The sequence below is a fragment of the Mauremys reevesii genome, linkage group 1, assembly GCF_016161935.1.
Source record: "Mauremys reevesii isolate NIE-2019 linkage group 1, ASM1616193v1, whole genome shotgun sequence".
NCBI lineage: Eukaryota > Metazoa > Chordata > Testudines > Geoemydidae > Mauremys > Mauremys reevesii.
In genome coordinates, this window is record NC_052623.1 from 127,977,810 (window position 1) to 128,121,988 (window position 144,179).

Consider the following 144,179-nt stretch of genomic DNA (forward strand, 5'->3'; position numbering starts at 1 on the left):
CACTGCTCAGACCTGGGAGGGGGGTGGGAGCTTAGGGATTGAATGGTTTCACTCACAAAGTTGGTATTGGTAGAGAATGGAACTAGATCAGGTTGTAACAGTGACATCTATAAAGCCTTTTTGCATTTGATACATTGAACAATGTATACAATATAAATTAACACATATAGCTGAATGTATTTTTGATGACTCTTTACCACTAAGGAACACCAAAAACTCACAGATACTGAGCATTAATATTTATTTGCAAACTGCAGTGAAATGAAGCAAAAATGTACCAGAGTGTCACTTCCATGCAAATGAGGAAAATCTGAATGTAGGTTTGTGAAAGAGAATACTGCCCCTTTAAGGAACAGACAGGAGCCTATAGCTGGGGCAGCCTGGGGTATAATCAAGAAGGCCTGGGCTATATAAATAGACAGAGGAAGCCAAGTTAGGGAGATGAGAGTAGAAGTTATACAGACTGCAGTGGGGAGGTGGCTTCTCTCATGCTCTAGCAGAGCAGGTTCAGAGACTTTGTTTTGTGGATGTACCTTATGAATTGTTTTAATAGCTCTTGTTCTGAAGCCTTATTAAAAAGGGGACATGCTATTTGTTCAGGTGCATTGGCTCTTCTTTGCCCCAGTGTGTTATAGTGAATGCAGTGTTGCCAGTTAGGGGGAATTAAGGTAGGGCACACACCTGTAGTGCCACACTGAGGGTGTGCAGGGACTGGCCAGGCCTTTGCAAGGCTCAAGTTTTGTTTTGTGGTATTTTTAAAATCTGCTTTACAAGTTTGATTGAGGAAAGTGTGAATGTTAATGCTGACCCTGGTTTCTATAAGGAAAAAAGAAGTGAACAGAAATGCAAAATATTCAGCCTTCAAGATGCTTGGGAAAACTGAGGAAGCTTTAAAGGAAAAAATAATTTAAAGACATAATAGAAATGGAAAACAAACTCCTGTTACTTCATATTTAGCTGCCCTGCCCTGTTACAAGTTTGGGAGCAACTCATACATTGTAAACACACACAGAGGAATCATCCTTAAAATGGGCCTTTATATTTATTTTATTAACTACAGTAGGCATTTTCACAGCAATATCATACAGCAAATACAAAAAAATCAGAAGCCTATACAATCATCCCAAAATGTAATCAACTATCCAAACAATTAATAAACAAAAGGTCCAACTTCCTTAGCAGTCTACATTTCCCCAGAGTGAAAGCACTGTATCCACATTTCAAGCTACGTGTGTCATGTTGAGCTTGTGTGGATGTATGCACACTAGCTGTGATGGAGCTAGCAAGCTGAAAATATCCGTGTAGCTAAGGTGGGAAGGGCTAGTCACCCCAAGCACATATCTAGGGTCTCAGGTGGTATAGTAGCTAGCATGTGTATGTTTACCTGAGCTGGAAGTTACACTTCTAGCTCAAAATGTAGATGTATCCCATGGCTCCTCACAAACCTTCTAAATGGCCCTGTATGCATGTTGAACATGAAGGGTAACAAGGTGGCAAGAGAATATTTTCAATGGTTCAAAGAACATCTCCCCAGACTGCTCCTCATGAAAAAAGAAATACATTTTATAGCAAATTACCTTCACAACATGCACTAGCAAGTCCTAAAGACTATGTACATAGAGCCAGATGCTATGTTCTTCAGTCAGGCAACAGCCCTACTGACTTTGATAGGAGTTTCGCCTGAGTAGGCCAGGGCCACCCAGAGGATTCAGGGGGCCCTGGGGCAAAGCAATTTTGGGGGGGCTCTTCCATAAAAAAAGTTGCAATACTATAGAATACTATATTCTCGTGGGGGGCCCTGCAGGGCCCGGGGCCTGGGGCTAATTGCCCCACTTGCCCCCCCTCCCCGGGCAGCCCTGGAGTAGGCACTCCGAGATCTAGCCCATAGTGGTAATTTAATAGATAATGTGGTGAACAATCAACAGTCCTGGCACCTGACTGAGACATTATTGTCAGGTAGCACCAGAAGAAAGATGCAGTGGTCTGAAGGGCTGTGTGGGGATGAGGGACAGCGCATTTTCAGCCACTTGGGGCTGACCTTTTTTATTGCAGAAAGACCATTTCAGCATATCTGAAACCATAAATCTGTGAGGGTCTGATCCTGCAAAGTTTCTGCACTGTCAAACTCCTTTTGAAGTGAGTGACAGTTAAGAGCATTCAGTCCCTGACAGGATTGGGCCCTAACTAAAGCACATCAAAAAATCTACTCTAGAGCTGGGGGAAATTACCAATTTTTAATTGGACAATATTTGCATTTAAACCCCCCTGGATATTTAAATATATAATCCAGAGCAAAATTGCTGCCATCATAAGTGTAGAACACCAATTTGATAGCAAGAATGCTGGAATTCTTGAAAGCTGATGGCTGAATAGCTCAAATAGCAAAGTGAAACCATGTGCTACTAAACCTATAAGCACATTTGCAAGACATAAATAAACTCACTGAATTTCTAGACGATGAATGTGGGATGGGTTAAAGAGAATCTGTTCTCAGAATCTTCTCAGACATAGTAAGTAAATAGAGTACATATCCAAATGCCTCAAATTCACATAATGTGCATCCCCCCTTTTTTGAGTATTAATTTTAAAAAAATATTATGCTTTCATTGTGTACTTATTATTATAAATTAATACTTTATCTGCTTCTTTCTTTCTTTCTTTCTTTCTTTCTTTCTTTTTGTAGGTGCCATAACAGATAACTTCCCATGTGCTTAAAGAAAGTTAATGTGCAGTGTATTTTTTAAAGATAAGCAGAATTTTCATGGAATGCTTAAAAATATTACTGAGAAGTGACATAAAACACTTCAGGTAACTTTAGAACTATAGTAGAATCTCAGAGTTACAAACACCGGAGTTACGAACTGATCGGTCAACCACACACCTCCTTTGGAACCGGAAGTATGCAATCAGGCACCAGCAAAGACACACACAAAAAATAACAAACAAACAAACAAAAAACAAAAAAACAAACAGAGTACAGTACTGTGTTAAACATAAACTACTAAAAAATAAAGGGAAAGTTTAAAAAAAAAGATTTGACAAGGTAAGGAAACTGTTTCTGTGCTTGTTTCATTTAAATTAAGATGATTAAAAGCAGCATATTTCTTCTGCATAGTAAAGTTTCAAGGCTGTATTAAGCCAATGTTCAGTTGTAAACTTTTGAAAGAACTACCATAATGTTTTGTTTACAGTTACAAACATTTCAGAGTTACAAACAACTTCAATTCCCAAGGTTTTCCTAACTCTGAGGTTATACTGTAAAGCACTAATATGTGTTGCTTTTCATCTTGGTTGTAATCTCCATCAGTCCTTGACTCTTTGACAGGGAGGATAATAGGTAGGAAAAATCCTTATAAATTCTAAAACAAGTTTTTTGGTTATCCAGTGACTATAACAAAGCATGGGTTAGAAAGTAGATGGTGCACAAGACTAATGTATGGAACTATTAAGATTTGGATTGCTGAGTTTGAATCATACTTTAGATGAAAAGGCAGATACATTTTTAGTGGTCTAGCACCTTTTAAATATTTTTGTCCACGTTACGGAACTACCACACAGTTCACATAGCGGGTGGTCACTGCTCCAGGCTGGCCAATTACTTGAGGCCTGATCTGATGCTCATATCAGTGTCAATGGTGAGTTTCCTGCTGAGCTCACTGAGAGTTAGATCAAGCACCAGGATATTAGAAGTATTGTTGAGTTGTTTTGGCCCAGTGGTGAAGGGAAGCTTGCTTGGCTCTAACAAGTGTCATTAGCTCCTCATTTTAATGAGTGTTGAAATTATGCACAATTTCAAATAAAAAAATAGAAAAAAAGTCATTTGAGATTAAAAAGAAAAACATAGATGCTGTTTTATTGTATTTCTAAGCAACCATTCAATTTCTGAGATATGAGGAGTAGCACAGTATGATGCAATATGTTGGGACAGGATACGGAGGGTCTGAACGTACCACTGCACTAATGATACATGAGCTAGCTGCAGGAAAGTTGGTAAATTTCAACTACCCAGTGCCCTTCTTTCTGTCTGTAAAACCTGTAGTCAAAACATGTAAAGTATCAAAAGCAAATGAGGTAATGCCAAGATTCAGGAGACAAATCTTCAGCTTGTTTATATTGGCGTAATGCAATTGAGATAAATGAGATTACTCCCCTTTACACCAGATGAGAATCTGGACCATTATCTGAACTAGCTCCTAGAGGAAAGCAAAATAAACTACATAAAGCAATACTCGAACTGACTGCAATGGGAACTGTATTCGGTACAGGACCATAGAGTTTGGCCCATTGTAAAACAAACAAATAAACTATGTTAAGTGAATGCCAGCTCTGCAATCTTAGTGTAGTGGGTCTTTGTGAGAAAATTGCCATGTAAGCCATCTGCACTTCACCCCCCTCCTTAGAAGTGTCTAGCTCTAACAGTGATGTAACCCACTCAGCAGCTGGGGCATTGATGTGGTTTAGGGTACTGACATTGGTCTTTCTTTTTTACTTCATTTTACGAGATATTTCTATAGATGAAATTGAAATAAATAGCTATTAACCAAGCTAACCTCTTTGAAGGTTAATGTGGTTAGGGTAGGCTGTGTATAAATCAAGCGAGTGATACATAAGTGTTGTGATGAGTTCATAGTGGCTACACATAATATATTCATGATAAAATGGCAAGATATATTCATTCTTTTTCTGCAACAACACAAAAGAGAAATTCATACCTCTATAAGCAATTAACATATTATTTACAAAGGCAACTCCCTGCCCCCACACCCACTTTAACATTATTTTCCTTTAGTATGATAAGCGAGATCCGTAAGTATTTGGTTAAGCACTGAGATCTCAGATTCTGAAAGTACTTTTGGTTTCTCCTTACTTTCCGATCATATTCAGAAGTGTTCAGTAGAATTAATTCTGTCTGCATCCTTGTTTGTCAGTTTTGTCTTGGATCACTGGACTTGGACTGGATCACTTTCTTCCTTTGATAATTTTGGTTAATCTTACTCCTTCTCTATTCTTTCCCAGCAAGTGGTTATAGATTTTTGACATGTGTGAGATACTTGCTGTTCAGTGTGGTTGGACTATTGTTGCTATGGGCACTGATGTTTATCAGAATATCATTTACGAAAAATCCCCTTCTTTCTCCACTGAGAACTTACTACTGCCTTCCCATATCTGATTTGAAGTCTGTAGTTAAAAAACACTTTCTTGCCTTTGCAAACATACCTTAACTCCATCTAACCCTTCCATAGGTCCACTTGACATTGACCTGGCCGACATTGTCCTGCCAGAGAATAAGCTTTCCCTTCTGGTCTCCAGACTGTCAGTGAGCAGTCCCTTATGACCCATTACCTGCATGAATTTCTGATAAAATTCTTTGGATGCAAAATAGTAAATGAATGGATCTATACAGATGTTCAGGCAGCTGAGGCATAGGGTGAGCTTGTAAGCAGGGTAGAAACTCTTGTTGAAAAAGAGACGGCTGATCATGTGCACAAGTAGAATAAAGTTATTAGGGGCGAAGCAAGTGACGAATACCAAGAGGACAATTCCAGCCAGGTAAATAGACCTAGTCTTCTGCCTGCTGCCATGTCTGCTAGAGGTCTGAATGAGCTTCCGAATAGTGCCAATGTAGCAGGCTACTGTCACTATGAATGGGATCAGGAAGAGAAGAACAAACAGCGTCAGAAGAAAGGTTGCCCATGCCACAAAATTAGGCAGCATGTCCCATTTGAGCACATCAAAACAGGTTATGATCCCTAGTGCTTTTACTTCATAGGTCAGATCTGTGCTTGCCAGTGGGTATAGGGCCAATAGCAAAACAGCCCACGAGCCCAGGCAGGTAGCAAGTGCATATCTCTTTCTTCTCCACTTGACTAACTTCATGGGATACACCACTCCCAAGAACCGCTCTATGCTGATGCAGGTCATGGTGAGTATGGAAGAATACATGTTTGAGTAGAACATAACTGTGACTAAGCTGCAAAGACTCTTACCAAAGATCCAGTTGTTGTTTTTGATGTGATAGATAATCTGGAAGGGAAAGCAGCAAGCCAGTGTGAGGTCTGTGATGCTAAGGTTAATCATGAAGATAACTGAGGGTGTCTTGGGTTTGATGTGGCAGCAGAGCACCCAAAGGGAGAACACATTCCCAGGGATGCTGATGAGGGCCACCAAGGAGTACACAACTGGGAGGGTGATTGCAATAGCTCTGTTCTGAAGCATGGCCATTGTTTCATCATCCAGTGTGGATTTATTTGTATGCATTATGGAAAAGAAAATTGTTGATTCTTAAAAGTCTTCTGGATCGTATCATGAGAGTTCAGTTAAAATCTAAAAGGCAAATATAAAGAGAAGAGATATGTCAAAACAATAGTTAAAATACATTTTCCCTGTTAATTAAATGTAAAACAATAGCATTATTTACGTTCACATTTCAAGTTAGTTTTGAATTGAACTGTCATTACATCGCTCTGGAAAATATTAAGTGTGAAATCCTAGCCCTATTGAAGTCATGGCAAAACTGCCATTAACTTCAGTGGGGCCAGGATTTCACTCCCAAATTCTGGCTGCCCTTTACCATTCCCACTTTACATTCCTGTGTTTGTCCAACAACAGTGTGGGGTCAAAGGTGTGAATGCATTGCAGCCAAAAAAGAGAAAGGGAAATGACAGATCAAAAGTTAGCTCTGTGATGAGACAAGGTGGGTGAGGTAATATCTTTTATTGGACCAACTTCTGTTGGTGAGCGAGACACATTTTTGAGCCACCCAGAGCTCTTCTTCAGGTCTGGAAAACACTCAGTTTATTTCCCAGACCTGAAGAAGAGCTCTGTGTAAGCTTGAAAGCTTGCCTCTTTCACCAACAGAAGTTGATCTAATAAAAGATATTACCTCACTCACCTTGTCTCTCTAATATCCTGGGACACACATGGCTACAACAACACTGCACGTAACAGTAGAAGAACTCTATGGTGGACATAACAGGGGCCCAGAATGAGGCCAAGGCTAATCCAACTGGCAGCGGTGGGGACTGATAGTAGTGTAGAAAGGCCTATAGGACCCACTATATCCAGCTGGTGGCAACTATTGATGAATGTTTTAATTATTAGTTATTTCTCATAGTGCCCCAAAACTTTCTAGACTTCTGCCAAAATAGATTAAAATATATGACTGTTGCCCCAGAGACTTTATAAGCTAAAATCAGACAAGGAGTTATGAGGGGCTACAAAGACAGGAGGGAGGGGGCTGAGAGTATGAGCCCTGTATAGCCTTAAATTCCCCAATTTTTTTTTTTTTAGAGTTAGCAGCCTTGGCATACTTTTAACATACGATAATTCAAATGTACTAAAAAAGATTTGATACTAATAAGGGTCTGTATCAAACAGATAACATCAGTTATTGTTGTTTGTCCTCTCAGGGTTTCTAGCCACAGTGTGTTTGGGTCTTGCTAAGCAATCTGAGACACAGAACAAGGCAGATAAGAGGCAGAATCTATAAGAACCCAGAGATAAGTTCTAATATGCAATTCACATGAAAAGAAATTAACACATGCCAAGAAATAACTGAATCCCATGATCACAATTGCACAAAACCCTTAGGAGCAAATTCATCACAGCTGAATTTCATTCGTGTTAGTGGAGTTACACCAGAAGAGAAACTGGCCCTTTGTTTTTAAGAGGGAATTGCAAAGTCACTTCCTGACACAAAACTGTTGAAGAAGTGCAGCACGTGCAGAAGTCTCTCTCCCCCCTCAGTCTGTCCATGGCTTTTACAGAAAAACATTTATTGTAGGCTCTGATCCAGCAAATCTTTATATTGATGTGTAACTTAAAGCATGTGAGTATAAGCTAATGGCACTGTGCTTAAGTGTCTTACTGGATCAGGGCCACGATGGCATATGACATAAGTAGACACTGGAAGAACAGATGACAAGAATGACTGAAATCAGAAAAAAATTGCAGAAGTATGATCAGCTTTCTCATAGACTTTAAATCTAGAAGGTGGCATTATGATCATCTACTCTGACCTCCGCATAACACATGCAGCATTACTATCCCCGTCTTTCAGCAAGGGAATTGAGGCACAGAGAAACTAAATGACTTGCGCAAGGCTACACCAGAAATCTTTGATAAATCTGGGAACTAAACCCAGGTCCCTCGAGTCTTTGACAGTTACCCTAACCAGCAGACTATCCTTCCTCTTTGATTACTTTTCTTAAAATAGATAAATTTAAATGGTCTAACTACCAAAAAAGGCAGTTGCCTGAAGTGGGTTGATCTAGTTTAATTGTCCCTATATTGTGTCTGTTTTTGTTTAGTGTGTATATTTTGTATATGTATATTTTGTATATTTTGTATATGTCCTCCTACCAACCACAGTCTTTTCTGTCACCTGTTGTCTAACTTGAAAATTCAATTCGTGACGTTAAAAAATAATTGTAGTAATTGTTGTGTTTAAAACCATATTTGGGTTAGAGTTGGGTTTATTCATGACATATTTTTCTTACTGCTGAAGACTTTTCCTTCATTTATATACTTCCAACACAATTGAAATTAGTGGAATTTCATGGGTTGAATGGGGAGAATTTGTCCCAGAACTATTTGAAATTTTAAACTTTACACATAGTTTAGTCACAAAAATATTCATGTTAAAATGTCATGGTTATGCTTGTACCTTGCTGACAGGTGCATTAGAAGGATTACTAATTAGACAGATCATCTGACTAAGGGGTTTTCAAATGTGAAAGAGAAAAGGGAGCAAAAATCTCATTGCCACTCCTCTCAATTTCTGGGTTCTCAGTTATCAAAAGACAGGGGTTTTAAGCAGTTAAGCTTCCTCTTGTCTTAATATGGACTTTTATGGAGGGTTATATGGGTTCATTTATTTCATTTAACTTGTGATGGTAAGATGACCTGAGTCCTCATAAGCACCCTGAAGTTGTAGCATAGAAGGGATTTCTTCTGATCATACTCGTCTCTGGTCAGCCACATCCCAATACCACAGCTCTTTGTATCTTAAGTAAAATCAGATTTTTCTTCTGGTGTGCAAGTAAAGACGACCATCTGCATGTTAGCGCTGGTGACAGGAGCTGTAATTTCCACCCCGCCCCTCCAACTGGCAGCCAAATGTAAATCACACAATAACAGCAATACCCTTATCCAAATGGGAAAAAAAGAAAGGAGATGGGACTGTGGGCTTTTTGTCACAGTAGGGTAACACCAAAAGAAATGTCTACTTTCCTTATATGAAAGTGCTAAATAAAACAGATGGTTTTCCTCTCACACATTTGTTCTCTTTTAGTTAATACATCACCAAGTGCATGTGTGAAACTTATGACTGGCACAACAAATACTCAGTCTTGGGTGAATCTACAAAGTTTTTGAGTTCAGGTTTGGACTGGATGCCTTAGTCTAAGCCTGTCTAAAACTAATAAGATTTCACACTGACAAGTTCTGGCACGATCTCTCCCTCACTCCCAAGGAATTCACATTTCCTCTGTAGTGAGATCAGGCAACTTGCTGCTAGGTATCCTTACAGGTCTGTCTCACCTCATATGTCTCTCGGGTGGAGATAATCTGAGAGCACTGGAGTATTAGAGAAACCCTGTTTTTCTTATAACAAGCTAGCACAAGATATTCTTTACTTTTCCTGTAATATCTCTGACTGATCATCAAAGGAAAGTGAAAGCTTGAGATCAGGTAGTAGAATGCGTTTCAATTTATTCTTATTCTATAGCACATTTATTACATCCTGATAAAATAAATACATCAAACTAAATAGAAAAGCTTAAACATTAAGCAACACAGAAGACTTTTTATTGGTTGCATATGTATTGAGGACATTGTTCCATCCCTGGAAGACAGGTTGGTTGCCTAAATATAAGCAAAGAAGGAAAAAGCATAATGAAAACCACACAGTTGGTAAATATTCAGCTGAGGATTTAATTCTATATGGAGCCTCTGGATCACTAGGTTGGTGACGGGGCATTTGCTCAATGAGGCACAGTATTCCAAGTGAATGAATTTCCTTTTCTGATTGTATGTGAGGAAGATGGAGAAGTTGCAGGGAGAGGTACCATTCTGCAAGAAGAGTTAGAAATACTCAATAGGTAGCTAGGTAAAGCAATGGGTTTTCAAAGAAAAAGAGAAGAAAAGAACCTCATTATCACATCTCAGTTTCTGTTCCTGAAATATAGTATGGTCTGCTTTTAGGTCCTGATTCAGTAAAGCACTTAAATACATGCTTACGTCCCATTGAACTAAAGAATGTGCTTATGTGCTTTGTTCAATAAGGATAGACATAATTGTATGCTTAAAATTAAGTGTGTGCTTTACTGCAACAGGGCCTAAGTTAATAACTGGCGAGTGCTCCCTGGTTGTAATAACCTCATTCTGCTAAATATAAACTTTAGGGGTGCAGACTGAGATATTCACTGCAAATAAACTCTCAGAGGCAGAGATGTTTATCGGCACAGGGTTTGGTTATTGCAAAGTTAATAAGGCTCTGTCTCCACTGAAAAAAAAAAGGTATGTTTTCACATGCAGATAGCTAGCTTGATGTAAAATCCTAGTGGAGACAAGGCACTGTATCTTTTACCTTGATTATTTTCATCACTATACAGAGCTATACCCTCTAAGTGAGAGGCCTAGCATTGCCCTAGTCTAGCTGTAGAAATAAAAATGACCTGTGCCCTTGTTTACACTAGCATTTTACATTAAGATAGCTATCTCAATATGACAACACACTATATTTGCAGCAAAGACATAGCCGGAGAAAACTACCATAGATACCTAGAATCCACAAACTGAGGTGATGGCTTTACTTTGTTGTTTTTCATTATTGCAATGTGCTTTTCTCTAAAGTCTTGTCTTCTGTTTTTGTCTGCCAGGTCTTCTGTGGCAGCTCTCAAAAGATTTGATATGGGAGAGAGGACTGAACCTACGATTATTGTTTCCTTTTCTATTGTCTCATCCTTTTAATTTGCCATTGAGTTTTTCCTGTTTAAATTTAAACATGCAAGAAGAAAACAGGATTGTAAATTGTTCCTTGTTCTACAAATTTATTATTGTTTTCATCTGTTAAAAGTTTTCATTTCCGATTTCTGTGTCCTCTGTATTTCCCCACATGTTCTGACAGTTAAGGCAGCTCTCAGAGACACGTGACGGGACTTACTTACGTTGGGGCCTAAGTGACAATGTGGCTGGACAGCTGAATCCTGAAAAGTGATTCTTTCAGAGGATTCCTCCTTTTCTAGAACCACCTTTTATTTCTTTGCCCTTCTTGATCTGTGTCTTTTCTTTCCCTCTTTGCCCCGCATGTGGCAGTGATATTTGAGGGCCCCACCTTCACAGGATAGTCACTGAGGCACCGAGCCACAAAAGTACATAGGTGTTGGGGGTAGACAGGCGTTCACCTACCTAACTTGCATGCAGGGCCTGATCCGGTAGTTGTGCTCAGAGGCCACCTACTGGATTGGGTCCCATGCAAAATCTGATCGCAGCAGAAGGTGGTGCATGGGCTGTGGGAGACTGTTCCACTGTGGAAGTGGATAAATATTTAAATAGTTATGAGGCCAGAAAGAGAGGGGAAGAGAGTGAGAATGATGCTGTAGCCTGGTGGCTCAGGCACCCACGTAGGAGACCCAGGGTCCAATGCCCCTCCTCCAATGACCCTTTCACTATTTATCCACACTGGTACAGCTTCAACATGAGGGATTGAGGGAGCCCTATATGTGACTTTCGTCTCAGTGGTTAGAGCCCTCTCCTGAGACCCTGTTCAGCTCCTTTCTTCCCAATAGCCATAAAAGTAATTGAACTTGGGTGTCCCATATCCCGGATGAGTGCTCTGACCACTGGGCTAGAAGCTATTAGGTGGGCACCACCTCCTCCTCCTCGGGTGTTTTATGTGGAGCAAGACAGGCACCTAACTCAGTTCTGCAAGAAACTACTTAGGTGCCTAAGCTACCTGACTCCAGGCAGTGGGTTCCCGTTCATAGACGCCTCTCTGGAGTTAGGCACTGATTGTGGAGAGCGCCACAGGGCTTAGTGCATACCCCTGTCATCGGCATCTCCCATTGGCTAGCTTAGCTGGCTCCGTGCCTAGCATGCTGGATTCTGTGGATCACATTCTAAAGCACCTATCTCTCCTCATGCAGTGTTTATAATGTGTTCCTGTGATTTTCTAGGCACCTAAAAGTTATGCACTCTTATTCTCAGCATCACAATGCCTCAGTCTGTGGATCTAGGCCCAAACCTTTTCTGAACTAATCATTCTGCTTTATACTGGGACCTCTGCTGCCATCTGCCTTACACTGTTTCCTAATGCCTGGGGTATTTTTGAAAATGTCTCTGCAAAAATCAAGGCACAATTTTTGCTCACTGAGCTTGTGGTTGTATTATCATATAGGCATAACTCTTAATTTTCACCAATTTTTAGCTCCCTTCCTTTAAACCCCCCCCCCCCAAATTATGGGCGCCTGCCAATTCTGCCTTCTGTGCACATGCCTGTGGATTCAGATTTGCCCTTCTGAAAAATTTAACACTAAATAGTCACATCATTTCTTACCTATTATGTTTTGACCTTTGAAGGATGAAAACAAAACCATAGTTCTTATTTTTCATTACAGTCTTAGTGTAAAATCCTAGTGGAGATGGATAAGGCACTTTAGTTTTTACCTCGAGGTAGCTAGTTAAGGTAAGCTAAAGGTGAGGCTATAGGGTTGACTTCAACTAGCTAAGTCAAGATAAAACTAAGTGTGCCTTGTTTCCACTAGGATTCTACATTGAGTTAGTTGTCTCAAATTATCTTTAGGTGAAAACACAACTGTTTTTTTCAGTGAAAACGTATGTATAAGCATCACCAGCTCCCTCATATTCCAGACGTCAGTGCCTGAGACCCATAAAAGATTGAGCTCAGAGAATACGCCAGTTCAAGCACAACCACCCACATTTGCAAGAGAACTTTATTTCCTTCAAATAAAGAGCATTTCAGTTATCACGGGGTGCTGGTTTATCTTATTTACTCCAATGTGAGAAACTCTAAATGACCAGATTTGCACAAGCCAACCAAAAAAGTCTGAGGTGTGAAATCTACCCATGTAGAAGGGGAAAAAAACAAGCAATGCTGTGTTAATCTGTTAGACTAGCTAAGGAGTTTTTATTAACTGTAAACAGATAGCTTTTAGTTTCCTGTCTCTTTCCTGGATTTCTTAACATGCTTCATGAATCTGTTTTCACAGAACACTATTGCACAGACTTCTTGTCAATACTAAGGGAACATTTTTTTAAAATTTCTACCTTTGCTAACATTGAATCAGCAATGCTGGTAGCTCTACTGATGTTAGCAACATTGAGAGCCCCAATCTAGAAAAGGTTCCCATGGCCACCGCCATCCTACACATCATGTCAATTAAATCTGCTCAGAACAAGTCTAATCAAGTTGGTCTTAAAAATGAGCCTTGTCCATATTAAGTCCCAGAACCTCAGCTGGTGTAATTAGGCAAAGCTCTGATTTAAATGCTGATGTCAGTGGAGTGAGGTTCTGGTTCTAGGACTCCAAATGTTGGCTGCGGGAGGGGGACATTTTTAGAAAAGGGCCTTAGACCTTGAAAGTATTTAAGAGTTCACCAGTTTGATTTTTGGTATAAACACTCAGTTAAATTAATGCAAAACTCTGTGGGCACCCTCTTAATTTGATTGCAACCTGATTCAGGTGGATTTAACTTGACCTACTGATTTGTCAAGTTAAGCTAAATTGATATTGGTTTCAGTCAAATCAAGTGTCCACATAAGATTTTGCACTGCTCCAGTGAATCAGTTTATAATTTCACTTTTTGGCCTTGTCCACATACACAGAAGCTGCACCGTTGTCACGTAAGGCTTGTCAACACACTCCAGCAATGTGCACTATGGGGGTGTGATTTCTAAAGCACACTAATGTGTTGCACACTAACTGGTCCATGTAGACCCTGCTGGTGTGCACTAAAAGTTCCCTAGTGTTTCAAACAGCACTACGTTAAGGCACACTAGGGAACTTTTAGTGCACCAGCAGAGTCTACATAGACCAGTTAGTGTGCAACACATTAGTGCACTTTAGAAATCACACACCCTGCAGTGTGCATTGCACTATATAAACAAGCCCTAAAATAGGATTTTAAATATATTTAGCTAAACCAGTGCAAGAACCACAATGCACTTACTTCAGGAGTGGCTTATTTCAATTTATCTTAGACCTACAATTTAAGCTAAACTGAAAACAGCCACCCAAGCCCAAATAAGAATGTCTTCACAGCAGTTTGCACCTGTTTAACTAAATTGATTTCAGGTCACATCTTAGGTTAAACCAGTACAACTTTTTCATGTGGACAAGTCCTGAGTTAAATTGGCTCAACTTTAAATATAGACAAGTATAGTCATTGTTGCTTTATGTCTACACTACAAAATTAGGTCAATTTTATAGAAGTCGATTTTTAGAAATTGATTTTATACAGTCGATTGTGTGTGTCCACACTAAGTGCATTAAGTCAGTGGAGTGCGTCCTCACTACCGTGGCTAGCATCGACTTATGGAGCGGTGCACTGTGGGTAGCTATCCCACAGTCCCTGCAGTCTCCGCCACCCATTGCAATTCTGGGTTAAGCTCCCAGTGCCGATGGGGCCAAAACATTGTCGCGGGTGGTTTTGGGTAAATGTCGTCAGTCGCCCCTCCCTCCGTGAAAGCAATGACAGACAATCGTTTCTCGCCTTTTTTCTTGGGTTACCTATGCAGACGCCATACCATGGCAAGCATGGAGCCCGCTCAGCTCACCGTGATCACTGCTGTTGTGGGCAAGTCTACTGTGGGGGCTGCTGTGAGCCAAGTAGCCTTTCATGACTGGCCAGGTTTCGGTGTGACAGTTGTGTGTGCTTCTCCTTGATGAAAACCCTCCCCCTTTGTTGATTTTAAATCCCTGTAAGCCAACCACCCTCCCCCCTTCGAAATAAAGTAACTATTGTTTTGAAACCATGTGTTCTTTCTTTATTAATTAAAAAAAATGAGATAACAGACAAGGTAGCCTGGGTGGGGTGGGGGAGGAGGGAAGGAGAAAGCTACATTGCTTACTGTAGCCACACTAAAATCAAACTGTTTGAATGACAGCCTTCTGTTGCTTGGGCCATCCTCTGCAGTGGAGTGGCTGGGTGCCTGGAGCCTCCCCCCACGTGTTCTTGGGCATCTGGGTGAGGAGACTATGGAACATGGGAAGGCGGGCATGTGGTTATACAGTGGATACAGCAGGGGCCTGTGCTCTTGTTGGCTTTCCTGCAGCTCCAACAGACGCTTCATCATGTCTGTTTGCTCCCCCATTAGCCTCATCATCTCATCCTGCCTCCGCTCTTTGCGCTCACTTAATTCTTTCCTGGCTTCTGCCACTGAATGCCTCCATGCATTAAGCTGTGCCCTATCAGTGCGGGAGGACTGCCTGAGCTCAGAAAACATGTCATCGTGAGTGTGTCTTTTTCGCCTTCTAATCTGCGATAACCTCAGGGATGAAGATGATAGGGGGAGCGTAGAAACATTCTACGCAGTGGGGGATTGCATGGTCACCTGTGCTGCTGAATTCGCCACGCTGACCAAACAGGAAATGAAATTCAAAAGTTCCCGGGGCTTTTCCTGTGTACCTGGCTAGTGCATCGGAGTTCAAGTGCTGTCCAGAGTGGTCCCATTGGAGCACTCTGGGATAGCTCCCGGAGGCCAATATCGTTGATTTGCATCCGCATTACCCCAAATTTGACCCAGCAAAGTTGATTTTAGCACTACCCCCCTCACTGGGGAGAAGTACAGAAGTCGATTTTAAGAGCCCTTTAGGTCGGCGGAAGGGGGTTGGTTGTGTGGACGCATTCATTTTTAAATCAACCAAACGTGGCTAAATTCGACCTAACCCCGTAGTGTACACCAGGCCTTAGTGTAGTCAAAACTTGTATAATCATTTACATCTGTGGAAAGTGGATTTAAAATACTATCAAGAAAAATGGCAGCATTTTACACCTACTTTACACTCTGGTCTAAATACTAAAATCTAACTTTTATATTGTGTTTTTCATCTCAAAACTGGTTTACAAAAGAATTGTCATTATCCCTATTTTACAGTGGAAATGAGGCACCTAGAGTGAAAATAACTTGCCCAAGGTCAGCCCACAGGCTGGCATTCCTAAGTCCCTGTCTAGTGCTCCCAAATGATCATACAGTGTGCATGTCAGTGGGGAACCAGTCCCCAGAGGCTCATTTGTGCCCTGTACAGGGGGTAGGGGAATTGCAGAACTATGCTGTTCCAGAAGGAACCCCAGTAGAGATTTAGAATGATACTGAATTAACCATCCCAAAAAGTTGTTATGAGAATTAATCTGTTAATGATTAGACAGTGCTTTGACAATGCACTGTATCAGTGCTAAGTTTAATTAATATACTAACTGATTTGCATTTGTATTAAATCTTTTGAATATTGTCTATATCAGAGATCAAGAGACTATGGCTTCCGGTCTGTGATTGTTCTCTAGCACTAGTGATTGCATCATATGTTTGTGGTGAAACTAAGCGGAAGATGTACAGTTGCTCATTTCCCTTATGGCCTGACTTGCCTCGGCCAGGAAATGAGTGACAGTTTGTACACTGAGGCTGCCTGTTGCTAATATAAGGAGATATTTTTACAAAACTCCTCAAAATTCAGGAAAAATCCTGCCCACAATTGTATATTTACTCTGTAGATTATAAGTGGTATTCTAATGTGTACTTTTCCCAGTTTAAATGCATGGCTTATTTTTTCTCTCTCACTGTTCTGTGAAACTCTGGCCAAGCATTTCCTCACCTATTCAGGCCACCGAAGAATCAAGTCAGACCTGTACATGCACTTTAAAAGTTTATCTTCACAAATAGAAAACTCACATGTAAAAGACATTTGCTTTCTTTTTCTCTTTTCTGTGCATTAAGGATATGGCAGTATGTCGTTGTTGCTGTTCAGTTTAAGACATGATGGAGTCTGTCAGTATGTTTAGCACTGAAGGCTCCGGGTTCAGTCTCCACTGATGACTTTGCTGGCTATGTATACAATGATCGTTCATTACAAAATGCCCCAATGGGTAGGACTCGAACACCTGTGAACCTTAGGAGAATATGGGAGAATAGGTAGTACAGTGACCTAGTGTGTATATAATTAGGTCTTCCCCTGAGTTGCTGGTCCCTGTGACTTTACAACTTCCTACTATCTCACCTATGAAAGAGAGGTTTCTTAGATCTAGTGGCAGAGACCTGTGAGCGGAAGGGCCTGTGTATGAGCCCATTGAATGGACACACATTGCTTTACTATTATTTTTATTACAGTGAAATCTATACATTATATTCCTCAGGGCCAGGACCATCTTTTCATTGTGTTTATACGGAGCTCAACACAGTGGGGTTGGGACCTTTAAGTGGTACAAGGATAACAATAACAAAGAGACTACCTTTATTAGGGAACACGCCATCTTAAGAGTTCTCTCCAATGTATCCACAAACACGAGTAAAATTCGACTCTGTAGTTATTAGAGGATTATTTCAGTTAAATAGCCAATTGTTTTCAGCTCCTTGAGGGAGCTTTTAAGACAGGTTTCAGTTTATTAATAATACTAAAAGCTTTAAGGCCTTGTTTCTAAGTGAAAATAAGCATCAGCAGACCTATTTCATACTTACCACCTGTATTTAACCCTGGATCCCAGTGCAGGTTTATATTTACATATTCAGTGATAGAGTTGCTATAATTGTTGGTACACTGTATCAATTTGTATAGAACTATACTTGATTTAAAGCTATGTATAAATCCTTCTTAAAGGCTGGCATGTGTCAACAAAAAACATGTTTATGTTTTGCTTTGGGTGTGTGTTTTCTGTACTACAACCACGTGGTTTAGCTCTTTGTTTTTAAAACACAGTTGTTGCAATCTGACTGAGAAACAAGGTTTTTATGTATGCAGTGTTGTTGTAGACAAGTTGGTGCCAGGATATCACAGAGACCAAGGTGGGTGAAAGACAAACTTTTGAGGTTACACAGGGAATTAGTTACACTCTGAATTAGTTTCCCACACTTGAAGAAGAGCTCTGCGTAAGCTGGAAAGCTTGTCTCTCTCACCAACAGAATTTGGTCCAGTAAAAGGTATTACCTCACCGAGCTTGTCTCCCTAAGGTTTTATGTGTCACTTTAGCAATTAGGCCCTGATCCTGCAAAGATGTTCACATGTGCTAAACTTTAAGCACGTGAGTAATCCCATTGAAGTTAATGGGGCAGATCCTCAGGTAGTGTAAATAGTGATAGCTCCATCGAAGCTATGTGTCTAGGACAGATTACACGAGCTGAAGATCTGCCCCAATGGATTACTCATGTGCAAAAGATAAGCATGCACATAACTTTTGTCAGGACTGGCCCTTCATTATGTTAGTCTGTGTTTAGATCTTTCACAGGCTTTCCCTTCTTCTGTGTATTCTCTAGAATATTTCACAGGTTGCTGCAAGAACTGTATCTGGGTCATGAGAATAGAACAGTTGCCTTTAGCCCAGAATTTATTCTGACATGAAAACAAGAGACTGTTAAGCATCAGGGAAAAATAAATAGTTTGCAGTTATATACCACAATCAGTGTATACAATCAAAGAGAAGCATCTATCTGAGTTCTGAGTATAGGCTCGATCCAGCTTTGCTCAAAGCCCATAACTGTTTTGCCACCTCCTGCAACGGGGGAAGCACTGAGCACCCTATTTGAATATAAATCAGTCAAACATGATTTGTTTCTTGCAGATCCAAGGCATAGTAGAATGATTGCATGTGAAAATCAGTAGACACAAAATTGGAGTCCCAAAAAGGGTTTATCTGCCTGACATTGATCATTCTTACTCTGTCTCCATATTTTTTAACCAGTTTTACCCATTTTTGTAAAGTACATCTCTTGGTTCTGAAATGAAAATGCCGTACATAAAACTCAAAAGAAAATGTAACAAAGCATGTAAAAGACACGCTTTTTGTCTGGCTGTTAGTAATTGTCCAGCACATCTTTCTTATCATTCACTCACAGTTTACCTGTGAGACTGACTGTTTTACATAATCCAAAAATGCATCCTCTTTATTTTCCTCAAGGCAAGCTCCTGGCATATGGGCCAAATGTGTCCAATCAATGTATGCATCTGGCTCACACATGAATTAAAAATTATTCTACTGTTTGGTCAATCATCAGGATATGCCAACCCCCCTGCCCTCGAACAGGTTACAAAGTACAATCACTACAGCTCCTGTGCAGGATCTCTTACCCAGGGAGCACTTCTGACCAAACCTGGATAAAGAGCGGGAGAGGGGAGGGAGGCACAAAAATGGAGGAGAAAGTGATGAAAAATGCAACAGCAGAAGAAAAAGAAAAAAGAGCACATAAAAAAGAGGGAAAATGGCATAATTAAGAGGACTGAAAAGAATGAGTGGATACCTAAAAAGAAAAAAAAAGAAGAAAGATAAATGTACAGAAAAGAAAGGAGCCGAGAGCTAAGCAGTAGGGACAGGTCAAGGAGAAACACAGACAGCAGAGGTAAAGAAAAACAGACCAAACAGTGTCAAGTATCAGAGGGGTAGCCGTGTTAGTCTGGATCTGTAAAAAGAAACAAAAAGTCCTGTGGCACCTTATAGACTAACAGACATATTGGAGCATAAGTTTTTGTGGGTGAATACGGCTTTTGACAGACTAAACAGTGGTCATCCTAACTCTGATGCCCATTTGTTATTTCCAAAGAATGTGTGATAATCTCTCAGTGACATGTGTACAACCCCATTGAAGTCACTGCACTATTGGGAACAGGTAAACGTGTATTTTGGAGAAGTGTTGCTGGGACAGCTAGACCCACACAGGGATTTCGAGGTGATGCCACTCCAGGCACTTGGAAGAGTGAGCGCTCTGTGATGCTAATGTCCCCAACTATCATTTTGGACAATGCTCCCGCACCTTTTTCCTACAGACCAATGTTGTGTGCTCACGCTGCTCATTTTATGTGATCCTCCCAGGCTATATAATTGCTGTTTTTCCCAAGGGATCTTTCACTGTTGTAGCCCTCATCATGCCATACTTTCTCCTTTTGTTTGTCACCCCACCCAGTGTGAAGCGAAAGTTAGGGCCATGTTCCTGGCACTGTATTTTCTTTGAATGTTGGTCAATTACATATGGTTTTTATATCTGGTAAAAGTCCTGTTCCTAGGAGAAGTTGCTATGTTGTACCATTAATGTTGCAGTTTTTTAATAGGACAGTCAACAGGATACAGATTGCGGTCATGGGACCCAATGGCTGACTGCCCTCTCGTCATGCCCCCCTTTTCCCCCGTGGTGTTTGGTACACAGATCTCCAGGACAGTCATGTGCTGCTTCCATCTTTCTACATCTGAGCAATTCAGGGCACGTGCATTGCCACTGAACACTCTAAAGTAATCATGGGGATGACCAGGGCTCAATAATCTTAGGGGCTGCAACTCTTACATTTATGTAACTCCCACTGACTCCAATGCCATTTTTGCGCACAGAACTACTCAGATATAAAGTACAAAGGTGAGAGGCACCCTAGAAACAGTTAATTGCAATAGCTAGCCGATCTACACCAACTGAGAAAATGAGTGTGTTCTTCCAGGCCCTTCATTATTTTGGTTGCTCTTCTCTGAATTCCCTCAAGTCTGTTAACGCATTACCTTCTAGGGTATGTCTACACAGCCAGCAGAATGCTCTGAGCATGCGTCCTCCTCTCCCAAGGCTTCAGAGCCCAAGCTCTAGCCCAAGGCACAACTTCAGAGTGCTGTCTGCCGAGCTATTTTTTAGAGGCTCACTTCTGCGCACTCTGTAGCCATACTCCTAGAGGTGCAAGCAATAGCACATGGGAGGCAGAGAATATGGAAAGGGAGGAGGGAGAAGGGGTTTTAACAAAAGCTTTTCTTGCTTTTTGACCTTTTATGCCTACTGGTGCTAGCCCACTAATAAGTAGACCACAAGGATTCATAAAAATAACAGTGCTAATGTGCTGAAAGCACAACAACCCACTCGGTAATAGTTGTTCCATTCCCTTGCAAATGTGTTTTAGACAGTATGCAGAGTTATACAGGCCAAAGTTCCCTTCTATTGAAAGCTAACTAAAGGACATAAAGTTTCCTAATATTAAAGTGCACACTGTTCCTCAGTATTCCACTTTATGCTCAGAGAAATTGTGCATATAAATCCCCTACAGATCAACAAGTGATTCTATCACCCTTCTAAAATGTCCCCATTTCTTCTCTTAGTGAAAAATTACATTTTTCTCTTAACTATAATATACATTTAGTAGTCATGGGCAGAGCACAAGAGTGCTTTGTGATTAGTTGAATTAATGGGGCTGATTGTGCTCTCACTGACTTCACTATTACCCCAATGTTATGTCATTAATTTTACTGGAGTTAATATTGATGTCTGTAATGTGACCTGAGTTTCTTGGATGTCAGGTGCTATATAAAGCCAGGATCCACAAAAGTAACTTAGGTGTTGTGATGAGTGTCACAGCACCTAACTTTTAGGTGCTTAGATGATCACAGGCCTTTTAGGTGCCTAGAGGAACACACTGCAATCCACAGTGCCTGAGTTAGCCACACTAGGCTCCCTAAACAATGAATGGGGAGACACTGGAACCTTACAATGGGATCTACAAAGACTGCATGCCAGGCAGGAAGCCACCTAAGCTAGCCAATGGGAGACACTGACCAGAGGGATGTGTGCAAAGCTCTGTTCCCTCTCAGAGGCAAGTTCAGGCTGCAGGGAGGCACCTGTCTCTGCTTGTGATTCACAAACTGGAGAAGGATAGGTGTCTGACCACTTAAGTCATGGTTGGGGCCTAGTTCAGTAGGTGTGCTCAGGGGCTGCCTAACTCCACACAAAACAGCTTGTGGGGGCAGAGGAGCTCCCTTATAACCTTTAGCCCAGTGGTCAGGGTAGTCCGCTCAGATATAGGAGATGAACAGTTTAACTCCCTCCCTCTGCCTGATGAACAGAAGGGATGTGAACAGGAATCTGTTCCCTCTCAGTAGGCTATAGAGTCATTCTAACTTTTTAGCTGTCCCGATTAATATTTAATTATTCAATTGTGTAATTAAGGTGGAACAACTTGAATAGGAGTGATTGAGGGACCCCCTGCATCAGAATATTCCATACCCCAGCAGTTAGGGTGCTTACCTAAGAGTTGGTAGATCACTGTTCAAATCCCTTCTCCTCATCAGGCAGAGGGGAGACTTGAACTGGGGGTGTCCCACATCCTGGGTGAGTGTCTTGGTCACTGGGCTAAAAGTTAAAATAGAGCCCCCCCTCCTCTTTCCTGGCTGTTTTGTGTGGCGTTAGGTGGCCTTTGACTATGCCTACTGGATCAGGTGCCACATGACTTAGGTGGGGGAACACCTATCTTTCCCCTGGTACATGGATTGCTCTGAGGCTGAAGCAGGAGTTAGGCACCCAGATGCCTAGAGCTAGGCAGCACTTTACATTCTCATAGGCAAAAACTTAGGTGCCAAGTGAGTTTAGGTGCCACCAGGGTTAGGCAGCAGCTGAGTGGGAGTTTTGTGGGTCACATTGTGCCTAAAAACAGCAGGGCTGCCCAGAGGATTGAGGGGGCCTGGGGCAAACCAATTTCGGGGACCCCTTCCATAAAAAAAAAGTTGCAATACTATAGAATACTATATTCTCGTGGGGGCCGTTGTGGGGCCTGGGGCAAATTGCCCTACTTGCCCCCTGGGCGGCCCTGAAAAACAGGACTTGAGCATCTAACTGATTAGTAATGCTTCTTTCTTTCTTCTTCTTTTTTGTTTGTTTGTTTGTTTGCAATCCTGGGAAAGTTAAAAAGAGGGGTTTTAAATGTTAGATGTTATGATTTGAAGAGTGTAATTAATTTATCTCTTTATTTAAAAAATAGTAGGCAGTTTATGTTTTCTGATCTTTATATTTTGCAGCTAATGGGGTATCAAACGAAAGAATTCTCATGCCTCAATCATGTCATGAAGAGCAAACCCACAGTTTTAGGTTGCTGCAGTGTTTCCAGCTGCTCACAGATACAATCTGTGGTCCTGACCCTCCTTTCTCAGGCTGAACTCTGATGTATCAGTTGGCTATTTTTATTTTAAAGTGACAATTACCTTAAAGAAACAAAATGAGTCTTAGAAAAATGTGTCCAATTTTTCAATTACAGATGCCAACACAAGGCCAGAGAAATCTCAGAATGACTTCTGTGGGGTGGAAAGTGCGTTAGATATATCTTATATTGAGTCAGGTCCTGAGAAAGTACTGCAAGGGTCATTATGATGACAGTGCAGGTTGTGATATCATTTGGAGATTTTTTTTCTTTTTAAAATGTTCTCTCCCTTGTCCTTCAAAGAGGAGTTACAATGATTGTTGTGTTCCAGGTTAAAGGGAGCCTTTAAGTAATACTCTAATAGGATGATTCACTGCTGCCCTGAAACTTGTGCAAAGTAAGTGGAAGTCAATGTAAAATGAGACACCAAAGACCTCTGAGAATATCAAAAGGTTGAATTCTAGTTATTCCTCCTCTACATAAATGGTTTGGGTTCTCCTCCCACCCCACTTTCTCCCCGCCCATTGTCCTATATAGTTACTGGATCATAGAGGAGACTTTGCTGTGGAAGTCTCTTCATTGTCAGGGGCATTGTTTCAAAGGCAATGGTTGCCCTGTAACCAGAACTCTGACGTATCCATCTAACCAGCCTCCAAAAGCCAGATTCTTTCCTTGACTTCAATGGAAACAGAGCTAGGCCAGTGCTTAGCATTTCTGAAAATCCTACTCTTGTGTCTACCTGCTGCGCATGTATTCAGAAAGATCACTACTGTTTAGTGGGTCTCTATCTTCTTTCTTTGAGGGGTTTCTCTTTTCTGATGTTTCATTCTCATTTCTGTTTTAGGGCCCACTCTTACTTCCTTAGTAGCCAATGAGAATTTTGATGGGAGCAGAGCTAGCTCATAGATTTATCATGCAGTAGGTGAAACATAAGGAAATGAGGATTCTTTCCGAAAGCATATTTTTAAACTCTTAATACTAGCCTTTTTTTAGTAAAATAACTCACTACTAGAATGAAGCATACAGTTTATCTGCTATCCAAAGTGTGTGCATGTGTGAATCATGAGAGATTGTTGTTATTTAATCTGACAACCAGGAGGAATGCTGCACTAAAGGGAGTAAGAAGATCCAAGATTTACTATCCTGTGTGGTAAAGAACTTCTTTGGTGGCAATCTACTGAAAAAGGGAATAGCTCATACCTCATAGCTCAAAGGGAATAGGGATACCAAAAGAGGTGGCGGTAGCTATGCCACCAGATACAAATAGATGTGAGAGATCACACATATATGGATTTTGCTAATGGAGAAGAAGGAATGAAGCAGCATTTGGAAATGTCCATAGCTATCCAAGTGTCATTATTTGGGACTGCTGAAATAATGAAGATATGGGCTGATGGGCTGTCCAGTGCTAGAAATTATATAGTACCTACATCCCCAAAGTAAAGAAAATAGTATTCAGATATAATGGTAAAGGGGATTATGTTTAATAGAAAATGTATGGCTAAATCCCTGTCACTGCTTTTGATAATCTCAACCAAATCTCAAAAGAAAATCAATCTCAAAGAAAATAAACAGTCAATGTGAATTTCAGGAAAGTAAATTTAGAATATTCTTCTCTCTCTCTCTCTCTCTCTCTCTCACTCCCCTACCCCAGTAGAAAAGCAGAATTTCAGGCTTAAAAAGTCTTTTTTTTTAAAGTAAGGTTATTAATTCCATTTTTATGAACAAATCTAGGAAGGGCATGTTGTTTGTTGAAATCTTTTCTAGAACTACCTTGCCAGTAGTGCAGGTGAGCAAAGACAGAACATTCAGACATCTTAGACACTAAAGATAAGGTGCAATGATAAAAAGCTGCTCCTCGCATGATAAGGGATCTTTTACGTTAGTACTTTCTGCTCAGACCAGTCCCTCTTTCTTCCTCTTTCACTTCTGTGAAACTTTTTAGAAAATATCAAAAACAAATGTGAATGTGGTTTACTCACGTCAACTCTTCCACCACTCCCATACCATCTCAACAGATGCTACACCGTAACCTATGATATGTGCATTGTTTACTTTTACACTATATAGACTATAATAGATTTTGAAGCATTCTATCATACCAATATATGGATGATGACACCACACAAAAATGTGCTTTATTTTATTTACCAGTTGCACTATATTGCAGTAGCAAATTATTCTCCTCTACCAAGGACAACCGGAAAAAGAAGACACTTAGAAAATCAACAACCAAAATGTATTTTTTAAGAAGAGTTTATACCTTCACAACAGGAAATATTTTTAAATGGCCATGTGAATCACAAGACAAACCAACCACTTTCTGAACTGTGTTCATTCTAGTCTTCTATTTTTAGGTCACATCATGCGCAAACTGGCTGCCTACACTGTTAGTATTTTATTACAAGCAAAACAATAATCTAGCACTTGCACCATTGGGAACAGGATTTTATTTCATTTCTGTATAAATCCTGATTTGCCATACTAAATTTCATCATTTGTGGGAAGCGGAGGGTAAAAACTGGTTAGTGACTTATGACCAGAGATTTCTTTGAATTGGCACCCTCAGCAATAAAATGTAATTCAGTATAGTGGTTTGGAGGAGAATCATTTAGCAGCAGAGTTCCAGCCTGGGTTCCATCCCCTGGCAAAGGCAAAACAAACAAAACCATACACAAAACCCCACACCATGTTTCCCTCCTTTTTCCATGTATATCCATGAGAGTAGCAGTGATGTTAGCAGACAACTTTGCACGAGTATGAAGTTGCTGTAGAGGCTGAATAATTCATGCATGATGACTAAGCATTAAAGCAATTAGTCATCTTGTTAAACATGCCTACAGTGCATGGGCATCTATGAAGCACTAACCAAAACTTCCCAAGTGCTATCCCAGCATGCACTGGGCCCAGCCTAAAACCTTGGATGTATCTCTTCATTATCACTTGTTCTAAAGGCATCGTTGGGAATTAGGTGAAATCATTACAGGCCTTCCCAAAGCTTTCTGTAGAAATACCTCTCACCCAAGTCAGTATCAGTCAATTGGAAGAGCCAGGAATCAGTTGAGAGCTAGTATGATGTGGATGACAAGGACACAACTGGGATGAGGGTGGTCATGCCTGAACAGGGCTGGCCTTACCATGAGGTGAACTGAGGCAGCCGCCTCAGGGTCCAGACTGTGGGGGTGCCACTAGGACCCAGAGTGTGGAAAATTGTGTCTGCTGCTTGTGTATATGTAATCTCTCTGCTCTAGATGCACAGAGATGGTGGAGTGCTGAGCTGGAGGAAGGAGGGCACAAGAGACATAGGCAGGCAGGAGAAAAGGTGAGAGGGAATAACAGAAAGCAGCGGGAGCTGCAGGGAGAGAAAGGAGGAGGAGCCTCTTATGTACCTCTCTAGCACCTCCAGGATCCTGGACTGATTAACAGCAGCTTCTCAGATGGTGTTTCCTGCTGTTTCCCTGAACCCACTCGAGGAGAACAGGCAGTCAACTGAAGTAGTAGGAGCCAGTTAGGTCCTTAAGATGCTGATATCTTCCCTCACTCAGGCCCTGCCACCAGCCTGCTTATTTGTCCCCTTCAATTGAGTGTTGAGAGCTACTATAGCTGGCACAGAACAACAGTCATGAGTGAAAGAAGAAAATGCCCCTCTGGGGCAGCATTCAGAAAAGAAGCTTTTCTATCTAAGCAAGAAGGAGCTCTCCTGAGATACATAGACACAAATGTGCACGGTGTCTGGCCCCAGCGAGCATGTGAGTGGTGAGGAAATGCCTGATCTTCCAGTTAGTCAGCATGCAGATGAGCTGGCAGCTACTACAGCATCCATATCTCCATCTCAAATGGATGTAACCATGCACATTCTTGAAGAAAAGTGTAGATCAGAGAAGAGTGTGGTGGAGGCACAAGAAACAGCTGTTGCTGCAGTTAGTTCCTTAAGTCTAGATGATCAAGGACTGTGGACCCACTTGAGCAGTAGCTTGAGGGACTTCCTTCTACTGCGTGGGCCACAGCAAGTGAAAAGCTTCATGTTCCCCAAAGACAATGAAAATAGAAGTTTCCATCCAACGCATTATTGGCATGAAATTCCCAATGGTGATAAAGTGGAGAGGCCATGGCTTATGTACTCAAAAACCCAGAATGCTGCATACTGTTTTTGCTGCAAACTCTTCCAGTCTAATGTTCCAGCCACATTGGGTTCTACAGGAACAAAGAACTGGAAAAATCTGGCTATAAATCTGGCATGCCATGAGAAGGCAGCAAATCACCAGAGAGCATTCCATATTTGGAAAGAGCTTGAGATGAGACTGAGGTTAAAGGCTACCATAGATGATCAGCATCAAGAGAAGATTGCATCAGAGTCTCTTTACTGGCAAAATGTTCTGAAAAGGCTCATTGCCTTTGTGCTTGCTACCCAAAACCTAGCACTGCATGGCACTTGAGATCAGCTGTATGTGCCAAACAATGGAAACTTCCTTAAAATTGTGGAGCAGATGGCTGAGTTTGATGCTGTACTCCAGAAGCATCTAAGAAGAGTCACCACCTAAGAAATGTACACACACCACTACCTTGGAAAAACAATTCAAAATGAGATCATACAGTTACTGGCAACAAAAGTCAAACAGACGATTGTGGCAGATCTGAAGTTCAGCAAGATATTACTCTGTTATTCTGGACTGCACACCTGACATCATCCATAAGTAACAAAAGAACCTAGTGAAAATGTCCCTGCAATGGTGATTGTCAGAGAGCATTTTCTAGAATTTATTGATATTGATGATACTACAGGAGCTGGTATGACAAATGTGCTTCTTAAAAAGCTGGAAGATACGGGAATTGCAATTATGGACATGAGAGGTCAGGGCTATGATAATGGTGCCAACAAGAGAGGAAAGAGCAGAGGAGTGCAGACACGGATCCGAGAGTTAAACCCTCAAGCTTTTTTTGTCCCAGGCAGTACTCATTCATTGAACTTGATGGTCAGTGATGCAGCATCAGCTTCTAGTGAGGCTGCTGAATTTTTTAATGTAATTCAAAGCATCTATGTATTTTTCTCTGCATCAACGCATCAATGGCAAATTTTGAAGCAACATCTGGGACCATCCTCTCTGACACTGAAACCACTGAGTGCCACATGATGGGAAAGTCGAGTGGAGGCGATAAAGCCTATCAAACACCAAATTGGAAAGATAGATGATGCCATAGTTGCCATTATGGAGGATAATGCTATGACAGGAACTGTTCGTGGGAGAACAGTGGCAGGGGGAAATGGAATCACCAGAAACATACATAACTTCAAATTTCTGTGTGGCTTAGTGTTGTGGCATGACATACTGTTTGAAATAAATGTTGTAAGCAAGAGACTCCAAGGTGTTGAGTGTATAAATAAGATATATCTGGAGTAGGGTGACCAGATAGCAAATGTGAAAAATCGGGACAGTGGGTGGGGGTAATAGGAGCCTATATAAGAAAAAGACCCAAAAATCAGGACTGTCCCTATAAAATCGGGACATCTGGTCACCCTAATCTGGAGCAATGGAACAACTGGACAAAGCAAAGTCATACCTGCAGTCTTTCAGGTCAGATGAGGGCTTTCAAAATGTTCTGAAGAGTGCACAGACATTGGCAGAGAAACTTCACACTGAAGCTATTTTCCCACCCATTCAAGAATACAAGAGTCACCGAAGAAGAAGACATTTTGATGACGAGGCACGGGATAATCCCATAAGAGATCCCAAAAAACAATTCAAAGTTCAATTCTTTAACCAGGTGCTAGATTGTACAATACAGTCAGTTGAAGAAGGTTTCATGCAGCTCAAGGAACACAGCAGTATATTTTGGATGTTGTATGATATTCCAAAATTCCTCACTATACCTGAAGAAGACCTACACCAGCAATGCAGGGCACTAGAGACAGTGTTGACACATGATGCGATATTGATGCGAGTGATTTAGGTGCTGAACTAAAAGCCCTTTCAAGATACATTTCAGCAGGATCAACTCCAAAGGCTGTTCTGGAATATATGTGCGCAAATAAGATGACCACCCTCTTTCCAAATGCTTTTGTTGCTCTGCGCATACTTCTAACACTTCCTGTAACAGTTGTCAGTGGAGAACGCAGCTTCTCCAAGCTGAAGTTAATAAAAACACATCTACACTCAACAATGACACAGGAGAGAATGGTTGGCCTTGCAACCATCTCAATAGAGCATGAACTGGCCCAGACTGTGGACCTTCAGGAAGCAGTTCAAATCTTTGCAACCAAGAAGGCACGGAAAGCACCACTTTGATTATTCAAACAGATAAAAATGCCAGTGTTTACTATGCAGACAAGAAAAGTGACTTTTGCTGTTCAGGCATTTGAAAGTTTAGTGTTACTTAAAATTTGTGAACAAGACATTTTAAGTTGTTCTCTTTTATTGGGGTAGGTAGCAGAGCAGTACCATGAGAGGAGTAGAACAGGAAGAAGGCAGAATTGAGACCTTTCAAAATTTTGGCCCAAGCGAGGGGGCATGGGTGCATCATTTTTGCTCCCCGCCTCAGGTGCCAAAATGTTGTGGGCCGGCCCTGATGCCTGAAGGTGAGAGCCACAGGAGTGGGCCATGTCTGGAGGTTAGAGCACAGCCTAGTTAGATTCAAGAGTCAGGACCATGGGACATGCAGGGGCACAGTCAAGAGAAAAGCCAAGGGTCAGAGTCAGGGATCAGAAGCCAAATGCCAGAGTCCATGGTTGAGCCAGAAATGCAGTCAGGAAGTGAGATCAGGGGAATCAAGGATGGTGAACACATTGAGTAGCCAGCAAGTTCTGGGCACTGCTGAATCTATCCCTCCATCAATCAGGAAATGCAATCAATTAGGCAGCCCCTTCCAGGATCAGCTGTGTCCAGTGTGTTGCTAGGAGACTGACCCCGCTGCAGCTGGTGCCCTGACACTGGAGGAGAGTGAATGACTTTGGCACTCAGATAATCCTGACTTTCAGTGCGGGCTCCGTCACTGTCTTACTATGTGACCTTGGGCAAGTCACTTCTCCTCTCTGATTTAGTTTCCCCATCTAAACCAGGGGGATGATCATACTTGTTTATTTACTTTTCAGGGGTATGTGAGGATTAATTAGTCCATGTTTGTCTATCGCTTTGGACATGTACATCACTGTAGAAGTGCTAAGTATTATTATTATAAAGAGAACAGTAAGCCTTTGGAAATTGCCAACACCTAGCCTATATTACTAATCTGATTTGGCCTAGGAGCACTTATTGCTTGTCATAAGATGAAGCCTTTTGCTGTAATGCATTAGCTCCTTTGCTTCAGAAGCTGCTTCTGTTCTTTTATGAGTTCTGGGCAACCCTCTAGTCATTTAATTTTTTCTCTGATAAAACTACCTCATAAAATTTGTAAATATTATTGACTGGATTCACTCTTGTTCATGCCAATTTCTGCCAGGGGTGCTAGGAACAACGCCCAAAGTAAGCAGCAGTGGGCTGGGAAAGTGTATTGGCCAATACATCAGGTGAATATGCTCCTGTGAAGCCCCTTGTAGAAACTAACCCTCATGCTTCAAATCCTAACATATATGCATAACTTTAAGCATTTGGATAGTCCTGTTGTCTTCAGTGGAACTGCTAACATTGTTAAGCTAAACATGTGTCATGGTTTTGCAGGACAGAGCCTAGGGCCGCTCCCCTGCAACATAACATTTGCAGATCCACAGAAGTATATTGAGTAACTCCATGAGGCAACCATGATGAAACAAGGCCAAGGAAATAATTCAAAAGTTAAGGCCAAGGTTTTCCAACATGACTAATGATTTTCTGGATGCCCTACTTGAGACTGTAAGGGGACTGCTTTTCAGGGGTGGGTGCTCAGTATTTTCTGAAAATTAGGCCTCTTTAAGACAGTTCAAGTTGGGCACCCAAAAACAGAGGTACCCAAAATCACTGGTCACTTTAGAAAATCACTCTCCATGTAAACATAAGAACGGCCATACTGGGTCAGACCAAAGGTCCAGCTAGCTCAGTATCCTGTCTTTGGACAGTGGGTACAGGGTACAGTGAGATTTTCTGGCTGCATTTCTGTAGGCATCAAGTGCCTACTATTACACAACGTACTGCAGCCCAGTTTCTCTTCTCGTTGTATGCTGGGTGGGGATTTTTGATTTAATAGATTATTCACAACTCTTTCAGCAATTTCAAGAACGCACGTAACCTCACACCGCACAAGTTCAACTGACAGGAGCAGGTTTTGGTTATTTGAAAAAAGGTTCTTTGGAAACTTGGGTGTATAAAGTGATTGTGGGCAGGGCCAGCTCAATCACGCCAGCAACACAGAAAGCCACCAACATTTTTAGAGACTGTTAATTTGGTTAGAATGCACCTTCCTATAGAAAGCACATGCTAAACCCATGCCTGCTATGCCACTTACAGCCAAATCTTAGCATACTTATGTAACCCACTGGTCAATATGTGTTATCTTTCTCCCCACTGTGTAAGAGTCTGTTACAGCTCCCACCTACAGTTGTTGAATCTTTAGCTCAAGCTACCAAGGCTTACACTTTTAGTTCTGGAGGTCTCCAGTTCAGTCCTTGGTGTCAGCCAAGATAGCAGCTATTACACCTACTCAAACATGCAATAATAAATAATAGTTACGGGCCTGATTACCATCTCTCAAGATTGCTGGATTTCAGTAACTCAGCCAAAGATTATGGAGTGGGTGGGTGAGGGTCTGTGGCCTGTGGTGTGCAGGAGGTCAGACTAGATGGTCATGATGGTTCCTTCTGGCCTTAAAGTCATTGAGTCATGGTAAAACCTTATGTACAGGGTTGAGGGGAGAGAAAACTCCACCAGGAGTTCATAGAGTTCCACTCCAAACATTTCTATCAGGGAACATCCAAGGAAGCAGCTGTCAGTTTTCCCTCCAAGTACTAAGGACCCTGGGGGGTCCACTAGAGGTCAAAGCCATTGGATGGAGGCCTGGTGCCTCTGCACTGGCTCTGGAGCCCAGGAATCTCCTTCTGTTTCCTGGCAGCATGGCTCCCTTGGAGCTGTGCTATCAGGGCTTTCCCAGAAGGAGATGCTACCGTATCCTCTTAAAGCAGTGGAGTTGAGAAGTGCTGTATTATCTTTCCCTAAGCAACTCTAGAGCGTGCCCTCCTCCATGGCTTGCCCCACCCACAAATCCTGTGAGAACCTCAGGGGTCCCAGGAAGGGGAGGCCAGGGCCATGAAGGCAGCTATGCCTCACCCTTCCACATATGGGAAGGCAGATCTACACATAAAGGCCCCTCTCAGCACATGGATCTTGGAGACACAACATGGGCCAAAGAGCTTGTCTTTGCAAGGGTACTGCACCTTTAAGACTCCCACCCGTTGTGCTGAAAGAACCTTTTCTACTTTCTTTGCAGCATGCGCAGTCAGAGTGCTACTTGGTGAGCTGTCTCCTGTTTCACACACTGTCCCCTTCATGTGTTGTTTATCAATAATCTGTTAAATTGACTGTTTTTTTTCCCTGCAACTGCTTTGTCTCAGTCTCTTCTCCTTTTAAGTTAAAGTTCTCTGACAGGTGAAGATCACCCCAAGCCAGCTGACCAATCCTTCCAGGCAATGGTTCCTCAAACATTTTGGCTGCATCTGCTGCCAAGCGCTCACAGGTGTATAGCCGGCCCAACAGGTACACGGAGGGGATGGATTGGGGAGGAACACTGCCTGATTCTGCTCTCTCTCTCAATTGCACTTCTGCAAGACTGGGCAGAGTTTTGCCCGTAATGGCAGGAGAAGTCACAGAACAGCTGGATGATGCTCTTTACTTACAATCAGAGGTCTCGGTTTTCCTACGTGTACGTTTTGGAAGGAGACAGGTGGAGAAGCTGATTTGCATTCATATTTTTAGGCCTGCAGGGGCTTGCTCAGCCTTCCATGTAATTTAAAGCAGCCTGATGGGGAGCAGAGAATAACTGTAGTACAATGTGTTGCAGTTATGTCCCTGCTCCATCCTTGGATTGCCCCAGTACTTAATTTGTACCAGGGCTTGTCAGGGCTGTGCCCCGGCACCTCTAGGCTTGGCAGTTCATAGCCCCAGGACCTCTGGGCTCGCCACATCAGCTATGAATATAAAAAAAATTGCTTGAGCCCCAGCACCTCTTTCTTTACAAATTAAGCACTGGTTGCCCCCTCCCTACCCTGACATACTGGGAGCAGGGCCAGTATAAAGTGCTTACACCAGCTAAGGAGATTATCTGTATAGGGAGTATTCCAGGGGGGCTATTTCCACCCCTTCAGGGCCTATTTATGCTGCCAGATGAACAAATGAAAATCAGACCCATAGAATCATACTGTAGGGTGGATCAGTGAGAAACTATGAGCCTCCAGCATCAGCCGCTAAAGAGAATTAGATGTATGGAAGGCACACAGAGCAGTAGCTCTGCGCACACACCAGCCCCAACACAAGACCTCAGCTGTCTCTGGCAACTTCCTGTCATTACCCACACTACAAATGCACAGCAGGAGCAAACACTAGTATGTGGTGACACAAGGTGTAAGGAAAGTAGTGGAGAATCAAGTCACTATTAAAGGCATTTGGTGATAGGTCTGTAATGCGTCCTATGATAGCATTAGAAAATGAACGATCAGGAAAAGATCACCTCCTGAAAGAGAATGCAAGGTGACTTCTGGATAAGAGCTAGAGAAAACCACCTTCCCCACCAAACCATTTTATTAAGTCTTCACACTCCTTCTTCCTGTCAACTATGAAACCAGCTGAAAAAAGTAGCATAGTCCCCACACACCCATTAATGGTGGAGAAATACAAATGATCTATTCATAGACCAAAGCCAGGGAAGAAAAGTGAGACTAAACGGCTTAATTATGGAGCCTGAGAAACAACAAACAGAGTTAAACAGAAGGGAGGAGAAAGCAGGAAGTAGTGGTTGAAACAATCTGTAAGGCAGAGGAGGGGGTCAGTCTCATTTAAAACAAAGTGCACAAACAACAGGGGAAAGTACACAAAAAAAGTAAGTTGATTTTGTCATATTAGTAAAAGTTGTGACGGCCACTTTGGAACCTGAAGCCCTCCTGTTTATTCAAAGAACAGGTGCCAGCTTCCCACCCATCCCTCAGCCCTTAACTAGCAGCAAACGGATGGTTCAGTTTGTATGGTCTTTCAGTACTGGTATGGAAATTATTCTTATTTGGATTTGCATTTATGCATTTTGCTATTAGATATAATAAATGAACCAGGTAGGATTGTTAAGATGCTGTATAACTGCACTAGCCATCTAAGACAGATGAGCATTGTCAAAGAGACAAAATGTGAAGCGCTTTTAAAGGTGTCTTTGCTTGTTGCTATTATGAAGAGGTCATATTTTCTCTTTAGCAAAACTATGCAATACATGGCCTTGTCTCTGCTAGAGAGATTGTCTAGTAAATGCTCACTGGTGTTGAGAGTGGCTTGGCAGCCGCAGTGTTAGTAATGTCGGGAGCCCTAATCTAGACAACCTGCTTTTAACACTATGTTAAGTGTATTAGACTTTTTCAGAGCAAATCTAATCCACACCTTGTTCATTTTTACCTTGTCTGTACACAGAGCTTCCAAAATTGCTAATTGCAATACCAGTGTTAGCAGCAATGGGAAAACTGTGGGAAATTTGCCTCGGTTAGACAAGGCTCTAAGGACAACAGAGAAAAACAGGGCTGATGAGTAACAGAAGGAAGGCCCCGATCATGCAAACACTTAGGCACCTACTTAACTTATGCACATGTTCAATCCCATTGAGTTATTTAGGTTCATAACTGTAAGCACATGCGTAAGTTTTTGCAAGATCATGGTACAAAAGGGAACAGACAGTGACTGAAGTCCATCCTCACTGTTTGTGTTTGATAGAGACAAGGTAAAAGAAAAATACGTAGAATGTAAACTCTTTGAGACAGGGACTGTCATGTATTTGTGCAGCACCTAGCACAATGGAGCCTGGACCCTGTTAAGGCCTCTGGGAGCTACTGCAATGAATATTTTTACTTGCATTATCAAGGAAACATCTCTTTTAATCAGAAGTCACTATGACTCTTGTGCTACATTCTAGCTTTGCATTCCTACCACTTCAAAAGGACAGTTAATGGTTTAGCTATAATGAGAGGAAATGCAGTCACTGAGGAGGACGTCAAACAGCAGCACAACACCAAGAGTACATTTACACTTGGCACTGAGGGGTGACTGCTGCTTGGGTAGGAATTCCCACTCTAGCTTTAATGTAGCTAGCTCACTAAAAACTGCAGTGAAGACACCGCAGGGTGGACTCCAATGCGGACTGGCAATGCATGTCCGTACTCAGTGTTCCAGGTGGGCTTCCACAGCTCGCTCTGAAGTCTGCTCTGCTGCACCTGCACTGCTATTTTTAGCCATGCTAGCAACATTAAAGCTAGCAGATATATAGCTACCCAAGCTGCAATCACATCTCTGATTGCATAGTATACAGACCCTAGGTGACATGGTGATGGTACAGAGAGAAAGAGAGAGAGATAAGGGCTGAGTTATTTTCCCAGTGGACTCAGTCAGAGCTTTGCCGCTGACTTTGATGGAAAAGGGTTGTGCCCTTAAATGCAAGATTCTAATTTCTTACCTAATATTTCTTTTCTATAATCAAGATTTCTGTTATTACACAAATAATTACCCAAGCTAGTTGGGTAGTTATATGATTTTTATTTCCCTGCAGGTTTTTCTCTATTGTATCTGAAATCAGTTGTTATATTTTATCAATCTGACGGTTATGCTTTATGATTATGATTTAACATTTATATTGCAATGGTCCTAGAGGCCAACCAGATGGGGCCTCCTTCATGCTAGGTGCATGTCTACACAGCAATGTCTAAGGATCTGTCTACACAGCAATTAGACACCCGTGGCTGGTCTGTGCCAGCTGGCTGAGGCTCATGGGGCTCAGGCTAAGGGGCTGTTTCACTGCAGTGTAGTGTTCCAGGGTCAGGCTGGAGCTGAGGCTCTAGGACCCTGTGAGGTGGAAGGGTCACAGAGCTCGGGCTGCAGCCCTACACTGCAGTGAAACAGCCCCACAGCCTGAGCCCTGGGAGCCTGAGTCAGCTGGCACAGACCAGCCACGGGTGTCTAATTGTTGTGTAGCCATACCCTAAAGGGTCCACGGGGCACCTAAAAGGCAAGGACCAGCAGTAAAGGACAGTCATAGTACACTTACCCTCACTACTAGGGCTGACACTAAAAATGCTAATTGAGATGCTAGTTTTTCTGATGCTTCACATAAGTCATCAAACACTGTCAGGTGATAACATTTGTTCTCTGACAACCTGGACTGGACTTAGAAGGGAAAGGCTCATTGCTCATTATAACAACGTTGGCCATTTAGAATTATTTTGAGGTATTATTTGGAGGTTTGGGGGTGGGCCCTATGACCTGTAGAGGAATCTCCGCAGGATAACACTTGTCCTTCCCCAGAGCTACAGGTTTGCAGTATTGGGCCCTAGCTGATGTCACAAAGAGCTAAAGTTGTCTGTTTATCACCAGGATAATTTGGATATTTTCACTGTCATTTTTTAAATAAAAATGATACCAACAAAGGGCAATTACCCAACCACCCCGCAAAGCTGCTTTTATTTTTCCTCTAGGCATTTTACTGAAAGCTAGTTTGTTGCAGGCAACAAGTTCATCAGGTCACAGAATTGTAGAAATGTGAGGCTGGACGTCTTTGCAGCCTGGGTACAAAGGGCTGTAAAATATGGTCAGAATTAATGAGAGAGTTTTAGATGCCACTATAAAATCCATCTGCAAATGAAGAGTCAAATGCAGCTTGACACACTGCATTCCTTGCACAAAGCAGCTCCATTTTGTGAATACCCACCGGTGAGCATGCCTAGCTTCCATTGAAGTTAACAGGAAGTGAGGGTGCACCACATTGTACAATGAGGCTCAGAGCTGGCTGCAAAAATACACTTTCTGTAGACCTGTGACTTCTAGTTCTATCACTCATCCAGCTTGTATGTTTCTGGTCTGTTCTACATGAGAAAATGTCACATTTATTTACGACTTCTTTCAGATTTACAAGGCAAAGTTGAAGCTGACAAAATATTGGTAGTAAACCGATTTGGCTGTAGGGGGAGGAAGGCTCTACATGGTGGCTAGCCTTGCTGATAGTCCAATCCATATATATAGTGGCTGGCAATGGCAGGCAGGTACGACATTGAGAGCACTTCTGAATGTAGACTATGGAATCTTCTGATGTGGGTCTCCCTCAGCCTTGCCTATTGAAGTTGTTCCTCTTTAATAGATAAATATTCATTGGGCCAGAGAAAGAGTTAGAACAACTCTATATCCCAGTAGTTAGGGTACCTCACTGAGAGGTAGCAGCTTCCTGTTCAAATCCTTTCTCTTCATCAGCTTCAGGGGGCACTTAACTGGGAATCTCTCAGATCGCAGTGAGCATCCTAACCACTGGGCTAAAGATTTTAAGGTGGAGTTAAGTGGCTTCTGAGCAAGCCTACAAAATCAGGCTCCACATGCATCTTAGGCAGAGGAGCACCTAACTTCCCCCAGGTTTGTAGCTTGTTCCAGGGCTTAGGTGAGAATAGATGCCTGGACACTCTGAGTGAATCAGCAGGGCACATGCCCAGAGGCAGAAACGTAGGTGCCTAGGGAACTTTTACTGCAAAAACTTAAGTGCTCAGTGGGTTTAGGCACCTATAGGGTTAGGCGGCAGCCATATGGGAGGTTATAGATCACAGTGGTGTCTAAAAACAGGACTTAGGCTCCTAACTACCTTTATGGCTCCCACCTTTACTCAAACAAGTAATCCCACTGACATCGAAAGGAATAATCATGAGAGTAGAACAAGCAGGTATTGGGCCAATACAGCATGTGAAATTGCACTGGGTACTCGTTCTCTAGAAAATAGTTTAGTTTCCACAGGATACATTTGATTTAATTTAACGAAGTGAAAATGCTTTTTAAAAAATTCACAGTTTGAGACCCCGAATCTCTCAGCGGATGCACCCTGCACCCTGAAACGTGACTCATTTCAAGTGGGAATTTGTCCGGCTTTTTTACTTGCCAAACCTGAGTTCAGGGTTCCATGCTTCTAGTGCAGAAGCTGATGAGATCACTAATGCCCACTGCGGAGCAGGTTGTTGCTAGTTTGTCCTGCTAGAGGTGTTAGGTGGTTCCATTAGCTCCTGGAGTTAAAACATATGACCCAGAAGTCAGGTCTTTACATGGAATTAAAAGAGGAACTGGCTTTCAGCTATTTTGTTTGAAAATGTATTTAGTTGTCATTGCTTAAGCCTAGACATGTATTCAATTAATGATTTTGGCTTATCAAGGGTTTTTGTCTAACGTATATATAAAGCAGTTTAGTTCACTTTATGGCCCTGATCTTACGCCCATTGAAGTCAATGGGAATTTAGCACCCATCAGCTTTTGCTCACTCAAACGGTGATTGATCTGCAAAGTGGATTTTGAGGAGCTGTGTATTTCTGTGGACTGAAAAATTGTTACCAACTACTCATTTGTGGTCATCAACATTGAAGTGACCTATAGGGAGGTTGCGTCTAAAAATGTAGATTCTTTATTTCCTTTCCTTCTGTGTTGGCAAAATGCCACACTGAGATACCTAGGGTGACAGATTTAAGTATTGTAACGTTACTGACCATGCAGACTGTCTGAAATGTTCTCAATGACTTTTGGAACCTTGCACAGTTTCATTCATCCACTACTAACCATTCCTTTACCATTTCCTGTCCATAGTATTATCTGTGTCTTGCAATGTGAGCCAGGCTACGGCTCCCTGAGTACTTTACAATCAACCTGGAAAACCGCAGTATTCTTTGCAGTTGTCTGCTGCCACGCCCCACTGTTGCCCTTGGTGCACTTTTGTAAGCAGATCCCTGTGCCTCTGTAATGTATCATTGTGGTGGGGAATTGTGGACATGGGCCAGGGCTCTTGACTTTCCACTTGGCGCCTAGATTGGCATGTGAGGGTTGGGGTCTGTGTTGCCTGTTCACTTGTCTTCTATAACTATTACATATAAAAACCTATATTTAATGAAAATTAAGTTTGCAGAGTCAAGTGCTCAGAAGTTAGGAAATGCCAGGTTTAGGGTTGCCCATGAAACCTCTAATGCACATACACAAGGGAGCCAAATTATGATCACATACTATTTTTTCCGCATGACTGCTGTCTCATTCAGTGCATGTTTCTGGATGGTGTCAGGTAATAAATTAGAGCTGTGCTGTGCTGTGCATCGGGACATTTTATGTGGGTCCCTTGAAACTTGAATTCTATCCATATTCAGTATTTCTTTTAATTAGAGCTGAGAAGGAACAAGATTTTTCCATGCCATAAAAAAAAAATCCAAGATTTGGAAAAAAAATATCATTCCATAGTGGAACAGAATAAACAAATCCTGGAATTTGTCACAGAATGGCTGCTTAGCTCCCTGGGCATGAGCCTAAATATCTACACTGCAATTTTTATAGCCCTGCAGTCTGAGCCCTGAGAACCCGAGTCAGCTGACGCAGGCCAGCTGCAGGTGTTTTATTGCAATGTAGACATACCCTGAGAGCACAGGAGAGAGAATCTTCCAGCTGTCCAGGTATGTCTACTCTGCAGTGTAAGCCCACGATTAGTGGAATTCAAGTTGGTGGACCCTGGGTTAGAGAACAGAGGGCTTGAGCATCTACACTGATTGGTTACCACAGGCTGAGAATTTTTGAAGCTGAGCCACAACCTGGGGCTTCAGCATCTACACTGCAGAGATCTGAGTCCAACTAGCCATATCTCAGATTTCCTAGTGCCCTCCCGAAATGTGTCTGTGCGTAATGCCCCTGAAACCTGGAATGGAGCGTGCTCAGTGTAGACAGACTCTGGAGAATTTAGCTGCCAAACTTCTACTAGGCTTGTGTGAAATGTGCTTTTTGGAAAAGCATAAGTTGGCCAGATTCAGGCAGATTTTCATGGGACTGGCAAAAAGGTATGCCCCTCTTGGGAAATGTCAAGCCCCTGCTCCAAAGCTTAGAGGTGCTAGAGTCTCTCAGCAAAACAACTGTAAACACTTTCTAACATGTTAAACTATGTATTTTCCCCTAACCTCATTCTGAGATATGGCTGAAACATTTCTACTGAAATTTTCTCAAATATATTCCCCAAAAGGCAGACACCTGGCACGGAAGATTTCAGCCGGAATGGTTGGCATTTGGCAAAGGTATAAGCAACTGAATACTGCATCTTATAATGGGGCGTGATAGGTAACCTTAACTATAGGTGCCACTACTATTGCAGCCTATACTTATGAGTATTGGCAGATTTTTCCACACCTCTTGGCCAGGATTGGTGCTGGTTCATTTGGGTACATTTTTCACCATTGTAGACTCAGGGACAACAGGATTGTGTCCAGCTGAGTGTTAAATGTTTACTTTCAAACAATGGCGCTTCCTCCTTTGTGCCTGGGCAATTATTCCTCAGTCTTATTGAACTAATTATTTAGAAATTATTTCTAACATTCAGCCTAAATGAGGCCTTTCTTAATTTCATCCCAATATATATCAGGTTCTCTTGAACATTCTCTCACTCCATCTGTCACTGGATCTGCCCAATCTAGGTAATAACAGACTGCTACAAAACACAACACTTTTCATCTTAAAACACAACCATATGAGTACAAAACATTGGTCAGACTTACAGGCAGTTCCCTAGGGAATTTTCATCTGATCGGTGCTGGTGCTTCCACACTGTAACAGATTTTACTTTCCGTACACGTCTGAGCTGCAAAAAAGAGCCCCAAAACAATAACTTTAAGAATATCGTATTTCAGAATGATCAAATCTCAAGATATTTCTCAGTTCACACAAGCACAGATAACACGATCAGTTTTCAAATGGGCTAGCTAGCTCAAAAGTATTTATAGGCCAGATTTCCAAAAGTGCTTATTCAGCACCCACAACTGAGCCCAATTTTTAGAAGCGCTACCCCCTCTTGTTCTTTTGCACCTACCATTTTGCCAGATTATTTCCCCTCAATGCTACTAGTTGTGGGTTTTCATTGCAGTAGTTGTTTGTGTTCAAAGTGTTTAGTCAAGGGTTGCGTGTGTGCAGGAGGGGTGATGGAAGGCTGGCATCCCAAGGTGGGCAGATGGAAGGTTGTGGTATGTGGTCTGCGGTGCACAGTACTTGTGGCAAGGGTAAAGTGTGTGTTTCTGTGTAGAGGATGTGACATTTTGGGAATCTGTCTGTACAATATATGAATTCTGTGTGAGATTATGAACTCTGTATGTATCGTTACCAAACTGCAAACTGCAACTGTTGCCTGATTTGATGGGAGATTAATAATATTGTTTAGATAATATGGGTTATAGGCTCACCAATTAATCTGATCAGAAGATAATAAGGTTCTTGTCCCAGAGTCAGGCTACACAGGGGACCATCAGGATGTCTGACTAGGAAACTCACACTGAGAACAAAAGGCACCTTTAAGCCTTTTCCTGAGATAAATGGAACAGTAATGCAATAGCAATCAAATAATCAACCAATTACAAAAGCAGTAATATTGTTCTAGCAGTACAGGTGGTATTATGTACTATAAAGATTTCTCGATTCCTATACTCACACCCTTCCTTGAAAACCTGGTGATAAGAGACAAAGGACCAGCCTTGCCCCTGGCAGGCCAAGAGAGTTCAATGGTCCAGGTTCCTCAAGTCTTGAATGAGAGGTGAAGAACTTAGAAGAAGCTGGAGCTAAAAGCTGTAGAAAGACCTCAGAAGCTAATGTAGCATTTACTTAAAACTAACATTAAGAACTAACAATGATGAACTAACAATAAACAAACTGAACTTTCCCAACATGGTGGGTTGCCCCTATTATAGGGCCTGATCCTAAGTGCCCTCCTTCCATGTCCAAACATAACTTCCTCACCCACAAAAATGTTAGGGTACATTTACTCTATGGGCTGGCATGTTCATGCGTATTAAGACATATTCGTAACTGTTAGAGCCTATTAGCTCATCCTCACCTCTGTTGTTTCTGTCCTAGCCGGTTATTTTGGTTACTTCCGTGTTCTTTGTGATGTACCTGTTAACTCTGAAAAAGTCCATGAACTTGGGTGGCCTTAACCACCAATTTGCTTTAACTTGCCCACTTATCTATGTGAAAGGTCACACACATATATACTGTATGTTTTAGCTCGTCACCACCTATCTAACATAAAGGTCTTGATCATATGTATGTTAACTTGCTTTAGATTAACATACAGGACGTTGCTTGCATTAGTTAAACTACCCTAATACAAATTGATAAACCTGTTATAAAACCAATAGCAAACCTATAATGTGACAAATGATCAACTCATAAGAAAAGATATATATGCAAGCAAGCAGGCTAGCTCTATAGGCTACAGTGCAACTTTTTGCCTTCTCTGTTGTCTCTTTGACTCCATATTGGACAGAAATTCCAAAGGCTGGTGGCAAAAGAATAACAATAGAGGTTCGTTGAATTAACTTGCTTCTCTCTGAAATGTCGTAACTCTAGAGAATAGGATAGTGCCTCCCCAGGAAAACTGTTTTTTCTAGGGAGAGGTCAGTGGATGTATTTGGGATCTTTGGCCACTTTCAGTGGCTCAAGGTGATGGGAGCTGATATAGTCTTATGAGGCAGGGAAAATGCTGGTTGCCTGACTTCCTGAGCCCAGATGGTCCCCCAAGGACTCCCAAGGAAATGGTGAACTAATGAGGGGCATTGCAGCTAGGGTGTTCGTTGTTTTTTTAAATGATCTGTACTCTCTTGTGCTTTGTTAAATAAAAAAGCAAGAACGTGTTAAATGCTGAGCAAAGTGTCTCTGTGTTATATTCCTCATAACTGCCACATGCCTCCGGAAAGAGGGAACTGTAAATGAGAAGATTCACATCTTGGAGAGGAGTTCTGGGAGAGGATATTTTTAAATAGGGGGGAGTCTGAAGGGTCAGCAATGAGTCCAGGAGCTAGTCAGCTGGACAGCAGGTTCCAGCTCTCAGAAGGGAGTGTTGGACGCTGGGTTGCACTCTGAGGGTGTGCCTAGGGACCCAAAGATTGGAGTACTGTCTGGGCTTCCTTCAGGCTCCAGAGGCTTAATACACCCTGGGGACCTAGGGGCTGAGTCTTTCACAGCAATCTGCTGGGTGGCCTGGAGGGGGTGCCATATCGGATCTGTGACAGTGGCCTACATGGTATGTACTATTAGAGGGCTTCACGTTTCACTCGCCTGCTTTTTTGCGGGTTTGTGCATGTAGCAATTCTAAATGCTTCACAGTGAATATTTTTTGTGTATTAATTTTCTAATTATTTCAGTACTTAATTGGGGGTTCTGCAAGGAGTCCTGTGGCCGTAGAAGTATCAAGAGTCCATCAACAGCTGAATATGTACCCATACCAGTTACAGGATAAAATGCGATTGAAAAATGTAGCCTTTTATGCAAAAAGGGTTTGTGTGCCTAGCCCCCATACATTAAGCTTCCAGGCACTCTATTCCCATCCATCAGCAATGTGCATAGGGCATAAACTTTCACTTATAACATAAATAATGGCTGACCCAACATTTTTTTTAAATGAGCTATTGTACCAGACCTGCTCAGGATCCACCTCATTACCAAGTTTTGTGGAAGTAGATGATGGCTTTTTTTTTAAAAGAAATATTCATCAACAATGAAAAGTAGGTTTTTCAGCCAGAGCCCTCAAAGGCTTCCCATTAAAAATGTATAAGAAACCCAACAAAAACTACACAGACAATTCAAAGGGCATCAAATCTAACCTGTGAGAAATTTCTTTTAGCAAAAAAACTGGAATGTATTGCTCATTTTATGTCCATTTTTAGAACACAGTCCTAACTATGAAGCTACTACCAGGCTTCCTTCATGTAATACACGACCGAGAAAGAAAACCAGCTTGACTTTCAGAATCCATGCAGTTTTCAGGGCTGGCGGTCAGAACAAGCAAACAAGCTTCTTTTTACTTGTAAATCCAGCATGTTTGATCTGCAGCTCGTTGCGGCACAGCAAACCTGGAACCCCATGATGCCAGTTTTACAGAGTCACTTCTCGGAGTAGAACTGCATTTTAAAACTGTACTTAAACAGAATGAAACATTTTTGGACAAAGGCAAAAGAACAGGAGACAAAAAATATGGGAACAAATCTGAAGGCTCGGAAATTGAATCAGAACTGTAGTACTGGGAAACGGAACCTGGCCTCCTCAGTTTCAGTTTAATTTTATTTGTAAGCAAAGCAAACAGTACGGAATGACTGAGAGATAATAGCCATAGAACTCCACTATGCTATTTTAACAGCCCTTCTTGCCTACCCTAGGGTGCAAATCCTCACTGAGAGGCCATAGGAGCCCTGCTCCCCATGTTCCAGTGGAAGTTCTCCAGCGAGAGACGATGGGAGGCCTGCTTCACGAGCCTAACAACAGAGCTTCTTAAAGAGATGTTGGGGCCTGGCGGCTGGGTATGTTTAGTTTGAAAAAAGAAGATCAAGGGGGAGACATGATAGCCATCTACAAATATTTGAAAGGCTGCCATAAAAAAGATGGATAAAAATTGTTCTCTCTTGCCACAGAGAGCAGGACAAGAGGCAAGGGGTTCAAACTACAGCCTAGCAGATTTAGATTAAATCTACGGAAAAACGTCCTATCTGTAAGAACAGTAGGACAATGGAAAAAACGGCCTAGAGAAGTCATGGAAGCTCCTTCACTGGAGGTTTTCAAAAGGAGGCTGGATGGCTATCTGTCTTGGATGGCTTAGACACAACAAATCCTGCATCTTGGCAGGAGGTTAGACTAGATGACCCTTGGGGTCCCTTCTAACCCTATGGCTCTATGATTCCCCACCCTCCTGCCCACACACAGTTTATTAGTGGTGACAGACCACACTGGCAGTTTCTCTTGTAAATCTTTCGATTTTTGTCACTACAGCTAACCTACCCCTTTCTCCTTTTGGTACTCATTCCAATCAGGGACGTACTCAAGGGGCGGGGGGGCGGGCAAGCAGAGGCATGCCCCCTGCCCCAATAATCGACAGCAGCCTCGTGGCCCTGGCAGGGAGAGCAAGTTCCCCTGGCCCTGAGGCCCCAGTGTTGAGAGTGAGCTCCTCCAGTCCTGGGACCGCAGCAGGGAGAATGAGCTCCTGTGGCCCAGGGCCACAGTGGGGGCACAGAACATGCCCCCCAAAGGAGTGGAATTTAAATTTTGTGTGCACACTTCTGCTTCCAACCTGGTGTTCCTGCACCAAACAAGAATACTTATTCTGACCAAGAATATACTGGGCAAAATTTTTAAAGACCTTCAACTTGGCCTCTCATTTTTGCACTTACAAGCTTTGCAGGGAGCAAAATTGCCTGCATAGTTAATTGCAAGTGTAGCTGATACCGGGTAAAAGTGTCACAAATACCTGGAAGTATCCTGAAAAAGGCTGCAGAAAGGTGCAGGGTGTTAGCTGGAGACATGGGTTCAGTTCCAGGCTCCCCACCAACTTCCTATGTGACCTTAAGCAAGTCACTCTGCCTCTCTCGGTGTGTTGACACTGCAGCTGGAAGTGAGCCTCCTAGACCAGGTAGACAGATTTGTGGTGGGCGAGGGCTCACTGTTGCATGCCAAAAACAGCAGTGTGGATGTTGCGGCAATGGCAGAGGCTTAAGCTAGCTACCTGAGCTCAGACCCAGGGGTCAGGTTGAGCTTGAGCTTGGGTGGCTAACCTGAGCCTCCGCTGGTACTGCAATGTCCACCCAGCTATTTTAGAGCACTAATGTGAGCCAGGCTAACACAAATCTGTGTACCCGGGCTGGGAGGTTTGCTCTTAGCTGTAGTGTAGACCAGAGGTCCCCAAACTGTAGGGTATGCCCCACCCCGCTAGGGATGCACAGAGAAACTTGGGGGGTGGAGGGGCTGGAGTGGTGGGGAGGAAGCATCACCCAGCTCCATTCCTGGCCCAGGCCTTAGCTGCTGGCCCTGGCTGCCGGTCCCATGCCCATGGCCGCGCTCCAGGACGCCGGCTGCCGGCCCCGTGTCTGGGCCCCACTACTAGTCCCGCGCTCAAGGCTCTGCCCCTGGCCTTGACTGCTGCCCCCATGCCTGGGGCCTGAGCTGCTGGCCTTGGCCCCCAGTTGAGGCTCCATTCCTGGTCCTGGTCCTGCCCCCAGCTGTGGCCCCAGCCTTGCCCCCCTTACTCATGTCTGCCTCCTGGACATAAGAACATAAGAACAGCCGTACTGGGTCAGACCAAAGGTCCATCTAGACCAGTATCTGTCTACCGACAGTGGCCAATGCCAGGTGCCCCAGAGGGAGTGAACCTAACAGGCAATGATCAAGTGATCTCTCTCCTGCCATCCATCTCCATCCTCTGACGAACAGAGGCTAGGGACACCATTCTTACTCATCCTGGCTAATAGCCATTTATGGACTTAGCCACCATGAATTTATCCAGTTCCCTTTTAAACATTGTTATAGTCCTAGCCTTCACAACCTCCTCAGGTAAGGAGTTCCACAAGTTGACTGTGCGCTGCGTGAAGAAGAACTTCCTTTTATTTGTTTTAAACCTGCTGCCTATTAATTTAATTTGGTGACCCCTAGTTCTTGTATTATGGGAATAAGTAAATAACTTTTCCTTATCCTCTTTCTCAATATCACTCATGATTTTATATACCTCTATCATATCCCCTCTTAGTTTCCTCTTTTCCAAGCTGAAGAGTCCTAGCCTCTTTAATCTTTCCTCGTATGGGACCCTCTCCAAACTCCTAATCATTTTAGTTGCCCTTTTCTGAACCTTTTCTAGTTCTAGAATATCTTTTTTGAGGTGAGGAGACCACATATGTACACAGTATTCGAGGTGTGGGCGTACCATGGATTTATATAAGGGCAATAATATATTCTCAGTCTTATTCTCTATCCCCTTTTTAATGATTCCTAACATCCTGTTTACTTTTTTGACTGCCTCTGCACACTGCACATCCTGCACACTGCACAGCCGCAGCCCTGTTCCCAGCCCTGGCTTCAGAGGTAAGGAGAGAGGTGAGGTAAAAAGTTTGGGGACCACTGGTGTAGACATACCCTCTGAGCTCTCTTTCCTGTCTGAATGATAGGGATAATAGCACTTCCCTTCCTCACTGGGATGCTGTGAGGTTAATACATTAAAGATTGTGAGGTGCTCAGATTCTACAATAATGGGGGTTGTATAAGTACCTAAGACAGAAGTGTCTTAGGAACCCTATTGGAAGTTGATGGGACTTATGTTCCTAATTCACATGGGGGCTTTTGAAACTCTTATCTAGAATCTATGTAGGTATTTTTTCCATTAATAAAATCCAGAAGTTGCTCATTCGAAAAGGCAGGCACAGTCAGGTAGCCAGTGTCTAATGCTACAACTGATTGTGGACAGAGAAGGTCCTTTTAAAACATTGGCCTACAATAGCTGAACATTTCCAGGGATCATTGAGTAGTGATGGGCTGGTGGCATCATGCTATTATTATAACTGCCCTACAAATGACTTTTTTGAAATATGGAAAATCTTTCATATAGAAATAGTATATTGCGAAAGACAACAAATACAACATGCAAAAGTGCACTGTGCTACAAGAAGACTTCCGTCTGGTGCGAGTCTGTAGAGTTCTGCTTTTATGCTGTGAAGCAGTAACCAAAAGACAGTGTGAAATTATATATTTTTATGGCGTGACTGCATATTTAGGATTCTGATTGTGTGCATGTGCGCATGCTGTAAACTTCACTGCACATGTTTTGCTGGCGCAATCTCAGAATGACTTTAAATCGCAACGCTGCAAAGGTTAAAGATACATATCTAGTCCAGATTTACAAAGAAATTGGGTACAAAGTTTATTCATTTGGGTTTCTATCAAAGACTAGAAGCTGATTCTCCGTTTTTATGATGTCACTTGGAGTGCATTACATCTTCTACTGTTCTTCTTACTAAAAGCAAAATTTACACCTGTTTCCCCTTTATTCTAATAGATTATTTGAACATTTTAGCTGTTTGTCCTACTACGGTACCTGCTGTAATTCTGACTGATTGCAAAGTTACCTTTTTATAATATGCAGTCACTTTAACTCATAAAATAATCATTTTATTTCTAAATTGCCCAATCATCAGTGATGCAAACATATAAAGCTCTTTGCTTTTCAGTGACCTTTTTGGGCTCTTTCTATGAGTAAAGAATATGGGGATAGGAGGGAAATGAGCCAATCTGTATTTCACCTACTGAAAAGCTACTCTAAAAAACGAGCATGAAAAAGAAGTGAAAAGTTGTCCTTACCTGCTCCAGTGTGTATGGCGTAGCATGAAAAGCCCATAAATGACTGACTGGCTGTTAGAAAAACGTCTTATGTTGGTTACTCCTCAGATCATCAGGCTCAGGAAATGACCATATATTTCTGCAACGGTTAATTTCCTCACGCTGTAAGTTAACTGTTTTGATACACCCCTCAGGTTTTTGGTTTTTTTTGTTTGTTTTTTTTTAAGTTCAGAAAAATCTTTCTTCATCTCCCAGTAAATCCGTCTGATGTCTGTGCTCTCCAGCTGACTTGTTTCACAATGAGAATGTGAAGCTTGCAAGAGAAATGGTGAGCCTGAAAATATTTCCACGTAGTAAAAGGAAATGGAGCTTCAAAGATGTTTTCTGCCCTAGAGTAGCAAGTGCACAAACCATAGAGAGAAAATAGTAGAGTAAAATTTTCAGAAGCACCTAAGGGACTTAGGCCCCTAAATCTCATTTTCAAAAGAGACTTGGGTACTTAGGAGCCATCCTAAGTGCCTAAATTCCTTTTGAAAATGAGATTTAGGCTCCTAAATCAGTTATGTTGCAATTGCTGAGCACAGGAATGCCCAATACCTTTAAAAATCTGGGCCTTGGTCTAGAAGCAAACTGCTATCATAGGGATATTTCCAGGTGGTCACTATACATTTCCAGTACTGTTTTGTTCAATTTCTAGTTAGTCCATCTCCTCTATAGAATCCATACTTGCTTGGTCCTTTGGTGCTTACTGAAGACAGATTTTATTGTTTTAAGTATTTGAAGTTGCATTAATTGTACATTTAAGGTTTTTTGCAGCAAAGGTATGTTTAGAATCCATTACATTCTTAGTTTCTTTGGAGTGAATTGCTGTTATCTGGAAGCTTCAGATGACAATTTTTAATCACCTTAGAGGTTGGCCAATGCCACTAGTTGGTGACTCAGCTAGTGCTGTGTGAATAACTGATTTTCGGTTCATAGGCAGTTCTGAAAAATAAAAAATAACATTAGTTTCAGGTCAATCCCAAACCAAATTTTTTTAGAAATTTCCAGTGAATTGAAAAATCAGAAAAAGAATAATTTTGCATCCAACAAAAGTTTTGTTTTGATTTGGGGCATTTTTAACTGTTTTTAAAAGAAAAGCAGAGAAAATTTGGAAATGAAACCTAACTTTACAAAATTGAGCAGGAGCTGCCTTTCCTTTTATGCCCAATAGCCCAGTGGTTAGCACGCTCAGCTAGGCTGTAGAAGATCCAGGTTCAAATCCTTACTCTGGAGCAACAAATTGTAGCCAGGTCTCCCAAATCCTAATCCTCCTTCCTTGCAAGCTGTTGGCTATTCGGTGGTGGTGGTGGGTCTGCTTAATCTCTCCTATTGAAGCTGCTCCACTTTGTCTGAAATCCTTCAATGTTTATTGGGCCAGAGAGAAAAAAAGTGACTCTATAGGCTATGGGGGTCAGGGCATCCTCCTGGGAGGTGGGACACCCAGATTCCAGACCCTGCTCCAATGAATATTTAGTTATTTATACCAAATAGAACCGCTTCAACAGAAAAGGTCAAGAGCTTGTCCTATGCTACAATTACCTAATAGCCTGCTAGTTAGAGCACTTATCTGGTGTATGGAAGATCTCAGTGCAAGTCCCTGCTCCAGAGATGGGGATTCAAATGTGGGTCTCCCACAGCTGAGATCAGTGTCCTCACTATCAGGTATAAGGGGACCACCTTCTTCTTGTGAACCTAACTTGGCATTTTCAAATATATATATATATATATTTACCAAAACAATTCATAAAAATCAACACAAATTTGTGAAATGTTTTGGTCGACCCAAATCTGCATTTTTAGTGAAAAAATGTTTTGGATGAAAAATTTCACCCAGCTCTAGACTCAACTCCCTCATTTGGGGCCTTCCCCAAAGAACACTGAAATCAGGAGAAAGACGCCCCTGACTTCAATGAGCTTTGGAGCAAGCCCTTGCTGTTGCAAGCTTTGGGCCTCGTCCTGGGAGAGGCCAGGTATTTCCAGCATGGTGTTAAGTTCCCTCAGTGCTCACTGTGCTGTAGGTCATTGGCATCTCCCAAGATCAGGCCCTGTGTCTTTATAAATAAGACAACAACTGTGCAGAGCAAATTTAGTTTCTAGAAGAGTTGTTAAAACTTCCGCTTGCCACTTAGTGAGCAAGTTCCCTTTCTTACATGTTTGGTTGGATTTTAATATATAGAAAAGCATAATTAAAGGCCAGCAGTAAAATCCTGACCCTACTGAAGTGAATAGGAGTTTTGCCATTGACTTCAGTGGGGCCAAGGCTTCGCCCCAGGGATACATTTCCAAGGATAAACAAACCAACAAAAAAACCAAATGCTTCTGGCTTCTATCCACAACAACGCTTAGGCATGTGCGTAACTGTAACACATTCCTAATCCTATTGTCTTCAGGGAAATCACTAGGAATACCCATACACATAAAGTTAAGCTCATGCTTAGCAAGATGGAGGTCAGCGTGCTCAGCATCTTGCAGGATCAAACCCTAAGTCAGTTATTTTTATCCTCTGCTCTTGAGGAGCAACGTGCTACATTGTTTCACATGCAGAAATCTTAAGGGAGCTTTGCATACAACAGGATGGGCTGTATATGGTCTCAAGCGTTTCTCTCTCCTTGGCTGCTCTCACTTTTGCATACAAAAACTGAATCAACTGTCAGGTGCCAGACTGGCTTTTCATGCTGAGTCTAAAAGTAAAGAGAAGTGATTGACTCAATATTGCCAGCTGCAAGCATTCAAAAATCATAAGATTGGCTTAAAAATCATGAGATTTTAATTAAAAATATACCTATCTCCTAGAATGGACCTCAAAAAGGTCATCAAGTCCAGCCCCCTGCCTTCACTAGCAGGACCAAGTACTGATTTTTGCCCCAGGTCCCTAAGTGGCCCTCTCAAGGATTGAACTTTCAACCCTGGGTTTAGCAGGCCAATGCTCAAACCGCTGAGCTATCCAACTACATGGGGGTTCTTTTTCTTTGCCATCTAGTTTCTGAGCCTTCACTGCATGTTTCAAGTTTTTTTCTGCAACCGTGAGGGCTAGATAATCATGTTTTTATCTGTCTTCTGAAGCTGGGTCTTTAAGAAAACACCAAATATTACAAGACTCATGGTGAAATTGTGGGAGTTGGGAACACTGTTAACAGCTCCAAGGGAATCAGTTGGTGGCATTCATTCTACAGAATGCAAATCCTTGGGTGAATACATCAGCGCTGCTCTTGTGAAGAAATATTATTTAGGACTGCTATTGATTTTCACGATAAAGCTTTGATTTTCTCTAAAGCCCTTCAGCATGGGTGAAATCCTGGCTCTACAGTAGTCAATAGCTAAACTCCCACTGACTCTAGTGAGTCTTGCTGTGGAGTCAGATTGAAACAAGCAGCCAGTTAGTGCTTTTTAAAAATTAATTTGCATTTAAAAATGTCACACCTTCCCAGGAAACCTGGGCCGGATAGTGTATTACACTAATGTCAAGTGTCAGGGAGTAGCTGTGTTAGTCTGTATCCGCAAAAACAACAAGGAGTCTGGTGACACCTTAAAGACTAACAGATTTATTTGGACATAAGCTTTTGTGGGTATAAACCCCAATTCTTCAGATGCACAGAGTGAAAGTTACAGATGCAGGCCTCCCTGATTCTACCCATTGTGCACAGGGCTTCCCTGGATAGCGCAGCGCTACTGCAATGGTGTCTGCACCAGCCCAGGTCCTGCTGGCTCCCTGGATAGCAGGTAGAATAGATGTGTGACCAGAGTGCACGTTATTATCACTATTCTTTTCTTCTCACTGTCCAAGGGAAACATAGTATGGAGGCTGCTCTAACTCATACTGGGACCAGCAGACCTCTGCATGGCCCCAGAAATGTAGGGACCACCTTTCCCCACCCCATTGCATTACCCAAGAATGGAGAAACTGAAAATCAGGCTTTTCCCTACTACACTAAAGATACAATGCTTGTTTAGTGATAGCCCTTGTTCTGAGGGTGACCCTGCTGGTAAGATGACCTGTCTGGAGGCTGTTCATGAGGTTATTGAATCTACATTCTTTAATTATAACTTGGACTAGGCTAATTGGTCAAATAGACACTGGTGTAGTGAGGAGAGAGAGGTCAGTTTTAAGACCTGCTTATTTATGAAGGGGCAAATCCAGCCCCCTTGTCTGCCGCTGTGGAGGACCCCCTGGCAATGAACCATTACCGTTTGACTGTGCAAGGGGAAAGCTGAGTATGTGGCCATGCAGAGGGCATGCCTTCCCTGCCCATCTTGGATCCCAGCTCAAGGATGGCTCCTGCATGGCCATGGATGTAGTCAGGACCAGGGCAGTCAAACACAGGGTGGATGTTGCTCCACAGAGCCGTCTGCTCTTCTTTCTCTCACTGTGTGTAGACTGTGAAGGGAAACCCTGAGCTACAACGATTGTGCTGAAGTATCCTCCTAGGAGCAGCTCTACAGCCACTTTGCAGGCCTGAGTGGAGAAATTTCTTCCCTTTATTTCCCCTGTGCAGCTACCCCAGCATGCATTCCAGCTAAACTGGGAGCTAGGCTAAGGAGTTGGCCCTAGATTGCTACTAATCCTCCACAGATTTTACTGTGCACATTTAAGATACGTGTATAATGTGACACTTTCCTTACTGTTACACATTTTGGTAAACTTGCAGTTCTCATTGATTTAGACTGACCAAGTCAGTTGATTAGCTCCCTTTACTTTAAATGCTGCTATACCAGAATAAGTGGGATATTCCTGAAGAACATCTGAACTCTCCCAAAAAGATTCCAGGTCTGCTAATTGTCTTGATTAATAGGTCCATAGATTCTAAGGCCAGAAGGACCATTGTGGTCATCTAGCCTGACCTCCTGTATAATACAGGCCGTAGAATTTCCTTGAAAGATCCTAGCCCAGATCTTTTACAAAAACATTCCATCTTGATTTAAAATTTTTCAGTGATGGAGATTCCACCACAACCCTGGGCAAATTGCAGGGATGCAAAAGTGGGGGAAGAGGGAGAGACAGAAGGCCAAGGTCCAGCCTCCTCTACCCCATGCCCATAGATGTCAGGGGCAGCAGCTGCAAGTGGTGACCCCTCAGCATGTCTGATCCTGGCAGCCTGCAAGGAGTGGGCCTGGCTACTAGGGTGTGGGTAGACCTCCAGGACCCCAAGTTCAACTGCAGACACTGCAGAGCCTGCCAATCTCCATCCCACTCAGAGAGCCAGAGTCTGAGTCACTCAGCTCCTGGAATCATGGCCCCAATGCTTCCTCTCCCCAGGAGCAACCTTAGCTTTGAGGGGCAAGGAGAGCTAGCCTGGTGTCTGCTCAGCCTCCCTCAGGGGAGGGGTAGCCCCAGGGCTGTCATTCCTGGAGCTGGGGACGGCTGAGTGGGGCCCAGGCCGGCTCGCCCTGCTCTGTGCTGCTCAGGAGCTCCTGGGGAGGGGAAGCCCCAGGGCCATGATTCCTTGAGCTGGCCAGCTTGGGCCCTAGTGGGGCTGGAGCTAGCAGGCCATGTAGCAGCTGCAGCTGGGCTCATGGCTTTTGGGAAGATCCGTTAGGTGCCCACTTCCTGCTCACTGCGGGGCTCAGACAAGCCAAGAGGCCACCGTTTCCAGTGGTGGCAGAACTGGGGATGGGGAGTGCTAATGGTCTGACAATGGCCATATTGTCATGTTTCCGCCACCACGGCCCTGCATGTCGTTCCCTGGAAACTGCACATGGGGAGGGGGAGAGAGGTGAAAGTGGGACCCCAAGAGACTGGAGCAGCTGCCTTGGCACCTTGGCTCTGACTGGGGAGAAGTAGGAACATTTGACCTTGGCCTCGCCCTTAGTATAATTGTGGTTGCACTGGTAAATTGGTCCAGTGGTTAATTACCCCCGCTGTTAAAAATTTCTATCTTATTCCCAGTCTGAATTTGTTTAGCTTCAACTTCCAGGCACTGGATCATGTTATATCTTTCTCCGCTAGCTTGAAGAGCCCATTATTAAATATTAGTTCCCCATATAGATACATATAGACTGTAATCAAGTCACCCCTTAACTTTCTCTTTGTTAAGATTAAGCTCCTTGAGTCTGTCACTATAAGGCATGTTTTTTTATACTTTCATCATTTTCCTGGGTCTTCTCTGAATCCTCTCCAGTTTATCAATATCCTTCTTGAATTGTGGGCACCAAAATCTGGACACAGTTTTCCATCAGTGGTCACACCAGTGCCAATACAGAGATGATATTGTATATTATAACCTCTCTACTCCAACTTGAGATTCCCCTATTTGTGCATCCAAGGATTGCATTAGCCCGTTTGGCCACAGTGTTACATTAGGAGCTTGGGTTCAGCTGATTTTTCACCACAACCTCAAAATCTTTTCAGAGTCACTGCTTCCCAGGATAGAGTTCCCCATTCTGTAAGAATGGCTTACATTCTTTGCAGATGTATACATTTACATTTAGCTGAATTAAAATGCATATTTTTGCTTGCATCCAGCTTACCACATGATCCAGATCGCTCTGTATCAGTAACTTGTCATCTTATTTATTTTCCACTCCCCCAATTTTTGTGTCATCTGTAAACTTTATCAGTGATGATTTTGTTTTCTTCCAGGTCATTGATAAAAATGTCAAACAGCATAGGGCCAGGAACCTATCCCTGCAGGACCTTACTACAAGCATACCTGTTTAATACATTTTGAGACCTATCAGTTAGCCAGCTTTTAATCTATTTAATATGTGCTATGCAAATTTTATATCATCCTAGTTTTTTAGTCAAAATGTTGTGTGATACCAAGTCAGGCACCTTACAGAAGTCTAAGTATATATTATATCAGCACTATTACCTTTGTCAGACAAACTTGTAATATCATAAAAAAAAGTATCAAATTAGTTTGACAGGATCTATTTTCCATAAACCCATGTTGATTGGCATTAATTATATTATTCTCCTTTAATTCTTTATCAATTGAGTCCCATATCAGCTGCTCCATTATTTTGCCCAGGATTTATGTCAGACTGACAGGCCTTTAATTACCATAGGCGTGCGCATGGGGTGTGCCGGGTGTGCCCAGGCACACCCTAATGCCTGCGGGATTTGCCCCCCATGGTGCCGCAGGCCCCAGGCCGCTCTCAGAAGCAGCCGGCACAGCACCACGTCCCTGGGGCCCGGCGGGGGGGGGGCAGAGGGCTCCTTGTGTTGCTCCAGGCACCGCCTCTTGCAGCTCCCATTGGCCGGGAATGGGGAACCACGGCCAATGGGATCTTCGGGGTAGGTACCTGGAGGCGTGGCAAGGGCAGCACATGGAGCCCTGTGCCGCCCTCCCCAGGGGTCGCGCAGGGACGTGATGAGTGGTGGGATGTGGTGGCCTGTACCCCTCCTACACCTCAACTCCCTGTCCTGAGCCCCCACCGCACCCCTCCTACACCCCAACTCCCTGTCCTGAGCTCCCTGCTGCACCCTGCACCGTCCTGCACCCCAACTCCCTGCCCTAAGCCCCCTGCCTGCACCTTGCACCCCAAGCCCCTGCCCTGAGCCCCTTCCTGCACTCTGCCCCCAACTCCCTGTCCTGAGCCCCCTGCCGCACCCCATGCCCCTCCTGCACCCCAACACCCTGCCCTGAGCCCTCTGCCTGCACCCCACACCCCTCCTGCACCCCAACTCCCTGCCCTGAGCCCCTGCCTGCACCTCACACCCCAACACCCTGCCCTGAGCCCCCTGCTGCACCCTGTACCCCCATTCACTCCAACTCCCTGCCCTGAGCCCCCTGCTGCACCCTGTACCCCTATGCACTCCAACTCCCTGTCCTGAGGCCCCTGTCAAACCCCGCATCCCTCCTGTATCCCAACCCCCAGCCCGAAGCCCCCTGCCTGCACCTCGCACCCCAAGCCCCTGCCGAGCCCCCTGCTGCACCCTGCACCCCAACCCACTGCCCTGATCTCCCTGCCACACCCTGCACTCCTCCTGCACCCCACTCCCCTGCCCTGAGCTCCCTGCTACACTCCACATCTCTCCTGCACCCCACCTCCCTGCCCTGAGCCCCCTCATACACCCCACAACCCTCCTCTGACCCAATCCCTTGCCCTGAGCCCCTTCCTGCACACCGCACTCCCTCCCATACCCCGCGCTCCCTCCTGCACCCCAACCTTCATGTTCGCCTTTAAAAAAAAATAATATTCCCTGGGTGCACACCCTAATGAAATGTGCTGCGCATGCCTATGTTAATTACCCAGTGTGACCAGATGTATTTGGCCTTTTGTCACGTTATTGATTTGAACTGGGACCATACAGAACATGGTTGCAACCAAAGTCCTGTAGTGGCACCAAATCTTGTATAAAGGGGGGTCAAATGAGGTGTCTAAGACAAGGTTATGGTTTGCTGGTTATAATTATGCTGTCTATATGTGTGTATCAGTTTTATAGTTGAAGTTATGAATATTGGCTCTATACTGTCTGTATTTCAAACTTATGCTGTGCTTCTGGGAAACATCCCAGACAAGTTGATGTTAGCTCTGCCTAGCCTGCTTGATGGCCCATTAAGGACCATCAGCTACACAACTGACCCATTGAGAGAGGGCAGATACACCTTGTAACTCAGCAATGTATGCAGGAACTTGCCCATGTGACTCTAGACTCCATTTTGCTGTAATTTTCCACAGTAAGGACAAAGAGGTGTTCTTACACCTGGAAAAGACTATAAAAGGCTGATGCCACATCTCCATCTTGTCTTCAATCCTGCTTCTTACCTCTGGAGGAACTTTGCTACAAACTGAAGCTCTGAACAAAGGACTGTTGACCCATCCCAGCGGGGGATGTACTCCAGAGACTTGATTTGAACCTGCAGTTTATTCTATCACTGCTACAAGCTTGAACCAAGAACTTTGCCATTACCGTATGTAATTGATTCCATTTAACCAATTCTTGCTCTCATCTATATTTTTTTCCATTTATAAATAAACCTTTAGATTTTAGATTCTAAAGTATTGGCAACAGCGTGATTTGTGGGTAAGATCTGATTTGTATATTGACCTGGGTCTGGGGCTTGGTCCTGTTTTCTTTTACTGGGATATTGGTTTTCATAATCATTTGTCCCCAGGACGAGTGGCACTGGTGGTGATACTGGAGTGTCTAAAGGGAATTGCTTGTGTGACTTGTGGTTAACCAGTGGGTGAGACCAAAGTCCTCTTTGGCTGGCTGGTTTGGTTTGCCTTGGAGGTGGAAAAAAAACAGCCTTGGGCTGTAACTGCCCTGCTTTAAGCAATTTGTCCTGAATTGGCACTCTCAGTTGGGTCCCGCCAGAACCAGCATCGTTACACCTTTGCAGCTACCTGCTAGGGGCCCCCCATCCTACTACATCTCAACCCAAGAAGCAGCGAGCTGACAGGAAAAGAACAGCAAAGGTGGGTCCTCCAAGCTTGCCTAGAGAAAACTACCAAGACCTGGTCCTCCAAGGGCTAGAGGGGCCAGCAACAGTCAATCTAGGCCTTGATGGCCATATAAAAGGAGCTGCAGGGGCCTAGCTGGGCAGTTTCTGGCTGGGACCAAAGAATGGTGTTCCTGTCTGGCCAAAGGAGCCTGACAATCAAGAGATATTATGGCTTGGTGAACTTACACAGCTGGGATAGCAGAGAGAAGAATTTGAGAATGTTGGCCCTGAGATAGGGGTGGACTTAAAAGGGCCTGGTAGGAAATAGTAATGAAGGACTGAGGTAAGCAGGGCATGGTAGTGTCCCTGGGTTGGAACCCAGAGTAGCAGGAAAACCTGGGTTCTCCCACCTCCACAGGTAAAGTGGCATAAACCCTGAGAAGGGGATAGGGCTTATTTGGGAGTAAGAAAAAAGGGCTGAATGTAAAGGGCCCAGAGCCAGGACTGAAGACCCTAGTGAGGGGAAATAGGCTGCTTATTGGTGGGACTCTTTTTAATACCCTGGAAGGGACTCATTCATTTTTTGTGAATTGGCCAGAGGGTCAAGCCACTGAAGAACTACCAACAACATGTTGACAACCTACAGGGAATGCCAGGAGCAGGAAAAGGATTGTAATGCCACACCCAGTCACAAAGAGGTGATTAAGAAGTGAGTATTTCCCTTACACTGGATCATTCTGTTTACCCTTTTAAAATATTGGCACAACATTAGCTTTCTTCTGGAACTTCACCGGTGTTCCAAGACTTATTGAAAAACAACATTAATGGTCCAGTGAGCTCCTCAGCCACCTCTTTTAAAAGTCTTGCATGCAAGTTTTCTGGACCTGCTGATTTAAAAATGTGTAACTTTAGTTGTTTCTCTTTAACATCCTCCAGAGAACTAGTGAAATGGAAAGAGTAATCATCATATGATATAACTACATCAGGTGTTTTTCCCAAATACAAAACAGAAATATTTATTGAACACTTCTGCCTTCTCTGTATTTTTATTGATAATTCTAGCATTTTCATCTAGGAATGGACAAGTACCATTGTTAGGGTTCTTTTTCTCCCTACTATACTTTAAAATTCCTTTTTATTGTCCTCAACTCTGCTGGCCATAGATTTTTTTTCTTATGTCCCTTTGCTTCCCTTATCAATTTTCTACAATTCCTAGTTTCTGATTTATATTTATTATTGTTGACTCCCCTTTTATTCCATTTATTATATTTTAATTTTTATAGCTGCTTTCCCTTCTCCTCTAAGCCAGGGTTTGTTTGGTTTTTTTTAAACCAATACACCCTTCTTTATCAATTGTGTGATTGTGACTTTTTGAGCATCTAGTGAAGTGTTCTGAAACAATTCCCAATTATCATTCACACTTTTTTGGATTAAATTCTTCTTCCCAGAAAATATGGCACATAACTATTTTCAGCTTTGTGAAATTCGCCCCTTTAAAACTCCGTGTGTGTGTGTATACCATTAATTTTTATTTCCTCTTTCTGTTAAGAGAAGGTGTAATATAGTATTGGATGCAACACTTTTTAAGTTAGGAAATTGCCATCTATAATGTTTAGAAATTCCACGGGTGTTTTAGTTCTGGCAGCATGAGACTTCCAGCATATGTCACTCAAACTGAAGTCCCTCATGATAGTATAGATTTTTCCCTACACATTACAAGTAGATGCTTAAGGAACTGGTCATCCTGTTCCCTAGTGTGATTTGGTTGTCTGTAGCAGATATCAACTAATACCCCATCTTGCCCTTTCTCTGTTAGGGCATCGATCCATAAGCATTCAAGACCATTTTCTTCCAAGTAATCAGTGACTTTGAAACAGGTAATGTCATTTTTGACATAGAGTTCCCTCCCCTCTTGCACACTTAATCCTTTCTAAATAGGTTATAACCAATGATTTTAACATTCCAATCATGTGAATAATCTCATCTGGTTTCAGTAATACCAACTAGATCAAATTTATGTTCATAAATGAACAATTCCAATTCCTCATGTTTGTTGCCCAAGCTTCTACCATTGGTGTAGAGGCAGTTAAAGAATTTCTCCTCTTCAGGTCCTTTGCTTCCTTGAATAATTTTGTTCTCAACATCTGGATTCTGTGCTAAATACGCCCTCATGTCTTCCCTCTTTTTACCCTCCCCTTTTGTTATTAGGCTGACTAGAGTAGTCAGGAGGGCATTAAACTATCTCTTAGGAGATTGGTTCCCCTTCTGCTAAGGTAGAGATCATCCAAACTATACAGCCCTCTCTCTGTAGCAGGTGGACAACTGTTCCATGAAACCGATCCCCTCCACCCTATATCACTTACCTAACCAGTGGTTCACTTCCAAAATCTTCTGCCTTCTGACCTCCTTCACTCTCATGGCAGAAAGGATCTCAGAGACGATCACTGGTATATTCTTCAGAGTGCTTCCAAGTTCCCTGAGGTAATCTATCTGTGAAATATCCTGGAACACCATGCCATTAGTGGTGATATGAACCAACACCAGTGGATCTTTGCTCGTTGAGTTCAGTAGCTATCCAATTTTAGGGTGGCCTCTTGTATCTTGCCTCTGGGAAGACAGCACACCAACCTGTTGTCCTTCTGTCCCTTGCAGCATTTTCTTTTGATGCTTCTGAGTATTCACTGCCCAGCAAGGATTCCCTGTATTCTTTGGATGTTGCAGAACCCTTTTTGGGCAAGCTTGATTTTCTTACAGGTTGGGCTGCTCTGCCATCCATGTGTATGTCCCATACATCTCTCTGTTCCTTGGTCCACCTGGATCTTGAGAGATATCTTCCACAGTTTTCACTCTGTGGACCTGATATCAATTGGAAAATTCTAGATATGTGGCCCTCTACCTGGTCCTCTTCTCTCTGGTCTGCTTATCTTTGTCTCCAGTTACATTGAATGCCACCAGGGCCTCTTGCCTCCAGTGGTTACAAGCTGCCAAGCCTCCTCTCTAACTTCCTCGCTCTCTGATTCCTTGGTGACCAGCTTCTTTCTTTCTTGAACCTGGGATACTGATGCTTACCAAATCTGGCTGCCTTGGAAATCCTCAGCTTCTTTTATTCTAGTAGCAACTATACTTGCCCATCCAATCCAAGAATCTTTTCCTCCAGCACAACCATCAACTTGCATTTCATGCACAGGAAGTCCTTTCTGGCTTCAGGCAGGAAAGAAAACATAGCACATCCATTGCAGATCACCACCACTATTTCATCACTGGCCAAGGTAGAATTGCACTTAGAGTGTAATCTGGAAGAAAAGCATTTCACACACCTTATCTAAACTCCCTCTGAAACTTTCCTGTTAGCTGCCTCTGTTTGGGTTTGTCTAGCAAGTGATTTTTTTTAATAGCAAGTCTTCCTACTTAGCTCAGCTCAGCTCAGCTCTACCTCTCACCTCAAACCTCAGACCTCAAATAGTGGGCTGATCAAAGTTCCAAGGGTCAGTACCACATAGCCCTTATCAAGTCATCAACAGACTTGTCTCAGGGGCCCAAGACCCAGCTATTCAGCCCATACAGAGAACAAACAAACACAACCCACAGATGGACCAAATGCACCACTCATCAAGTCCAAGCACCGAGTCTTTCCATTGTGTGTAGAACTATAAAGACGATGTTAGCAGGCTATTTCCCAGACTAGATGAAGTCCCTTGATATCCTGGTAGTCTTACTGGCTGGAATGGTGAACTCAGGGTGCAAGGTAGAAGCAGCACTAAGACTCTAGCTTGTGTAGAAAGCAGTGGCCCATCTCCTCAAGTGAGTCAAGCTTGTAGGACAACATCACACCAGTGTTCCTCTCTATCCACTGCCTCTTGATTTACTTCAGATGCTAATTCAAAGCCTTGGTGCTGATTTTCAAAGTCCTCAGTAGATGAAGACCCAGCTACATCAGATACCACGGGTTAAATCTTGGCTTCACTGAAGTCAATGGAAAAAATCCCGTCAACTTCAGTGGTTTCACCCCATGTTGCCACCTGCCAATATAGCTGTGCACCTTTGGGACAAAGCTGAGAATAAAGCGCATGAGAGCTGGAGATAAGGTATTCTCAGTTGGAGACACTGATTTGTAGAATAAGATACCAGAGGAAATTAGACTGATTAAAAGTCTCACCAATTTTAGAGTGAATGCAAGACCAGTTTAGTTGATAAAGCCTTCCCACAACACCCTAAGTGTAAAAAGCAAAACAAAAAATCCATCATCAAAAAAACAAATTGGAAAAGGTCACCTACCCAAATCCTCAAACAACCCAAAAATCTTATAGTAGTTCCTAGAATCATGGAAGAATGAAGAACAGAACTCTTGACAAAGTTCACTTTGCATTCAGAGCCAATTTACACTGGCAGCACTTAAATACTACACTGAGGGATGCTATAGAGAAACCTAACATGGGTGTCTTCAAATGGTTCTGAAAATTTGCCAGCAGTCATAGAACTCTGTTTATCAAAACATTATTTTAGCACCATTCTGATGTCCTTACTTCAGAGGACTAGCTTCTAATTCCATGAGTGGTCCCATTGACATCAGAGTAAGGTGCTGGTCAACATGAGGAAGGATATCAGAATCTGGCCCTCAGAATACATTTTCAATAGTTACATTATGTTCTTCAGGCAAATGTCTAGTTAATTAATCTGTTTATTTTAATCAAAGAAAAAGTATGGAAATTAGATTAGGTTCATATAAGCAATCCAAAGTTAAGTTATCTGAACTTTTTTTAGAGCTTCATCCACACCCATGCACAATTCTCTCCCTTCCATTCTTTCACTCAGACCCCCTTGAACAGGCCCAAACATCTCTGAGGGGTTTTCACGTTCCTCTACAGGTGACCCTTTTCACATAGCAAGCTTCTGAGTGCGACCCCACCACCCAAATTAAAAACACATTTTTATATATTTAACACCATTATAAATGCTGGAGGCAAAGTGTGGTTTGGGGTGAAGGTTGACAGCTTGCAAGCCCCCCATGTAATAACATGGGGACCCCCCCGAGGAGTCCTGACCCCCCCAGTTTGAGAACTCCCACTCTACAGCAAGAGGCACGGCTCACTTGCAGGTTTAAACTAGTGTAAATGGTGAATTCTCTGTAACTGGAAGTCTTTAAAATATGATTTGAGGACTTCAGTAACTCAGCCAGAGGTTAGGGGTCTATCACAGGAGTGGGTGGGTGAGATTCTGTGGCTGCAATGTGAAGGCGGTCAGACTAGATGATCATGATGGTCCCTTCTGACCTTAAAGTCTCAGAGTTTATTTACTCTGACTTCTATTGGATGAAAAGGAACCTCTCTCCCACAAGTTATTTTCAGAGGTAGCCACTAGGCGCATTTTCCCCTTGTAGTTCTTTAGAGGATGAATCCTCTTACTCCCCCAAACCTACTCTCCTGAGAGCTTCTGGGGGGCATGAGGCCTGCCTGATCCATATTTCGTCTGCAGCAAAAGCTGCAGCATTTCTCTTAGTCTGACTGCTCCTGCACACTGACCATTCTGGCCCTTTGAGTCTGAGAGGTGAGTGGGAATATTTTCATGCTGCATTGCTCTCTAGGCTAGGGCGTCTCAAACTCAGGCTGTGTCAAAAAGTTCATGCGCACCCCACTCCACCTAGAAGATGCAAAGAGAGGATTTGGAAAAGAACAAGGCCTTCAGGAGAATGAGATAGGAGACTGAATTACCCAGAGAGCCACTGGAGCGAAAGGGAGCGAGGGCCAACTCACTGCCAGTTCCAGAGCAGGGGATACATGCACTTTAACTAGTGCACTTTAAATTCACATCTTCAGCTGATTCAGCTTAACTTTCCTGAGTGTTCCCATGTAGACATGTCCCCAGATGACAAAGAGAGGGAAGGGCAAAGAGCACTTGACTTCCCCATCTCAGAAAAAACTCAAGGTAGATGGAGGAGCCTGGATTTTTGGGGTGTGTGTGTAGCGGGTCAGGGGGAGGGCATTCTGTGTGCGGGGAAGGAGGAGTCCAGAGTCTGTGGGCAGGTGGTCTCTGGGATCAGTCTAGCTGAGTCGTAGAGGAGGGGCAGGACATGGTTTGACCCCACCCCCAAAACTGTTACTGGGAGGGAAAGAAGACTGTAACTTGATTAATTTACCACATGCCATTTTCAACCAGCCAGAAACTAGAAGTTCAAAGATTCATACATTTCAGAACCTCAAAGGATGTTTGCTTCTATTCAGATTTGTTTCAGATAAAGGCTAGAAAGATTCTCACTTTATCCAAATCAGTTTTCCCATCCTTAATACCTTTCTGATTAGCTGCTTACATGTAGTAGAGAAAAGTCTGATCCAAAGCCCACTGAAATCAATGGGAATCTGTCCACTGACTTGAATACGCTTTGAAAAGCTCTAAATGGGAATACATAGTGAAGGTGCATTAATAATGAGATCACACTTAGCACTTACGCTGCACAACGCTAACCGATCAGACTCCTAGTTTGCATTGCCTAAACATCAGTCTACTCATAACTGCTTTTGAAGTTGTTTTTAAGAGCTGATGTCCTTTTGCTGAGTAATTGCTAACTTGGGTAACTAGTGCTAAGTAGATTTCAGTTTGATAATTCCGACATGCAATTGTAAGCTTTCACAGCAACTTCCTTTGCCCATATTTGGAAATGTACATTTTATGGGGCTGATTCTCATTTACACTGAGACCTGGTTACACTGCCAGAGTAGTGTAAGGGAGCCATTCAGTGGACATAAATGTAATAAAATGGGGCTCAAAATGTCTCCCTTTATGTTTAACTTTGTAGAGGCTTTGGCCATAATAATGTACAGTTCTCATATGGGAGGGGGGTATTTAAGCTCCACCCTAGAGACACCGCACTCTGCAGAAATAGCAACAAGTCCCAAGTGATGGACATAATGAGCCTGACCATTGTAGGGAGTTTAAAATTGCACTTCCCTGCAGGGCTTTGGAGCGGAGTCCAGAGCTGGAGTGCAGAGCAGCTCCGGAGCAGTGGAGCTGCAGGTTTTTCCCTGGAGCTTGAGTGGAGCCAGAGCACAGCTCCAAAGCCCTGCTTCCCTGAGCTCTGGAGATTGTTGCACTCTAAGGGTATGTCTACACTACAAGAGTAGTTCGATTTAACTTAGGTCGAATTTGTGGATTCGACCTTATGAATTCGAATTTGTGTATCCACACTAAGGACACTAATTCGACTTTGTGAGTCCACACTAACGGGGCAAGCGTCGACATTGGAAGCGGTGCATTCTGGGCAGCTATCCCACAGTTCCCGCAGTCCCCGCTTCCCATTGGAATGCTGGGTAGAGCCCCCAATGCCTGCTGGGGGAAAAATGTGTCGAGGGTGGTTTTGGGTAACTGTCGTCATTCAACCGTCACTCCCACCCTCTCTCCCTGAAAGCGCCGGCGGGAAATCTGTTACCGCACTTTTCTGGTCAGTGACAGCGCGGACGCCACAGCACTGCGAGCATGGAGCCCGCTGCGATCATCGCTGCACTTATGGCCGTTGTCAACTCCTCGCACCTTATCGTCCACCTCTTCCACAGTCAGCTGCTGAGAAATCGGGCGAGGAGGCTCCGGCAGCGCGGTGAGGACATGAAGTGTCAGAGTGGCGCAGACCTCTCAGAAAGCACGGGATCCTGCGCCGCGGAGATCATGGTGGCAATGGGTCACGTTCATGCTATGGGACGGCGATTCTGGGCCCGGGAAACAAGCACGGACTGGTGGGACCGCATAGTGCTGCAGGTCTGGGATGAATCACAGTGGCTGCGAAACTTCAGGATGCGTAAGGGCACTTTCCTTGAACTCTGTGACTTGCTGGCCCCTACCCTGAAGCACCAGGACACAAGGATGCGAGCAGCCCTGAGTGTGCAGAAGCGAGTGGCCATAGCCCTCTGGAAACTTGCAACGCCAGACAGCTACCGGTCAGTAGCGAACCACTTTGGCGTGGGCAAATCTACCGTGGGGGTTGCTGTGATGCAAGTAGCCCACGCAATCGTTGACCTACTGCTCTCAAAGGTAGTGACCCTGGGAAACGTCCAGGTCGTCATAGATGGCTTCGCGATGGGAGTCCCAAACTGCGGTGGGGCTATAGATGGCACTCACATCCCTATCCTGGGACCGGCCCACCAGGCCAGCCAGTATATTAACCGAAAGGGCTACTTTTCAATGGTGCTGCAAGCACTGGTGGACCATAGGGGACGTTTAACCAACATCTACGTCGGGTGGCCGGGCAAGGTTCATGACGCGCGTGTTTTCAGGAACTCTTATCTGTTTAGACGCCTGCAGGAAGGTAGTTTCTTCCCGGACCACAAAATAAGTGTTGGTGATGTGGAGATGCCTACAGTGATCCTCGGGGACCCAGCCTACCCGCTAATGCCCTGGCTCATGAAGCCCTATACAGGCGCCCTGGACAGTGACAAGGAGCTCTTCAACTACCGGCTGAGCAAGTGCAGAATGGTGGTGGAGTGTGCTTTCGGACGTCTCAAGGGAGATGGAGGAGCTTACTGACTCGCTCGGATCTCAGCGAAACCAATATCCCCATTGTTATTGCAGCTTGCTGTGTGCTCCACAATCTCTGTGAGAGCAAGGGGGAGACCTTTATGGCGGGATGGGAGGTTGAGGCAAATCGCCTGGCTGCTGATTACACTCAGCCAGACACCCGTGCGATTAGAAGAGCCCAGGGGGAAGCGCTGTGCATCCGGGAGGCTTTGAAAGCTAGGTTCCTCAGAGAGCAGGGTAACCTATGACTGTCCAGTCTCTTTACAGAGAAGCTGAACCTGCCCCTGTTTCAGTTACTATTGACTTTTTTCAGCGGTTACATACCCCGTTCACCAGGTTTCCCCCCTTCCAACAGACGTTTAAAAATAAAGTTATTGGAACATTTTTAATTAACAAAGTTTTCTTTACTAACGAATTCGCGTTAAAGGGTTCAAACAGGGACGCAGACTGTGGTGGGTACGGTGTGCAGTGATGTACAGACCGCTTCTACACTCGAGGACTGACAGGCTCCTGCTCCTACAGTGGTCTCTGGGGGGAGGACGGTTACAGGAGGGTGTGCAGGAAGGGGTGAGGGGTGTGTGGGAAGGGTGAGTAGGTGTAGGGGGATGATGGCTCTGGCTGGGGCTCAGGGCATCGGAGAGGTTCATGGCTAGGGTGGAAGGGCATGGTAAGGGCAGCCTGCCTTGCCATTTGTGGATGCCAGGCGCTCGGACCCTGGGGCAGCATACACCTCCCAGACTAACCTGGGGCAGCAGACACCTCCCAGAGTGACCCGGGTGCCTAGTGACTGCACTCTGTGTGTGACCTGCTGTTGATCCTGCCCCCATGTCTGTACCCTGGTAATGGTGGCTGTCCTATGCAATTAACAAACCCCTATCTCCCCTTCACACACAGTCTTCTGCAAAGAAACATGACGGAAACAGTAATGAACAGCAAACTATTTTTAATACTCAGCTACACAGTTGGGGGATGAAACTGGGATTTTGGATTGGGTGAGCCAGGAAGGGAAGCAATTCTCATACTTTAGGGAATGAGAGCTGTTTGGTACATGAGCGCTCTGCTGGGGTGGAGTGACAGTTTTCACGGCCCCTAGCACCCCTCCTTCTTGTGATTTTGGGTGAGGGGGGCACAGGACTTTGTGGCGGGGGAGGGCGGTTGCAGATACAGTTCAGGGGGGCTCTCTGCTCCTGCCTGCGGTCCTGCAGAACATCCACAAGGCGCCGGAGCGTGTCCGTTTGCTTCCTCATTAGTCCAAGCAGCGTTTGAGTCGCCTGCTGGTCTTCCTGCCGCCACCTGTCCTCCCGTTCGCTGTGTGAGCGCTGCTGCTGAGAGAGGGTCTCCCTCCACTGGCTCTGCTGGGCCGCCTCGGCTATGGAGCAGGCCATCAGTTCAGCGAACATCTCATCCCGAGTCTTTTTCTTTCGCCGCCTAATCTGCGCCAGCCTCTGTGAGGGGGATGCCGGGGCAGTTCGGGAAAGAGCCGCAGCTGTGTGATGGGAAAAAGGAAGTGATTTCCTTGCAAAGATACATGTTTGCGAACACTGAACACAGTCTACTCAGTTTCTGTGAACAAGACCATACAGGGCACCTATCTCATGTGCTCTCAGGACAAGTTCGAATTTTCGGCATTCGCTTTCATTGCCTGGGGTCTTGCACTGGAGATCGGACAAGCGGGGCAGGACAGCAGAATCCGTGTAGCAGCCAGGCCTGGTAAGCCGTAAACTTTAGGCTGCTTAACAGTTAATGGATAGCAGTGCCCTCCTGCTGCAGGCAATCTGGAAAGCATAAAGTCTGACCCTGTTCCAGCCCCTCGTGGCTGTCCCCGGGAAAGATCCCTGTATGCTTTCCCTCTGCAGCCTCCACCACGTGGCTGTTAAACGACAGTCATTGTTATGCAAAGGAAAAGTCAAGCATTCACAATAGTAACATTACAGTAATTCCCCTAATTAGATGCAGCAGTCGCCAAGCGAGATCACCCTGAGGCGGGTCACTAGGAGAGACAGAGAGCGCATGCTGCGTGAATCCCTGCACAGACCAGGGCCCTATGCTGCCATGCTGGTTGAGGCAATGCTCCCACTGTACCTCAGGATGGCCTGGCGCGGAAGAGTGTGCTTCCACGGAGCACCCAATAAGGCACCTCTCCCCAGGAACCTCCTGCGGAGGCTTTTCAAGTACCTCTACGAGAGCTTCGTGGAACTGTCCCAAGAAGATTTCTGTTCGATCCCTATATGTATTGACCTTCTTGTCATATAGTTTTTATTCCTGTTTTTTAAAAAATAAATGTGTACATGTTTATAGCACTTACCGACTGATCCTTCCCCTGATTCAGAGTCCGGGTTAACGGCCGGGGAGGGTTGGTAGGGGATCTCTGTGAGGCTGATGAAGAGATCCTGGCTGTCGGGGAAAGCAGTATTGTAAGCGCTGTCGCCTGCCTCGTCCTCCACAAACCCTTCCTCATCTTCCCCATCCGCGAACATCGCCGAGAAACTGCCCGTCGACACTATCCCATCCTCAGAGTCCACGGTCACTGGTGGGGCAGTCGTGGCAGACCCACCGAGAATGGCATGCAGTGCCTCGTAGAAGCGGCATGTCTGGGGCTGGGCTCCGGAGCGTCCGTTTGCCGCTTTGATTTTTTGGTAGCCTTGTCTCAGGTCCTTGATTTTCACGCGGCACTGCGTTGCATCCCGGCTGTATCCTCTGAGTGCCAGGGCTTTGGAGACCTTCTCGTAGGTCTTTGCATTCCGTTTTTTGGAGCGCAGCTCCGAAAGCACAGACTCATCGCCCCACACAGCGATCAGATCCAAGACTTCCCGGGCAGTTCATGCTGGGGCCCTCTTTCTACTCTGAGATTGCATGGACTCCTCTGCTGGAGAGCTCTGCATCGCTGCCAGTGCTGCTGAGCTCGCCCCGATGTCCAACCAGGAATTGAGATTCAAACTGGCCAGACAGGAAAAGGAATTCAGATTTTCCCGGGGCTTTTCCTGTATGGCTGATCAGAACATCTGAGCTCGGACTGCTGTCCAGAGCGTCAACACAGTGGTGCACTGTGGGATAGCTCCCGGAGCTACTAAGGTCGATTTCCGTCCACACATAGGCTAACTCGACATAGCCATGTCGAATTTAGCGCTACTCCCCTCGTCGGGGTGGAGTACCGAATTCGAACTAAAGAGCCCTTTAGGTCAAACTAATTAGCTTCCTGGTGTGGACGGTTGCACGGTTAAATCGAATTAACGCTGCTAAATTCGACATAAACTCCTAGTGTAGACCAGGCCTTAGGTGGATTCACTCCCAGAGGAGGACAAGCAGCATTGACATCACATCCTCAGGGATTTATGCCAGGGGATGCTGGCTTTCAAATTTCCTACTGGTTACAGAGGAGCCTGGGGCTTTCTGCCGAAGCAGAACAACACCCTTTTTTTCAGACTGAGCTGCCTTCTGCCTCTACAATCTTAATTTGGTCCATTTTTGCATCTGTATTATGATAAGTCTTTAATGACATGATCAGATCCTATTTATCACATTCAGGGCACAGAATGAACTTGCTTTGGGCATGAATCAGGGCTGTGTAGTAATGGAGACTGTTGTCCATAGGCCCCCTGCCTCATTTGTTGAAGAAGTTGGAAGCTCTGTGCTATTTGTAGGACTGGAACAGATGTGTCTAGGTCTGCGCTAGACTAAAGTGTCCCCCCAACCCCGTCCTTAGCTAAGGGGGAGAAACCACTAAGCCCAGGCCACAGTTGAGTATGTGGGACAATGAAGGAGAAAACAGGAATGGGAGAGAGATCAAAGGTTAAACATGAGGGAGCCAGAAAGGGACATTGAGCAGAAAACCTGGACAGCGCCCCTGCTCCTAAAAGGCAGTGAACACTGCTCAGAGGAACTCTGCCTGGAAGCATGATTGGATAAGGGATGAGAAATAGGCCCCACAGCCAGATAGTACCCCTCACCTCCAGTTTCCTCCTCCTGGAGTGATGGATAGCCATCTTGGCTGGTGCCAGGAGGAGGTCCCATCACTTTGTGGGGCCAGTGATTGGATGTGCATAGATCAGGAGGCAGGGGGAGAAATGCAGCCACTGGAAGAGCCATTGCAACCTGGTGGACATCTATGTAGGGTGAAACAGGGCTTTCCTCTCACTGCAGAAGTGTTGGTGGAGTTTGTGAACCAAACCAGCTACACACCTGTGCTCATGGCTCCATGGAGGAACTGCTGACTAATATCCCCGAACAAGAGTGCAGACTGTCCCACTGTGGTTCCTCAGGCTCTGCAGGTGGCAACAGGTCCCACCACATGGTGTCAGGATGGGACATGAGGCCATGGAAGTGGATGTGATGTTCTCTGATCCTGGTTCAGAGGCAGACTGGGCTGGATATCATGCAGTTGGCCCAGGTGGCATTTTGGGACGGCCAGGGAAGCTTGTGGGGTAGGAGCCTGATGACGGGGGTCAAAGTGAGGGATAGGCAGGGGGCACCATCCTGCAGGACCTGCTCAAGAAAAGTGAGAGAAGCAGGAGGCAAGTGAGAGAAGCAGGAGGCAAGGCCTTCACCTCCTGGGGCGAGTGACAGGGAACACACAGGGTGGGCAGCCCCATGAGCTAGCTGAGCATTGCAGGGTCCACCTAATCACTCTGATTGCAGTCCAGGAGGGCTCCAGCCAGGACCCTCTTCTGGTTTTTGTGGCACCAGCCAGGACTCTCTTCTGGTGCACCAAGAGGAACTCTACCACCTGCACACAAGATGTGAATTATGTATGAGGGTTCTGTGAGGAGGGCCTCCCCATTGTGGGCCACTACAGACCTGTTACAGAAACTAGATTCTAGGTTCTGAATAGGTCCTGGAAAAAGACCAGCAGCGTAGAGGGACCTCTTTGATGCAGATAAAAGAGCTGCCAGTTGTATGAGTCCTGGCAGAGGAAGGCATGTGCCAGCATGTTCCGTAGCAGACTACCTACATGGTAAAGGAGTTTCTGCAAGGCCTGAAGGCAGAAGGCAAGGGCCTGGCTCTGGCTGCATACTAGACCTGTTCACTCTCTCCCAGGAGGCTGGCCAGGGTCCCTGAGGGAGAGTTCAGGAAGTTGAACTGGTGCCAGAACACAGACAGGATTAGCTGGTTGATAATCAGCACCCTCCCCCATGGGGAAAGGGACCAGAGCAGCCCCATCCACCTCCACAACTGGTCGGATACCCTGGCCTCTAGATTGAGCCAATTCCACAGTGGGGAAATGGGCAGAGGAGTGTGACAGATGGTGACGGAGCGGCAGGTGGGACCGCAGCCACCGGGGCTTACACTCTGGGAGCCGAGGAGCGAGTGTCCTTGGAGCTGGTGGAAGGGAGGGCAGGGGGAGCCATGGCCAATGGCTGGGCCATGCCAGTGATAGCTTCCACCATGTAAAGAGCCTTCTACATGAGGCTCTCGCCCTTTTTCCTACCCTGGGCCTTTTTTGCCAATGAAAGGGCGTTTCCATGGTGGTGGTAGGAGTTTTTGACAGTGAAGTCCTTGCCTGTGCCTGCTGCTGCACTAGTGGGGGTGCTGTTGGTGCTAGCAGTGAGGTTGGGGAACAAAACTGATGTGGGGCAACAAAGGTTCCTCTCCCTCGGTCTGCCACCTTCCATCCACAGATGAAGCCTCCAGAGCAGAAGCCTTGTGTGTGGCCAAGTTGAGCTGTGCCATTTAGGGCAGGTGATGGGACAGATACCAGAGGGGAGGCTAGAAATGATAAATGGAAAGGTGGGGGTAGGGAAAATGGAGGTTGACTCTTCCTACGCATTAGCCTACATGTGTGGGGGAGAGGGTGTAATCAGAACATGAGGGTGGGAGGGGGTGAATTAAACACACAAAGAAGGTGAGGGTCATAGAAGGCAGTTTTGGGAATACCAGCTACTCTGGGAGTGAGGGGCAGATGTAGGTGTGAGAGGGTGCAGTGGAGGGGCGGGGGGAATCACAAACGCTGGGAATGTGCAGGTGCCTGGGGTGAGTGAGGCAATGGAGGCAGGGAACAAACAGTAATGGGCAGCGGCCTAGACAGGAAACAAACAGGGAAGGGGGAGACCTGGGCTGGGCAGGGAAGGAGAGTACCAAACTCTGTGTGTGTGTGTGTGTGTGTGTGTGTGTGTGCGCGTGCGTGCGGGAAGTGGGGGCAGGGTGGTGAAGCTATCAAACAGCAAAGTGAGGGGGAGCTCTGGGCAGGGCAGAAAAGGCAGGTAACAAAACTGGGGGGTGGGGCAGCAGAATGCCAGGAGAGGAGGACCATGCCAGATGGGCAGGGAGCAGCAAACTGCAAGGGGAAGGGCGACCATGCATACGGAGGCAGGAGTGGGCGAGGAGGAGCAGGCTCACCAGCCCAATGCAAACTGAGTAGTGGAGAAGAGTCCGAGGGAACACGTGCTCCCACGTGCGCTTGTGATAAGGTGTCTCTGCAGCAGTAATCCAAGGATCGGTGAGTGGAGTCAGTCCATCTAGCAGATGGTCAGTAGCGGGAATGGATGGGGTGGGGGGTGCTCCACATGGGTGCCCCTATTCCCACCTGCAGCCCCACTCCCAGCAAGATCAATAACAAGCCCCACCCACAGAGTGTCAGTGTGTAGGAAGGAATGGTGCAGGGGGTTGCAGTAAGGGAAAGGGAATTTCATAGGTAGGGCCCTATTGATTTCATGACTGTGAAAAACCCATCATAGAATCTGGTCTCCCCCATGAAATCTGGTCTTTTGTGTACTTTTACCCTATACTGTAAAAGTCCCTATACTATAGGGTAAAAGTATACAAAAGTACACAATGTTTCTCAGACTGGGGGTCCTGCCCCTAAAGGGGCTTGCAAGGCTATTGTAGGGGGGTTTACAGTATTGCCACCCGTACTTCTGTCCTGTTGCTGACAACAGTGCTGCCTTCAGAGTGGGGCACCCTGCCAGCAGACACTATCCGCCAGCCACCGAGCTCTGAAGGCAGTGCAGAAGTAAGGGTGGCAATACCATGACCCCCGTTTTGAGTTGGGACCCCCAGTTTGAGAAATGTTGAGTCTTAAGGGCTTTTCATGTTTATATTTTCTGGGCAAGACACTTAAACCAAATTTTTCACAGATGCCACTAATCATATTCCTCATTTTCTTGAGACACCTGGGATCCGATTTGCTGAACATCTGAGCGCTCACAGCAGCAAGTGAAGTCAATATGAAGTGCTATCTAATGTGAAGTACAGCGGGTTAACATTCTTCCAATGAAAGCTTTCTGTTGGAAAATGACGATTTGAGGGAATTGAAATATTTAATGGGAATGTGTCAGTTCTGTCAGAACTTTCAATGAAAACCAGGCAGGCTCCCCAGGCTCAATGTCTTGTGATTCAAACTGGCTGCCTTGTCTCTGACAAGCACCTGAGCTCGGCAAAGGCCGTGGTGTTTGGATCCACAGCTTTCACACTTTCATGTCATACCCGCTCCTGGTATATCTGACCACAAGCATTCAACTGTACGCAGCCCTAGCTATTTTTAAATCTGTGATGCTCCTTGTAGAATCTGCGTAGTTCTGATCATCCACAGACTGATCAAACAGTGTGACTTGAGGACATAGCTTGAGTGTCAGATATTATACATTTCTTTTCAAAAGCTTTTCCCTTCCCCCTTTTGAATAAATGGCCTACTTGTTTCTTACTACTCATTTATTGAGAAAGTGCCAGGAAGGAAGTACCCCACCCAGTCTCAGTCTATCGTGCTCTATCTCTTAAAGGTGTCATTGTCGCAGTTAAATTGCAAGTGGTTTTGTTTAAAAAAAATGTACAGAATCTTACATGTTTTAGAACATCCATACAATAAAGCTTTTGATTTTTTTCAAAGTACTGTAAAACACATTTACTGATTAACCTTCTCAACACCCTTCATAGGTACCAAAAATTTATTCCCCTTATTTTACTGATTGAGAAATTGAGACAGAGAGGTTAGGTGATTTGCCTGATAATATCAGTGAACTTGGATTAGAACCCATGTTCCCAATTCCATACTCTAAACACTAGGTTACAGTTCCTTTTCTTATAACTATTCCCTGAGATCATAAAGTAACAATTGGATTTGATGTTAAAGTGGTCTCAAGCTGTGACTGTATTCTGCTCTTGGTTATGCTGGTGTCAAACTGGAATAATACCTTTGAAGTTTGTGGAATTATTCCATGTAAATGAGAGCAACACTTGGCTTTCGGTCTCCAAATGTTTATGGATCCATAAGTTTGTGTGCACAAGTGTACATGCGAAATTCTAAATTTGCACTTACCAATCAGATGTCTAATCAGTGAGAACCTAGTTCATATGCAGCTTCCAAGTCGATGGCCTGTGGAGGTGTAATTCTGCAGCAATCAGGCTAGGAATGAGCATAAGAGCTGAGGGGAACAGATAGGCTTCTTCAGAGGACACTGGGTCAGGGAAAAGACACAACTGATATGTTGAACGTTTGTTGAACAGCTTTATTTTTGAAGAAATAAAACCAAAGCCCAGGAGAAAAAGGACCAAAATCCTGTGAATGGAAAATATTCTTTGGTGCATGGGACAGTGCATTAGCCTACAGGGCAACACTGCTGCATAATTTCCTTTTTGTACTATTTATATGGACAGCCAGTGAGCCTGATGGAACAGTGGGGCGGGGGGAGGGAGGGAGGGAGGGAAGGAGGCAGAAAATAGCTGAGGAGATAAAATAAAATATCTGGAGGAATATATATATATATTATATATAAAAATATATGCATGACAGGTGCCTTCCTCAGCTGCAGAGCTTCTAAGGAGAGAAGTCTCACTTGCAAATCTGCTTCCTTTGAATTTTAACAGCACTTCAGCTGCAGACCACTGCTCAGAACTCCCCTGAGACCAAGCTCTGCATGACAAGAGACCTTCCCCACACCGACCCTGAGCTGCTGTTGTTTCTGCAGCATAACACGAAGGGAGGGGGAATCTAGGATATGACTACACTGCAATTAAAAATCCACAGCTGGCCTGCTACTCAGGCTACGGGGCTCAGGCTAAGGGGCAGTTTAAATGTGGTGGTGATGTTCAGGCTCAGGCTGCAGCCCATGCTCTGGGACCATCCAACCTCACAGGGTCCTGGAGTTTGGGCTGCAACCTGAGCCAGAATGTCTATACCACACTCAGGGCTGGCTCCAGGCACCAGCACAGCAAGCAGCTGCTTGGGGCAGCCAATGGAAAGGGGTGGCACGTCTGGCTCTTCGGCGGCAATTCGGTGGCGGGTCCCTCAGTCCCTCTCCGGGGGGAAGGACCTGCCGCCGAAGAATGAAGCAGTGGCAGTAGAGCCCATTGCGGCTTTTTTTTTTTTCTTTTTTCGCCGCTTGGGGCGGCAAAAATGCTGGAGCCGGCCCTGACCACAATTAAATAGCCCTTAGCCTGAGCCCAGTGAACCTAAATGAGCTGGCATAGGCCAGTCACAGGGGTCTAACTGTAGTGTAGACATACCCTTAGAGCTAATGCATGACAACAGCATGGGTTTGGGTTTGGGTTTGGGTTTGGGTTAGGCTTAGGCTGTTCTAGACCAGTCTCTGAAACCAGAAAGGTTTGGTGCAGTAGGCCACTGGTGGTGGGTTAAGGTAATAATTGAAGATATACCAATCTCCTAGAACTGGAAGGGACCTTGAAAGGTCATCTAGTCCAGCCCCCTGCCTTCACTAGCAGGACCAATTTTTGCCCCAGATCCCTAAGTGGCCTCCTCAAGGATTGAACTCACAACCCTTGGTTTAGCAGGCCAATGCTCAAACCACTGAGCTATCCCTCCCTTCTCTTCTTTGCTGGGTCTTGCCACATAAATGAGGTATAATACATTGCATAGTAAAATGGGCCTTGTCTATAAATGGCCTGTCAAAGCAGTGTCAGTGAAAAAGGAGCGTAAGTTTTATGCTTTAAGACTGAATATGCCAGTCAAGTAAATACTGATAAAGAGGAAATAAAATTTGCATGACCAGATTAAACCTCATCTGCATGTCTTTTGGCTTTTCCCCTATTACAGATGCTAATCACCAGTCTTTGCTTACTCCTAAATCAAGGGATGTGAATGATTTTAGGCTCAGCTATTCCTCTGCCCCTCACAAACATGGTGTTTATTTTATTGCTATCAATTGTTTATTTTAGAAATGCTGAACTGGGAAACAGGTTTTAGAAAATGTTCCAGAAACACATTCCAAGGAAGTGCAGGTACCAGGCACTGACACATTTCCTGAGTTTCTAATTTATAGTAATTTACGTCCCATAATGCATTGTTCTTAGCAAGCTAAGAGATATGCCTTTTTCCATGCACGTTGAGCCTTCCTGAATGCCTGGTTTGTTTCCAGAATAAGTTGTGGCAATATATTGCCTGGTGTGCTTTTCTGTATCTCTTGATGTTCTATGTTCTAAAATAGAACAACCTCTAAACTGTCTGGATGAATATTTGGTGCAATGATTAATATAATCTGTTCCCGATCAAATCCATTTTTTTAATTATTTGGTGCATGTTCTCTGGATGTTATCGGCACATCTTGCTCTGAAAGCATGGTGGGAGGTTCATTGAATATATCAGGTATGCATTTGCAGAGCTTCTTCTGTATCTTTCGTCGAAACTCTTTGGAACCAAAAAAGTAAACAAGTGGATCGAAGCAACAATTAAGGCTATTCAAAGCCAGAGACAGCTTATATTCCACATACGCAGTCTTATTTTGGGTACTATAGACAAAATGGATGATTGATATCACAATATTGGGCACGTAACACACTACAAAGACTGTAAGCAACACTATTATCAAGTAAATTGTCTGCTTCTTAATTTCCCTTAGTTGTGTGGGAGGGGAATTAAGAAGAGTTCGAATGACTAAGGTGTAGCAGAATGCCATTATTAGCAAAGGTAGGAGAAAGCACAGAAGAACTTGAGAGCCAAAATAAGCGATGAAATGATTTCTTGAAGGAAACATAGCTTTGGGCAGTATATCAAAACAAGTGGTTATCTGCAGCTCCTCTACCCGGAAGGTTAGCTCTGTCTTCATGAGTGGGAAGTGCAGCAGTAAAATAAATATCCAAATGATGATGCATGTCAGGAGAGCTGTTCTAATGGGTCTCATAGCCCTGTGCTTCAGCGGGTGAACAATTCCCAGGTAGCGCTCGATGCTGATGCTCGTCATGGTTAAAATGGAACAGTGCATGTTTGCATAGAATAGCACAGTTACAATGCGGCACAGAACCTGTCCAAAGGGCCAGTCATTTCCCCGTAAGTGGTAGACGACCTGAAAAGGGAGGAGCATGCTGTACAGTAAGTCCGTGATTGTCAGGTTAATGGAAAACACGATGGTGGGCGTCCAAGGCCTTGAGTGGCGGCAAAGGAACCACAAAGAGATAGAGTTGAGGGGAATGCTGATGGTGAAGATGAACAAGTAGAGGGCAGGCAAAGTGGTCTGCAGCATTTGGTTCTTAAGCATCTCTATGGTGCTGTTTGGCAGTTTTCCCATGATAGTGAGATAGATTCAGTGGTCTCTTCTGGATTGGGACAATTGGAAAAGCTTCCGGTACCTTTTCCCACAAAAGAAGAATCTTGAGATGGTAGAGATTAGACCTGGTTAAAAAATGTATGTTTTGGTGATTTTTTTTTAAGAGCAAGTTAATCTAACATATGATAAAACTCTTAGTTTGTTCATTCCCACCACATTAAATCATATTCACTCTGCCCTTTGGACCAAAGAATAGTTTTTAGCTATTTTCTAAATTGCTTAATGAGTTTTGTTTACAGTTGTAATAGCAAGATGCAAGATCCAACCACCTGAGCATACATCACCAAGAATGGATGCTATATCTTAAATAGGCTTAAAGCTTTTTCCACCAAAGATGTTTTAGCATGCCCATTCTTGATCCATTTATTATCTTCTCCACCTCCCCCCTTCCCTTTATTCAGGCCCTTTCAATTTTTAGAGGGAGGTGTGACAGTGGCAGACAAGGTGCTAGCTCAGGGGTCGGCAACCTCTGGCACGCGGCTTGCCAGGGTAAGCCACCTGGCGGGCCGGGCCAGTCTGTTTACCTGCCGCGTCCACAGGTTCGGCCGATGGCGGCTCCCACTGGCCGCGGTTTGCCATCCCAGGCCAATAGGGGCTGCTGGAAGCAGCACGGGCTGAGGGATGTGCTGGCTGCCCTTCCTGCCGCCCCCATTGGCCTGGGTTGGCGAACCGTGGCCAGTGGGAGCCGCGATCAGCCAAACTTGCTGACGCAGCAGGTAAACAAAGCGGCCCGGCCCGCCAGGGTGCTTACCCTGGCGAGCCGCGTGCCAGAGGTTGCCGATCCCTATGCTAGCTCATGCCAAGGCCCAGGGCCTCACTGAACACTGACAAATGAATAGCTGGAAACCAGTTGGGCTCACCTGTGGGTTAGTTAAAGTAGATATTAGTATTATAAGAATGTGTTTAGTGTTTAGAGCAGGGATCGGCAACCTTTGGCATGTGGCCTGTCAGGGAAATCTGCTGGCACGCTGGGACGGTTTGTTTACCTGCAGCATCCACAGGTTCAGCCAATTGCAGCTCTCACTGGCCATGGTTCACTGTTCCAGGCCAATGGGGGCTGCGGAAAGCAGTGGCCAGCACATCCTTTGGCCCGCGTTGCTTCCCGAAGCTCCCACTGGCCTGGAATGGCAAACCGCGGCCAGTGGGAGCTGCGGACGCTGCAGGTAAACAAACCATCCCAGCCCGCCAGCAGATTTCCCCACATGCCAAAGGTTGCCGATCCCTGGTTTAGAGTTATGAAATGCTTCTAGGATGCTGCATGTATTAATCCTACTTATAATATCTGTGTCCCATGGTATTAAGTAATATTGAGTGTTTGCATTGTAAACCTCTGTCATTTGTAACTCACTAAACAGGAAAAGAAGCATTAATTAAGGTAAAGCATTTGTTCTATGGCCCATTGAATGCAAAGGATGTATTGTGTAGCATCAAAGGACAGAGACCTTGTTGGTTTCATTCATTACTCCCTCCAGGAAGCGGAGATCTGTGCATGAACTCATCCCATCAACTTGGATTCTGGGGTGAAGGGAATAAAAATCCCTGACAAGGAGGAACTGGGTCTCTGTATGCTGTCTGGACTCTGAGGGGCAAAGATTCCTAAGCATAAGCAAGAGATCCCCGTGCTGCTTAGCATGAGTCAGCCCTAAAGGACATACACAGCTGCTTATTATAGAAGCTTGTATTACCTTTTTAAATCTAAGTCTGTAACTCATTTGTGTGTGTATGCTTACCTGTTGTAATCTTGTACATAACTCTCATTTCTTTTCTTAGTTAGTAACTCTTTAGTTAGTTTATTACAGGATTGGCTACAGGTGTTGTCTTTGGTTTGAGATCTGAGTACAATTGTCGAGTAAGTGACTGGTCCTTTGGGACTGGGAGTAACCTGAGTATTGTTGTGATGTTTGGTGTAAAGTGACCATCTATGACACAGTCCAGCTTGCCTGGGTGGCAAGATAGACTGGAGTGCCCAAGGGGACTGTCTGTGACTCAAAGAGTCATGTGGCACCTTACAGACTAACAGATGTATTGGAGCATGAGCTTTCTTGGGTGAATACCCACTTCGTCAGACACATTCACCCATGAAAGCTCATGCTCCAATACATCTGTTAGTCTGTAAGGTGCCACAGGACTCTTTGTCGCTTTTTACAGATCCAGACTAACAAGGCTACCCCTCTGATACATAATAAGACTGTTGTTCTGCTTTCGGAGGGCACGCTTGTTACTGAGTTGGTGAAATCTAATTATAGAACATACCATCTGTTTGGGGTGTCAGTCCTGCCATTTGATAGTCTGCTTGAGGTCAGCACTCGTGGTTGTGAGCCGCTGCAGACATCATGACAAGCGGTTTCTTACCTTACTGTATTTATATGTATTTTATGTTATTTTTCATATTATGGGGTGTTTGATAGTGGGTGCTTTATACATTTTGGGGATTAACTTCAACAGACTTGTGCTCAAAGTTAAGTACACCAGACCCTCGCTAGAACAGGCATCTATATAGTGCGAATTTGCATATACAATGGCCTTAAGTGCCATCTTGAACATTGGATACAATCCTGAACTGGGGTCTAAGTCTGTGGTGATTCAAACCCAAAAGGTTGAATCCTGAGGGGCTGAGTATTTGTAACTCCCATGTTGATGCCATCATTGACACTATGCAATGTAATAGCTAGAGCTGTCCAAATAATAGATATTTTTCGGTTTGCTGGCGATTCTGAAAAATTGAAAAACAATTGTTTTGGGTTGAACCAAAAATTATTTTTAAACATTTTTTTCAGTGAATCAAAAAGAGTTTGTTTAAGGGCAAGCTAACTGTTTTGTTCTGACAAAACTGAAATATTTCATTTTGATTTTGACCATTTAAAAACTTTTGCATTGTCTTAAAAATAAAATTAAAGGAAATTTTGAAATCCAATTAATTTCAAACCAAAAAATCAAAACGTTTTGTTTTGAAAATGTCAGAACAAAATGTTTTGATTTTTTGGGGAATTTTTTTTTAGGAGGAGATTATTTTCAACCAAACCAATTTGTTGAAACCGACATAAATTCAGGAAATATTTTGGTGTCACGAGATATGCATTTGGTATATATCATCAACTCATATTGAAGTCACTGGATTTGAAACTGCTCAGCACCTTGCAGGGTCAGCAGGGGTGGCTCCAGGCACCAGCACGCCAAGCGTGTGCTTGGGGTAGCAAGCCGCGGGAGGCGCTCTGCTGGTCGCGCAAGGGCGGCAGGCAGGTTGCCTTCGGCAGCATTCCTACGGAGGGTCCGCTGGTCCGGTGGTTTTGGCGGACCTCCCGCAGGCATGCCGCCGAATCCGCGGGACCAGGGACCTCCTGCAGGCAAGCCACCGAGGGCAGCCTGCCTGCAGTGCTTGGGGCAGCAAAATACCTAGAGCCGCCCCTGAGGGTCAGGCCCCTCTGTAGCCCCTCTGCCTAGTGGTAACATATTCTAGAGCCTTGTAGGTCAACTTCCTGTTGGAAAACAAATCAGTGACATAGAGGCTGGATATACTCTTAGTGCAGCTTATTTATTTAACACTAGCTACACCTGTCTTGGAATGGAGGTGGACAAACAGCATGCAGGTAATCCCCTCTTTTAGGAATCTCAGGACAAAAACCAATTCCTTGTTTCCAGGGAGCAACTGTGCCTCAAGAATTGACCCTGATTAGAGAGATTAAGGGAGAAAGAAAATTTCCCTGCCATTCACCACAGATCCCACATGAAGAAACTACATCACTAAAGTAACACAATAAAAACATTTCTTCAAAGACTGAACCATGCTCCAGTGTTATATAATTTGTGAGGTTGTGTAACAGCGCCACCTGGTGATTTTTGCAATAACAATACTAAACTGGCTCTCAGGTATCTTTTTAGTAAATATAGAGTATTGGGCAATTAACAGCTTCTAAAGGCTGTTGCAATTGTCATGTGACTTCTATGCAATTATCCTCAAATGTTGTAGGCCAGGCTTCAGAGTTCAAATGACAATATGATTAATTAATAAATCTGCTCCTACTAAAGTCAGTGGAAGCAGGAACAGGTATTGTATATAGAACTCTTGATATTTTGGAATCTGGGAACAGATTGACTGAAAGGTATAGTGTTTAATATAGCCTTAATAAAATGCATGAATGAGTGAGCAAATGAATGTCAAAAGATTTGGGAAAAGATCCTCTGCGAGTGTATATTATTATAGCTCCAGCAAAATCACTGAAGCTTTGACAGTTTACATCAGATGAGGATTTTCCCTTGGTTCTTTTTGGGTCTTGTTCTTCTTCCAAATGACATGGATTGAATTAGAACAGAACAGAGCACATTGATGGAGGAACAACAAGGCTCAATAACACAAATCTGTTTTGTTGATTGACACCAACCAAATTATGTGCAATGCATCAAATGCAGGATCTTGGTGCTTATTGAATACAAGTGACTAAGACAATATTGAATGAAAGTGGGATGGAATGAAAAAATACTTGTAGCCAAATATTATTAATAATAAATGGATTTCTTCACAGGACCCCGAGTCAAGAGAGGATTCTGTACTTTTGATTTAGTCTAGTAAGTACTGCTTCCTAAATTGATGCCACTGAAGTCAGCCTATCAGTGTTTCAGTTAACCACTCTGTCGTTACCAGGAGGTAATTTTGGAATGGTATTTCTAAAAGTGATAACCTCGGTAATCATGATGTTCATATGTTTGTATGTAGGTGGGGAGGCTTCTGAATTTCCTCTTATTCTTAAGTATTTTACACCTAACCTGGCGTATTTTTGTAAGTACACCCCATAAAATTTATTTCATATTTTTCCTTGTTATGTTTACCCCATTGCTGAAATGTCTTCTGAATTAACCACAGCTTTGTATAGCATTGTATCTTTCTCAATGCTACTACTTCAATTCTGTCTTCTTTCCTACTGTTAACTACTACCAGGGCTGCCCAGAGGATTCAGGGGGCCTGGGGCAAAGCAATTTCAGGAGCCCCTTCCATAAAAAAAGTTGCAATACTATAAAATACTACATCCTCGTGGGGCAAATTGCCCCACTTGCCCCCCCCCCCCCCGGGGTGGCCCAGACTACTACCGTTGTTTGAGGAAGCCCAAAGCACTGAGGGCCACAAGCCCCCAGGAGACACTCAGTGAAATTAAAAGGTGGGAAACTGTGAACCAATACAAGGAATCCTTTTCCACACAAGATTCCAAAAGGGGTTGGACATTTATATAGTATAAAAATATTCAGTTATCAATCACACTTAATGTCAACACAAATTTTGAAAGGGATATTAAGCCTTGTGCTTTAGGGCTTAAACCAGTCAATAACTACACCTCTACCTCAATATAACGCTGTCCTTGGGAGCCAAAAAATCTTACCACGTTATAGGTGAAACCGCGTTATAGTGAACTTGCTTTGATCCACCAGAGTGTGCAGCCTCCCCCCCAGAGCACTGCTTTACCGTGTTATATCGGGTCACATTATATCGAGGTAGAGGTGTATTAGATACCAGCATTAGACCTATGTCAGGAGCAGATTACTCCACGTCTGTCTTCTGTGGGGTTCCCACACCTTCCTCTGAGGCATCTAGTAGTAACCACTTTCTGAGACGTTGCTGGACTAGATGGATCTTAGGTCTGATCCAGTTTAGAAGTTCCTGTGTTCTCTGAATAGTTGTATTACCCAGGAACAGACCAGGGACCATATTGTGACTCAGAGAGGAACAAGATGGTTCATGGTTTCCTCTCTTCCCAGGGTGGGGAATCATTTGCACCAGCCATGTACCTGGCACAGATTACTTTCCCCTTCATGCCAGCTCGCTGTGCTGGCTAGAACATTGGGAGGGCAGAGTTCCTACCCCTGTCTGCCCGTTCCCCGTGCACCAGCACAGGAGGGGGTATTGTGGATAGGTGTGATATAAGTAGCCCACATAAGGTTGCCACCTTTCTAATTTCTGGTAACTAGACCCCTGAGGCCCTGCCCCCTGCCTTGCCTCTTCCCCATCCCTGCTCCACCTCTTCCCTCAAGGCCACACCCCTTCTCCGGCTCTTCCCACAGGCCTTGCCTCTTTTTCTGCCTCTTCCCCCAAGGCCCCGCCCCTGCTCTGTCTCTCCCCCAAGGCTTTGCCCCCACTGCTCGCTGCTCTCCCTCCCATCCCCCATTACTCGCTGGTGTCTCAAGGAGCTTGCCTGCAGGTATGAGGCCCTGGCTGAGCAGAGACTGGTGTGGGTTAATGACCTGATGCCTCCCCTGGCCCCATGGTAACCAGACTTTTGGTTTGGGTGCCATTTTAGGTGCCATTTTGTTTTGGGTGCCATTTTTGCCCAGACTTTTCGGTTGAAAACTGGACACCTGGCAACCCTAAATGGCACCTAGACACAGAAGCCAAAAAACTGGACTATCTGGGTAAAATCCAGGCAGGTGGCAACCCTAAGCCCACACAGAATGTGGAGGGGGTGTGACAGTTTCACCCTTATTGTAATGCAAGAAGCTGGGCAGGAAGTTCTGACTTTAGAAAAATAAATTGAAAGTTAAAAGCAGACTTTTTAATTAATCCCACTTTGGAAGGAAATGGAAATGGTAAGATGTATGTGCTGTAGTTTTTAACTCACCGTGATGGTTTCTACTAAATTAAATCGATAGCATATGAACCAATATACAGATACAATGACATACAAAAAAATCACATTTGTTTAAGATGTATCATTTCTTCTAAAGCAGCAATTTTCCCTTCCCACTAATAACAAAAACTTAGACCCTCACTACCTGGCGCGAGTGGAGACCCATTAAGAGTTTGTGAACAAGCATTTAAATAAACATGAATTTTAAAAACTGAAGGCTAATACATCACCGAATGTACCTTGTTCACTTATGTGGTTCCCCTAGCCTCTGTTTGCCAGAGGCTAGGAATGGGCGACAGGGGATGGATCACCTTGATGATTACCTGTTCTGTTCATTCCCTCTGGGGCACCTGCCATTGGCCACTGTCGGAAGACAGGATACTGGGCTGGATGGACCTTTGGTCTGACCTGGTATAGCCGCTCTTATGTTCTTATGTTGACAAGTGTAGTTCAGTTTTAATTCTTCAGAATATATTAGCAAAGGTTCTGTGGATAAGTGTACAAGTAGGGAAGATTTAATAATATGCCCCCTCCTTATAGTACTAGGTTCTTTATTATTTGTTGAGAAATAAAGTGAGACCACTGGATGTTTCTGGATTAGCAGTGAGAATTGCTACATTTCTAGTATATTGATGGTAAATACATAGTAGCTCTATCTAGTTACTTGTGTGGTTCCAATAACCACAGCGTCTGAGCACCTCACAAACATTAATGGGGTGGATCCTCAGCCTACTTAGTTCACTTTGTTGCATTCTCTGCTGGCATCAATTTATACCTGGCAGAATTCGATTTTTAAAATAATTTTGATGGATAATACCAACGTTTATTTTTAAGCATTTTTTTTCTGTTTTTATTGATTTAAATGTTCACAGTTGCATGAAATTATGGAGGGAAGACAATTATTGAATGGCAGTAGACTTTCAAATTCAAAACATTAAAGCTGTCTAAACCATTAAAACACAAATTGTTTACATGTGTCAAAATAGACAAAATAATATACCTCAGTCAACAAATCAGACCTGTTTTTACTATTCATTTGCTAGTCCATTTGTAACCAGCCTAATTCAGAAGTCTAAATCACTGGGGTTTGACTCTATTAAGTTCTCACGTGACGTTTTTCTTACTCTGTCTATCTGTAAATGTTGATTATTATTGAAGGAAATATTTTTCTTTGGTTTGTGTGTGTACAGTGAAATTGATGTTTACTGACATTTACCAATACAAATCTAATCCTTCCGAGCCTGCATAAATTACAGCTGCCCCCCTGCAGCTTTCCTTTAGAGCAAAATCGGTAAGCTGACTCAGCAAACTGCAACTGGCTCCCTATCATTCCCTTCCCTCACCCCCTTACTGCGTTCAAGCTCTGCACAATGACGAATGCAGCCCTAACAAATAGATCCTCATAATGCTGCTGTGATAATATTATCCCATTCTGCAGATGAGAAAATGATGCACACAGGGGTTAGGAGTGGCGAGACTGTGACTTTGACTACACGCTCATGTGGGGAGCAATAGAGACTGCTCCTTAAGCCCCTACCTGGCCTACCTGGATTTGAGTAAATGAGGGTTACCCACCTGAACAAGGGGATGGAGACGTGAGATAATGGGTGCTAATGTGTCTCCACCATTGGCCAGAGTCTAGGTATATCAAAGCAGCAGATTTACTACTGCTCCGAGGGACAAGGGGGAATTTTACTTGGAATGTTCAGAGGTGTGTTTCCATGGGTTTGTCTTCACTGCAACATTTATCTCAAGGGATCTGCACTCAAGGTTACCCCACGCCAGTTTGCCAAGCTTGAATGAGAGTGGTCACATGGCGAAACAGCATTTGAGCTACACAGTGCATATGTTAGAGCAAATTTAAAATATGGCTCTGAAGTACTGTTGCCTATAGCAGCTTATATTTCAGGAAGACTAGGGCATGGGGGCAATAAGATGGTGACAAGGTAGAACCATTCTGCAGCATTTTTACTGAGCACGGTTAGCTGAAGATATCTAATCTCAACATTCAGAAATTCAGAGATAGATGTAAAAATCATGAGCTTAGCTTAAAAGTCATGAGATTTTTTTAAATAATACATTTTGTGTTTTTACTGGCCTTGTGGATTTTCAGCCTTTAGTTTCAACTATTCCTCCACAACTATGGGAGCTAGAAACTTTAAAAAATGAGAACTGGAATGCTCTGAAAAATCATTTGACTCCAGGAGCTGTATCTTTAAGAAAAACACCAAATATCACTAAACTTGCCATAAATGAATTACGAGCATAAGCAATACTTTCTCTTTATGCGGTGCTGTTGGACTTAAATCCATGGAGAAAAATGCTGGGATATGAAACCAATTCTATTTATCGTGGAGGAGAAACTTTACTCAGCAGAATCAGACATTTAAAACATAATAAGTAATAAGATGGCAGATCCTCAAACAGTTACACTGGCTGCAGAGTGGTGCACTGAGGTGGTGCAGGTTGTGTCTGAAACCTTCTTGGGATGATGTCACTCTACAGAGGTAGCACAGAATTGTGGGCCACCAACTAACTTGTTTAAAATCAGCAGGAAGAGAAAAGAGAGAGGTCAGGAGTCCATTATATATAAAATTGCATTAAAAACTGTGCTAAAAGAACATTATGTTTGCAAGGTCAAACACTCAAATTTAGGAAATGCCATCATGCAAAAATTAGAACAACCAAATTAGTGTTTGGTGATTTTTCCATTCTTATCAATGGGTAGCTGCAATGCTGCATTTCTAATACCAGGTGGTGCTATGAATGTAAGTATAGCATACCTGGCAAATACCACTCAGGCCTGGTCTACACTAAGCGTTTAAACCGGTTTTAGGAGCGTAAAACCGATTTAACACCACACCCGTCCACACTGAGAGGCCCTTTATATCGATATAAAGGGCTCTTTAAACCGGTTTCTGTACTCCTCCCTAATGAGAGGAGTAGTGCTAGTATCGGAATTACCATATCGGATTAGGGTTAGTGTGGCCACAGATCGATGGTATTGGCCTCCGGGTGGTATCCCACAGTGCACCACTGACCGCTCTGGACAGCAATCTGAACTCGGATGCAGTGGCCAGGTAGACAGGAAAAGCCCCGTGAACTTTTGAATATTTCCTGTTTGCCCAGAGTGGAGCTCCAATCAGCATGTGTGGCGAGGCAGTTAAAAATCAAAATAAAGAAAGAGCTCCAGCATGGACCATGCGGATGTGATTGCTATAAGGGCAGGCAAATCTGTTCTATCAGTGCTCCGTTACAGAAGACGAAATTCAAAATCTTTTTTAAAAAATCTCCAGACAGACGCCATAGCAGGGACTCAGCGCACTGCTGCGTGACAAGCGTAAAGGAAAGCCAAAGAATCAAATGGACACTCATGGACTGGAGGACTCAAGCTATCCCACAGTTCCTGCAGTCTCCAAAAAGCATTTGCATTCTTGGCTGAGCTCCAAATGCTTCTAGGGTCAAACACAGTGTCCGCAGTGGGTCAGGGCATAGCTCGGCAATTTACGCACCCCTCCACCCACCCCCAGAAGTGAAAGGGAAAACAATCCTCTCTTGACTCTTTTACATGTCACCCTATCTTTACTGAATGCTGCAGATAGACGGGATGCTGCAGCACTCAACACCAACATCCTTGCTCCCCCCCCGCCATGGGTGGTTGATGGTACAATATGACTGATATCCATCATCATCATCAGCCTATTGGCACATGGGGTAGTGCAAAAGGACTGGTAACCATGCCGACTAGCATCAGTGAGGTCGATCAAGGGCGTCTGCTCCTAATTTTTCCTGGTAGATCGTGGAGTATGGCTGGTAACCATCTTCATCATAGCAACAGGGGGCTGAGCTCCATCAGCCCCTACCCTTCATGTGTAAAGAAAAGATTCAATTGCCCCTGGACTAGCAGCAAGATGCTGGGCTCCTCTCCTCCACACTGCTTAATGTCCTGTCTGGACTATCATAGCAGCTGGAGGCTGCCTTCCACTCATTTCTCACTAACAAGTCACTGTGTCTTATTCCTGCATACTTTATTACTTCATCACACAAGTGGGGGGACAATACTACGGTAGCCCAGGAAGGCTGGGGGAAGAATGGAATCAACAGGTGGGGTTGTTGCAGGAGCACCCCCTGTGAATAGCATACAGCTCATAATTTCTGTGGGATCTGACACAGAGCAGCTGTGCTCTCTGGTTCTATGATACAGTGGTTCTCTAGTACACTTGCCCATATTCTAGGCAGGACTGATTCTATTTTTAGATACCAAAAAGGAGGGATTGACTCAGGGAGTCATTCCCAATTTTGCTTTGCGCCCTGGCTGATCTCAGCCAGGGGCACTTATGACAGCAGCAAATGGTGCAGTGCAAAAGGACTGGTAACCATGATCATCTTATTACCAATTTATGGTATGGTAGATGGTACAGTATGGCTGGTAACCATCTCTGCTGTCAAGCAAAAGCAAAAGCATGCTGCTGTGTAGCGCTGCTGAATCGCCTCTGTCAGCGGCATCTAGTACACATATGGTGACAGTCACAAAAGGCAAAACAGGCTCCATGATTGCCATGCTATGGCATCTGCCAGGGCAATCCAGGGAAAAAAGGTGTGAAATGCTTGTCTGCCGTTGCTTTCCCAGAGGAAGGAGTGACTGACGACATTTACCCAGAACCACCCGCGACAATGATTTTTGCCCCATCAGGCACTGGGATCTCAACCCGGAAATTCCAAGAGGCGCGGGGAGGCTGCAGGAACTATGGGATAGCTACAGGATAGCTACCCACAGTGCAACGCTCCAGAAATCGACGCTAGCCTCGGACCGTGGACGCACACCACCGATTTAATGTGTTTAGTGTGGCCGCGCACACTCGATTTTATACAATCTGTTTTGCTAAACCGGTTTATGTAAATTCGGAATAATCCCGTAGTGTAGACGTACCCTCACTTCTCCTGGTTGCAAAGAAAACCCATAATAAGCCAAAACCTCTCCTAATATAAGCCTAGTTCTGTTCTTTTTGTAGTAAAGGCAGAAGGAAGGAGGAAACCAGCTCTGCAGGGTGCATCGTCCAGTTTCTCTTTTGCTGCATTTCCCTTTAGAGCACTGCACTATTTTTCAAGAAGGGCTTTTGAGATAATTAATGTCTTTCTGTGTTAACCATTTAATAGCTTTATAAGCCCTTGAATAGTTCTCGCACTTGCAGTCTCGCCCTCAGTGCTGAGATGGAAGTATTGTTTGCACTCCAGTACTGAATGGGTTACACCTATTGGAACAGTAGGTGGATGTGTTTTGGCAATGAAAGGATTACACGTTTTGGCTAGCCCAGGAGTCAGCAACCTCTGGCATGCGACTCGCCAAGGTAAGCGGCCCGGGCTGGGGGATGTGTTGTTCGCAGCTTCCTTCTGCCCCCATTGGCCTGGAGCAGCGAACCGCGGCCAGTGGGAGCCGCGATCGGCCGAACCTGCAGAGGCGGCAGGTAAACAAACTGGTCCAGCCCACCAGGGGGCTTACCCTGGCGAGCCGCGTGCCAGAGGTTGCCGACCCCTGGGCTAGAGGATGAGGGGGACAATTGCATGTACTGTAGGACAGAAAAGTTTATACCAGCTGGGTCATGAATGGGAAGGAGAGTGAGATGGAGCATGAACTCCGCCATTTTATAATATCCCTGCACCTCCACTGCTAGTTCCTTTTTTGGCCATGATTAATTGAAAAGAAGCTCATCTCTGCTCCTTTTCCTTCCAGTCTCTTTCCCCTCGTCTGGTCACTCTACCAGTTAACCCTGAGCACTCAGCCTCCCTTCCTTCATTTTTGCTCTTGCTCGCCCTTCAGAAGCTGTCTGATGCCCAATGACTCTCTGTCCTGGGCAGTTAGAGCCCATCTGCATTTCTGTCCAGATGAGAGGTGTGTTTATGAGAACCTGCCAGTGGCTAGGGAAGCCAGCAGCTTTTGGGAGCAGGACAAAGGTAAGCAGCGGAATGTCGGGGAGGATTCTCAACACCTAGGTATCTTTTCGGGGGGGATAAATATTTGTGAGGAACCTTTGGTCCTAGTGATGACTTTCAAGGATATATGGGCAAAGAAAAGGGCTAAATCAGCTGTTCTCAAACTGTGGGTCGAGACCCCAAAGTGGATCACGACCCCATTTTAAGGGCTGACTTAGATTTGCTGGGACCCAGGGCCGAAGCCCAAACCCAACTGCCCAAGGCTGAAGCAGAATCCCCAGGGCTTCAGCCCTGAGTGGAAGGGCTCAGGTTACAGGCCTCCTGCCTGGGGTGCAGGGGCTCAGTGGGCTCAGGCTTCAGTCCCCTGTCTTGGGGTCGTGTCGTAATTTTTGTTGTCAGAAGGGGGTCGCGATGCAATGAAGTTTGAGAACCCCTGGGCTAAATGAAATCAATGGACAATGGAATGAAACAAATGTAGAGTTTCCAGATCACACCATTTTTTAAGTGTTATGTTAAAAACTCAGACAGAGTAACTTTTAGATCTTCCAAAACAACTTGTGTACCTAATCTCTGGTTAGAGGAAGGTTAGACAGAAAACAAGGTTTGTTTTTTAGAAGTTAGGGGTGGATCAAGGGTAGGAAGTGCCTGTGATGAGGTGTATGTACCCTGCCTCTAGAAAGATCAATAAAAGATTACTGGGTTTCCTTATACACGAGGAAAAAAACTTGCAGGCCTACAGGTTGGTGCTGACAATTCAGTCTTCTCTAGAAAGAGACCTTTAAAAGGGAAATGTTCCAGGGAGAAACACACTAGCTTGAATTGAGAAGACTTCTGCCTAGGGCTGGTAGTGTCTTGAATGAGAGACTGGGCTGAATCTGCGTTGGACTCTCACTACTAATGGAGTGATGCCTGCTGGAAATCCCTAGGCATTTGTTTGTAGTTAACCTCTGCAGGGGCTGTGAAGAGAATCCTGTTTGATTACTATAACTGTGGTTATGCCTTTGCTGTGTGAACTGTGCCAACAGTTGGACAGTGGAGAACCTGCTGGGTGCAACCCTCTGGTCAAAATTGGGCTTTTAATAGAAAAATAGTCATGGCCCTACCCATGCGTTTACTAAAATGATTCAATAACAAAGTACTAGAAAATCACTGTAAGGAATAGCCGTGGAATAACCCTAGGAAATGGGCTAGATGGGACCCACGTGTAATAGGGCTTTTGGTATTTAATGTCCATGATTTTATGCTGATCCTGTGTTTGAACCTTAACTCACTGCCTCAGTTCCCTTTAAGCGCAGCAGCCTATCAAGGGCTGCACAAGTGCTCAGGGCTGTGGTGGGGAGAGGTGCCTCTCCTGCGGTGCCAGCCTGGCCCAGAGCTGCTGCGGGGATAGAGCGCAGGGGGGAGCCCAGGGGCAGCCTGCACCCCAAACCCCTCATCCCCAGCTCCACCTCAACCCTCTGCCTCAGTCCCGAGCCCCCTCCCACACTCTGAACCCCTCGGCTTCACCCCCGCCACACATCACCTCCATATTGGTGCACGTAATAAAATTTATTCCGCACATGCATGGGAAAAATTAGGGGGAACATTGCTCACTGCATGTGGGGAAATGCAGGGCAAAGAGTCTCCCTTTGCATGTGTTCCTTGTTGGCAAGAGCAGAGAGTGGTGGTTCTGCTTTGTACCACCTTATTCTGACATCAAGGAGTTAGGAAACTTCTTTTCTCCGTGTACATTGCCTGCGTAAGATAGTGAAAAGGGGGAACAAGTTTATTGCAAAATACCCTTTATTACAAGAACATCCTCCCCCCATCTCTTCATTGCACTACCTGCCCCACCAAAACAGATTCATCCCCTCCTCTCCACCACCCTGTCAGCTACCTCCAGGGCCTGGAATCCCCTCCTAAAAGGAGGTGGGAAATCATCTTGGTATCCCCAACAGCAGGGCTGTTCCCTCCCATTTCTTGTCCTGAAAGGATCCCACTCCTACATCGACAGCGTGAGTGGTTTGAAGTGTGGAAGTAGGGCCAACTAGCAGGGAATAAAAATTAAAAAAAGCAATGTTTTTTTCTTAAAATAAAAGCCCCACATTATTCAAAACTTCCCACCATGTAAATGTGGAGCTAGGGATTAACACTACATTTTAATAACACTCTTCTCAATCCTGATGAGAGAGGCGCTGCAGAAAACATCTTGATGGATCTTGGTGGAAACATCTTGAAGTTCCATTGTGGGTGTTGTCTCTCCCGTTCTTCAGTCCTTCACCCTTTATAGATGAAGGTCTCAAAGTGAGAGTGATTTTCATCCCCAGCTGCTTCTGGATTTCCCGCTGGTGCTAGTGACCACATGCTCTGTTTTTTTCTGTCTCTGTAAAATGACTGTGACTGTTTTTCTGGGATACTGACCCTGCTACCTATGCCTTTGTGACTCTTTGAATGAATGGATGAATGAATGAATGAATGCAGTGTGCTCTACGTAGGACCTGTTGCACAAAGCAGTTGCCCATCTGCTGGGGGTAGCACTAGCCAGAAGTTGGGTGTCAGTTCTTCTAGGCTACAGAGGTTTCTTTTCTCCTTCACCCGATCAGATGTGCGAAAAGCTTTGTATTACAATTAGGCAAGAATATCGGCAAAGGTTTGTGTGTCATTTTAAAGATATGTTCATGTGCCTAGACACCTCTTATGACAGGTGCATTTTATACATTTAATTTTAGGATGTTTACAGATATTAGGTTTTAATACTGCAACAAAATTTCTTCAGTAATTAGCAGTCAGGCAAAACCAGTCACAACGGAACTCAGAAAAAATGTCCCTACGTCTTAACTAATAGCAACCATCACATAAAGCAAACAGATCTCTCAATTATTGCTCATCAAATAGACTAGGGAGGAAGATATAAGGGGAGAGAAGGCTAAAAACAGATCATAGCACAGCTATTACACCAGCACAGAGCCTGGTCTTTATGCCTGGATCAACTAAATAAGCTTTAGTCCTATCTTGGTCATAATCAGGCCAGCTGTAGATGGACTTCAACTAGTCATCTAAAATATTTAAAACTGAACCATTTAAACTGGTGCCAGCCCCTAACATAGCCACCCCTAAACTAGTTTGGCTTGTGTTGAACCATTTCAATAATGATTAAACAGGTTTAAGGATGTCTCACATTAGAGGTTTGCAACAGTTTGACTAGATCAATTTGAAATCAATTTTGTTAAATCAGTTCTACTTTTCTAGTATAGACAAGTCTCTCACACCAGGGTGAAGTGGATGTCACACATCACTACAGCACAATGGTAGCATTTACACCCCCTGTGTCAGATGTAAATAACTGGGTAAGATGTGAGATGATGGAAAATCAGGTCCATTCACTTCCATACTGTGGTATGAGTCAAACCCCTCCTCTTCAACCCACACTTGAGGCTTTGTCTTCACTGACAAAGAGATGTGGTTTTTCAACATAAAATCTGAGTGGAGACAAGGTGTGATGATTAGGGGAATTTATGTACAATTTAGGAATTCAGGGTGATCCTGGATACTCTGGAAATGTGTCTGTGTCCGACTACAAATTTCATTTTGAATATGAGACTTGGTTACCTTCTCTGCTGTCTTTTGTCTCCATATTGAGATAAAACCCACAGGAATGGCCAGGATAAATTCTTTCACCTGGCACAGAACTAACAGTATAGGGTTGTTAAATTTTGATGAATGTCCATTCAAATGGAGCCCCCCTGGATAAAGAGATGGCTATGGCCCAGGACAAACCAGTTTTTCAATTCTGAACTATTGGGGATGGTAATTAAGCAAGAGAACATTCGGGACTCTGATCGCCTGCTGGGGCTGATCTGTGAGTCATCTGACAAAGAGGTCTGGAGGTTATAAAAGCAAGGCTCTGTCACCAGCTATTTTAGAGACAGAAATACAGGGAGAAGTGACCAGAAATATTGGCTGTTCCAGAGGAGAAGCCATGTGCAAGAAGGCAGAGGGGCATACTTTCATATGCAGAAATCATGTGCAGGAGGTGGGATCCTGGAACCCTTAGAGGACTCTGACTTAAGCCCCAAGAATGCTCCAGAGCAGTAAAGAAAATGAGGCAGGGAAATGCCTACCGGTGTTATTGTTTTATCTGGATCTGTGTATTTTTTTACACTAGCCCATGTAAAAAGTGGCTGGTTTGGAGGAGCCCTTACAAAACCGATGTGTCTATTACGTGCTTCCGCTATCAAGTGTCCCTGAAGAGATGAACTGTAAACCCAGAGCACCCGCAAGGTTAGAGCTCCGGGAAAGGATGTGATTAAGCTACTGGGGAGTCTGGGTGTAAGCACTGGTCCTGGGGTCCCATTTCCCCGAAGGAGTAACAGACAGGGAGCCTACGCCTAGAAACTGTGCCAGGCGGGCCAAGGGGAGAGAGACAGGGCTATAGCCTATTTAGAGCAAGGGAAGCTTAAGAGCACATTGGTCTTGTGTATTGGGACTCAAACATAGCAGCCCGGTGAGTATCCAGCTAGGGCTGGGTGGCATAAAGCACTGATAGTTTTTACTTGGATGTAGCTAGTTGAGGTCAACCCTATATCTCTCACTAGGGGTTGACTTCGACTTGTTACACTGAGGGTATGGCTACACTTGAGAGTTGCAGCGCTGGGAGTTACAGCGCTGGTCGTACAGCTGTGTAGGGAAAGCGCTGGTGTGTGGCCACACTCACAGCTACCAGCGCTGCAGTGTGGCCACATTTGCAGCATTTGCAGCGCTGTTGGGAGTGATGCATTATGGGCAGCTATCCCAGCGTTCAAGTGGCAGCAACGTGCTTTTCAAAAGAGCGGGGTGGGGTGTAGTGGAGTGTGACAGGGACCGGGGGAGAGAGAGAGAGTGGATTTTTGGAGCCGACACTGTGTATCAGCTCCCTGCCTTGCAAAATCAGAAAAATTTTCCGACCCCTTACTCTTAACTGCAAACAGCCTGCAGACCAGATAAGCAGCTGCTCCAATGGATTCCCTTTCTCCACCCTGCCCCCCGCTGTTTCTATCCTCAAGCAAACACTCATCCCCCTGCCTGCCTCATTCACAGCAAGGTAGTGGGTTATCTCATTTGATTGTTCACAGTTAGTTACAGATTGATCACAGCAAACAGGAGCTGTGTTTGTTTTTGATAAGCAGCTCCCAGAGCCCCGAGTTCACAACAAAACAAAGAGAGGCAGCATAACAAAACAAAGAGTAATTTAGTTAAAAGCATTCTGGGATATCTCCTAATACCCTGGAGGCCAATAACAGCGCTGGTGTGTGGCCACACTTTAGGAGCAGCGCTGCATCACCAGCGCTGCACTCGTTATACCCCAAGCAGATGCAGGTGTACAGCCAATGCTGCAGCCAGGGAGTTGCAGTGCTGGATGTGCCCTGCAGGTGTGGACAGTTACTAATTGCAGCGCTGGAAAGCCTCCACCAGCGCAGCAACTCTCAAGTGTGGCCGTACCCTGAGATAAAAACTACAGTGCCTTGTATCCACTGGGATTTTACAATGAGATAGCTAGGAGTTAACTACCTAGGTAAAAACATACCTTTTTTGCACTGATGACATAGCCTGAATGTCTAGAATTCTTCCCCTAAAGTTACCTGCAGAGACATTTTTATCTTTGAATAAGCTACACAAAGCTTATCAGCACAATGCAGTATCTATAATGGGTTATAAAGCTACCTAGCACACTGAACAAAGTGTACAGGATATTAGGATGCCATGCCTAACTACAGATGTAATCATAATACTATAAAATAACATTTGTGTTGGTCTAACTGTGCCCTTATAGGGACAAACTTCACAATGAACTCCTTTTATCAGAACCCAGAATGCATTCCGTATGGATAGCAATATCTCCAGAGTGTATGAAAGTCTCTGAAATAAACGAAAATAGGTAATATCGTTAATATATGTCATTACAACCTGTCCATTTCTAAATTCATTTCAGCTGCTGTTCCTCTTCTTTCTCTTATGAAAATCTCCACTTCTGTGTTTGATGATGTCAATGTGCCTGTCCTGCCAAGTTCAGCCACAGAAAAGACATTTCCAAAAACCCCAGGAGAACACCCTGTATCTCAAAGTGACTTCTTAACTGAAGTGAAACCTTTTTTTTTCATTTTAAAAACAAAACAGCATGATTCAGATAGATTCCGGTCACCCACTCTGGGGCCTCAGTCCTGCCCTTTGACCTGGGACATGTAGACTAGTATGTTTCATCCCCAGACTTCAGTCACCCCTCAGTAATAACACAACTAGGGTTGGGGTTAAAGTGAATTCTAGACTCCAAGAGAGCTACATAACAACCCATTCTGGAGTCAGGGTGCACATTATTTGTGTTCTGCTCAATGTCACACACCAGCTCTACACTCAAACACACTTTTCTCCCTTGTTTAGCAAGGAAGAGGTTTCCAGGGATTCGGTAGGAACCAAGGAACTCTGCACAACCTAATGTACCATGTGGAGAAAGGTACCGCAAACTTCAGCATTTCCTGAAAGACTGGGGGCTAGATTCTCCACTGCCCTGAATAGTCATTTACATCTGAGTGAAAGAATTGCTCTCTCCCAGCGCTGCTGCCATGATTACACAAGCCACGTTAAAGCACTGCCGTGGCAGCGCTTTAACCAGAGGTGACTCCAGGCACCAGCACAACAAGCACGTGCCTGGGGTGGCAAGCCACAGGGGGCGGCCTGCCAGTCGCTGTGAGGGCGGCAGGCAGGCGGCTTTTGGGGGTGCGCCTGCGGGAGGTCTGCCTGTCCCACGGCTTCAGCGGCAATTTGGTGGCGGGGACGCTGATGGCGCAACAGCGGTGGACCTCCCGCAGGCATGCTGCCAAATCCATGTGACCAGTGGACCTCCCTTAGGTGCGCTGCCGAAAGCCACCTGCCTGCCGTGCTTGGGGTGGCAAAAAACATAGAGCCGCTCCTGGCTTTAATGTTGCCAGTGAAGACGTGCCCTGACGGACAATCTCCACTCATTGATATATTTTGCTTTCCACAACCAAATCTCTGTACAAATGTTCATGAGTGTTGTACCCGAGTATTCAGATTCTAATATCTAAACTGTATTGTTAAATCTATTCACCTAAATTTGGGTTATCACTGATTCTGTACGCTATGTGTGATATGACTTTTAAAAAACTAACTTTGTATTTGTGGATAATCTAAGCACTATACCCAGATGTACAGACACTCTTTTCCCAACCTATGTATTATATCTTTTTTTTAACATTAACTTTAATAAAATTTTTATTAGACCAACTTCTGTTGGTGAGAGAGAGAAGCTTTCAAGCCAGGTGGAGCTCTCCCTCAGGTCTGGGAAAGGAACTCCCAGCACCACAGCAAAATGCAAGGTGGAACAAATTGTTTAGGGTAAGTAGTTAGCACGTACTGAAAGGGACCATTCAAGGTTAGTGGGTTACAAATTGTTGTAATATACCTACAAATCATGGACTGAACTGAGACACTGGATCTATGGCTTATCATTACAACAATCTGTAACCCACTAACCCTCTCTTTTTGTCCTATGACTGCAGAAGTGTTAACAGCCCACTCTACCTTGAATGGTCCCTTACAATATATGCTAACTACTTATGCTAATCAGTCTGTTCCACCTTGCATTTTGCTGTGAGGCTGGGAGTTTCTTTCACAGGAAGAAGAGCTCTGTGTGGTAGAAAGCTTGTCTCTCTCTCTCTCACCAGCAGAATTTAGTCCAATAGATATTATCTTATCCACCTTGTCTCTTTCATATCCTGCGACCTGCACAGCTACAGCTACGCTGCATACATCAGATAGAGCTCATCAATTATCCTTAAGCAGAATACATGATTCTATAGGGTGATAAACTGTTAAAAATGACCAGACCAGATAGTGTGTGAATCTGTTTTCTGGCCTTCTTGCGCTGTTTTCCCCATATGGGGAATTATGTCCTAATTTAGAGTAAACCACAGTAGGCCAAAAGAAAATAAAGTATTTTCCCCTGTATCTTTAAAAATGATTAAATTCAAAGTCATACAATATGCCCTAAAACTAACTTGTTTTTAAAGGAAAAGACATTACCTTCTAAAGGAACAGGGAGAAGTGACCCAGTGCCAATGAGAAATGAGCTGTCTCATCCTGCTCCCGATCCAGTCAATAGGATTTTTTCCCATCAATCAGTGTCACTGAGAACAGGATCAGGCCCTAGTGTTATACTTTCTCAGGTTCTAATAAGCTTTGTGTCACTAGGTTTTCTGAAGTAGGCCAACACGCAGTGCTGATCAAACTCCCTGACAAAGCTCCAAAGAGGCTGGAAAGCCAAGAGAAACTCCACAATGTTTGAGATAATAGCAGCATTATTCTTGCAATAACTTTAAGTGGAACTATACTGAGCCAAATTCACATCCATCTGCAACCTAGGCCCATTGTGCTCAAGGCAGGATTAATGCCGCAGGACGGGAGGTGGAGTATAACCCATAACATAGAGTTAATGCCTAGTCTTTCCCCTTTCCCTCCTGCTATGTCCCTATGCCACTACTCTCCCCCTCATCACCTCCCCCTTCCTACTTCTAATACTCCCACCTAGAGTTGGACATAATTTTTAACCAAAACTTTTTTTTGGCAAAAAAAAAAAAATGAGACTGAACATTTTCATGAATTTGCATCAATTTAATCCATTTGTTTTGAAAAAAAAAATCAAATACAAAAAGGCCATCTAAAATGTTTTGTTTTGATGTTTTTGAAAAGAAATGTAATGAATTTTCATTTCAAAGTTTTCTTTAATTGTATTTAAAGTATTTTAAAACATGAAAAAATGCACATTTTAAAACATTAAAAAACAATCTTTTTTAGATTTTTCAAAATTGCCAGAGAATTGAAAAATCTGTTATTTGCACAGCTTTACCCCCATCTCCTCTCCCTCCTACCAGCTCAATTCCTCATTGTAAGAGTTCTCATGGGTCCACCTTGCCCAAAATAAAAATATTTTAAAATACCTTAGTGTGTAAACTGTTAAAGCAAAAGTATAAATCTGTGGGTATATAGAGCAAATCCACAACGACATAACACATAACAAATCTATGTAACTGTTTGACCTTACTTTGTAGGTCCTGGTCCTCACTCTATTGTTTGTTCCTATCACTTGTATCTCATCTAAATTTTAGGTCAGAAGCCGTTTGGAGAGGGACTAGGGGTAATTTTTTTAAAGTGTTTAAGTGACTTTAGCACCTAAGTAATACAAGGTTTCTTGTTAATTCTACCTCATGTATTTTAAAACAATGTGTATCTAAATATATACATATGTAAAGGACTTATGTCACTTTTGGGCACTGTAAAATAATTATTAATAAATTAATACTGACCAATCAAAGCATGGAAATGCATAACGGGGTAATATTGCAGCAGAGCTATGTAAATTTCTCAGAAATAACATGAATTTTGTAATTAACTGGGTGAGTGAAATCATGTTGTTTCCACAATGATTTGTTCGGTTAGAAATAGAAAAGAACCAAAGGTTGTGCTTTTTTGAGCATAAATCCCACCTTTCATGCACGCACATAACTCAGAACAAATGGGAATTATTTGCAGACCTATACAGCAAAATAGACCCTCTGATCTGTAAAGTTAACAGAAAAACCTTAGCCATCCAACACAATCATAATGTGCCATCTATCACTTAAAATACTGTGAGTACTTATGCCCATGTTACAATACTCAATGTAAAATGAAGCGTGTGCATTTACAAGAATTATATTAGAGGAGTAAAAACAACTCCCTTAAATTCAATGGACCAAATGCGAAGGTCCAACATCCTTACTAAGTGTTTACTCAAGCAAACTTCCACTGACTTTGAGGACGGTTTGCCTGATCAAGGACTGAGTAAAAACTGGGCACAAACCCCAGGATTTAGCTTTGCATAATTAAAAATAAAGCACATAACAAAGCAGTAATCTGAACTGTTACAATATATCTTTGCAACTTAGCTGTACATATGTTGTTTGACTCTAGTAGGAACTGCTTCTTCAAGTGATTTATATCCAAAAGATGTATATATCTTACCTGATTCCTCATCCACATCCGATAATCTGAAGCTGTGCTGTCTGACTGACCACAATTTTTCTGCAAGTGGTTCAATAGTAAACGTGCACACTGTATTGCAACACCTACTTCCTTCTTCATATTTTTGACTTTTTGACACATAGATCACAACTCAGTAATATGTCTAAAAGGATAAAACTTGTTTTCTCCCCAGACATAAAACGAAAAATCCTTTTTCTAAAGTAAATATATTCATTACTTTATGGTGCATTGGGATGCCAATACTAGCCCTGGCGTATGACAAATACTTGATTCATTATGAAAGATATCTTTCTCCTCTGTGGATTTTGTAATACCGAGGTTCTCCTCATTCTTTTTTATCTTGTATGAAACCTGTGAACTGTGGAGAGGTTTTAGTGTACTGGGTGCAGTCAAATCAGAAAAGGAACCACATATTTCTGCTTTTGAAAAATCTTTCTGAGTTCAGATATGTTTCTATCATTCTCATAAACTGGCCTTTTTGTGCAGTGAAAAACTCCATGAAAAAATCTGCAAAGTTGCTACCATCTTCTCCTTCAAATTGTTCCTCAAGACTCATTTTTACTACAGCACATACAAAGCAATAGCGGCTGACATCAACTGGGCAAGTGGAGCACTAAGTATTGTGCTTGTTATATGTAGAGCTGGTTGGAAAATGGAATTTCTATTCTTCAAAATATGCCAAGATTTTGATTTTTTTAATTCAAATCAGAACAAAACAAAAAAAAATATTTTTTTTCTACAAAACAGAATTTTCTAAAAAGTGGTTTTGTTTCAATCAGAATATTTTGTTTTGATAACACTGAAAGATTTTGTTCTAATTTTTACTTTATAATATATATATTTTTCAAATTACCAAAAAGTCATTTAAAAATGAAAAATTGAAATCTGCTGCTCCAATAACCTCAAAGTGGGACATCTGGTTTTGATTTTTTAAAAACAAAACTTTGCCAAAATTGACCCAGTCCCTCAGAAAATTTTGATTTCAATCAAACAGTGTTTTCTCCTGGAAAAATGTTCCAGTGGAATATTTTTGACAAGCTCCAATTATGACACTGGTTTGCTTCACTGTTTTCCCTTAAAGGATGGGGCAACATGTGCTCCCTTTGTGTGGCACGTTGATCTAGGGATTGTTGTGGGGTACAATTTCTCCAGGAGCTAATGCTGAGGCATTGGAGCCATCACTCTGCCCCTAATGCAGGACAGTGCCCATAAATCATAATCTTGCCCTAACGCTGCCATTGTTTTATGAGATAAGGGGTTTCTTTTATGTCTTTGTCTAAAAATGTCCCATGGCTGTGTGGTAGTCTGTGTCTGAGTTGTCTGCTGCCCTCTGGCTGTCTGCATTGTGTCTTGGTGGCTAGCCCACTGGTTTTAACTCAGGAGATCTGGGTTCCAATCCCACTTTAATCACTGGCCTGCTGGCAGATCTTAGATTTGTCATTTCATCTCCCATGCCTAAATTCCCCCATCTGTAAAATAGGGATAATGATCTTGACCTCCTGGGTAGAGCATTTTGAGATCTGCTGATGAAAAAGTGCTATATGAGAGCTAGGTATTACTATTACTTTAGAGTCAGTGGGAGTTAGGCACCTGTTATTTGCACCTTTGGAAATCTCTCTTTAGAGTGTATGTATATGCTTTGTAAAGTGCTTTTGAACCTCTATAATGAAAGGATCCATAAATGTCAAATATTTTAATTTTGTCTAAAACTCTTTTCACATTGGTCTGTTTTGTTTTTCCTATATCCTCTTTACCCTTCCACAAACCAGCCTAAATAATCTTACTGACAACAAGGGCTGGATAAAGAACCTGTCCAGACTCAAACAGCTGGAGCTAGGGGGTACAGCTGGGGAAGAAATTCAATCTAATTTAAACCAGTCATGTTCAAGTCTGCCATACATTGTGAGGTGCAATCAGCTGACATGGTAAACAAACCGCAACACTAATACAGCTGTCCCAAAAGAGCCTGGCACTCTATGAGCATGCAAGAAAGAATGCATGTTCCACTTCAGATCTCCAAACTGTGTGTAACGTTTCTAGATTCACTCAACCCTCTTACTGCCAACACATAAATCTTTTCTTTTTCTAGATGCTGTTACTGTAAAAGGCAGAGGTATTGATTATCACAGAATAGTAATTCCAATAGTCATGAGAAAGTTGATGGAAGCTATAGATAGCCTATAACATTTTCATTAACTCCTACACAGCAGGGGTTGGTGTAGAGAGAGATTGGTATCCCCAGGAGCACTGTGCCATAATGTATTATCTTCCTGTTGGTGATGTGGATATCTTTATAGGCACTTCTATACCCTTCTTGATGATAACTTCTGAGCCTGTCACAATCATTATTGAACTTTATCTTAACAACTCCTCTGTTAAATGGGAAAGTATTTTCTCTGTTGAACAGATGAACGGAGGCACCGGGAGATTATGTGATTTGCCCAAGGTCACACAGGAAGTCTGCATGAACGAGAGATTATCTGTATGTGTGAATTAATATATACCACATATTATTCAGATTGCTTGACACTTCCCATTACGAGACCCTGTTGTCTGTAGGGTATAACTTCGCCAAATTTTAACTGTTTGGAGTGAAGTTTTCCATATTGGGTGTCTGCCTCAGGTTGATTATTTTGTTTGGGTTTGTACTGTGTGCGTGTTTTCATTTCAGTCAAAACAATTCAGCAATTTCTGAGAACGAGGCCAGGGAAAAATACATTGTTTTCCTCATGTTAAATACGCTCCGGCAACTTATTCTTTGAGAAGCTCTAGCACCCCTATGCTGTGGAGTATGGACTTGAAATTTGGCTGGGGTGGCCTTTGTGTCAGAGATGTGCCTTTTGCCTTCTATCATAGAGTGTACAAACCCCACACAGCAGAGGAAGGATTAAGCAGCAGCTCTGGGCCCATGCCTCTCCACCCCACCACAAGTGCCAGGCATGCACAAGCTGGAGGAGAAGCCTAAAGGGGGAGTAGAGCAGCTCACTCCTGGTTCTGCAGCAGGAAACGGAATCCCTGAGAATCCCAGCTCAAGCTAAAATCTCTGGGGCCTTCCCTGCCACAGAGCTGGGAGCCTGAGAACCCTGGGAGCCACAGCTGAGCCAGGAGGCCTCAGTGCTTGGGCTGCCAGAAACAAAACATTTCTAACACGCACTCTTCCTCCTCTCCCCCGCCCCCCAATTTTTCCCTTCCTTGGAAGTTTTGATAATTCTACTTTTTTTTTTAACAACTTTTTTTTTTTCTTCAGAATTTTGGAATTTGTTGTGGAAGAAAATGTTGGCTTTCGACCAGCTCTAAGGATAACTTTTTAAGACTATAGTATGGAGTGGTGCTAGTTATATGGGTTAAAGGTTGTAGAAGAGGTGGGTTTCAGGAGGGATTTCAATGAAGTGAGGGGTGACATGGGAAGCTAATATTTACCCATTTCTCTGTCTCGTTAAGTCAGAGGCTTTGCCGATATTAGAAAAATTGTAACAGACTAACTAAATGGATCTAGTTAAACTGATGGAATCCTCTAATGTAGATGCACTTAAACCACTTAAACCTTGCTTAAATCAATTTGGTTAAGCTGGTAATTTACTGATGCAAGCTACACTGGTTTAAGTTGGCTGAAGGTGCATGTTTAACTTTACATAAGTGTGTCTGTATTAGGGGCTTGCATTGCTGGTCAACATAAAATCCATTTAGTTAAACTGGTGCACTTTTAAAAAAGTAGACTATGCCAGAGAAACCCCAGAAAAACATCAAAAGAGAGACCGTTTATCTGACTTCCCCTCCACCCCATTTCATTATTCATCTTTGCAGGAAGTTCTGTTCCAGCAGTTGCTAACTTTAACTTCACGGAAGAGCTATGTAAGTTGTTTGTTTCTTAGCCTACCTATACCACACACCTTTGCCTGGAGTGACCAAGTGTCAAAATAACATATTAAACTGAGCTATGCTGATAGCAATTCCTCCTGTAAAAGATCAAGTTCTTCCTGCTGTCTTGTAAAAACAGCATTTTAATAACAAAAACAGGATTTAGTGATGTGCAGGGAGAGGTCAGAGCATTATAGATTCATAGTTGAAGGCCAGAAGGAACCTTTATGATCTAGCCTGACCTCCTGTATAACACAGCCCACAGAATTTCATGCAGCAACTCCTGCTTTGAGCCCATAACTTCTGGATGAGCTAGAGCACATCTTTTAGAAAGACATTAGTAATGGCTCTTCTCGCTCTATTGTCTTCAGCATGGAGTCTCTGTAGAACTGGCTAGGAAAGGTTCCATGCAGCAGTCAGCTTGCAGTAGAATGGGCCAATCAGATGGAAAAGCCTCTTTCCTTTGCCCATCATACTTGTTAGTTTGAACAGCAGTAAATACCACAACATATCTGCTATGCAGAACCCAATTAATGTCTCTAAGAAGCAGAACTAGTCACAAGGACATTAGTCCAAATGATAGATTTTTGCAGCTAGCAACAAATGAATCTGACTCATTAGTTATTATTTTCATTATGGTAGCATCTAGGAATTCTAGTAATGGACCAGGACCCAGTTGTGCTAGTCACTGTACAAACACTGAACAAAAAAGACAGCCACTGCCCCCAAGACTTTATAATCTGACTATAAAACAAGAGACAACAGATGGATACAGACAGATCAGGGAGGACCAGGAAACAATGAGACCATATTGGTCAGGTGGTGGTCTCAGCACACGAACAGCCTAACAGTTGTCAAGTTTTTGTATAGGCAAGTCCTGCAATGAGCACCCCCTGGGTGCAGAAGCCCCTTTCCCCCCAGAGCTCATTGCACCGCTGGGGTCTCACTGGGTCACTTCTTGTGAAAGTGTGACCTGTTTCTCTGTTTATGATTTTATTCTTTGTACTCGGTTCCATTTTCATGCTTTCTATTAGTAAGTACGGTACTTGGAGGATGCTTTTCATGAAAATTACTCCATGTCATTTATTTTTTGTTGCACATGTCTCAGACCAGAGAGTTTTGGTCAGTAAAAAAAAAGCCAGGGATCAACTTTGATTATTTAAAATATGTGTACTGGTGCGCCCTAGAGATGGAACAGCATTTGTACTGTCCCTGCAGTGGTCATGTATGAGAGAAAGCCAGTACTGATACAACCATTCTGTGAATCATCATTCTAGTTTTGGATAATTTTCACTGGTGGGTGAAACTGAGTAGCCTCTATTTCCTACCTTTGGTTGAAGCTCCAAATACGTCTTCAATTTTAATTTGATCATATTCACTCTTCTCGAAAACAGAGGGCTACCCTTAACTTTTTGACAGCTTGTCACATACCTCTCTGTGTGTGCTTATTTGAATAGTAAACATTTTTCTTCTTACGTAAGTATCTGGCATTATTGGTTTTTTAAATTGTGTTTGTTCTAGCTCATTAAAGACTCTTCCTCTCAAGAAACAGAAGGAAATAAATTTGTAGAAGCAGAAGAAAGAGGGCCCTGAGTCTGTAGTGGCTTGTTTAAAATGGTTATATAATTCCATAAAAGGAAAATCAGGAGAAAAATCAGCATTGCTACAAGAGACAGCACGAGATAAACCACTGATCTGAGATACTTAAGGGGAAGAATTAATTAGTTTTGGTCCCAATGTCAGTATACAAGGAAAACTCACCTGTCCTCAGAATGGAAGCCATTTATGGAGAGTCACACTCTCAGTATTCATTGTTTGCAATACAAGTGGAATTTGTATCTCATGTAAGTGTAGTGGATAATGGGCTTCAAAATGTTCCCTTACTACATATATTGCTGTCCCCTTGGAAGAGCAGAGGATGAGCAATGAGATCTGCTGGGGGGAATCTAAAAGCAAAATTTTGCCTATTGATAGCTGTAGCCCAGCCAGGTTATTATTTTTAAGAGTATGTGAAACAAAAATTCTGATCCATATATTTGCCCCATAACAATACACTGTCTAGATGAGATGAGGAGGATACTTTAGTGTTCTAAAAAGAAACAACAACCTTCTAAAAGAAATGGGTGCTAAGAGACCTCTGGTTGAAAGGTGCAATCAGCACAAAGAAAACAGAGCGGAACTGATTGTGGCCTATTGCCATCAGACCACATTGGGTGTGTGCGTGAAAATGCATGCTGTCAACTAGGTCTCCAGGATGCATTGTACCTCAAGCAAACATAACACCTTCAAACGCTCCTGGGAGTGTGGCTGCTGAGCCTCTCTCAGAGAGGATATAGTCTGCACCCAGACAGCTCATTGTGGAGCATAGCCCCACCTTTGGCTGTTCCCTCTGAAGAAACTATAAACAGCAGAAGCCCTAACCTGGCTTAGGCTTTGCGTTCTGAGAACAAGGACTCTATGGGGTATGTCTACACTGCAATTAGACACTTGTGTATGGCATGTGCCACCTGAATCAGGCTTGCAGGGCTCAGGCTGTGGGGCTGTTAATTGCAGTGTAGACATTCGGGCACAGACTGGAGCCCATGCTCTGGGACCTTCCCACCTCACAGGGTCGTAGAGCCCAGGCTTCAACCCAAGCCGTAACATCTACACCACAATTAAACAGCCCATGAGTCTGAATCCCGGGAGCCCGAGTCAGCTGGCGCAGGGCAGTCACAGGTGTCCAATTGCAGTGTACACATACCTAGTGTGTGCTCTCCTTCAAAGCAAGGATCTGAGAAGGGGGAAGAGCCTTCTTGTGTCCTGTCCTGCCCTGTGCAACCATGTAGAATTAGGCACAGCCTGGTCCAGAATGTTTTCTATAATGATCACGTCTGACCGCTGCTACAGAGAAGTACGTCATTAGTCTTTATAGAGCTTTGCACCTGATGTTACAGACATAAAATTCATTTTTTTAAATGTTGCCTCTAATTTTGGATGCCTAAGTCAAAACACCTGTGGCTTGATTTTTTAGAGGAACTGAGAACACACAATTCCAATCAAAATGGCTAGAAGCTGTGGTACTCAGCACCATGAAAGTCAGACACTGTATATCTCCAGTTAGGGGCCTCCATTTTGGAGTGCCCCAAAATCGTGTGCAGCTGAGATTTTTTTGTTGTATACTATAAAATATATATAGAGAGCACATATGCATTCACAATAACTATACATTTGAAGCACTTAATCAATAGTAATAATAATTCCTCACTCTTACACAGTACTTTTCACCAGCAAATCTCAAAGCCTTTTACAAAGGAGGTAAGCATCACTATTCTCATTTTACAGTTGGGGAAACTGAGGCATCAAGGTACTTTATAATGTACTTGGTAAAAAGACAAAATAATAAAAAGTGAACAGCATAAAACAAATATCGAACTAAGGCACTCTCTCCATTACAAAAGTAGCTAAGCACCTTGCAATCTTTAATATATTCATCCTCCTAAGACAGAGAAGTATTACAATCCTCATTTTGCAGACAGGGAACTGAGGCACAGAGAGACCTAGTATCTTGCTTAAGGCCACATGGGAAGTCTTTGGCAGAGTAGGGACTCAAACATGGGTCTCAGACTAGCACCCTAACTGCTGGATGTGGTTGACCCTTCTACTGTGTGGAGTGCAGTGGCATAGAGGGCTTTTTCACCCTTTAAATGTGTGATGACTGGTGTGTGTTGTCTTCAGTTAAAGCAAAAGTCTGTAGTCACACGACTGTATGAGCTTGTTAGTACTATGTAATACAGTGGTGTATTTGTAGAATGGACTGATTTGAGAAAAGTTGTTCTATCTCCTATTTGTATGAAGTCATGCAGATAACAAGGCCACCTACCCCTAATTATAAACCATTTTTTATGTTATATGTTCAGCGGAAGACATAAGTCTAAGCACACATCACACAACTGGAAATATCTTCTTACTATCACTGAATACAGTGACAATACATGTAAGGTATTTATAATAGTAGTGACTCTTAGTAGGAGGGCTGTAGAATGTCTTGTATGAATATATCATGTGAATAACAAAGTACAGAGATGTACTCTCATGTAACCCCTACATATAACTATGCATTACTGAATTTCTAATGCGGCTCTCCTTTGAGCTATATTGCAGAAAAACAGTCACAGTAATTAGCAGATAGTTGAAACATTTCTACTCCCCCTCAGAATCTGTGTCTGATGTGTTCAATATGCTGTTGCTATGCTCCTGACTGTCACAGTTGCATGCATCACAACACGCCAAATCTTCCCTGTGGCATTTGAATCTCTTTGTTGCACAGGTACTCTCGCAGCCACGCTGCACAAATGTGAGGATGGCTTCTGGAGCAGGTGACAGCAACGTTGTTTAGAAACAAGCTGTCCTATCACCCATCCATTACTGGAAGATACTGGCCTGTTGCATGAGTCCATATGGGTGACTGATAATTTGCATGTTTCGGGAGCTGCCTGAAGGAGGCCATTGTTGGTGGCAGTTTCTCACTTGTTTTGTTCTCCTTAGCAAACAACTCATAGCACACATTTATCCAGAGGTTCTTGCTTCTTACCACAGTACAAGAAAGTAACCAGTGAGACAAGGGCTGCTGATTCTGAAAAAGCTGCAGTTGTGTTGGGCTGCAGTTTTCTATCTTCAAATCTTGCTAGTGATACGTTAGAGTCTGAGTGTGGCGAGTGCGGAGAATGAGTTGTTAGCCAGCAAGATATCTTGCCTACTGGGAGGGGAACAGGAAGGGAAGAGGACACTTTTTCTGGTGATGTCACGTGGCTAATTGGGAACATTGTGTCACAGCAACATCATCCACCCCGAGCTGAATCAGAGACATAACCAACAGTCCCAGTATCACCAGGTGCCACCAGTAAAATACCGCTGAACTTTTGGGGAAAAGAGAAGGAAGTTGTGATGATGGGTTTGTGTGTTGCCTTCCTGCTTCCCCTGCTTATTGCTTCCTGCTCCCTATTAATTTCCTGGGCCCTGCTCCCTGAACTCAAAGAGTTCTAGTTCCTGTGTGTATGTGCACATAGTGTTGGGTGTGTGCAGTTACTCAGGACCTGCTGCTACACACCTGCCATTTGGACCGTGATGATGTTTTGTTCAGACTGTTGCTGACTTAACTTTGTTACGTGTGTTGATTCCACCTATCTGTGTGTCTTGCTTCAATGTCCTTGCATTTTGTGATGGCTGTTCTAGGGTGCATCGGAGTGTAACAAATTGGAAATACCTGCATAACTTATTCCTACAAGGGCCCAACCTTGCTCTCAGGCAGTCAGTGAGAAAACTCAGAGACATCTCCATATTAATCTCAAGGCTTCAATGTTGCCTGCCATCCTGGATTTTCTTGCAATAATGTGATCTTTCATTACTCAACCAATCCTAACAGGAGATTCCTGGACCCAGGAATGACTCTTGAACACTATGAACTTGTGTTTCAGGGTAATGGCTTCTTAATTCAGTGTGATTTATTTTCTGATATGCTCACACAATCTTGCAAAGTTGTTACGGATGATTTCGCCCTCTGAGATATTCACAGAGGTAGGAATCAAGAAGTCCATTTTCAAAGAGGGTGCAGCACACGTTTCCTTATTAAATATTCCAGGAGTGCTGAAGAATGAGGTGATTCTCTGAAATCATCCCATTGTGCAATTATGCCCCCTTGCACCAGCCTCAACTTAATAATGATAGAGCCTAGGAAGACTACAGAGCTTAGGTGGTCCAACAGCTGTGAAGGGTTTTTTATATGTGAGCCAAGAATATAAGTAGTTCATTTAGTTTCATAAGTTTTTGTGTTTTTTTTTTACCCTTTTCTCACTTTGCCCACAATAGCATTAAAGGTCACAAAAGGTCACACTTTCCAGTTACAAACTAACATTACCAAAATAAAGTTGTCTGGCTCATATGTACTGTGTTCATCACCTGTTTATCTAAGTAACTATAGGCTACAAGGTACACCACAAGCTAAATTTAATAATAAGAAAATAATTCACACAGACAGGAGGTGTTAAAGAGGCCCATAACACGTGTTGTTTTTGCTCATCTGAACTTTGAATGCTGCACGTATAACAACTCTGAGCTCACATAAGTTCAATTTTCTTTCTATCTATTTAGGTTATTCTACGGCACTTATCATGTTGGTATTTGAGTGCCTATTTAAATGTATCCTTTAGGGAGAGATATATTACTTTCTTTACCCATAATTATTTTATCAATGAATATATCTAGTGCCTGGATAAACGATCTAGTGTAGCTGATTTAGACTGATGAAAGGAGCTCTGTGCATATGTTCCAGTCTTTGCTATGCAGAACCAAGGCAGTGTACTGTAACCATACTGTAACCTCTGTTTTAGGCTGAACTCCATTGATCTTTTATGTGATGAGTGGGCGTATTCACTAGGCATGGTAATGACACATATGCATGGATTGACTTAGCATATTCTTGTAACTGGAGGTGGTCACTAAATGAATAGAAAACTTTAGTGGTGGTTTCTCTGAGTGTATTACAGGGTAAAACCCATTGATAGAATCAAAAAAGTTGAAAGTTTCAGTATATAGGATTTTAAAGTAATGATTGAGAAGAAACCTACCATCTCTTTTTTCACCATAAGCAAATTAGTTTGCAATGTCTGCTATCTACTATATATCAGGGGTCAGATTTTCTGGGCTGTTAAGGCAGCTTTGTGCTGGTCTCCCAAACAAAGCTTCCCCAAAGCCTGCAGTTGCAGTCAGTGGAGCATTTTCTCCACACAGAGGAGTTCTTCAGTGGCAATGAACCATTGTAGTAGCTCCTGCACCCCCTCCCCTCCTGGCCTCCAAGTATATCTAGGGGAAAACAGGTATGGCCAGGGCAGCCCAATGTCATAGGAATCCCCGGTTACTGGAATGGCTCTTGAGAGTCACCACTGAGGCAACCCTCATGCTGCTCTAAACTATCTGGGGAGTATAGCCTGTGCTAGCCTGTGGGGGAAGGATAGCTCAGTGGTTTGAGCATTGGCCTGCTAAACCCAGTGTTGTGAGTTCAATCATTGAGGGGGCTATTTAAGGAACTGGGGTAGAAATCTGTCTGGGGATCAGTCCTGCTTTGAGCAGGGAATTGGACTAGATGACCTCCTGAGGTCCCTTCCAATCCTGGTATTCTATGATCTGACTGATGCTCGGGGCACTACAATGATTGCCTAAAGCTCCCTCATCCACTAGGCTTGTGCTCAGCACAGCTTGCAAGCCAGACAACATGCCCTCCAATATTTTAGTGAATCCATTGGAATAATGTCTGTCCTTCCAGAAAAGAATTAGTAGACCATAGAACCATCAGGAGGTGAGTCAGAGAGCTCAATTATAACAATATGTGAAGAGTTGTACCACCTCAGTTGTCTTGCCTCAAACTATGCAGCAGTTCCACTATACAGACAAAAGTATCTGGAGCTATAGTCATGAAGACTTTAATAAATTATCACAATGAAGTAAATACAAAAAAATGAATCTTCTTAGCACACAAGCACCTTTTAGAAAAAGAGATATAAAGCCTACTGAGTATGTGAAGCCAAGGAGAGCTCACCAAAAGCTTATAGAGATATTAAGGGCTAACTTTTCAACATGTTACATACCATCTCAATTTATCTGCATAAGCTCTCATGGAACAATAGAAATCACAGACAGAATAGAGCTAATAAGCAGAACTGGCCAGAAACCAAGAATTATGTTTGGAAACATTTTGAGGTTTTAGAATGAGACCTTTAGAAATATTTTGTGGGGAAAAAAAAGCCACGAGGCAGAGTGAGTGAGTGACCTGCTCTAGAATAGCCAATAGCTTGGTAGTTAGGGTGCTCACATAGACTGTAGGGTCTCTGTTCTGAATCAGGCAGAGTGCCCTAATCTTTGGAGTATTGGCTATTCTGGTATCTCGCTCTCTCTCTCTTCTATTTCACCTCACCAGAAGTTCTAACCTGGAACGGAGAAACTCTTCTGATGAGAAAGCATTTTGTCAAGACATTCCAAACCAGCTTTACTTAGGATTCCCCTGCCAGTTCAGGTTTCGTCCCCACAATACATTTTGGTTATTGTTTCATCCAATCTAGCTTTAACTGGTTCAAGCAATGTGGCATCCATTTCTTCCCTGGAAAGAGACTGTTCCAGTCCAAAGGATCTTGCTGATGTGAAGTTTTTTTCTGATACTCAGCCCAGTTTTCTCCCTTTCTGAATTATGTCCATTGCTCATAGTTATGCTTTCTCATACTGACTTAAATTATTATTCTCATTCCTTGGCATGAGGGATGTATTACATGTCCAGGGCATTCTCATGACAGAGAGAAATAGGTCAGCATAGTTTTAAAATAAACTGTGGATAAGTTCCATTCCAAAAATGCAACTTCAGACAATTGAAACCCTTGACTAGGAAAAATCAGATTTTCCAGTGATGCTACAGGTTTTTCAGCATGAATACTACTAAGGGCTAGGGCTTATGTGGGCCTCCAGGTGGTAGCAGAGAAAATGTGCCCTGGGATTGGCTCAGAGGGGAGATCTGACTTCAGAAAAGGTCAGCTTTTTCCCCTGGTGCAAGTCAATTATTACCCTTGTTTTCCCATGGCTCTGTCTTTTCCGTCACATGCCCACAGCAATATGTTGTTCTCTGTTCAGGCTCATTCTCACAGCACAATCTTCTCTCTCTTCCTGGCTCATATCAGATCTAATAAAGACACTGTTTCTGTGGTTTTCAGAAGGTTCCTCTCTGCTGCAGAAATAAGAATCGTTATGCACAGCCATTGGTTTCCTTTGTACTTCATCAAGTGTGATTCTGTGCTGAACAGGCTAGATCTCTCTCTGCCACCTGGATTTGCTTTGCTTTCTCCTCAGGATATGGACAATAAATTTTATTTGTTTTTAAATAAACCATACACCTATGCCTACTACTACTCTGCAGTGCCCTCACACAAATGAGGCTGGGGAACAAATTGCTTTATCTGCGGAGAGTAGCTTCCACTAATCTGAAAGTATCTCCCATCTCACGCTACACAAATACTAACGTACTTAGTTCTTTGCCTTAGTTTCCAGCTGTACGATTAAATGCCTTTGGTTCATAGAAAAGCAGTAGATATTGGCCCAGTGAGTCTTTGCTGGTGAAGCTGAATTAATTTTAGTTATTGCTGACTGAAATTATTTACACAAGGTATAAAACCACAATCCAGGTGAAGTACTTGCAATGACTTTACCATCAAAGGAATTTTAGTTATATCAGCAGAATGTAATGCAAGATAATAAAGCACATATTTGTTTGGGTATGGAGAAGAACGAAATTAATTTTTGTTCCTTTGTTTTTTTATTAGGTTTTGCAAGGAAACAAAGAATGGCTGGAAACAGAATTTGACCCTACAGCAAGCTAAAGATCATAAGTGAAAACAAAACTCTGTACACTGAGCTCTTGAGATGTTAGGTGAATATTCAGATTGTATGATCCAAATATAACATTAACTTCCTTTTTAGGACTTTTTATAATATCAATTCTTTGCACTATATATAGTACCTTTTTTCTGAGGCTCTCTAACTACTTTAAAAAATAATACTTTGCCACATTCCTGAGAAGAAAGCAAGCATTACCTGACTTCTTTGCAAACAGGACAACAGAGGCAGGGCCGGCTCCAGACCCCAGCGCGCCAAGCGGGCGCTTGGGGCGGCATTTTGCCGGCAGGGCAGCAGGCGGCTCTGGCTGATCTTCCGCAATCATGCCTGCGGGAGGTCCACCGGAGCTGCGGGACCAGCGGACCTCCCGCAGGCATGACTGCAGAGGGTCCGTTGGTCCTGCGGCTCCGGTGGACCTCCCGCAGGCACATCTGCAAGAGGTCCCCTGGAGCCACGGGACCCGCGACCAGCAGCGCGCCCCCTGCGGCATGCCGCCCTGCTTGGGGCGGCCAGATTCCTAGAGCCGCCCCTGAACGGAGGTACAGTGGTTCTCAAACTAGGGCCGCCACTTGTTCAGGAAAAGCCCCTGACGGGCCGGGCCGGTTTGTTTACCTGCTGCTTCCGCAGGTTCAGCCAATCACGGCTCCCACTGGCCGCAGTTTGCCACTCCAGGCCAATGGGGGCTGCAGGAAGGGCGGCCAGTACGTCCCTTGGCCTGCGTCACTTTCCAGTGGCTGATATGATGTTCCAAGATAATAGTCTGCTGCTAGTTTTGCATTAGTCCACTCTTTTTAGTGAAACAATAATTTATTGCTTTTGTTTCAGGATAAGAAGAAATATGGGCCAATATTGAGAAATTTCAGAAAGGGCTGGTTATGGCCATGCTATGAATTATTTTCATAATTTGCTGAGTTCTTGTGTAAGAGCTTGAAGACCAAAGTTGCAACACTTCTATTCAAAGCCTTCATCGCAACATTGGCCACATTTTTAATTGACAAAGGGAAATGCTGACAAGTTCACGTGAAGAAATACACCCGCTATAAACATAAAAAATATGCAAGAAGACTTCCGGGGCATAGCATTAGTCATTTTCCATATTAGCAGAGAGTTAGTTTACACTGACTGTTGTGAACTGCATAAAAAGATACTCTTAGTAAAGGGGAAAAAAATCTTACTTACCATACTAACGGATAATTCCCTGCATTGAACCCATGCTTTAGGGGCCTGATCCTTTATCAGTGAAGCCAGTGGGAGTGTTGCCAGTGATGTCAATGTTACAAGATTAGAGTTTAGGTGACATGCACACTCTCAGCACATGAGCTTGGAATTTTCTTGCTAGTGATGTCAAATGGGAGGATATGCACGCTCTAGTTATCTCTCTGTGCCCTACTCTGAAAATATATATAGGCACAAGGCCCCAGTGGCCACTCAGTTCCTTCCACTAATCTAATGTAAAAACTCAAAAATATTTGGGAAGGCAATCACTGCCTAGTAGCAGATTTATTATCCTTACTTCTTTGCATATTACCTTCATAGACCCACACTCCTAGGGTCAAATTCACCAGCATGTGACGGCAGTCTCTGAAACCAAAGGAGGTAGGCTCCAGGACTCTGAATTGAACAATCATTGCTGGATTGCTCTCCTGAACTGAGTGACTGTTCAAGAAGCTAAATCCAGGGAGTAATGCTGCATGATGAAGTATGGCGAGAACTCTAGCTTGCACCCTGCACATATTGCTGTGATGGAAACATTTCTGAGACAGGCAGTAAAGGTTGCTTTGTATCTTGTGGAATGTGCTCCAGTGATGGTACTGAAATTTCCAGTGATGCCTAGTACGAGAGTCTAATTCATCTGGATAAGATCTGGATGGAAATTGACTATCCCCCTAATATTATCCCCATGTGCAATGAACAACCTAGATGAGTTAGAAAACATCTTAATTCTGCGTAGATAGCAACTAAGTGCCTTTTCCACATCTAAATGATGCAGGCTAGTCTGTCTAGCAGTGAATAGCTCTTGGGAGACAGCAGGGGAAACATTGGTAAGTGGATTGGTTGGTTTAGATGTAAACCAGAGATCATCTTTAATAAGAATCTGGTGTAAGTGTGACACTCTGCATGCATCCGACAAAGTAGGTATTCACCCACAAAAGCTTATGCTACAATATGTCTGTTAGTCTATAAGGTGCCACAGGACTCTTTGTCATTTTTTACAGATCCAGACTAACACGGCTACTCCTCTGATACTCTGTACCCCATATTCACCATAGTGGTATTATTATAATGTAATTATGACATAATTATGATGCACTTTGTACAGAATGTGTCATCTGAGGTGTCATTGGAAAAGTTATGATTTGCTGGATACGATTATCCTGTTTGTATGCGTGTATCATATTTGTATCTGGAGTTATGAATATTGACTATGTATCTGTATTTGTGGTTGCACCTGGGTGACACCCACTAGGCAAGATGCTTCCAGCATAAACAGCTGATTGTGAAGGGCCTATTCAAGGTAAAGGGACATTAAGGGAAACAATAGGCCTTAGGAGAAGCTTATCCCCCCACCATGTGAGCCTTCCTGGGAATGCTTCAGCCAGACTATGAATAATGGCTGCTATGACTCAGCAAGGCATGCAAGGGCATGTGACCAGACCACATGACACTGAACTTCATTTTGGTACCTGTATTTTTCCACAAACTGGGCTGCGAACTTAGCTTGGAATAAAGGGTTCCCGCCATCTGGAGAAACTATATTATGTGGGGAGTGACATACTCTCTTGGCCTCACTCCCCACACAAGAGAAAACGTGGAAACACCTGAGGAACAAAGACTGAACTGGGGGAAGTGCTGGTCCCAGGCTAAAGGGATTTCTAGCCTGTGTATGGGTGAGATATTGCTAATTCAGATCCTATCTATCTAGTATATTAGGCTTAGTTTGTGGTTTTGTTTATTTGCTAGGTAATCTGGTTTGATCTGTTTGCTATCACTTATAATCACTTAAAATCTATCTTTCTGTAGTTAATAAACTCATTTTATGTTTTATCTTAACCATTGTATTTTTGAATGAAGTGTTTGGGAAAATCTCAGCTTGGTTAACACAGGCTTGTTGCATAGCTTCCCCACATTGAGAGGGGAGCGAATTAATTAATGAGCTTGCACTATACAGATCCCTGTGCAGTACAAGATGGTATAACAATTCTGGGCTTATATTCCAGTAGAGGTGCGGAGCTGGGAAACTGGCTGGTGCTTGCATAGTTGATCCTTTAGTGGCTTAGGTAAAGCATTCAGGTAACTCAGTTGGGTGTGTGGTGCTACCTGCTATCGTGTTGGGTGATAACAGGGCATGGAGAGCCTGTCTGTAAGTCACCATCAGAGCGGTGTGAGAAAGGCCAACCCGGCTAACCTAGCTGAATTGTTAGGTGGCACAGTGGTTCCAGCAGCTCCCAGACTGCATCCCAGGGGATACAATCCGTCACAGTGAGAATCATCTTATTGCTATGTGTAGCGGGGTTGTCACTCTCTCCAGCCCTGAAGGGGTTAAAACAGGCCTGGGAAAGGGCTGCCCCAGGGAGCCAGAAGCAAGGCTGATTGGGGAAGCAGCCACAGGTGAGGCCACGCCCCAATCAGGCCACAGCTCGCCCTATAAAAGGCTGTGGAGAGAGATGGGCCTGGCTGCGTGGGAGATCAGCAGAGTACCTAGAGTGAAGCAGGGTTGGGGAAAGGCCAGAGGAGCTGGGAAGCTCCAGGCTGGAAAACCCCCAGGGCTGCAGGCCTTGGTAAAGGCCAGGAAGGGTACTGGGGTTGCAGAGGTGCAGCCAAGGGTATGCAAAGTCAGCAGGTCCAAACCCCCCTTGCTACTGATGAGTGGTATAGACTGCAGTCTGCCCCAGTGAGTGGGGGCTAGATGGTGACTGGCATTAGCCACTGAGGTGAGGTGGGGTTAGAGGGCTGGGGATTCCCCTGGGTGGGGAGACCCAGAGAGTGGGGGTACTGCCAGGGGGCAGCACCCAAGGTAAAGGGGCACTGGGGTCTGGGAGGGACCTGGGGTCCAGCAGCAGGCAAGACACTGGCCTGCAGAGGGTGCTCTGGGCTGGAAGAGTTAATTCCCAGGACGACCAGCAGGAGGCGCCATGCCAGTGAGTCATCGCCTCACTACACTATGGAACAATATAACATTTCTGAGTTGATGTGATCAACACTAGGAATGCAGCCTTCAATGAGAGATGGTGCAAAAAGCATTCAGAAAATGATTCAGGTAGTGATTCTAATAACTTGACATATTTAAGAAAGGCTTCTGAGCAGGGGAAAATGTGAACTAGGCCTTTTCAATATCTCATTTCTGTAGGATGAGAGAACACAGAGTCCTGCCTGGTGAGCGAGAAGACAAAATAACAGCCAGGTGCACTTGTATAGGGATGAGGGAAAGACTGAAATTTTTTAGCTCACTGACTTATAGACTTTTAAGCCAGAAGGGACCATCATGATGATCTAGTTTGACCTCCTGCACATTGCACTCCAGTAATAAACTCCTAACCTCTGGCTGAGTTACTGAAGTCATCAAATCATGATTTAAAGACTTCAACATAATCCACAATTTACACTAGTTTAAATATTCAAGTGACCTATGCCTCATGCTGCAGAGGGAGGTGAAAACCCCCAGCATCTCTGTGAGTCTGACCTGGGGAGCAATTCCTTCCTGACCCAAATATGGCGATCCAGGTGAACCCTGAACATATGGGCAAGACCCACCAGCCAGATACCTGGGAAAGAATTCTCTGTAGTAAGTCAGAGCCCTCCCCACCTAGTGTTCCATCACTAATTGTTGGATATATTTGCTGCTAGCAGTTCCCTTGGAAGGCTATTTCAGAACTTCACTCCTCTAATGGTTAGAAATCTTCACCTAATTTCAAACTTAAACTTGTTGATGGCCAGTTTATATCCATTTGTTCTTGTGTTAACATTGGTGCTTAACTTAAATAACTCCTCTCCCTCTCTGGTATTTATCCCTCTGATGTATTTATAGACAACAATCATATCTCCCTTCAGCCTTCATTTGGTTAGGCTAAACAAGCCAAGTTCTTTGAGTCTCTTCTCATAAGGTAGGTTTTCTGTTTCTCTGATCATCTAGTAGCCCTTCTTTGCCCTTGTTCCAGTTTGAATTCATCTTTCTTAAACAGGGGAGACCGGAATTACACACAGCATTCCAGATCAGGTCTCACCAGTGCCTTGTATAATGGCACTAACACTTCTCTGTCTCTACCGGAAATACCTCGCCTGATGCATCTTAGGATTGCATTAGCCTTTTTTCACAGCCGCATCACATTGGCAGCTCACAATCATCCTGGGATCAACTAATACACCCAGGTCTTTCTCCTGCTCTGTAGCTTCCAACTGATAAATCCCCAGGTTATGGTAAAAAATTTATTCTTAGTCCCTAAATACATGATCTTGCACTTTACACTATTTAATTTCATCCCATTTCCATTACTCCAGTTTACAAGGTCATCCAGATCTTCTCATATCATATTCTGGTCTTCCTCTGTATTGGCAATACCTCCCAACTTTGTGTCAGCTACAAATGTTATTAGCACACTCCCACTCCCACTTTTTGTGCCAAAGTCAGTAATAAAAATGTTAAATAAGGTTAGCCCCAAGACCGAACCCTGAAGAACCTCCCTCCAGCCTGACAGTTCACTTTTCATTATGACCCTTTGTAGTCTCCTCTTTAACCAGTTTCTTATCCATATTTCAGTCCTTTTATTAATCTCCATCTTCTCCAGTTTAACTAATAATTTCCCATGTGGAACTCTATCAAATGGCTTACTGAAATCCAGGTAAATTAGATCGACATTGTTTCCTTTGTCTAAAAAATCAGTTAAGAAAGAGATCAAGTTGGTCTGTAAAACCATGTTGTATTTTATCCCAATTACCGTTTACCTCTATGTCTTTAAATACTTTCTCTTTCAAAATTTGTTCCAAGATCTTGCATACAATTGAGGTCAAACTAACAGGCCTGTAGTTTCCTGGCAATTCTCCAGTCATAGGGTAGGACCTCTGAATTTATGGATTCATTAAAAATCCTTGCTATTGGTCTTGCAATTTCATGTGCCAGTTCCTTTAATATTCTTGGACAGAGATTATCTGGACCCCTCAGTTTGGTCCCATTAATCTGTTGAGTTTGACTTCCATCTCGGTTGTGGTAATTTCTATTTCCAGATCCTCATTTCCATTAACCACCCTTTCACTGCCACTAAGCTCTTCATTAGCCGTATTAAAAACTGAGGCAAATTATTCATGTAGGTATTGGGAAATGCCTAGATTATTTTTAATCTCCCCCATCCTCAGTGTTTAGTGGTCCCACTTCTTTTTTCCTTGTTTTTATGTATATGGCTATAGAACATTTTACTATGGGTTTTAATTTCCTTTGCAATGTCCAACTCTGCTTGAATTTTGGCAGTTCTCACTTTCCCCCTACATTTTCTGACCTTCAGGAAGTAGCTTTCCTTCCTGATCCATCCCATCTTCTATTCCTTGTAGTCTTCCTGCTTTTACTTAATAACCCCTTTGAGATGCTTGCTCATCCAGTTTGGTCTGCAACTCTTCCCTACAATTTCCCACCCCCTTGCTTGGGATGCAAGCTTCAGGTAGCTTCTGCAACTTTGATTTAAAGTATTTCCAAGCCTCCTCCACATTCAGATCCTTGAGTTCTGTCCAGTGCACTTCCCTAACTAATTCACTTAATTTTTTTAAAGTCTGCCCTTTTGAAATCAAGGACCCTAGCTGCGGACCCGTTTTTGTTAATCCATCCATTTAGTTTAAATTGAATTAGCTCACGATCACTCGAACCAAGGTAGTCCCCTACAACCAGTTCTTCTGTGAGGTCCTTGCTGCTTGCCAACACTAAATCTAAAATGACATCACCTCTTGTTTGTTTGGTGACTCTTTGGTGAAGCAATCTGTCAGCTATCACATCCAGGAAAATCTGGGCCCTACCATTATTAGTAGCATTTATTCTCCATTAAATTAAAGTCTCTCATAATCACAGAACTCTCAGTAATATTTATTTCATTAAAAATGTTAGAGGTCTCTATTCATATCCACATCAGATCCTGGGAGTGTGTAACATATCCCTAGTGCTATCCCAGGGGAGTGTCTGGTAGCTTTCTTCCCCAAAGTGACTTTGCCCCAAACAGACTCTGTCTTATCCATTCCATCACTTCTAATTTCTTTTCAGTCTATCTCATTCATAATATACAATGCTACTTCACCACCTTTCTTTATTTCTGTCTCTGCTGAACAGCACATTCCCTTCAATCCCTGTACTCTTGTCATGACTACAATTCAGACATGTTTCTATTATCCCTATATCTGGTTTCACTTCCTGCACCACTAGTTCTAATACCTCCATTTTGTTACCCAGGCTCCTTGCATTGGTGTACAAACACCTTAGCTGTTTCTGCTTGTCTACGCCCCAGATTCCTCACTCAATTGGGTACAGTCATTCTAGTGACAGTATTGCCTACCTGTTAGTGTAATTAGTATTGGCACTATCTTTCTTCTTGATATCCGTTCCCCTACTCTCTGTTGTTGCTTTCTCCATTACTGTATCCTCTCTTATATAATATTCCTCCAGCTCAATATTAGCAGAAGTGGGTTGTCCAGAATAAAGGCAATGGAAAGCTGGCAATGATCAGATAGAAAAGCATTTCCTTTTCATAGACATAACTGGTGGAAAGTTTTCTGAGGGAATGTCTACACTGCAGTAAAACCCCCATAGCAGCGAGTCTCAGAGCCTTGGTCAACTGACTCAAGCTTGCAGGGCTCACACTACCAGACTAAAACCAGGCAGTTTAGCAGTTCCCATTTAGACTGGAGTCTGGGCTTTGACACCCACACCCTTTGCCTGGTTCAAACCTCACCACCAGGGAGCAATTAACCATTCAGAGGCTTCAAATGGCAGAGCAGATCAAAGTTCAAAGGGTCAGAGTCTTGAGGCCCCTACCAAGGCTACTGCCCATACATAGAGAACAAACATTTAAACAAGCAACCCACAGACGGATCAAATGCACCACTCACCAAGTCCAGCTATCTCCAAGCACAGAGTCTGCAGACTCTGCAACAATGTCCTCTGAAACTCTTGTTAGCCGCTGCTCTTCACAATGCTAAAGCTATAAAGTTTCCTTAAAAGCCCCACCTATGTTCGTAAATAGAGTGTCACATAGTGCAACTATCCCTCTGAAGTCTATCTTACCAGATTTCACAAGCTAAGCTGATGTGGACCTCTGGGAAATGCGGAAGGACAGGGACCATCGGAAGGAAAATATAATTCTACAGGAAGTATTGTTGATTCACTTGGTAGTCCTCTTTCCTGAAAGTCTGTATTGAACCAATGTTCTTGCACAGTGTTAGGAAACTGTGTTGCTGGAGGGTGTGTCTTTTTGCTGCAACATGAAACTGATGTCCTGGCTATTTAGATCCCCTGAACTCTTTGTGGTTATTATAGATTACATGAAAGAGAAGGGATATTTACCTTAGTGTCCTGGCCAAATTTCTAGTGAGAATTTTGCCTACCTAAAACTCTCTTGCAGATTCAAAGATTTTAAGTTCAGAAGGGACCATTATGATCATCTAGTCTGACCTCCTGCATAACACATTCATAGTTTCAGCTGGTTGTGGTATTACTGAATATATTATTATTATATTATCCTCTTCCTTTTCTGAATTGTTGTGCAGTGTTACAATGAGCTGTTAAACTGTCATATTCCTCTCCAGAAGTGGCTGCATTTCAGGATGTATGAATGATTCCTGCATATTAGTTTATAAATTGCTAAAAAAAAAAAACCTCTGGGATAAAAAGTGCTACATAAATATAACAATTTTTATTAACTGAAAGAATATGTAATATTTAGTAGAAAAGAAAACACTTGCTGTGATCCATAACTGACTATAGTCCACTAAATGAATAAAGCAATATAATTGAAGCTATAGCCACAGAAGTCTGAAGTAATAGTATGTTGAAATACAATGAGCTGTTAAACTGTCATATTCCTCTCCAGAAGTGGCTGCATTTCAGGATGTATGAATGATTCCTGCATATTAGTTTATAAATTGCTAAAAAAAAAAACCTCTGGGATAAAAAGTGCTACATAAATATAACAATTTTTATTAACTGAAAGAATATGTAATATTTAGTAGAAAAGAAAACACTTGCTGTGATCCATAACTGACTATAGTCCACTAAATGAATAAATTTATATAAAAAAAAAAAAACCTCTGGGATAAAAAGTGCTACATAAATATAACAATTTTTATTAACTGAAAGAATATGTAATATTTAGTAGAAAAGAAAACACTTGCTGTGATCCATAACTGACTATAGTCCACTAAATGAATAAAGCAATATAATTGAAGCTATAGCCACAGAAGTCTGAAGTAATAGTATGTTGAAATATTTTAAGTCACTCTTTGTGTAAGAATTAAGATAATTACTCTATGATCTGTTTGACTCCCTAATAGTAGAACTTTTGAAAACACAAATTTTGCTAAAGAGACTAACACAGTGACTGCTTGTACTTAATTCTAATGCTTTATGGGATGAAGTGTACTATATACTTCAGCCAGACAGTTCATAACTATATTCAGCTGCAAGTGGTAAGAAAGATATATTCGTCCCAACAAGCAGAAAGCAGAAGTGGTAACTAATGGACAATGTACTGCAGGTGGCAAAAAGCATGGTGTGTGGAGTATGATACCCTTATTAGTAATGGCCCTCTGTGCCTGGGGCATACCCAAGGACACATAGCAGGTTGTGCTAACAAGCTGAACCCACAGATTTCAGAATGGATTATGGACAGGGGGAGATCCGCAGCTTGTCTAAACTGTCACAATTCCATTTACTCCACAGAGTTACAACAATTTACACCCGCTGGGGATCTGCCTCACAGAGTGCAGCCAATAAAGTGAAATTTGCACTTACACTGGCCATGCCCTTACTCCTGCCAATAGATCTTCCTGCATATCCATAATTTCCCATTGTACCCACTATATTCACTGACACTGAATGTGCAATTAGATATATTTATCTATCAGAATGTTAATAAAAGGCCTGATGAAAACAAATAAAACTTCTCGTTGCCAAAAAGCAAAATAGCCCATAGGAAATAAACTGTATTCCACATCGCATATTCCTACCTACAGATGCCTACTTTAGAACTCTGGTTTCAGTTTGTTAGTAGAAACCATCTGTGGAGCTAAGTGAAAACCAATTTGCAATTCAAATTTCAGTTGTAGTGAAATCTATGTATTTTAGAATTTTGTACTGTTGAATACCTCTTTAGTATCTGAGCACCTTCCACATAAAATAGACTGGCATGGTGAATTATTTTGTCAATCAGTTTCTTTTCTTGGTGTGTGTGGAAGAACTAAAGAATGAAGTAGGTGAATTGGAAATAGAGGGGGGAAAAGTCTCACTGAAATCAGCTACTATACTGGAGAACATGGGGGCAGCAAATGTTGTATCGGGGTCTGGTTCTAGTCAATATCTTCATAAATGACTGGATAATGCAGGGGTCGGCAACCTCTGGCACGCGGCTCACCAGGGTAAGACCCTGGCGGGCCGGACCAGTTTGTTTGCCTGCCGCCTCCACAGGTTTGGCTGATCACGGCTCCCACTGGCCACAGTTCGCCACTCCGGGCCAATGGGAGCAGCGGGAAGCCATGGCCAGCACATCCCTCAGCCTGCGCCGCTTCCCGCTGCCCCCATTGGCCTGGAGTGGCGAAGTGTGGTCAGTGGGAGCCGCAGTTGGCTGAACCTGTGGAGGCGGCAGGTAAACAAACTGGTCCAGCCAACCAGAGGGCTTACCCTGGCGAGCCGTGGGCCAGAGGTTGCCGACCCCTGGGATAATGACTGGTATAGAGAGCAAACTTACGAAGTTTGCAGACAATAGCAACAGGTCTGGCCCACAACATTTTGTCACCTGAGGCGGGGCACTCAAATGACGCCACCATACCCCCTCGCTTGGGCCAAAACATTGAAAGGTCTCAATTCTGCCTTCTTCCTGTTCTACTTCTCTCATGGTACTGGTCTGCTACGTACCCCAATAAAGGAGAACTAATAACTTAAAATGCTTTGTTCAAAAATTTTAAGTAACACTCAACTTTCAAACACCTGAACAGCAAATGTAACTTTTCTTGTCTGCATAGTAAACACTGGCATTTTAATCTGTTTGAATAATCAAAGTGGTGCTTTCCGTGCCTTCTTGGTTGCAATGATTTGAACTGCTTCCTGAAGGTCCACAGTCTGGGCCAGCTCATGCTCTATTGAGATGGTTGCAAGGCCGACCAGCCTCTCCTATGTCATTGTGGAGTGTAGATGTGTTTTTATTAACTTCAGCTTGGAGAAGCTGCGTTCTCCACTGACAACTGTTACAGGAAATGTTAGAAGTATGCGCAGAGCAACAAAAGCATTTGGAAAGAGGGTGGTCATCATATTTGTGCACATATATTCCAGAACAGCCTTTGGAGTTGATCCTGCTGAAATGTATCTTGAAAGGGCCTTCAGTTCAGCAAATAAATCACTCACATCAATAGCACACATGTCATCATGTGTCAACACTGTCTCTAGTGCCCTGCATTGCTGGTGTAGGTCTTCTTCCAGTATAGTGAGGAGTTTTGGAATAATATAGAACATCCCAAATATACTGCTGTGTTCCTTGAGCTGCATGAAACGTTCTTCAACTGACTGTATTGCACAATCCAGCACCTGCTTGAAGATTTTAACTTTGAATTGTTTTTTGGGGTCTCTTATGGGATTATCCCGTGCCTCGTAATCAAAATGTCTTCTTCTTCGGTGACTCTTGTATTCTTGAATGGGTGGGAAAATAGCTTTAGTGTGAAGTTCCTCTGCCAACTTCTGTGCCTTCTTCAGAACGTTTTGAAATCCCTCATCTGACTGGTAAGACTATAGGTCTGACTTTGCTTTATCCAGTTGTTCCATTGCTCCAGATATATCAAGGTCAACACCTTGAAGTCTCTTGCTTACAACATTTATTTCAAACAGTATGTCATGCCACAACCCTAAGCCACACAGAAATTTGAAGTTATGTGTGTTTCTGGTGATTCCATTTCCCTCTGCCACTGTTCTCCCACGAATAATTCCTGTCATAGCATTATCCTTCATAATGGCAACTATGGCATCATCCATATTCCCAATTTGGTGTTTGATAGGCTTTATCGCCTCCACTTGACTTTCCCATCGTGTGGCACTCAGTGGTTTCAGTGTCAGAGAGGATGTTCCCAGATGTTGCTTCAAAATTTGCCATTGATGAGCTGATGCAGAGAAAAATACATAGATGCTTTGAATTACATTAAAAAATTAGCAGCCTCACTAGAAGCTGATGCTGCATCGCTGACCACCAAGTTCAATGAATGAGAACTGCATGGGACAAAAAAAGCTCAAGGGTTTAACTCTCGGATCCGTGTCTGCACTCCTCTGTTCTTTCCTCTCATGTTGGTACCATTATTGTAACCCTGACCTCTCATGTCAGCTATTGCAATTCTCGTATCTTCCAGCTTTTTAAGAAGCACATTTGTCATACCAGCTCCTGTAGTATCATCAATGTCAATAAATTCTAGAAAATGCTCTCTAACAGTCACCATTGCAGGAACATTTTCATTAGGTTCTGTTGTTGTTACAAAACGCACCATTAAAGTCATTTGTTCCATATGGCTGTTGTCAGGTGTGCAGTCCAGAATAACAGAGTAATATCTTGCTGTCTTCAGATCTGCCACAATCTTCTGTTTGACTTTTGTTGCCAGTAACGTATGATCTCATTTTGAATTGTTTTTCTAAGGTAGTGGTGTGTCTACATGTCTTGGGTGGTGACTCTTCTTAGATGCTCCTGGAGTACAGCATCAAACTCAGCCATCAGCTCCACAATTTTAAGGAAGTTTCCATTGTTTGGCAGATACAGCTGATCTCAAGTGCCACACAGTGCTAGGTTTTGGGTAGCAAGCATTCTCACAATGGCAATGAACCTTTTCAGAACATTTTGCCAGTAAAGAGACTCTGATGCAATCTTCTCTTGATGCTGATCATCTATGATGGCCTTTAACCTTAGTCTCATCTCAAGCTCTTTTCACCTATGGAATGCTGCTTTCTCATGGCAAGCCAGATTTCTAGCCAGATTTTTCCAGTCCTTTGTTCCTCTAGAACCCAATGTGGGTGGAACATTAGACTGGAAGAGTTTGCAACAAAAACAGTATGCAGCAATCTGGGTTTTTGTGTAAATAAGCCATGGTCTGTCCATGTTGTCACCATTGGGTATTTCACGCCAGTAATGTGTTGGATGGAAACTTCTATTTTCATTGTCTTTGGGGAACATGAAGCTTTTCACTTGCTGTGGCTCATGCAGTACAAGGAAGTCCCTCAGGCTACTGCTCAAGTGGGTCCACAGTCCTTGATCAACTAGACTTAAGGAACTAACCTCAGCAGCAGCTGTTTCTTGCACCTCCACAACACTCTTCTCTGATCTACACTTTTCTTCAGGAATGTGCATAGGTACATCCATTTCAGGTGGAGATATGGATGCTGCAGTAGCTGCCAGGTCATCTGCACTCTGACTAACTGGAAGATCAGGCAACTCCTCACCATTCACATCCTCACTTCGGCCGGAAGGTTCCCCGTGAACATTTGTGTCTATGTATCTCAGGAGAGCTCCTTCCTGCTTAGATAGAAAAGCTTCCTTTGCTTGCTTGCTTTTTCTGAATGCTGCCTCAGAGGGGCATTTTCTTCTTTCACTCGTGACTGCTGTTCTGTGCCAGCTATAGTAGCTCTCAACACTCAGTTGAAGGGAACAAATAAGCAGGCTGGTAGCAGGGCCTGAGTGAGGGAAGATATCAGCGTCTTAAGGACCTAACTGGCTCCTACTATTTTAGCTGACTGCCTGTTCTCCTCAAGTGGGTTCAGGGAAGCAGCAGGAAACAGGAAGCTCCCTGAGAAGCTGGTGTTAATCAGTCCAGGCTCCTGGGGGTGCTAGAGAGGTACATATGAGGCTCCTCCACCTCCTCTCTCTCCCTGCAGCTCCTGCTGCTTTCTGTTATTCATAGATTCATAGACTCTAGGACTGGAAGGGACCTTGAGAGGTCATCGAGTCCAGTCAAGGGACCAAGACCATCTGAGACAGACATTGATAGACTACTATCTCCTAATATCTAGAGAGACCAGAGATCCAGATTCCAGTTCCAGTCCAGTTTATTCCAATTTTTACACCAGTTTTTTTCTTTCCTTCCTCCTTTTCCTTCTCCCCTTTATCTTCTGCTGCCGTTATGTCTCTTCCTCCCTCCTTCCACTCCACCATCATCCATCATCATGCAGATATAGCATATATATATGCCAGCAGCAATTTTTTTTTTACATTCTCTAGAGGTGCCCCCCCCCCCCACAGTCCTAGGCAGGCAGCCACCTCAGTTCGCCTTATGGTAAGGCCAGCCCTGAATAGCAGGCTGGGAGGGGTTGCAACACTTTGGAGGACAGGATTAGAATTCAAAATGATCTTGACCAAATGGAGACATGGTCTGAAATAAACAGGACGAAATTCAATAAGGACAAATGCAAAATTCAGCACTTAGGATGGAATAATCAGTTGCACAAATACAAAATGGGAAATGACTGCCTAGGAAGGAGTACTGCAGAAAAGGATCTGGGGGTTATAATGAACACAAACTAACTATGAGTCAGCAATGTAATACTATTGCAAACAAGGCAAACAACATTCTGGGATATATTAGCATGAGTGTTGTAAACAAAACGTAAGAAATAATTCTTCCACTCTACTCAGCACTAATAAGGCATCAACTGGAGTACTGTGTCCAGTTGTAGGCACCACACTTTAGGAAAGATGTGGACAAATTGGAGAAAATCCAGAGGAGAGCAACAAAAAGTGATTAAAGGTCTAGTAAACATGACCTACAAGGAAAGATTGAAAAAACTGGGTTTGTTTAGTCTGGAAAAGAGAAGACTGACCGGGGCATGATAATAGTCTTCAAGTATGTAAAATATTGTTATAAAGAGGAAGGTGATAAATTGTTCTCCTTATCCACTGACAACAGGACAAGAAATGATGGACTTAAATATGGGAACTTTAGGTTAGACATTAGGAAAAATTTCTTAACTGTAAGGGTAGCTAAGCACTAGAACAAATTACCTAAGGAGGTTGTGGAATCTCCATATTAAGGTTTTTCAGAACAGGTTAGAGAAACACCTGTCAGAGATGGTCTAGAGCAATGGTTTTCAACCTAGGGTCCGTGGACCCCTGGGGGTCTGCAGACTATGCCTAAGATTTTCAAAGGAGTCCACTCCTCCATTCAAAATTCTTTAGAGGCCCTCAAATGAAAAAAGTTTGAAAACCACTGGTCTAGAGGTAGTTAGTACTGCCTCATTGCAGCAGACTGGCCTAGATGACCTATCGAGATTCCTTCCAGTCCTACATTTCTATGATTCTATCTTTAACAAGACAGTAGCCTTACTTCTTGGTAAATTGGGTGAAACAATAATTAAAGGTAGATGTAGATAAATTAAAACAACAAGCATAGGCATATATTTTTAAATATAGTACATATTTCATTTCTTGCCAAAAGCAACCTTTAAGATCAAGAGCATAGTAGGATTCAGAAAAACAAACAAACATGTATACATACAAATTAGTCTCTGCCTATATATATATACACACACACAGCTGTAGCTATATATCTATAGATATAGATATATATTTGCAAAAGATAAATAAAACAAACCCTCATACTTCAGGGCAGAAGCTAATCAATAGCTAATGGGAGTTAGGAAGAAATATCTCCAATGCTGGCAGATGTTTCCATGATTGTCCACTACAGGGCTTACGGCACCTTCTCTGAAGAATACTACCACTGTTATTGTGATGGGGTAGATCAACCCCTCTGAGGCCCCTTGCTGGAGGCCTTGTAGCCGGGCCACACCCTGCCCCAGAAAAGGGCAGTGGAGAGGGTCCTCCAAGATGCCTAGAGTGGCTGTGTGGGACACAGGCAATCAGGGTCCAGCAGGTCTTTATAAGAAGAGCTGCAGCAGAGCCAGAGTAAGTTGCAGTTCCTTGCTGGAGCTGGGGGAGTCTGGATGTTGTGTGGTTGGCTGGCAGAGCTGCAGAATCTCCAAAAGGGCGGTGCTGCTAGAAGTCGGGGAGGGCGGGAAGGAGCCCTGAGCTGGTTGCTGGGACTCCATTAGGACAAGGAGCTGAGGTAAGGGTGAAGACGGTGCAGGGCTGTGGGGAAGCAGACCAGGGAATTAGAGAAGGTGTGTGACATAGAAAAAAGGACAACAGCGGATGGCTGCTTTCTACACGGTCCCTGAAGGGCCAGCTCCAGGCACCAGTGCAGGAAGCTGGTGTTTGGGGTGACCAATGCAAAGGGGCGGCATGTCTGGATCTTTGGCGGCAATTTGGTGGCGGGTCTCTCAGTCCCTCTTGGAGCAAAAGACCCTCCGCCAAATTGCTGCCGAAAAATGAAAGCGGCGCCATGGAGCTGCTGCCGAAGTGCCGCTGATCACAGCTTTATCTTTTTTTTTCTCCCACTTTGCCGCTTGAGGCAGCAAGAAAGCTAGAGCCGGCCCTGGGTCCCTGGGCTGGGACCCCTTCCCCCACACCCCCATGAGCCACTGGGAAAAGTGGCCTGGACATTGAGACACCTCAGAGAGGGAACTGAACTGTGGTGGCCCAGCCGGTGAGCTGCAACCAGAAAGGGCCCAACAGGCTGAAGACATTGTCTCCAGGGAGGGAGCCCTGGGGCACTGCTCTAGTCTGGAGCAGGCACTCGGCCAAGGGCAGGCACTCATGAGAGGTGAGTATGCCCCGTTACAGTTACAGACAGGATAATGGACTAGAACAGCACTAGTCTGAGCTGGCACGGCAGTTCCTACATCCCTAGTCATGCTCTATTGCAAGGATCGGCAACGTTTGGCACATGGCTCGCTGGGGTAAGCACCCTGGTGGGCCGGGCCGGTTTGTTTACTTGCCATATCCACAGGTTCGTCCAATCGTGGCTCCCACTGGCCATGGTTTGCCACTCCAGGCCAACGGGGGCTGCGGGAAGTGGCATGGGCCGAGGGATGTGCTGGCCGCGGCTTCCCGCAGCCCCCATTGGCCTGGATTGGTGAACCGTGGCCAATGGGAGCTGCAATTGGCTGAACCTGCAAACGCAGCAGGTAAACAAACCAGCCCGGCCCACCAGGCAGGCCACATGCCGATCCCTGCTCTATTGCCTAGTTTTACTGGCTGCTCTTGGACTTTGGGAAAGGAAGAGAAAAGAGATAACAGGCCTAATTCTAATCTCAGACCAAAGTAAATCAGACCAAAACTTCAATGGGAGTTAATGGATTTTGTACCTTGATTTATCAAGCCCCTTGCACGCCCTGGTACTTTGGAAAAAAGAATACTAAAAAGAAAGGACTGGACAGACCCTGACTGAATTTAGTTTCTGCCTCAACCCCACCTCCTGGGGAAGGAAGTGGGTTACTGACTCAACAGTAACCAGTTGGTACATTGTGTCTGGTGCACCTGCTGTTGAGGCAGGGACATGAGAGAGGGATGAAAATAAGTCAGTGATCAAATTGAGTAATGTAAGGAGTCCAACGCTGCCCAATTCTATGAAAATGTTAATGCATCGTGTGCTGCTCTGCAACTAATTCCACTTCCTGTATAAAAGAGGACAAAATATCTCATTTCCCCCTTCCCATCTACCAGTCATGGTGGCTTCCAGTACTAAGCCATGTGACCTGTCAGGGATCTGATCAGGGGTTGAGTTGTAAGAAGACTTATTTCTATGCAGGACTCCTAGTGGTTTGGCCACATGTCACAAATATCACAAAAAATGCAGAATTATCTGTGCTACACATGTGTTTAAGTATTAACACAACCTTCACACCTGCTGTTTATAACTCATGTCCTATATAAAAAGGAATAAAAATCACATGAGAAAATTCTACTGTTTGTCATGTAATTGCTTGAAGTCAGCTTTACAGTTCTTAAACTGAATATGATCACGGGATGGGACATTCCAGGGTGTAATTCAAGCCAGAGAGGGGTTGTTGTCAACACTAGCAATGCACCCCGAGGTGCCTCAGTGCTTTGCTGCTGTAGCTCCCAACCTGGGATTCTCCCAAACAGCATGCAGGTCATGCGCTGTGTGTCTGTGGGTATAGCCACAGCCCTGGTCCAACAGCTTTGACCCCAGCAGCCTGTCAGCAAACACCAGCCACACTATGGCTTCCAGAAGTCTTGGTTATTACTTGCAGGGTGACCCCCCAACACATTCCAGTCCTGGATTTTCCCCAAAAAACATGTGTTCTGCGTTGTCCAGCCCTCTCCTGAACAGTCCAGATAGATTAGGCCCATTGCCCCTCTCAGGGGATCATCATACAACAGTCTGCTACCTTGGCTAATTCCATTTAAACAATTCCTAATCCAAATGGATTAGTTTTAATTAAAGAATAAAACAAATTTATTTACTTACAAAGAGAGAGATGTTAAGTGGTTACAAGTAATGAGGCATTAAAGTCAGAAATGGTTACAAAAATAAATAAATAAAAATAAATCACTTTCTAAACTTAACAAGAGAGACTTGGTTTAAGGTGAAGTTCTTCCAACAGGTTTCCAGTAATATTACTGACCAGGTTTATTCATGTCAGGATCTGCTCCTAAAGTCCGTAGGCTGTTTCTTTTTTCTTCTTAGGTGAAAAAGGAAGAGATGGATAGAGATAGATAACCTGGGCTGGTTTTGCCCCTCACTTTTATAGTCCAGTCCCCCTTGGAGCTGCGTTTTCCTGACGGTTACCCCTCAGAGGAAGGGTGGGCAAACGTTTTGGCCTGAGGGCCACATCGGGGTTTCAAAAATGTATGGAGGGCTGGGTAGGGAAGGTTGTGCCTCCCCAAACAGCCTGGCCCCCACCCCTCCCACTTGCCACCCCGACTGCCCCCCTCAGAACCACCAACCCATCCAACCCCCCTGCTCCTTGTCCACTGACCATCCCCTCCCGGAACGCCCCCGCCCCTAGCTGCCCCCCCGGGATCCCACTCCCTATCCACCCACCCCTGCTCCCTGTCTTCTGACTGCCCCGACCCCTGTTCACACCCTTGCCCCCTGACAGGCCCCCCCAGGAATCCCATGCCTAACCAACTCCACCATTCCCTGACTGCTCTCCCCCAGAACCTCCACCCCATCCAAACGCCCTCTGCTCTCTGTCCCCTGACTGCCCCCTGGGACTCCCTGCCCCTTATCCAACCCCCCCGGTCCCCACCCCCTCACCATGCCACTCAGAGCACCAGGACTTGCAGCTGCCCGTCTGGAGCCAGCCACGCCGCCGCGCTGCCTGGCAGGAGCTTGCAGCCCCAGAGCACTGGCGGCACAGCGAGCTGAGGCTGCGGGGAAAGGCGGACAGCAGGGAAGGGGCCAGGGCTAGCCTCCCCGGCCGTGAGCTCAAGGGCCGGGCAGGATGGTCCCATGGGCCGGATGTGACCCGTGGGCTGTAGTTTGCCCATCTCTGCCTCAGAGCAATGTTTATTCAAAAAGTAAAGGTGGCGACACGGTGTCTGGTGGTGAAGAGTTGCATGATGAAGTTTGCTGATTTTCCTTGTCTTCTATTTCCCCCCCCTCACTGTCTGAAGACACTGTTTACAACTTATATGTAAACTGACATAAACACACTCCTGTTGTGTAAGGCCTGCTTGACAAGTCCTCCCTAACAAGGGCTACATGGGTTTGAACATGCACTACCAACATCATTTAGAGGAATTCATAACTTTATATATAATGTTACTACATACACTCTACCACACACTACTGACCAGTAAGTTATTAGTTTTCAAATGATACTTCAGAAGGCATATTTTGTACAAAGATTATTACAATAGTGTATAGGCTGTGAATACAGAGGTACATTCTGTCACAGTGAAATATTATTATTAGTTAAGCACTGTAAACTGATGGAGTCCACTCGGTTCCAGCATATCTGGATACACACACTTCATACAAACTCCAGAGTTATCCAGTCCCTGGGCATTGTCTTTATTTCTAAGTAACTCATATTAAGCATAGCGTAAACCTAAGGGCTTAGGTGATAAGGGTATAGAATAGTTTCCATATGAGGAGAGATTAAAAAAACTGGGACTTTTCAGCTTGGAAAAGAGACAACTAAGTAGGGACATGATAGTGCTCTATAAAATCATGAATGGTGTGGAGAAAGTGAATAAGAAAGTGTTATTTATTACTTCACATAACACAAGAACCAGGGGTCATCCAACGATTTACTGGGCAGCAGATTTAAAACAAACATGAGGAAGTTCTTCTTCACACAACACACAGTCAACCTATGGAACTTGTTGCCAGGGGAAGTTGTGAAGGCCAAAAGTATAACTGGAATAAAAAAAAGGTAAGTTCATGGAGGATAGGTCCATGTCCATCAATTGCTATTAGCTAAGCTGGTCAGGGATGCAACCCCATGCTCTGGGTATCCCTAAGCCTCTGACTGCCAGCGGCTGGGAGTGGACCACCCAATAATTGCCTGTTCTGTTCATCCCCTCTGAATTACCTGGCAACAGCCACAGTTGGAAGACAGGATACTGGCTAGATGACTCATTGGTCTGACCCAGGATGGCTGTTCTTATCTCCTCTATATTGACAGCAAAATGTAAGGAGCCAAACCTGCCTCTGTGAGTCCGCAGGAACCAATCAGCCTCTCCTTGCAGGGGACAACAGGGGACAACAGAAGAAGCTTGCCAGTCTGTTACAAGTACCAATAGTATGCGTCATTGTACACAAAGGAAAACATGGTCCCTGTTCCGAGGAGCTTAGAGTCTAAATAGACATACAATACATAATGCACTAGGACAGTGGTTCTCAAACTTTTTTTTTTCATGGACCACTTGAAAATTGGTGAGGATCTTTCCAAAAGTTGTTTGTACTGTTAGCTAACTATTGTAAAGCACTTTGGATAAAAGTGCTATAAAAAATTAACATTTTTTGTTTTACAAATAAAAGCACACAACTCATATTTTAATATCAGTAGTCTTACCTTTCTAATGTGATGGATGTGCCCTCTCTCCCCTGCCGCGGCAGCCTCTGAGCATGGGTTAGGAAGGAGGGGGATCTCTCCCCTCTCCTCCACCGCAGCAGCCCCAAAACTGGGGCTGGGAAGGAGTGGGAATCTTTCCCCTGCCACAACAGCCACAAAGCTGAGGCTGGGAAGGAGGGCCATCTCCAACCGCAGCCCTGGAGCTGGGGAAAGTCACCTCTTTCTCTGGCCGCCATAGCCCTGCACATCCCAAATTCTCTCCACCCCCTCTTCTCACCCCACTGCCCCCTCCCACCTACCCCCTATTTCTTCCAAGGCCACCACCTCACCTTACATGTGCGTCTTCTCCAGGGTCCAGGCACCTATTTAGTGGAGCCATGCCTGCACAGCTCCACTAATTAGATGGGTGGCCCTTCATTCTCTTGTGTGCGGCTGCCCAGGCGCGCACCTTAGAGGGAACTATCTGCGGACCACCTGAATGGAGCTTGTGAACCACTGGTGGTCCACAGACCACAGTTTGGGAACCTCTGCACTAGGAGACACAAAAGACAGTGCTGTCATGTCTTAGAGCTCACCAACACCAGTAAGGGGTTCTGCCACTGCCTGCCCTGTATCCTGCTCAGATCTTTGATCCCAGTAACCATCTCACTAATATAAAACTCTCACCTTGGCTTCTACCAACCTAGTTACCACTGGCAGGGTGATCCCAACAGCCCTAATAGTACTGAGTCTCCCCAAATCCATCCACCCCAAGATCTTAACTGCCAGACACTCAGACTTTTCCCTTCTGGTTTATCACCCCCGAAGGTATGAAACCTCCCCCCAGTTATCAGTTCACTTTGGCATGCAGACTCCACACAGTTTGGACACCAGAATTCTGCTTGGGATAAAAATAAACAAAAAGTGTATTTAATGGAGAAATCACAGATTCAAAGATGAAAGAATAAGGAAAAGTGAACACATACAAGTTACACAGCAAATACACACAGATGCAACTTCAGTCTTCACACTTCTACATTAAGTAGATTCCCTTTTTAATACAAGTTACCTACTGCCTTTGAACAGTTTCCCAATGTACCCCACAGCCATTGAGGGGACCCAGGGTTCACAGACAGCCCCCTCCACCACCTTTGAGATTGTCCCTCGGTTCTGGATACCTGTGGCGTTCACCTGGTGTTATGTGGACTGGTGATCTGCTAGGTCACTCCAATCCTCGACTCTGGGAGCCAGCCTTACCCTGCTCTGCTGTGAGAACCCCCACTCCCAGTTTGTTCCCACACAGTCTCTGGCATGTAAGCTGCTCCCAGCTATGTGAGTGAGCACTTTTGGCCAGCCGCTGCTTGGATTGTGCAAGCGAATGACGCTAGCCAATATCTACGGTCCCAAGCACAACCCTGGGAACCTCCATCTTGCAGTGTCCAGTTATGCCTGCTGGACACTGCAAGCTTATATGAGTTAATTAATTTAACAAATAAATTGATATGCACCAGGCTTGTTATGCTAAGGGGAGTTTCTGACACACTTCAAACCAAATGCACAGCTTCAGGTAGAATAAACAAACAAATTTAAAATCTATCTTTTGTAGTTAATAAGTGATTATAAGTCAAAGCGCAACAAGTCAGATTTGGTCAAATGAAATAAAAGCAAAACTATTCTAAGCTGATCTTAACACTTTCAGTGCCCTTACAAACTTAGATGCTTCTCACCACAGGCTGGCTGGTTGCCCTTCAGTCAGGCTCTCCCCTTTGATCAGCGCTTCAGTCGCTTGGTGGTGGTGTCTGTAGATGGAGTTGGAAAAGCGAGAGCATGGCAAACGTCTCTCCCTTTTATCATGTTCTTTCTTCCTTCCTGGCTTTGCCCCCACCTTCAGAGTCAGGTGAGCATTACCTCATCGTAGTCCCTGACTGATCAAAGGAAAGGGGGTGACTCACTAGAGAGTCCAACAAACCCTTTTTTGCTGTCTAGGCCAGTGTCCTTTGTTCCTGTGAGGCTGGGTTGGGTTTGTCCCATACATGTCCTGATGAGGTGTGAACTGCCCCTTTGCTCCTTGAGAGTTTTGCCTGGGCTTGTTTTAAGACATGAGGACACATTTTCAGTCTCATAACTATATACATGAAATTACAACTTATAACATAACATGACTATAACAACAATGCTCAGTGCATCATGAGCCTTCCGAAGACACCCAACAGGACAAAATTTGCATTGGATACCACACAATTGTATTATAAGGATGAACATGGGGGTGCAGGGTGTTCCCCTGAGACACAGAGCATCACAATACCCTTTACTTCAAACCACTTCTCTTTTAAGGGTTTGCAGTTCTCTTTTTGTTTCTCTCAGATTCATGGTGGGGGAAATTCCCTCTCAATTCCGTAGTTGGGATGACTCGGTGTCTTCCCACTAACTATAATGGGCCATCATTTTTCTTTTCCTGGGTCGTATCATGGTCCATTAGTTGCTTTCAGTTTTGTGTAACCATCTGGCTTGGGAGGAGCCCCTCCCTGCTGTGAGGTGTATTTGAAATTTAGTACAGGTCATGAGCATAGTATTCTATATACATAAATGCATATTCAGTCTGTATACATATCTCATAATGACCATCAAGTTCAGAACATTACAAGGTTTCATAAAAGACCTTACTTGTCATATTTTTTATACACAATAATATTGTATACAACCAGCTGATTCAATTGCTTACTCTTTGGAGTTCAGACCCCTTGTTCTCCCCTTGGGGCAAATGGACCCTGATCGTCACACTATCATTTTTTTTAAATGTATGTCTGTTCAGATACAACTCTGATAAAGTATAATGTACTACAACACTATATGTTAAATTATATATGATGCTGGACAGAGATTGCTTATGCTTCATCAAAAGCTAAAACTGCAATACAGAATCAAAGAAACTGGATGGAAAAGACCCATTGGGTCATCTAGTCCTAAATGTTAAACCAAGATTGTTCTCTCCATATGACTTTTCAGAACTTAGACCCTTAAAACGGGACAAACTGAAATACAGCTCTAACCATGACCGTGTATACCTATCTGGCATAGTTACATTTCTCTTGGAACATTTTTGTGTTTGTGTGAGTGTTAATTGTGGATAGGACAATTTTGTTCTATATGTATGTTATCTCTCTCTCTCTCTCTCTCTCTCTCTCTCTCACACACACACACACACACACACACACACAGTTGGAGAATATGGGCATCCCAAACTGTGCCAGAAAACATTTGTGTGCTGCCATGGTTATAGAGTAGTAAGGGAAAGATCCCCACCAAACAACATATTCAGGCCCTAAATGGCTCAACAGATTGGGGTTCCAGCCCTTCTGCTCACAGATCATTTTGTGATTTAATTGACCACTCACTATTATGATATCCCATTCTCATCACCATATCCTAATGCTACGAAATCAGACTGCTAATCAGCATAATGGTTTTTAAAATAAAGTAATAAAGATTTTTTTAGAGAGACAAGGTGGGTAAGGTAATAGCTTTCATTGGACCAACTTCTGTTGGTGAGACAGACAAGCTTTGGAGCTTACAGAGAGCTTTTCCTCAACTCTAGGACCGACATGGCTACAACAACACTGCATACGACAAATTTTTTTTTGTCAACTGGTTCAGATCTTTCTTTAGAAATAACTGTCCAAACACTGTAGGAAGTTCTTCAGTGACATCAGTTTCAACATCAGTTTTAGAGTCAAAGAAAAAGTTAGATTCTTGTGCAAACAACGGACTAGCTACTGTAGGCTTTTATTAGTCTCCTAGTGGTCTGACATGATTTTTCTGTCTATTTTGAACTGCAATACATTACAGAGAAAACTGAGTTTGTTTGCACTAAACATATATGTAGAGCCTCATGAAATTATTAGTTTTTAAATAATTTTTCATTTTATTTTGTGGGAATGTCTTTTGTTTTATCCATTCAAAATGTTGATTTTTATTATATTTACATTAATAAAATACCTCAAAAGACTGTATATAAATAAAAAAGGTTATATACATCACAGTATATCCTAGTTTATCTATACTACCTCATTTTATTAAGCATTATTCCATGGAATTGAAAGGTTTTCTGAATTAAAAACAAGCATATAGCAGTACACTTCATTTTCTTTTTTCATGGTTTGTCCTCTGTTGCTTACAAACAGCCCCTTAGATGTTCTTCACTGACATTTACCGATTACTGCAGCCCTCAAATAACCCCCGCTCCTCCATCCCCATTCAGTGACAAAAACACCATAGGGCACCATGGATCTTCCCAACCCCTACTGTTTCCTTCTCCAGTCCCCCACCCCCACCTCAACCTCTCCCTCTTTATCCTCAGGGACCCCCTCCCCCTTATTTATTCCCCCTCTTCCACTGACTCTCACCCTCCAAGCCCACATTAGCCCCAGAAACCCCTTCCCTCCTGCAGTGAACCCCAACTCCCCTACTAGATTCCTTCCTCCCCTAAGGGGGTGAAAGGCCCTGGGAGGATGTTGGATCTTGCCCAAAGGACCCTGCACTTACCTTGCAGTGGTGACTCCTGTCCCATAGGTCTGGGGCCATCTCCCTGCTCTAGGTGTGGCAATCTGGTGCTCAGGTTTGGCCCTGCCAACCCTCCATCATCATGACACAGGGGCAGGTGAGCCAAATTTGAGTGAATGATGCTGCAACCTCAGGTGCCAAGTCACAACGCTCAGACCAGACACCTGGGTCCAGCCCCCTTGGGACAGGAGCCACAGGGACCACCACCACCGCAGGGCGAGATTTTAATTTTATGTCATTTTTATGTTCTTTTTTGTTTTATTTCATGTTATTTAGCATTTGCAAAAAACCACTGGGTTTACTATTCAGCTTAGAGGAGCAAGACAAGAACAGTCATGTAACTGAAGTCACTAAATTGTCAAGACACATTGTTATACAGCTGTAACTTATGTTTATTGTTGCTTGTTCTTCTGCCCTCCCCTTTCTGGTGTGTGTAATATTGTCACTTGGCTGTCATGTGCATTATTGAGGCTCCAAACCTGAAATTATCTCTACCAGGTGGATCCCTGCATCCAAGTGGAACCCTGCTTACCATGAAAATTACATTGTAGGATCATGGCTTCAAAAATTACATACCTGTCTGAAAACATCATACCTACTATTGTATTATTGAATTCTGAAATCAATGGTGTGCCACATAAGCACAAGGGTCCACTCACCTGCTCCATGTTGCAGGACTGGGGACCAAGTTGACTATGTCTCTTGTGTGGAAGGGGGCTCTGGGCTGAGCCTGGGGCAGGGGGTTGGGGTGCTGGATGGGGTTTGGGGTGCAGGCTTTGGGAGGGAGTTTGGGTGCATTAGGGAGCCCAGGGGTGGAGCAGGGAGTTGGGGTGCAGGTGTTTTGGGGTGCATGCTCTGGCTACGCGGCAGTTACCTTGGGCGGCTCCTGGGAAGTGACCGGCATGTCTGGCTCCTAGACTCAGGGGCAGCCAGGTGGCTCAGTGTGCTGTCCTGCCTGCAGGCACTGCCCCTGCAGCTCTCATTGACCATGGTTCCTGGCCAATGGAGCTGCGGAGTTGGCGTTCGGGGTAGAGGCAGTGTGCAGAGACCCCCTGGCTGCCCCTGCACCTAGGAGCTAGAGGGACATGCCGGCCCCTTCTGGGAGCTGTGTGGACCCAGGGCTTGTAGGGAGCCTATCTTAGTCCCGCTACGCCGCTGACCGAATTTTTAGGGGCCTAAAATCTCCCGGATTGGCTTCAATAGCCACCAGGAGATCGAGGCCCATTCTGGGAAAATCCTAACCAATCCAGGAGGGTTGGCAGCCCTAGCAGCACCCTATGCTATGGGGGGTGAGGATCATGGTGCTTCTCCACTGCTGGGGGTTGGGAGTGGGAGCAGTACAGAAGACAGCACAGGCAATTTTTGCAATAATTCCTGTGATACGTAGAGGGGTTTGTCACAGCCCTAGCACCTGGAGTCACGTTATCAGTGGTGGCACTTGGCATAAAGAGACTGAGCAATTGGCAAGGCCTCACACAGCTCAAGGAGCCCTAGTGTTGCCAACTTTCTAGTTGCACAAAACTGAACATCCTTGCCCCTCCCCTAACCTACCCCTTCTCTGAGTCCCAACCCCCACTCCCTCCCCCTATATCACTTGCTCTCCCCCACCCTCACTCACTTTTGCCAGGCTGAGGCAGGGAAATGGGGTGTGAGAGGGGGTGAGGACTTGGGCAGAGGGTGCAGGCTTTGGGATGGGAACACAAATGAGGGGTTCAGGGTGTGGGAGGGGGCTCAGTGCTGGGGTAGGGAGTTGGGGTACTGGAGGGGGTGCAGGCTCTGGGAGGGAGTTAGGGTTCAGGATGGGGCTCAGTCCTAGGGCAGAGGATTGGGGTGGAGAAGGGGATACAGGTTGCAGGGTCTGGCCGGATGGCGCTTATTTTGGGCAGCTTCCGGAAGGGGCCAGCATGTCTGGTTCCTAGGCTCAGGGGCAGCCAGGTCGCTCCGCGTGCTGCCCATGCCACACCCACAGCTCCCATTGGCCACGGTCCCTCGCCAATGGAAGCTGCGGAGCCGGCACTTGGGGTGGGGGCAGCATGTGGAGCCCCCTGGCTACCCCTATGTGTAGGAGCTGGACGGGGCACATGCTGCTGCTTTCCGGAGCCACAGGGACGTTGCCTTAGCGTTGGGCCCCCGCTGTGCCACGGACCGGACTTTTAATGGGCCCGTCGGCGGAGCTGACCGGAGCTGCCAGGTCTCTTATCAACTGGGCGCTGCAGTCGAAAACCAGACACCCGGCAACCCTACGGGCCCTGATGTAATATTACTGCCCCAAATCCCCGTCACTGGCTTGAGCCAGGCCTGTGCCACACCCGTGCTAGCCCCACTGGGGACCCAACGCCCCGCAGCGGGCGAGCCCCGCCTGCCCGCCCGGCCCCGGGGCCATTTCCCCTCCGCCCGCCAGGGGGCGCGCGGCCGCATTCCTCGCCGGGCTCGTGCGGTTCTTCTTTTCCCCTGAAACCATAGACTCGGAGGAGCGGCCCAGCCCGGCCGCTTCCAGGACGCTCCCGCCCCTCCCCTTCCCTTTGGTTAAGCCAACGCGGAAGCGGAAGTTCCCCTCGCAGGGGTTTGTGGGACGCCGGGGAGCGGGGCGGACGTTCTGTTTTCTTGTGGGTCCGACGTAGCCGGCGGCGGCGGCGGGTTGGAGGCCAGAGACCGAGGTGGCGGGTGAGTCAGTCCCGGGGGCGGGGGCCGGGGCCGGGGCTCGTGACCCTCCCGCTCGCAGGGGGGCGGGGAGCGCCGGGGGATAGTTGTGACCTTTGACCCCCCCTCCCCAGCTCCTTCTGTCGGGGCTCGGGGGGCAGAATCGGGCGCGCGCCCCTGCTCGGTGCCCGGCGCTGCGCGGCCGGGGGCGCCCCTGGGAAGGGAGCAGCAGTCGCTGACCCAGGCTGCGGCCTCCCCCCGCCCGGCGCCGGCCTGCGCAGCCCGCGGGGGCGCGGGCGCGTTTCAGCTCCGTGCGCAGGGCGAGGCGGCGCGTCACCCGCCTGTGCGCGGCTCTTGCGTGTCCTGTGGCAGGAAACGCTCCGTGGGTGTTTCACCGCTGTGCAGAGGGCGGGGGCGAGTCAGACAGTGATGAGCCACTGACCATAGTAGCGGTTGAGTCAAAAAGTTAAAGCTTCTGTCGTGGTTCAAAGACAGATTTTCAATATCATATGTCAAAATATACAAAGTAATTAGCTGCGAAGCAAATTCTAATAAGGAGCCTGCCTTAGCCCCGCTGCGCCCGCTGACTGGACTTTTCATGGCCCAGTCAGTGGTGCTGACCAGAGCCACCAGGGTCCCTTTGGGGACTGAGTGTCCCGGTGTCACTGCCAACCCTAAGGGGCCCTGATGGAATATTTCTGCTCCAAATCCCCTTCATTTTATTTAGCCTGGCCTGTGTCACGTGTGCAAGTCCCATTGTGGACCCAACACCTAGTAGGTTTTCATTTAGCATTTTTCTTCTTTTGCCTGGCTGAAAATTTGTCTTGCTTCGATGGAAATATTTTTTTTCCATAGGTATGTGTGTGCAAGGTGAAATAGGAGTTTGACATTTACTGATAAAAATCAACTTTTTCCAAGTCTGTTTATATGTTATGAATTATAATGGTTGTGTTTGTAAATCTCTGGCAGATCTGTGGATGGTTATATGTATGAGCTCTAGCTTTAAAATTATCTTATGTTGTGGCTAAAACTCACAAATGTGATTTTAGGAAGTATGTTCCGTTGCCTATTGATTCTACCAGCTCTTTTCCCTCCCCCATTTATGGCCCTAGTAATCAAATGGGGATTTGCAGTTGATGTTTACCATCATGTAGAGGGGATCTCACTATATTGAAGATACACTTTGTGTACTTTGTTCAGGTCTGAGCAAGAGTTATAAGACTAATTCTTCCCTTTAAATTGACATCTGTTTTTTTTTCCCCCTTCCAGAATAACATCATCTAGTTGAGGATACGGAATTCTTCTTCAAAGCTGGACTGCTGCAGTATAACTGTTGCTAGTTGGCACTCTAGTAATTCTGCTCATGTTAACACTGGGTGACGACATAACTTCCACAGTGCTTCCTCCTGAAGCCTAGCTTTCTGTTGAGCCATTGAGTACCAAACCACACTTATTCATATCATCAGCTTTTCAGTTTCCCTGTGGATATAATTGTACTGCTTATGACTGTAGTATTTAAGTTGTGGAACTGAATTCATATATTGTGATGGTTAGAAAACAGTTTATAATGGCAATGCTGTTAATTTTAAATTTCCTAATTGACTCTCGTGCCAAGAATCAGTGGTTTTACTTGGTAATGTTTAAATCTCAGAACCAGTCAATTATTTACAGATAAGGACCACTTTCCTGTGTTAGTGTTTCCTACAGGTTAAGTGAGTATCCATTTTTCTTAGTGGTTTTATACTTCTTTTTCTGTGCTATGGCGGCTGCTACAATAGTTCATGATGCATCAGAAGCAGTAGAGCTCTGTGCTTCCTATGGCTTATACCTTAAACCCATTACAAAAATGTCTATCAGCGTGGCACTTCCTCAGCTCAAGCAACCAGGAAAATCCATTTCCAACTGGGAAGTGATGGAAAGACTAAAGGGAATGGTGCAAACTCATCAGTTTTCCACACTACGGATTTCCAAAAGCACCATGGATTTCATCCGTTTTGAAGGAGAAGTTGAAAACAAGAGTTTGGTTAAGTCCTTTCTAGCATGCCTTGATGGAAAAACAATAAAACTTAGTGGTTTCTCTGACATTTTAAAAGTTCGTGCTGCAGAATATAAAATTGACTTTCCTACTAGACATGACTGGGACTCCTTTTTCCGTGATGCCAAAGATATGAACGAAACTTTGCCAGGGGAGAGACCAGACACCATTCACTTAGAAGGGTTACCTTGCAAATGGTTTGCACTGAAGGACTCTGGCTCAGAAAAACCAAGTGAAGAAGTCCTTATAAAAGTATTTAAGAAATTTGGGGAAATACGTAATGTGGACATACCC

At 44.1% G+C, this 144,179-nt stretch overlaps 3 protein-coding genes across 10 annotated transcripts in view; 1 reads left to right on the forward strand and 2 right to left on the reverse strand.

The window, feature by feature from the left end:
• Positions 1 to 3,117: 3,117 nt before the first annotated feature.
• On the reverse strand, positions 3,118 to 48,667 carry LOC120399556 (P2Y purinoceptor 8-like). Of its 2 annotated transcripts, XM_039527935.1 has the most exons (3): positions 48,376 to 48,667; positions 40,776 to 40,858; positions 3,118 to 6,324 (listed from the first exon to the last, which is right to left on the reverse strand). In XM_039527935.1, exon 3 carries the CDS (start codon positions 6,256 to 6,258, stop codon positions 5,185 to 5,187), a length of 1,074 nt encoding a protein of 357 aa, XP_039383869.1. In that variant the 5' UTR covers positions 6,259 to 6,324; positions 40,776 to 40,858; positions 48,376 to 48,667; the 3' UTR covers positions 3,118 to 5,184. The 2 variants fall into 2 exon arrangements, with proteins under 2 accessions (XP_039383869.1, XP_039383873.1); XM_039527939.1 differs by lacking the exon at positions 40,776 to 40,858.
• Positions 48,668 to 75,533: 26,866 nt separating this feature from the next.
• On the reverse strand, positions 75,534 to 121,825 carry LOC120397254 (P2Y purinoceptor 8-like). 6 transcript variants are annotated; one of them, XM_039522969.1, is made up of 2 exons: positions 121,657 to 121,825; positions 75,534 to 77,778 (listed from the first exon to the last, which is right to left on the reverse strand). In XM_039522969.1, exon 2 carries the CDS (start codon positions 77,672 to 77,674, stop codon positions 76,673 to 76,675), a length of 1,002 nt encoding a protein of 333 aa, XP_039378903.1. In that variant the 5' UTR covers positions 77,675 to 77,778; positions 121,657 to 121,825; the 3' UTR covers positions 75,534 to 76,672. The 6 variants fall into 6 exon arrangements, 4 of the variants coding, with proteins under 4 accessions (XP_039378903.1, XP_039378908.1, XP_039378898.1 ...); XM_039522974.1 differs by lacking the exon at positions 121,657 to 121,825 and adding an exon at positions 100,288 to 100,364; XM_039522964.1 differs by lacking the exon at positions 121,657 to 121,825 and adding an exon at positions 84,648 to 84,688.
• A 19,910-nt stretch (positions 121,826 to 141,735) lies between these two features.
• The window catches only part of AKAP17A (A-kinase anchoring protein 17A), a 16,727-nt gene continuing 14,283 nt past the window's right edge, over positions 141,736 to 144,179 (forward strand). For both annotated transcript variants that reach the window (XM_039520779.1, XM_039520780.1), the window contains exons 1-2: positions 141,736 to 141,874; positions 143,120 to 144,179. The exon at positions 143,120 to 144,179 is cut by the window's right edge and continues 192 nt beyond it. In XM_039520779.1, coding sequence (XP_039376713.1) covers positions 143,610 to 144,179 — 570 coding nt within the window. In that variant the 5' untranslated portion in view covers positions 141,736 to 141,874; positions 143,120 to 143,609. The remainder of the gene's footprint in view (positions 141,875 to 143,119) is intronic.

Excerpts from the sequence above, each read along its gene's own strand:
- LOC120399556 (XM_039527939.1), bottom strand. The coding sequence starts at position 6,258 with ATGCATACAAATAAATCCACACTGGATGATGAAACAATGGCCATGCTT.
- LOC120397254 (XM_039522969.1), bottom strand. The coding sequence starts at position 77,674 with ATGGGAAAACTGCCAAACAGCACCATAGAGATGCTTAAGAACCAAATG.